The 144179-nt window shown below is 45.1% G+C and overlaps 2 protein-coding genes and 2 long non-coding RNA genes across 8 annotated transcripts; 1 reads left to right on the top strand and 3 right to left on the bottom strand.

The window, feature by feature from the left end:
* Positions 1-56355: 56355 nt before the first annotated feature.
* On the bottom strand, positions 56356-88976 carry LOC119162424 (uncharacterized). Of its 5 annotated transcripts, none has more exons than XM_075878909.1 (5): positions 88529-88976; positions 85306-85443; positions 83970-84122; positions 83592-83855; positions 71524-72779 (listed from the first exon to the last, which is right to left on the bottom strand). In XM_075878909.1, the coding sequence occupies exons 1-4, from the start codon at positions 88880-88882 to the stop codon at positions 83793-83795; spliced, it is 708 nt and encodes a 235-aa protein (XP_075735024.1). In that variant the 5' UTR covers positions 88883-88976; the 3' UTR covers positions 71524-72779; positions 83592-83792. The 5 variants fall into 5 exon arrangements, with proteins under 5 accessions (XP_075735020.1, XP_075735024.1, XP_075735021.1 ...); XM_075878906.1 differs by having other exon boundaries at positions 88367-88968; XM_075878908.1 differs by lacking the exon at positions 83592-83855 and having other exon boundaries at positions 88367-88970.
* Positions 88977-103619: 14643 nt separating this feature from the next.
* On the bottom strand, positions 103620-109077 carry LOC142776057 (uncharacterized). Its single transcript, XR_012887265.1, has 4 exons — positions 109030-109077; positions 108561-108593; positions 107494-107553; positions 103620-106950 (listed from the first exon to the last, which is right to left on the bottom strand). It is a non-coding gene; the product is annotated as an uncharacterized LOC142776057 (long non-coding RNA).
* Positions 109078-111065: 1988 nt separating this feature from the next.
* Positions 111066-123889, top strand: LOC142776056 (uncharacterized). Its single transcript, XR_012887264.1, has 3 exons — positions 111066-111233; positions 115078-115283; positions 123645-123889. It is a non-coding gene; the product is annotated as an uncharacterized LOC142776056 (long non-coding RNA).
* A 1345-nt stretch (positions 123890-125234) lies between these two features.
* Positions 125235-126046, bottom strand: LOC142776055 (histone H2B type 1-A-like). Its single transcript, XM_075878904.1, has one exon. The coding sequence runs from the start codon at positions 125638-125640 to the stop codon at positions 125407-125409; it is 234 nt and encodes a 77-aa protein (XP_075735019.1). The 5' UTR covers positions 125641-126046; the 3' UTR covers positions 125235-125406.
* Between the last annotated feature and the right edge of the window lie 18133 nt (positions 126047-144179).

The following is a 144179-nucleotide window of genomic DNA, read 5'->3' as shown; positions in this document are numbered from 1 at the left end:
TTAGGTCGAGCGTCATCTGTTGTACACCGTATAGATACCGGTCAAGAGACGCCATTACGGCAGCGTCCATATCGTGTGTCAACTACCGAACGCCGTGCCATCAATGAACAGGTTGACGACATGCTGACACGTGGCATAATCGAACCGTCAAGCAGTCCCTGGGCCTCTCCAGTTGTGTTGGTGAAGAAGAAGGACGGATCCATCAGGTTTTGCGTGGACTACCGGCGTCTCAACCGAATCACGCGCAAGGATGTCTATCCGCTGCCACGCATTGACGATGCCTTGGACTGCCTACAGGGAGCCGAATTTTTCTCTTCTTTAGATCTCCGCTCTGGATACTGGCAGGTACCCATGGCAGAGGCCGATCGTGAAAAAACTGCTTTCATCACGCCCGACGGGCTTTACGAATTCACAGTGATGCCCTTCGGCCTCTGCAACGCGCCAGCTACTTTCGAGCGGATGATGGACTCTATCCTTCGAGGCCTCAAATGGAACGTTTGCCTTTGTTATTTAGATGATATTGTCGTCTTTTCAACTGATTTTGCAACCCATTTAACCCGCCTCGAGAAAGTCCTCGCGTGTATTTCTGCCGCGGGGCTGCAACTGAATCTGAAGAAGTGCAATTTCGCCGCTCGAAAGCTTACGATCCTTGGCCACGTGGTTTCAAAAGACGGCATTCTTCCTGACCCTGCCAAACTTACAGCCGTTTCAGCGTTTCCCAAACCGACCACCATGAAAGAGCTCCGAAGCTTCATAGGCCTTTGCTCTTACTTCCGGCGCTTCGTCCGCAATTTCGCGACGATCATCGCTCCGTTGACCAAGCTCCTCGCCGGCTCCAGAGACCTTTCAGCCTGGTCTGCCACCTGTGACGACTCTTTCAATGAACTGCGCCGCCTCCTCACGTCGCCGCCTATTCTGCGACACTACGACCCATCGGCACCCACAGAGATCCACACCGACGCTAGTGGTGTCGGGCTAGGCGCTATTCTTGCACAGAAGAAAGACAGCTTCCAAGAGTACGTGGTTGCCTACGCAAGCCGAACTCTTAGCAAAGCCGAAAGCAACTATTTTGTCACTGAAAAGGAATGCCTCGCCATTATTTGGGCAATAGAAAAATTTTGACCTTACGTGTACGGGCGCCCTTTTGACGTCGTGACTGACCACCACGCCCTCTGCTGGTTGTCGTCATTGAAGGATCCAAGCGGTCGCCTCGCCCGATGGGCATTACGCCTCCAAGAATATAATATTCGTGTGGTCTATCGCTCCGGCCGGAAACATTCGGACGCAGACGCCCTATCCCGTTCGCCTCTACCCCCTGACCCGGACTGCTGCGAAAGTATAACCTGTGATGCCACTGCCGTCACCATCGCCGACATGCCATCTGAGCAACGCAACGACCCTTGGGTTGCTTCGATTCTAGACATCCTGGCTGGGCGGAGGGCTTCCCCCCCTTCTCGCACGTTGCGTCGGCAAGTGGAGCACTTCGCCACTCGTGACGACGTGCTGTACCGACGCAACTACGCACCCGGTGGACGTCAGTGGCTACTCGTGATTCCACGTCATCTGCGATCCGAAATTTGTTCCACGTTTCATGACGACCCCCAATGTGGCCACGCAGGTTTCCTGAAGACTTATTCTCGCATACTTCTCCGGTATTACTGGCGTGGCATGTACCGTTTTATACGACAATACGTTCGGGCCTGCTCGACGTGCCAGAGACGAAAAACTCCCCCTTGTCACGCCAGCGGTACCTTGCTACCCTTACCATGCCCATCCCGACCATTCGACCGCGTCGGCATCGATATCTATGGTCCCCTTCCCAACACTGCTGACGGTAACCGCTGGATCATAGTTGCCGTCGACCATCTCACGCGGTATGCCGAAACTTCATCCCTTCCCTCGTCTACAGCAAAAGACGTTGCGACTTTCGTTCTTCACAACATCGTATTACGTCATGGAGCACCTCGGGAGTTACTGAGCGATCGTGGTCGCGTATTCTTGTCAGACGTCATCACAGCATTGCTGCGTGAGTGCCACGTCGTTCACCGCACTACAAGCGCCTATCATCCCCAGACCAATGGAATGACAGAGCGCTTCAACCGCACCCTTGGTGACATGCTGTCTATGTATATCTCGTCAGACCACTCCAATTGGGACCGAGTGCTCCCGTTTATCACGTTCGCTTATAATACCGCCATTCAAAGCACTACTGGGTTCTCTCCTTTTTTCCTCCTTTACGGACGCGAACCTTCTTGCACTATGGACACCATTCTTTCGTACAAACCTGACTCCTCAGAGTCCACGACTTTGCCTCAAGCCGCTACATACGCTGAGGAATGCCACCAACTGGCAAGAGCATTCACAACCCAAGACCAAGGACGCCAAAAGCACCACCATGACGCATCAAATAACACCACTTCCTACGATCCAGGTTCACTCGTCTGGCTGCATGTTCCCTCTGCTACACCTGGCCTTTCTACCAAGTTGGTCCCCAAGTATCACGGCCCATATCGTGTGCTACAAAAAACGTCACCGGTGAATTACCTCATCGAGCCACTGGAACCTTCTTCTGACCAACGTCGTCGTGGCCAGGAAATTGTCCACGTCTCGAGACTTAAGCCCTGCTACTGCTACGACCCTCCCGTGTTTACTTGTCCATAGGTCGCCAGGATGGCTCCTTATTTCGCGGGGAGTAATTGTAATGAATTAATGAATCTGAGTAACGGACGCTCTGCTGGCAACGAAGAAGACGATGATAATCGGTGGCTGCAGTAGTAGCTCGCGCACGCCGCTCGCCATTAGCCAGACCTGCCTGATAAAGGACATTTTGCCAAGCTACGTCTGAACTTTTTTCGACGTACAACACCTCTATTTTAATATATATATATATATATATATATATATATATATATATATATATATATATATATATATATATATATATATATATATATATATATATATATATATATATGTGACGTATGAAGCGATAGTTGGTAGAGGCAGAGGAAGAAGAAGATCAGAATAGAATAAACATGGAGTATGAGCCAGGCCACGTCGCCCATTCTTCATAGCGTCACACGAGTCGACAGGATGAAGACCTCGCAACCACTTCATCGCCCGGCCATCATCATCGAAGACCTCAGCGAGACGCAGTGACCGAACGCGGACCACAGAAGAACGTGGACCACCAAGACCAACAAGCATCATGACAGCAGCATCAGATGACCTTCCCATTCCTAAGTACACCGGAGCAGCGGACGATGGACCCGTGCAGGACTGGTTCTACATGTACGAGCTCCACGCCACCGCTTCATCTTGGTCGGAACGGGAGATGGTTACGAACTTCAGCGACTACGTCACCGGTGAGGCATTCAAATTTTACCTAATTCACATATTCGAGAACGACGAGTCATGGCAAAAAATCAAAGAGGAGATGATTACCCGTTTTAATGACTATGACCAAGACTTACTCATTGCCAACCATCTAGAGACAACTGCACACTATCGTCAATTTCCTAAGCAGTCCTCAAGCATTCGAAAGTCCATCGCGTATCGACAAGTGCCTCAAGACAAAGTGGCACATGCGTCTACTTACAGAGGGCCATGCGTATATTCGGAAAAACCTAACCGTCAAGCGCGCATCCCTTCTGCGCGAAAGTCAGCATTTCCGAAGTCATCGCTTGAACATACGACACGAGACGTCGCTCACCCTACTGATGCCTTTCATGCGTCGTCTCGCATACGTGGTCCACCACCTGGGTTTTCATCGCGCGGTTCTTCAAGCGCTCCCAACGCTCACCATTTGCCTTATAAGGACGCCGTATTCATGGTAGATGACCTGGCGCATCGGGAAAATACCCTGTCGAGCCATGCTCTTTCCACAAGGGTTCATATATCGCCATCCAGTCCATACACACTCGACAGTGGAAGCAACACCGAAGGCTCCGACACATCGAACGTCGCACGCTGCAATGCGCAAGAGCCTCTCGTAGTGAACAGGGTAGAAGAAGCTTTTGAAGAACTTTCTACCGATTAAGAAGCATTATCTTCATTGCCCGAAGGGCATGACAACAGCCCAAAAACTACCAGCTGCCGACTTGGCCCCACATCAAGTTGTGAAGAAAACGAGCGCGATGTTCAAGAAGAGATCTCACCGCAATGCGTTCCACAGCAACAGCAGCAACGCCAGCAAAAGCAAGTCCAAGAATCGCAGACACTACAACAGATACACCGACAAAGACGAGGACGAATGAAAACTTCAACGGAAACACGCTCCCAACTTGAACGACTTAAAAAATTAAGAACTTTGATACAAGGGCCATTTCAAGAAAAAAGATGTTTCCGGATGAAGGAACATCGTCACAGACGCTCTCTGCGCCAGCGGTTGCACAGACGACAACACCACGGAAAACGCCCATTAAAACGTGGAGCAACTTCTTGCACGCCACCAGCACACAGGCATTTAGTCATCACCATCTCTCAAAAAGCACGCATACTAGTTACAATGCATCTGTCGCGGCCACGACTCAGAATCCAACGCATTAGACATCCAACCTTCCAACGCTACAAAGACTCCCAACCTTGTTCATTTTTCGCTACTATCCAAGCTGTGTCATCATTTTCCACGTCGAATGCATGGTTATGCTCTCCAGAACGCAACAGCCAACCTCGTCCACCTGAGGTCTCCTAGATCTCACTGGACTGCCTTCCCTGTGAATGTTTTTCTGCAAGTGCATGGAACTGCCGTGTTACATGGAACTACTCTATTTTGTGATATTTTTTCCTATGATGAGACACCACTTGTTCATGCTTCATAGTTTGTAGCTCGCGCATTCTTTCGGGGGGAGGGGGAATCGTGTGACGTATGAAGCGATGGTTGGTAGAGGCAGAGGAAGAAGATCAGAATAGAATAAACATGGAGTATGAGCCAGGCCACGTCGCCCATTCTTCATAGCGTCACACACACACACACACACACACACATATATATATATATATATATATATATATATATATATATATATATATATATATATATATATATATATATATATATATATATATGTGTGTGTGGGGGGGGGGGTTGTGGTTGTGGGTTCATATAGGTACCACAGTACCAAGAAAATCGTATGATATTCATAAGGCAGCATGCTGCCATCTCATTCCGATATCAAAAAGGCCAGAATTTAGCAAGCACGTGCGATTTTCGCAAGGTCCCTTCAGTTCTCCTGATACACGTCTACTCCTCTGAAAGCGCATCAAAAGGAAAATGGAACTAAGCATGCACAACCACATCAACCTTTTCCAATGCCCACTAACAAAGATCAGTGCAATTTGTGCAAATAAATTAAGGCTGCAGTATGGCGGAATATTTGGAGATTTATTTATTTTATTTTTTAATTTACAATACTGCCAGTCTCTACTGAGACTATAGCAGGTGCTGTTAAGAGCTCGAGGTTGATGACAAGTACAGAGGGTTCTCTTTCAGGGTAGCTGGCTCCCCGCCATCGTCCGCATAGCCGATCTTCGCCAGTGAGGGGACGCATTAAGAGAGGTAGAACGAAGGTTTATTTACATGACAGTTGAATGATGGGGAAACGGGGATTCTGAAGTGTGCAAAGATTCAGCTCAGATCCAGCACTATGTACAACAGAGATTCAGCCCATGATTCCACTCTTATTCACAAAACGCTTCGGCTTATAGCCCGTTGATTCTTTACACGGCAGTCTGAAGAAGGCGGTGACCACTGTTGCCGCGAATTAAGTAACATGATGTCTCAGTGGTACACCTACCAGAAAGGGTGCAGATATTGGACCACTCGTGACAAGAAGAACGTGGGTGAGAATGTCCAACGGTCATCACGAGTACACCACACAATGACCCACCCGGCCCACGCCTTGAAGGCATTGCAGGGCGAAGAGGTAGAGTCCGGAGAGGGAAAGTTGAGCTCCTCTGGTGAGATGGCCGCTGACACGAACGTAAGCAGTGGTCCATGGCTACTTTCAGCCACAGGCTTCCAGAACTCTCTCGAACATGGCAGTCCAAACGCTCGATCTCTGAGAACGGCTTCTTCGACGCCTTCCCACGCTTCCGAGCTGATGGAGTTTTCGATGGCCTCACGTAGATGACAATAGCTGAGTCGAGAGGTTGACTTCATGAGAACAGCCACAGTGGCGCCGTCCCAGGCTGTTCAAACCTGTTCAACAAAAGAGTTGTCTCGCGAAGCTTTCGATGAGACCCGACCACAGAGAACTACCTGGAACCCCTACAGGACAGTGTCTTGCTGACTGGGCGCTGATGGGGTTGAAAGCAACCTAGCAGTCCGGCTTACGCGCAATGGCGTCTACCCAGACGAACTACCGGGTCAAACGTAACAGTGCTCACTATGTACATATATTATGACTACTCATCATATTATAACCAACCAGCCATACATTAGCTGTCTGTCAGCGTGCGTCAGCCCGACGACCATCCTCACAGCGCACACCAGTGGAAAACCCTCTCTCCCGCAAAGTAGAGCAACCGAAAATGCACAGGCTTCAAGTTTGGAGAGGCAACCGGCAAGCTGTCTGATGACACGGAGAATTATGAACGACAAGGAATTCCAGGGCTCAGACAACACGCGCAGTGTTTCGAACACTGAGGAGAAAAGCTTCTGGCCGCCTCATCGCCCCAGTTTCCGGTACCCGAAGATTTGATGTCTAGGTTGGGTTTCAACGCCTCCGACATGGTTGCATTCGCCACTTCTTCCTGGAACGCCGCAGGCGGTCAGCCACGCGGAACGCGATAATGAGCCCGGTAGCCGTGGTAGATACTATTTATCTGCGCGAGTCGTTCATCTTGATTTTTTTATTAATATCGATTTCCTTTGCAAGAACAAACGCAGAGGTGACGTATTGTTAGGAGAGGCACACCGGACAGTAATAACAGGACCATGTATGGCAACTCAATTCGCCCATCCGGCATGCACCCGGAGAGCATGCAGGTGGGACGGTGACGGTGAGATCAAATGCGCGTGAAAGGAAATCCGACGCAACATCGCTCGAAGCTCGCTTGTATAAACCGACGCGTCCAGATCACCGGGTTCAAACTACAGCGGCTGCCGCTATTACCACCACGCTCTTCGGAAGAAGCAAAATCAAAGCGAATAAGGAAGATATCACGAAGCAAAATGAAAACTAATGAGGAAGATATCACTGCAAGACTGTGTTTACGAGAAACTTGAAGGGGCGTTATTTTATATCTGTTTTTGCTAAGGCGAGAAAAAGAGGAGGAAGGGGTTGTAGCAGCTGTTAGTTGAAGGGCATGCCCCCCTTGGTTTCTAACCTTAACCTTTGGAAGCGACGCCTCCCCCCCCCCCCCCGGTTTCGGAGGCGTGTTTTCGTACCATATTCCAGGAGGCGTATGGAGAAAATGCGGCGCTGCTATTGGCTGAAGGCAATCAGATGATCGAAACACGTTTCTGGTCTTTTTGTTTGTTTTTTGTTTCCTTTTAAGCAAGATGGCGGTAGTTTTCCAACACGCCGGTGGAGCTTGTTTAAGCCGTACGCCGTAGAAATTACTCCGAAATGTATGGGCTTTTCGCTGATTATGTTGTTGAAACGAGCTGTGTTCCTACGCAGCTGGTATGCGCCGATTGTTTTATTTATTACGCGTTCGTTTGGGCTGCCGACCAGCAACGAAGACGCGCCACTTGAACTACTCCGGATGTTAGCTGTTTTGATGTAAGTGGGTTGTATCACCTGTGGAATTTGCACTGTGGTCTTCTGTGTTCCGCGCGTAAACTAAAACGAGACTACCTTGTGTCAATATTAGTTGTTTTGTGATGGTGTGCTGTTTCTCGCTACGAAGCGCGTTCGCCCGAGGGTCCTTGCGATCTCATTTCTCTTTAGAGACGTCCAACTCTTGAGTTTTGTAGACACGCAGCGGCCACCTGTCGACGCAGTTTTGAGTATAGGGCAAAGCCCGACTCTCTTGCACAGTTTGCTGCGCAACCAGGTGCAACTGCAGCGTAAAAAACAGCAATTGAGCTAAATATTAGGTTTATTACAGCATTCAACTCTTAGAAAAAGAGCTACGAGTCTTTGTCCGCTAGTCAGGCGGGTCACCCAACCGCCGTGAAGTGCTTATACTGGTTCACTCGCCAGAACGACGGCGAAAACAAGAGCAAACGCAACAGCTCTGCGCTTTACGAAAAAAAGACCCCAGCCGACGCTACAGTTGCGTTGCAAATTGCTACGATTGATGATCGATTGATATGTGGGATTTAACGTCCCAAAACCACCATTTGATTATGAGAGACGCCGTAGTGGAGGGCTCCGGAAATTTTGACCACCTGGGGTTCTTTCACGTGCACCCAAATCTGAGTACACGGGCATACAACATTACCGCCTCCATCGGAAATGCAGCCGCCACAGCCAGGATCCGAACCCGCGACCTGCGGGACAGCAGCCGAGTACCTTAGCCACTAGACCACCGTGGCGGGGCACAAATTTCTACGAACGCTAAGGACTTCGTTTTACTGTTTTTTCGCTGCTTTCGTGAAGCAGAATGGCGAGGGCACTGGACATGGGCTGTTGTATTAGGTAAGCGAATCAATCGCGTTGTCTACAGCCATTCGCGGGAGAAAGTGTGATAATGTAGGTCTCTTAGTATTGTTTTGAGTAGCTTTGATATTAAGGGGAACTGTAGTAGCTTTGATTATGAAGCTTAACATAGCATCTGACCGTGGTGCGCACCGTGCATCAGTAGACAGGTGACGCGCACAATAAGCATCGCACACGCCGCGACTGCCGATAACCTGAAGCTCCACAGCATTATACCTGAGGGTTTTCAAGGCTCTACTCTCCCGATTTATCCATGAAATGCGAACATGCACGCCGTACAGGTAAATCGCAAAATGATCATGACCACAATAATTTTTTGACATGCGGACATGTTATACTAGGGGCTAGTCATGCGCTGTCGCCGTCCGCAGCCTCCACTCCTCCTCCACCAGCCATGTGTGCATCCCTTCCTCCTCTCAACACAGCGCACGCTGCGCTCGCTCCTCCACTCCGCACGCCGCGCGACCTTTAGTTTTGCGTGCGCCAGCTGTATGCTAATGCGCGCATGCGCAGGCCGGGGCCGGCGCTCGCTATAAATATAACCGAGTTTCGGGGCGCGCCGCCCTTCGTAGGTTGGTTTGTGCTGTCCCTCCACGTCCGATGTCGCTGGTGACAATGTATACTAACGAATCCGCAAACACACTTACTGACATCCCTTCCAATAGCGTCAGCCAATGTGTTGGCGGAAGCGCAAGCGATTCCGAAGACACTTCACCCGTGGACAAGGCCGCGCTGAGAAGAGCTCGTGATGCGAAACGCAAACGTGGGCGCCGAGCGGAAGATCCCCAGCTCCGAAAACGTGAAGCAGCTGCGAGACGTCAGCGTCGAGTGGAGGATCCCCAACACGAAGCAGCTGCGATACGTCAACGTCGAGCGGAAGATTCCCAGCTTCGAGAACCAAGCGGTACGCCACGCCCAATGCTCGCTTCAAGCGCGACTTTCTCAACCGGAGCTTCAGCCACAGCTGCAAGGTGTGTGATCGACTTTGGTTCTACAACAACTTGATGCGTATCGGCAACATTCAGAATGAACTGCATCATTCCAAAGCGTTGTCCGACCACGGTTCGCGGGTCTTGCATCGACCACGTCTTTTCAAATTTCGACCTTCCACTGCTGCAACCATATCCACTCTCCCTTCCCTTTACGGGCCATAAAGCCATCTTGCTCAAAATACCCAAAGCGTCTCATCAATCAACATTGTCTTTCGCAGCATACGTGCGTGCGTGTTTACTCGTGTTCACTCATAACACACACACATGTCGCAAATTACAAACCACATTTATCGCAGTTCAACATATATGCTCCGCATGCTAACCAGTGTTCCTACTCGGGAAACTGCGGTCATTTTTTTCTTGCCGTTGGTCTCCGCGATTGCCGGAGCTTTCTCAGAGGGTTCGGTTTTGAATTCCATTGTACATTTGTAAAGTGGACACGCATGCATCCCCGTTTGCAGTCTATACAAACAAATGACAATCGTCAACAAAACATTCTAGCATGCGCAATAAAACAGTTCAACGCACAGGAAGCGAGAGATCGATGGGGAATGAAACTGCAATGGCGAAAATAGCCAGGCCTATTTGTGCCAAATAAAGTGAACTTCCTACCACTGATCATGAAATAGATTTCTCGTGGATGCATTTCATCGCTTCGGCATCATGTGTATGCCCAAGTTTAACGTATTTAGGCGTTACAGAACAAACGTCGGAGTGCTGCCTGTAACTCGACATCATGCGATGCCCGCTTGCACTTAAAGTGCCAGTTGTAGTACGCCAAATTAACTGAAACATCTTTCGCATTGTACCCAAAGTTTGTTTTGTTGAGCTTCCTAGTTTTCTGAAGCGAGGTTGGATTCAAGTGAGAAGCTTGCCAGGTCTATGATTTTCAGGAAACCGCTCCTCAAGGCCAAGGAAAGAGGAGAGCCTATGCACATTCGCTTGTGGACTGCTCGCTTTGCACTACCCACTTATGGCCGGGGCGTCAATGGGGGCGCTGTTGGCGGTGTTTTTCGCAGCGCTGCCTGGGCAACGTCTGACGTCTATATCACGTGACGCACTGCCAGCTTGTGCACTGTTAACGCGCACAGTACTTAGGAAACTCGTGTAGTAGTAGAGCGGGTGGAGTCTCGGCATTCCCCAGATGCAACTCCGCATTTAGGAAGGACACTGAAAAGCGCGTAACGTGGGCCTTACTACATCAAAAAGTAGATGCGCAGTTGTCCCTCCCAGACTGATCGGTAATCTGATGTTCAAAAATGTTTCGGGCTGTTTTGAAGAAAGTTCAAATTAGAAGCAGGAAACGGTACATGTGTCACAAACTGAGCGCTCAAAAAAGGGCGCGCCGCCAAATTCTGGCGACGAAGCGCCGAGAGGTTAACGATAAAAAAAAGAAAACAAGCATCCAAAGACTCCCCGGGCGCGCGACCCTCTCCCCTCGGAAGCGTAGGTTCGCCAACGAACCTCCTCGCGTCGGCGGCCGAGCAAGCCCTGGAATTTTCTCAATGGAAAGGGGCGTGGTGATGCCGGGTTGAGTCATCCGTCGCGGACGGCCCCCGTATCGTCTCGCCCTTTCCCCCAGCCTTCGCTGCGTATCGCACCAACGAAATGCTGAGAACTTTCTGGAATCTCGCGCGGAAAGTATTTATCGAGCAGCCTAGATGGGAGATCAGGAGAAGAAGGAAGTTAGTGCCGTAGTGCGTTGGGTATCCCGCCGCGTCAGTCGGTGAAGGTTTTGTCCTTAGTGACAAAGCAGGAGAAGAAGAAAGTATGCGCCAGAGTGCGTAGGGTGTTCCGCCTTGTGGGCGAAGCCTTTTGTCTTCCGTGACAAAGGGGGAGAAGAAGAGGATTTCCACCTGAGGGGTGAAGGCTCGAGCTACAGGCAAGAGTGTGTGTCTACCGCTATCGAGCGAAAACGCGTGGCAACAGCTGCGTGTGTGAAGCCGACGTGTTTCCGACGAAGAAGTTTGGAGCCAGGAGAGCGGCCAATTGAAGACGCGAGGTTTCCTGGAAGAGAAACTTCGGGGGCAGCGGAACGACAACAACGCTGCACTTTGAGTGAGTGATTCTCGGAAGAGTATCATTCAGTCTTTTGTTCTAAGGACTTTGGACTCAATAGGTTTTCGAACTCTTTAGTCTTTAAGTGCCTTGGTTGTTCGATGCATGCGACTGCATTGTAGTGCGTATTGCTGTCCGTTGTCTCGAGTGTGGCTGATTGTACTGTGTAGTACATTGTTTGATTGGTGACATATTGTATTCAATTATTGTCGAGTGTGCATATTTGTGTATCGTTTTTATCTGCCATAATTGGGAATATAATTTTGTTTTGTTTATGAACTCTTGGCTCTGACTTGTTCTTTGGGCCACAGCCGGCGTCCACTGGCGCGCCAAAAAGGACTACTTCTAAATTGCCCACGCTTTCGTGGTGCGGTTCGAGGGGCCGATATTTCGGCCCTTGGAATTAGCCCGACGATTGCCTCCCGAATTAACGGGACCTGTGACAACATGTCACTTTATTCACATCGCTGTCATGATGAATAAAACATGCAGTGCATGTAGTAGTGTCCACTGTTGTCCATGCAACCTGAATATTTAAAAGGAATGGTAATGTGAAACAAAAAACATGGCTACTGAGTTCATAAACACAATTTTACAGTACAGACACATGTGGTATTTGCACACACAGTTATTGGAATCGTTGCACCCATTTTTTGTTACTGTCATTGAACATATATTACGCAAAAGTGTTGTTAATACAAATTACAAATATCGACAAATGAACTGCAAAAACTTGCTTTGCAAGAAAAAATAACTAGCGAGAATTTAGTGAAATAAAACACATGAAAACACAGACAAAAGAAGAGAGAAATTTGTCCATGCAACCTGAATTTTTAAAAGAAATTGCATAGTGAAACAAAAACATGGCTACTGAATTCAGAAACTTAGCTGTACAGTACACACACGTGGCATTTGCAGAAACAGCTAGTTACAGGAAATTTACCCATTTTTCGTTACTGTCACCGAACATATATTACACAAAAGTGTTGTTCATACATATTTCGACAAATGAACTGCAAAAAATTTGCCTTGCAAGAGAAAAAGCACTAGCAAAAATTTCTGAAAAAATGCACAGTATCAAAACACAGACAAAAAGAGACAGACATGTTCACTCGTTAAAAAATAAACTGCTTTATATTTCATGCACTTCTGAAAATTTAATAACTTGTGAGCCGCTGCACATGTTTGTCTGCTCTTGTCTGTGTCTTTGTGCCAATTATCACTCCTCTGTGTTTCAAAACCAATTAGTCTGCAAATGCATTGACTGCAAGTAGGTTTCCTATATTGTGACATGTTCTGAAAGAAATGATCATGTAAAATAAGAGTGCTTGACATTGCATGTTATCTAAGAGAGACATAATGTTATGATCAAATTAAAATAACAATTCTGTTCTCATTTTACCATACCATGCAGCAGCAAACTTAGATGATCTTTTACTGGAAGCAGGATTAATACACTACATTATGTGAAGCAGTGTTAAATTTTGGAGCAAATTGTGTATCCTAATACCTTCCACAGATACCATGAAATTGCACCAGAATGCAATTCACAAAAATATATGTCCTCCTACTCTTTGCTCAAGCCTTACCGTGGTGGTTCTAGTGGCTAAAACACTCAGCTACTGATCCGCAGGTCGTGAAATCGAGTCCCAGCTGTGGTGGCTGCATTGTCGATGGAGGTGAAAATGCTGTAGGCACGAGAGCCCAGATTTGGGTGCACGTTCAAAAGTTGGGTGCACGGTCAAAATTTCCAGAGCCCTTCACTATGGTGCCTCTCATTATATTGATAAGAAGATAAAAATCACTGCCAGGAAAAACAAGTGAAGCGCGGGTAGGGAATGAAGACGACGTTGCCTCCACTGCGATCCCTCTGAGTGGGTACGAGCCATGGCGGTGGAGATCATCATCATTATACTGTGATCGCGGACTCAGGGCCCATTAAAAACCCCCATTAAGTTACCTTGCCTTGTGTAACAATTTGTTGAAGGTGCTGGGTAGGACGAAACCAAAGACGGGAGCTTCACTACCAGGACTTCGTCGCAGCCGCCGCTTCGCCGGACTTCCACCTTCGCCGATCGTAATGGCCCAAGAGCAGCCATCCAACGCTTCGAGGCCAACTCCGATGGGTTCCGTGCCGTACTACAGAGTGCCACCAAACTTGAGCGGGACATCAGGAGAAGACGTCGACGTGTGGCTCAAGAACTACAAGCGGGTGAGCAGAAGCAATGGCTGGGACTCAAACGAACAGCTTAATCATGTTGTGTTCTCGTTGACTGACACCGCCCTCATGTGGTACGAGAACCACGAGGACATGTTCACGACTCTGGAACGTTTTGTTGAAGAAGTGCAGAAGTGTTTCGGTGATTCGGACGCCAAGAAGAAACGCGCGGAGCAGACATTGTCCCAGAGGGCACAGCTTCCAGGAAAAACATGTACGACATACATTGAAGAAATATTGAAGCTGTGCAAGATTGTGAATGGGAGGATGTCTGAAGAAGACAAGGTTGGACACGTTCTCAAGGGTATAGCCGAAGACGTGTGCAATTTCTTAACTGGGAAAGACTGCTTGAACTCCGTGTCCGACGTGATGAAGCACTGTCGTACCTTTGAATCCCACAAGATGCGACGAATTTCTTCGAAATTCGGCCGCCTGTCCAACGTCCCCACTGTGGCCAGTGTTGAAACAGTGCCGCCTAACGACCTTGCTTTTACCATACGGCAGATCGTCAGAGAAGAGCTGCTTTGATGTCAGCAGACCTATCATCGCCCCAGCAATTTTCAGGATGTGTACGTAAACGAACCAGAACGTGTGCGGACTCCTGTTTCTATTCCACCATGGCAACCATCGATCAACACAGCAGACGCTTATGAATATCAAGGCACACGGCAGGCTGGATTCCCCGTCAACCAACTCCCAACTACGAAAGAAGTTTTCGCCCACCTGTTTACGCAACATCGCCTGCCTACAGTGCTTTTCAAGGGCGGCACCACTATCCCATGCCTTCCGAGAGGAGTCGTTACTCTGAGCAGCCACGTGCCCTCGACCAATTCCGGTATGCTACAACTGTGGCGTCCCGGGTCATATTGCACGTTTTTGTGACCACCGCCCATATCAGCGACAGTCTTGGCACATGTCTCGCCAACCTTCCGACCATCCGCACTCCACGTCACGGAAACCACGCGCACCTATCGGGTCACGCTACCCCTCGCCGGGCTCTGATCGAAGCTTGACGCCACCACCAGCTCCCCGTGCTCAACGATCGCCGTCGCCACGGCGACGCACACGTATACACCGCCGCCGGAAAACTAGTCGGTGCGGCCAGTGGGGGTGAGGCCGCGAGATCACAGGTGCTATTTACAGATATACCCCCGTCAGTGTTCATGAAGAACAAATTTCATGTAGTTGTCGATGGAGTGGCTACTATGGCACTTGTGGATACAGGCGCGACAGTCTCGGTGATGAGTGTAAATTTTAAGAACCTGCTAGGACCAAAAGTGATGTTTTGCCTGAGCCGTGGGGTGACATTTCGTGATGTAAGTGGCGACGTGTTGTGTCCGGTGGGGTATTGTACTGTGGACGTCTCGCTGTGTGACAAGGTGTTTTGCACAGAGTTTGCGGTTATTCCGCGGTCTACACATGACGTTATCTTGGGTATTGACTTCTTGTGTGAGTGTGGGGCAACTGTAGGCTGCAGAAGTAGGCATCTTTCTATACACGGTACTTTCCCAACGGCGCTCTTGGAAAATTCCTGTCCGAAGGAATCCATCTTTTCCGTCTTCGTCGATACAATCGTTCCTGCATTTCCTGCTGTGTGTGTTTCCGTGACATGCCACAGTAACAACTGTGGCACGTTTGACGCCCCGCTCGAACCAATTCCCTTGGCGTGCCTGAAAAAGAACATCTCATTCCCCATTGTATAGTGCCAGTTGTTGATGGACGGGCAGGTGTGGACAATGAACAGTTTCATGGAGCCTGCAATTCTGCCAGGCAGCATGAAACTTGCAGTATTTAGACCCGAGTCATGTACGACGCCGGTAGCGCTTGTTGATGCTACAAACCAAAATGAACATCAAAGCTTAGAAGGTTCAGAAGATGCCCAATTGCTACAAATGGTCAGCAAGTCACTTGACCAAAGCGAACGTCATACACTGCTCGACGTTCTATCTAAGCACTCGAAAGTGTTCGACTTTTCTCAATACAGCCAAAGGCCCTTAATCCCAGCGTCCCGGATACGTCATCAGATCTACACCGACTCGGCGCATCTCATTAGGCAGAAACCTTACCGAGTGGCACCATCAGAGCGGAAGATCATCAACGAGCAAGTCCAAGAAATGCTGGAAAAGGGAATAATACAGGAATCGGCAAGTCCGTGGGCTGCTCCCGTCATTCTAGTGAGGAAGAAGGATGGTACATGGAGATTTTGGAAAGACAGCGGCCGTTGAATCGTTCGAGCGTCCTAAATTTGTGAAACAACTGCGTAGCTTCATCGGGCTCTGCTCGTATTTCCGCCGGTTCATACCCAAGTTTGCGGATGTCGTTCACCCCCTGACGAGCCTTTTACGCAAGAACAGCCCGTTTCAGTGGACCTCCGAGTGTGATGCCGCTTTTCACAAGCTGAAATGTTTGTTAACTTCGCAGCCAATACTTCGGCACTTCAATCCTTCGTCGCCCACAAAAATTCACACAGACGCAAGTGGCATCGGTATCGGTGCCGTTCTCGTTCAGCGTTCTGGCAAGAAGGAACACGTTGTGGCGTACGCAAGTCGTTCTTTAAGCAAGCCTGAACGCAACTACACAGTGACCGAACAGGAATGCCTAGCGGTAGTCTTTGCCGTGCAACGGTTTCGCTCATACAACTATGGGCGCCCGTTCACTATCGTCACAGATCACCATTCCCTGTGTTGGCTGGTCAACCTTCGTGACCCATCCGGCCGCCTCGCACGATGGGACATTCGTTTGCAAGAACATGTCTTCACCATTTCATACAAGACTGGCCGTCTACACGCTGATGCGGATTGCTTCTCCAGAATGCCGCTACCATCGACAGATTGTGAAGGCCATAACTTTGACCACCTTATCGCTTCTCTGTCGTCTGGCTTTCCTGATGCCTTGACTTTCGCCGCTGAGTAGCGCAATGACCCAAGCTTGAAAGCTCTCTTCCCTGGAGCGAGAAATTCATTAAGTGAAGGCCGATTCTGCGTCCGAAATGGACTTCTTTACCAGAGAAACTTGTCCACGATGGGCGCCCGCTTTCTGCTAATTGTTCCTGCGTCCCTCCAAACGTCTGTTCTGCGTCTCACGCATGATGACCCCACCTCTGGCCATCTTGGCACCGCACGAACACTTAGTCACACGAAAGAGCGGTTCTATTGGCCGAAAATGAGCAAGACAATTCAGAACTACGTGGCCAGGTGTACGCAGTGCCAGAGCCACAAGCGGCCCTCCTCGGGTCCAGTTGGCCACCTGCAACCTGTAAAGCCTCCCGGTTCCCCTTTTGAAAAGGTCGGCATTGATCTGATGGGACCATTTCCACGCTCCTCAAAAGGTAACCGCTGGATAATTGTATGCGCCGACCACCTGACGCGGTACTGCGAGACGGCTGCCTTATGCTCCGCCACGGCAGTCCAGGTTTCGGAGTTCCTGTTGCATTCAGTCATCCTCCGACATGGACCTCCTCGCGTGATAATAAGTGACCGTGGACGACAATTTACCGCTGATATTGTCGAATCATTACTTCGTTAGTGTGCCTCCAATTTCCGACACTAAACTGCGTATCATCCCCAAACTAACGGCCTCACCGAGTGCACAAACCGAACATTGATCAACATGTTGTCAATGTACGTCGCTTCCGACCACAAAAACTGGGATGAAATTTTGCCATTCGTCACGTACGCCTTCAACACGTCGAAACACGAAACGACAGGCTACAGCCCTTTATATATGCTCTACGCTCGCTCACCTCGACATACGCTGGACACTATCTTTCCTTTTGTCGTCCATGACGATTTAACAATTGCCGTAACTTTGTGTCGTGCGGAAGAGACACGTCGACTTGCCTGCTTACGTACACTGGCAGCGCAGGAGTCCTCTAAAACTTGCTACGACAGTCAACACAGGCATGTAACCTATGCCCCCGGTGATCTAGTGTGGGTTTGGACCCCAATACGCAGACGTGGCTTGAGCCAAAACCTACTGGCACACTACGCCGGTCCTTTCGTGATACTCCATCGTCTCAGCGAGGTCAACTATCGTTCCTGCATTCCTGAATTTCTGCCTAAATCAAGTAACGGTTCGTTATCCCAACGCACAACTCATACTAATGGGGTACTTCAACTACCCGAATATTGATTGGTTGCACGCATGCCCACTTACCAACCCACTGACAACTGAGGCCAACCAGTTTATCAGCACCTGCATGGATTTTGGTTTAACACAAATCATCACCTCACCCACACGTGTCACTCAATCTTCTTCTTCCCTTACAGACCTAGTACTAACGTCATCAGAGACTGTCACGTCACCCGTATTGCACATGCCTGGCCTGAGCGACCATAATATTTTGCATTTCACATTCAATTTGTCGCATGCTCCATCAGTAAAACAGTCCAAGAACATCAGAGACTACAACAAGAGTAACTATCTAGCCATTATTAATGAACTGTGCTCCTTTTTAGACATGTTCTTACCAGGTTATCTTGGGCGCTCACTAGAAACTAATGTGTGTTTGTTCCGTAATAAAGTGTCTCAACTAATTCATCTCCATATCCCTCTTCGCCGGGTGTACTCCAATAACCAAGCTCCATGGTATAATAGATACTTAAACTGACTTTCTAACAGGAAAAAAATACTTTTTAGAATCGCTAAGTATTCACTTAAACCAACCAATTGGACAAAGTACAAGACAGCCTCTTTAGCATATTCGCGAGTGCTAAAGGATACTAAATCTTCGCTCTTCAATGTAACCCTGCCGAATATCCTGAAGACTAACCCTAAACGTTTTTGGAGTATAATGAAACCACTTAGCACCAGTAAAGTATCATTGGTTACACCCACCGGCGATCCTGTTCCCGACCATCTTTGTTCTACTGTGCTAAATGATACATTCATTAAGTCGTTTTCTTCATATAATTATACCCAACGTCCTGAGCTTCAGTCGTACAATCATTTTGCGATGGATCCCATCACGTTTGACTCGCATAGCATCGTCACAATTATCGATGACCTGAAACTAACGTCTTCTCACGGTATTGATGGAATTAATAGTAAATTTTTAAAGAATACCAAAGAATACAGTTCAATCATCCTTGAATGCATATTTTCACAATCGTATCATGAGTGTGTACTACCTGAAGACTGGAGAACTGCTGCGATTATTGCAGTACATAAAGGCGGTGATAAACATAGTCCATCTAACTATCGTCCTATATCTCTCACATGTGTACCATGCAAAATAATGGGACATATAATATTTTCTCATCTTGTTAATTTTTTAGAGGATAATAGCTTCTCTTCAAATCAGCATGACTTTCGAATGATTTTTTCTTGTGATACTCAACTAATTTTTTTTACTAATGATTTGCATTTATATTTGGACTCTGCTTCTTTAACTAACTGTATATTTCTTGTCTTTGCTAAAGCGTTTGATAAAGTTAACCATTCCCTGCTCTTATATAAACTAAGTGTTCTAAAAATTGACCCAGCAGTTTTTAACTGGATTCGTGCATTCCTTTCTTCTCGTGTTCAATTTGTCAGCACTAACGATGATAATTCTTCCACTGCACCGGTTGATTCTGGGGTTCCTCAAGGATCAGTACTTGGCCTCCCTGCTATTCCTAATCTATATAAATGACTTACCTTCTACTATTACTTCCAAAATTTGTTTGTTCGCTGACGACTGTGTGATTTACCGTAAAATATCTAATGACAATGATATTCATTCTCTGCAGGCTGATCTCAATAACATACTTCATTGGTGTCATATTTGGAAAATGGAACTAAACATTTAAAAACGCAAGTCTATGAGGATTTCTCGGTCGAGTACAACTTGTCCAACTTACTTTCTTCACAGTCACCCCCTTGAAACTGTAACATCTTACCGGTACCTCGGCGTCCACATAACTAACACTTTGTCCTGGAAATTACATACAGAACATTTAGCGTCCAAAGCTAATAAAACACTGGGTTACCTCCGAAGAAACTTTTTTCTTGCTCCATCGTCACTAAAGTTATTACTATATACCACGTACATCCGTACTCAAATGGAATACGCTTCATCTGTTTGGGACTCCGGTCAGGTAACATTATCACACATGTTGGAATCCATTCAAAATCGTGCAGCTCGTTTCATTTTGGCTAACTACCATCGCTCAGCTAGTGTCACTCAAATGAAGGCATCTCTAAACCTCATCCCACTAGTTACCCACGGAAAGCGCACTCGCATTTGCCTGTTTCATAAAATATTCTATCATAATCAGAAACTCCGTTCCCGTTTAATCCAAGCTGCTCCCTTCATTTCTCTTCGCCGTAATCCCCAACAAAATGTCACAGTCCCCCATTGCAACACAGTAACATATGCCCAATCATATCTTCCAAGAACTTATAATGAATGGAATTCCCTGCCTGCATCAATAACAAGCATCAATGAACCCATTCAATTTAAGAATGTCCTTGAAACAATGATTACCTAATTACCCCCTGTATGTATGTTTGTTGAACAGTTTATTTGTATTGCTTTGTGCCTTCACCATGTAATAAAAATAAAATTAGTGTTATAATTTGCTTTATTATGATGTGAGTTGTTAGGAGTAATAATCTTTGTACCCCAATCAGTGACAACATTTTTATGCCATTTGCTTTGTATTCCTTGTTTTATTCATTGTTGTGCATGCCCTTCCCCTCTGAAATGTACTGTGTACCCTGAGGGTAAAATAAATAAATAAATAAATAAACTATGAAATTGCACGTGTTACCACTAGTGGCCGACGTTTATACAAGACAGAAGTGACGCATGTTGCCCGCCTGAAGCCGTTTACACGAAGGATGCAAGAATGACTCGCCCAGAGGGCTTCGTCTGAGACCGGAGGAATGATAAGAACATAAGAATCACTACCAAAAGAAAACAAGTGAAGTGCGGGTAGAGAATGAAGACGACGTTGCCTCCACTGCGATCCCTTTGAGTGGGTACGAGCCATGGCGGTGGAGATCATCATCATTATACTGTGATCGCGGACTCAGGGCCCATTAAAAACCCCCATTAAGTTACCTTGCCTAGTGTAACAATATGGTTGTTTTGGGACGTTAAACCCCCTATATCAATCAATCAATACCGTTTGCTGAAATAGTCTCTTCTCTCGTTCAGTTCATGCGTATGCACAGTCCACCCAATGTAGCTTTCATTACTGTTCATCCACAGCTAAATATTTTAATATTTCTCCTAGTGATTTTTTGAATGATATCATGTAATTCAGCAAGCATTAACTACCCCTAGAAATTGTGCATGAACATGAATGTTGCCTTAGAGGTAGCGGTAGGCTTACCATACTACTTGGTAACCAGAGACTTCAGCCTGAACATCTGAATAGCAATTGATTTATTTGTTTTTTGTTATTTTGTACGCACTGCCGGTCTTGAGCAAGGGTGAATTTAAAATGATGTAAAAATAAATAAACAACATGCAAATACATCTGAAAAATCACTGTATACGGTACCTTAGTGCTGCATATATGACAGCACTCGGCACTGCACGTGGCAAAGTAACTGTTTAATTACATAGCTAGTTAATGAAAAGCAAGCAAAGAATACAATTACGCAGCTGGTTTGTCATAAACAAGGCAAAAAGATATGAGCAAAGAAATCACAGCAAGCAGTGTGAGATTGCATGTCAAAAATTGACATATACGGCATCTTAATGTCCTCGCGTATGACAAGTAAGGACCAAAAATCAAGGCTAGTTAAAGCAAACAGAAAAGAATTTATGTATATTGAAGATGCATGAAAAGTGTACGGAAGGCCCAAGAACAATTATTATGAGCAATCAAGTGCACTGAATAAAAACGAACATAGTCTGGCATTGAACCAGCTCGACAGGCAGACCCTTTAGAATATGGGCACTGATGCAGATGAACATCTTTCGCGCTGATATTCGCTAACCTTCATTGGACAAAAGGCCGAGATTTGCTGCTTCCGCACTGGTGGAAATCATTGTTTCTGATTTGTTCCTAGCTCTGTTTCTTTTCTAGTCCCACTATCTATGTCAACCATCATAACTCAGAATTTCGGTGTGTTGGTGATTGAAATTTCAGAGAGGTTAGGCAGGATCTGCAGCACAATATAATGCACTTATATCGCTTGTCCTTAAAAAATGAAATTATGAACTGGCACATGCCCAGCATTGGGTCATTTTAAATAGTAGGGTTTATTGCGTACTTAGTGGTGCAATCAATCCTAAGCAATTTCGCGCACAATCTGGAGCAGCTAAAACCTCAATTTTGAGCAGCAAATCAGTCTTTTTTAGCACTTGACAATCACACATTTTCAAACATACATTTTAGGTCTCTAAGCGTGAGTAGTTTACCATGTTCAACAAAATAAAAAAATGCATGCACACTTGTATATGATGCCACAAAAGGTGAAGTTAACCCACAGCTTCTCGGTTTCCTGCTGACAGCCCTAGATTTCTGTAGTCTTGGCATCAGGCTTCTTGGCATCCGGCTTGTTGGCATGTCCTTGTGATACACATTTCATTCGCTAATCAGTACAATTTTTTCTAATGCTTCCAGATTCATAAATTTTCCATGCCTATTATGTTTACTATCAGAAATAACTAGCCATGTGATGACATCTGTGCTTTATATGCAACCTAGGAATATGAGTTACATCTAGAAGTACGTGCTATTGTACTTTATGGGCAAACTCATTAACCTTTGGGTCTTTCGCACTTCGTGAAGAATCAGTATATGGCAAACTCTAACAATATTCAACATAAAATTCGCTAGAATGAAAGGCTATGCTTTGCATATTATTTAGACAGCTTTTCTTTTTAGCACTCATGCCAAAGAAGAAGCACCGATATACAAGAGTAGTATTTCACTGAGCTACAGCAGCCAAATCTGACCACTGTAGTGTCTGGCATGCTTTGTATATGCGGACCATTTAGTATGATAAATAAAACTTCAATGACTTTCATAAATGCGATAAAAGTCAGAAAAAATAGAAATCTAAGATTTTCTGAATATACTGAGCTCATGCGACATGTTTTTATTACATATGCGTACTTCTTTTGTAGGTAATGCAATCACTCCTCACATAACAGAATGGCGTCTCATAAAAACTTGTAATTCTGCCCTTGTTTTTCTCACTTCTTTTTAGTGACTTGCCCCAACATGCAGCTTGACCACGATGAACCCACACCAACTAGCCAAAACTTCTACACTGCTCTAGCACCTTCAGTGGCACTGTCAGGCACATTATGCTAAGTTCTGTGCTCTTCTGCGCACAGGTTGGTGCAAAATATCACTATGTAAAGTGTTTTAAGATAAGCTATGCACGCCTTGTTCTTTATCGAGCCCTGCCTCGTGTGTTGCATAATTTTCTTATTATGAAGGGTGAAGAAAACCCTAGGACCTAATAGGAATTTTTCGTGGGAGATCTTAAATACTGTCACAAAAATTAAGGCTCTACATAAAATCTAAATTTCAAATTGGAATGCAGAGTGTCCACAACACACCTGTCTCTCATCCAGAATTCACTTGCATCAATTAAACACTGAAGAAAAGGGTGAGAAGCGTGCTACAATAGTGAATACAGTTCAAGAACAAGTTGCAAATTAATCAGTAACATGGTTGCAGACTCAAAAGAACATCCAAGTCATGCTGCACACCCAAGGTTTTAAATGAGTTAGGGATTTATAACTTTACATATTATATTTAATTCATATTGTAAAGACTATATTTTAAAGAGTGCATCCCAATTGAAGAGTGCATCCCACTGAGATGAACTGAAATTGACATGCGCTCCTCATGGGCCATGTAAAAAGTATTGAATGCGTATATTGTGCATGAGTGCAGAGACAGCAGCCAGCTCTAATTCTGTCAAGTGCTATCAAATTCTTCTCGTCATCCAGCAAGCCTCTTAAAACCTACTGCTCTGTCTTGGTTGCGAGGAACTTGTCAATTTAAACTCGTGCATGAAGGTCATAGCATACAATGAGAGGCTCATTGATGCTCAAAAGTACAGAATTTGAGAATGGACCCAAAGGCTAACATGGTTCCAGCAAATGACTAATTCGGCCTAAGATGACGTGCTTTTGCTAGAAAGTGTGCTGTGATTACTGTCTAAGTATGCAATTTATTTAATGATAAGCATACAATCGTATCACACAGCTGTTCTACATTGGTGGGGCCATATGACTTCTGTACACAAAAGAAAAACTTTTTGCAGTGTAAGTGATGAGCTCACAACAGCGAGTTTAGTGGCAATATTGTCTACAGCTCTCATTCTTACTAAGAAAGGAAGCTCACTGTGTGAGCAATGCAAGCTGGAATCCAGATGGTGATCATTCATCCTGCCATAAAGTAATAGAAGTGCTTGAATATTCTTCGCAAAAACTCATTTTGCAGGCATAATGTTTGGTGACAAATCACATTAATTGCATGGAAGAAGACTAAATTTGCACGAGACTTAACTTCATGTGAACTGCTTAATAAGTGGATGGTCGAAAGCTTCCATCTCGTTATGAAAGCCCGAAGCTTTATTCGCCATCCTCATTACAATCAGCCACAGCATCAAAAAAGTGTGAATGCTACGTAAACACCTTACAGATGCACACTGGGTACTTTGTTAATATTATGAAGTCTTGGTAGTCTTGGCTGCGACAGCGTTTATTTGAGGAAAGACCTCGAAAAACGAACGGGCAGAGCCAGCACACAGACGATGACGATGATGATGACCCAGAGTGGCAATGAGGGCAAAGAGACAAGCGGATGATGGTGATTGTGATTATGCAGGGATGAGGATGATGTAAGTTACAAATGCCCACACTAATTCCCCCCACTTGAAAGCGGACACCCTGGCCGCCGTAAGTCAAAGTGATGGGGAACGTCGCGTGAAAGGTTTCATGCGACAAACGTGGACAATCTCTGTGCTGCGGTAGCGTCGGTCTGTTGGGGCGACGAGTGGTGTCACACGATAATTAACCGGCGAAGTCTGTTCTAAAACAATGTATGGCCCGATGAAGCGTGGTTGGAATTTGTCACAGAGACCAGGAGTGCGAATAGGTGTCAAAAGTAGCACCTCGTCACCAGGTTGGAAAGACACAACGCGGTGGGATTCGTCATAGATGATCTTCCGCTCGTGCTGTCTCGCTTCAGTATTGATGCGAGCCTGATGGCGAGACTGGGCCAGGCGGGAAATGTATTCTTCGCTAGAAGACTGACATGAATTCCCATGGCTGCTAAAGAAGGAGACGTCGAGAAAGGTAGTCGGGGTGCGTCCGTACACTAGGTAAAACGGTGAGTAGCAAGTTGTTCGCTGAACGGCGGTGTTGTAAGCGAATGTCAGGAATGGTAAAAGAGTGTCCCAGTTTTTGTGGTCGGGTTGGACGTAAACGGCTATCATGTCTGCATGGGTTCGGTGAAATCTTTCTGTGAGACCATTTGTCTGAGGGTGGTAGCTTGAAGCTGTCTTGTGAGTAGTTCCAGATGCGCGCAGTACTTCATTTACAACTTGTGACAGGAACACTTTGCCGCGGTCACTAAGCAGTACACGAGGAGACCCATGACGCAGTATTATTGCGTGAAGAATAAAGTCTGCAACTTCCACAGCGGAGCCTGTAATAACAGAGGAAGTCTCAGCGTAGCGTGTCAGGTGGTCCACGGCAGTCACTATCCATCGTTTGCCAGCAGATGTGACGGGGAGAGGCCTGTAAAGGTCAACACCTACAACCTCGAATGGCATTGAAGGGCACGGAAGTGGCTGTAGAGGTCCAGCAGATGCCGACGTGGGGAGTTTACGACGCTGGCATGGGTAGCAGGAACCGACGTACCGAGCTACACTAGAAGAAAGGCCAGGCCAGTAATAACGACATCGAATGCGGTCAAGAGTTTTTTTTAAAACCAAGATGACCAGCAGTCAAGTCGTCGTGGAAGGCTTCGAGCACCTGAAGTCGAAAAGAGCGTGGCAGTACAGGAACCCAGCGCTGACCGTCAGGGTGGTAGACGTGGCGGTGGAGAACCCCATTGTCCAGCTTAAAGTGCAGGAGTTGACGACGGAGTCGCGCGTTTGGTGGATGAGAAACTCCCGAAAGGTGGTCCATGATGCGTCTGCAGTATGAATCGGACCGCTGGCGGGAGATAAATGTTGGCTCGTCGTCCGAAAAGGGTTGCGTTATTGATGCGAGCGTATGAACTTTGGTAGATGTGGCGGTTGAGTTCTCACCAACGCTAATATGGGTAGTTGGAAGCGGGCAACGAGATAAAGCATCGGCGTCTTGATGTTTTCTGCCTGACTTGTAAGTTATATCAAAGTCGTACTCCTGCAAGTGTAGTATCCACCGACCCAAGCGTCCGGACAAGTTCTTCAGTGCAGAAAGCCAGCATAAGGCATGGTGGTCCATAACGATTGTGAAGTGACGCCCGTGGAGATAGGGACGGAACTTCTGGACCGACCAAACCACAGCCAAACACTCTTGCTCAGTTATAGTATAGTTCTTTTCAGCAGCGGTGAGTACGCGACTGGCATACGCAATAACTTTCTCTAGGGAAGACTTGTCGCGTTGTAGAAGAACGGCTCCTATACCAAGGCCGCTAGCGTCGGTATGGAGGATAGTTGGTGCGGCTTCGTCAAAGTGGCAGAGCAGAGATTCAGACGTGAGTGCCCGCTTCAACAGGTCGAATGCTGTTTGGCATTCTTGAGACCACAGAAAGGGGACATTGGAAGCAAGTAGTTGGTGTAATGGAGCAGCAATAGAAGCGAAGTTCTGGATAAACCGGCGAAAATAGGAGGCGAGGCCAAGAAAACTGCGAAGCTCCTTTGGTTTTTCGGGGCGCGGAAAGTGAAGGACTGCAGAAATCTTGTCAGGGTCGGGCCGGATGCCATCTTTGCTAACGACGTGTCCTAAGACCTTGATAGATTTGCAAGCGAAAGAGCATTTCTTCGTGTTTATTTGAAGCCCGGCGCCGGCAAGGCACGTCAAAACTTGATCCAATCGTTCTAGGTGCTCAGGAAACGTTGACGAAAAGATAAAAATGTCGTCCAGGTAGCAAAGGCAACTTTTCCATTTCAGGCCACGCAGCACGGTATCTATCATGCACTCAAAAGTCGCGGGTGCGTTGCAGAGCCCGAAAGGCATCACGTTGAATTCATATAGCCCGTCGGGGGTTGCGAATGCCGTTTTCTCCTTATCGTCTTCATGCATGGGGATCTGCCAGTACCCAGAACGCAAGTCGATGCTTGAAAAGAATTCCGCGCCTTGTAGGGAATCAAGGGCGTCGTCAATACGTGGCATAGGGTACACGTCCTTGCGTGTGATCTTATTGAGCGCCCGGTAGTCCACGCAAAACCGCACAGAGCCATCCTTTTTATGGACCAAAACAATAGGAGACGACCAAGGGCAAGATGAGGGACGGATGAATTCCCGTTTAAGCATGTCCGCAACGTTTTCTTCTATAATTTTTCTTTCAGTTAGAGACACGCGGTAGGGTCGGCGGTGTACAATAGATGTCCCAACAGTTTGAATTCGATGTGCTGTAGTATTAGTGCGACCCAGCTTAGACGAGCAAATATCGAAAGAATTTGCATGTTTCTGTAACAATGCGAGCAACTGCTGCCTCTGTGAATATGTCAATTCGCTGCTGATAGTGGTGGTAATGGCGGAGGAAGAAACATGCTCACCGAGGCAAGGTTCTTTGGATGCGATGGCCTGAAGTGGCGTGACGAGTACAAGCTCGAAGTCAGCAACACGGGCCACAGTAGTGCCCTGTGGCAGTAAGATCTTCTCCGGTGTAGAGTTGACAGCGGTGACAAGTGCCGAGCCATTGCAAAAACGAACTACACCAGACGGAAGAACTATACCTTTGCGAACGCAAAGTGGTGACGGTGAGACCAATACATCCCCGTGATAGATGCCGTTGGACGTAATGGTGACAATTTGCTCTTGTAGTGGCGGAAGTTCGATGTCTTTCGCAGCGACCAGACGAAGTGGCTTCTGATTATCGTCGTCAAGCATGTAGTCGGTGTCAGCGAGGTGAACGACGCGTTGTCCACAACAAATCGCCGCGGAAGCAGATGATAGAAAATCCCACCCTAAAATTAGTTGGTGAGAGCAGCGGGACAGGACAGCAAACTGGACATGATGGCGGATGCCGTCGATGAAAACACGCACAGTACAAAGCGCGGAAGGGCGAATGATGTTCCCCTGGGCAGCAACTAACGTGGGACCATCGTAAGGCGTCATTACTTTCCTTAAATGTTCACACAAATCAGCACGTATCACAGACAATGTCGCACCTGTGTCCACCAAAGCATTGACTTGCACTCTCTCCACTTCCACAGAAACCATGTTACACGGGCCTAATGGAGGAATTTCAGTTCTAATTCCGAATGCAGTTTTTCCTCCACAAACTGCATCACTTAGTTTTCCGAATGAATATCAGAGGCGAATGAGGCGGGCCGAAGTGAAGAAGTGGAACGGCGGAAGGGCGAAGGCGAGCGGCGTCTCGTGTTTCGGCTGTTTCGTGGTGCAGTCGATGCAGGAGGAGATGGAGACCGGTGCGGGGGAGACGAATAACACCGACCTTGATAAGACGCCCCGTTGTACAAATCCCGTTCACGCACATCGTTCCGACGCTCATCTTGCTGGCGCTTCCGGCAGAAACGAGATATGTGGCCGCGAGAGCCACAGTAGAAGCATACAGGGCGAGACGAGCGCCACGGTGGAGAATAGAAGGCATTCGGGGCACTTGGAGATAGCGCGGTCAGGTGGGCCGAAGGGTCAGGGGGCACGGAATGGTAGTTCAGAGGGGTAGCGGCAGCAACTGACGCGTAGGATGGACGTGGCAATGTCGCGTGGGCGTCGCTGGGAGGCACGGCAGCAACTTGAGGGTACGTGGCTAAAGGGTGAGAAGTTGGTGGCTGTACGGGCGCAGAGCCAGTCAGGGATGTAAGTTCCTCCCTGATGATGTCACGTAAGGGCATTCCCGAAGGCTGTGTAGGTCGCGGTGTAGGAGGTGTGAAGCCCATGGACCGCAATTCTTCGCGTATAATGTCCCGGATGAGGTCACGCAGATGGCCATCTGACGTGGAGTGGTGGTCGCCGATGTCTGGTTGAAGGTGGACGGAGTCCAGCGCATCAAGGCGCTGGCATGTCGCAAAGACATCAGCGATGGTAGCTGGGTTTTGCACAGCGAGGGCATTAAAGGCAACAGGCCCAATGCCTTTCAATATGTGGCGCACTTTGTCCGATTCCGGCATGGATTTATTGACACGCCGGCAGAGTGCGAAGACATCCTCGATGTATGAAGTATACGATTCACCGGGATGTTGTCGGCGAGTATCGAGTGTCCTCTTCGCGACGGCGGATCGAATGTCTGGTGTCCCAAAGACGTGCCGCAGCTGCTGCTGGAAGGTAGCCCAGCCGGGTAAGTCAACGACATGGTTAAAATACCATGTCTTCGCGACTCCGACTAGATAAAAAGGGACGTAGCCCAGTTTGGTGGCCTCGTCTCACCTATTAGCGGCACTTACGCGGTCGTAGTCATCAAGCCAGTCTTCTACGTCTTCTCCCCGAAGACCAGCGAAGAGCGGGGGTTCCCGCTGATGTCCGTGTATGTAAGTAGGAGGGGCAGCTTGCGGCGGTGCGTGGTTGATGACATCAGTGCCGACAGGCTCGGTCTGGGACATGCTGCCTGACTGTGGGCGCAAGCGGCGGCCTGAACGAAGCTCCAGGGGGTATAGCGGGCTGCGGGAGGTCAGAGGACCGAAAATCCACCTCCACCACGTATGAAGTCTTGGTAGTCTTGGCTGCGACAGCGTTTATTTGAGGAGAGACCTCGCAAAACGAACGGGCAGAGCCAGCACACAGACGATGACGATGATGATGACCCAGAGTGGCAATGAGGGCAAAGAGACAAGCGGATGATGGTGATTGTGATTATGCAGGGATGAGGACGATGTAAGTTACAAATGCCCACAATATGCAAAATGATAACGATTGGTATAGTGGGTACCTAGCTAGTGTACCTGCTGTAGGCACCCCATGAGAGTTTACTGAAGGTTTTATGGAAGGCCACTCCTCCAGCTTATGCTGTTATTGTGCTACATTGTGTGCACAGGCCTGACATCTTTAGCCCACTTGTTTTGTGCGAGTGATTTTTTAATGGTGATTTTTTTCCACCACATTTTCACATTTCGTCAGTTCAGCAAAAAGTACCGGTAGAAAGAGACCTCTCAAAGGCTTATATATCGTTGATGTTAGCATGGCTCAGTGCCTGCTGTTATCTCTATGCTCATTACACAGTTGGTTCGAACCTGCTGCTTCCTGTTGAACCAACCTGAAGGGTCCTATGCCGTGTATGAGTATACTGTACTAGTTAATTATGAAAATGTATTGCACAGTCAAAGTGAACCTTTATTTATAAAATTAATTTATAATTTTACAGCCTGCTTTTACGTTTACTACACATCTTAAATTTGCGTCTTCTATATGGTCTCCCTATCATCAGTACTTCATTCGCATGCTGGAGGCTATCCAAAATCAATCTAGTCTATTTTATTCTCGCAATTAAAACTATCAGTCAAGCATAACGCAAATAAAACTCAACCTTTCCCTTCAAACTCTAAGTAGTCGACGTGACATAGTCCTCTTGTCCTTGTTCCACATATATGTTTATCAAATGAAACAATCAAACTTGCCATTGGTATGTGCATCCTGCACTTCACGACGTCTTCAGAACGACCTCAGTTATGATCATATTTATGGAAGCACAGACGCAATAAATTCATCAGCCTTGCCACGAGCCAGTCAATTATGGAATTCACTCCCTCACAACCTTGTTACACAAACAAATAAACACAAATTTAGGGAACTACTAAATCTACAGGTCTCATCATGACAATATTCACATTCATCATTTTATCATTTCATTTTAAAAACGTATAGCAAGTTTAGTTTTTTTCTTTCTCTTGTGTGAAGCTGTGTGCTACCATGAAATTGCCTTTTATGTTTTTTTTCTTTTTTTCACTGGGTGTTTCTCAGTATCATTACTGTTTTTTTTCTAATTATAGCACTGGTTTGCAGTGTTCAGTACGTTACGTTATGATGTTTTTTGTGTAGAGAGAGAGAACTCTTTGAGGAAATGTAGAGAATTTAGCCGGCATGTAAAATTCGCTGACTTGCTACTCTGCGTGGGTAAGGGGATTGAGGATTGAAAGTACAAATAAGAAGAGAGAGAGAGAAAAAGCCAAATTGTGAATATAGAAGATAGAATAAAAAGAAATAAAGGAAAAGGCCACCTCTTTGACCATTGAATGAGGACATGCGTTAATAGTTTTCTTCCTGGTGTCAAGCTACAGCTACAGCTTGTCTAGCTGACCGATGCTGTCCAAGTGCGAAAATGAAAGTTTCATAGCACGCCTCTGTAAAGTGGGGCAAGCTAAAGGTCCCAATACACAGTCAGGGGAGAAAGTTCTCTCGGTTATAGAATGCATGCAATGTTTATAAAGCGCGTGCTGCTCAGCATACGCTCTACACTCAAACAATATATATTCCACATATTCGATGGAGCCATAGTTGTGTCAATACGGACTCGCTGACTGACCGAAGCGGTACCATAGGCTGTTAACATAGGCACTGTTTAGACGTAGACGATGGTATAGTTTTTCCAGATGGCGAGGAATTTTGAATGAGAGTTTTGTTCTCAGATAGGAGTTGATTGAGTGAAAGAAGGCATAATGATGTGTCGGAAGGTTCTAACGTCTCTTAATTTCTTCAATCGCAAGTGATTTGGCCATATGGGTTGCATCTAATTTCGTGAAATAAGTTCGTCTGTAATTGTGGTGCCGAAGACCCTTGCGTGCGGCTTCATGTGCTTTTTTGTTGGCGGAAATTCCACAATGAGCCGGTATCCACTGAAATGTGATAGAGTTCCCTACGGTCACAGCCAGGTGATGTAGATATGCTATGTCGAACAAAATGGGGTGACAATTCGTTTTCTTTAGAAGGTTGAACAATATCTGTAGTGCTCCTTTGGAGTCGGTGAAAATTACCCATCGGTCCGGTGTTTGGCACAAGATGTAGAGGACCGCTTCTTTGTTGCCATGAAGTTCTGCTGCTGTCGAGGATATTTTCCGTTGCAGTCGACAGGATTGCATTTGTCTTGTAGAAGGGATATAAAGTGCATAAGCAGAAGACTCCTGAGTGGTTAAGGCGTTGGTGTAAATGTGCGAGTGCTGAGCATAATTCTCGGCTAAAAGGAGAGTAGTCTGCATCAGCGCAGCCTGTGACATTCGTCTCTTTGCCACATTTATGCCAGGTACACCTTTTTATATAGTTAGAGGCGAAAGTGTCCAGGGAGGAAATGTTGCAGGCATTAATTTTTGTGGCTGATTAACAGGAGAGAGTTGAAACATTTGCACAGCTTGGCCGAACGACGAATTGGTGTGCGTTAGGGGAACTCGGTATAGGAAATGCTTTTTACCTTGTAATACATGTCGAAGATGTGTACGCATGGTTTCTTGGATAGAGATCACATCCAGTGGTAGACATCCTGCTTCCGCTACAGTTCCCAATGCTGATGAGCTCTTCGGGAGCCCTAGACATATTCGAAGGCAGCTATTGCGTGCGGCTTCCAAAATTTTCTTATTTGCTGGGGATAATCGGTGAAGCACTGGTAGACAATAGCGTAATGTTCCTTCAATGTAGGCGTTCTGAAACAGTTCCATTGAGCGGCAGCTACATCCCCATCGTGTTCCAGCTATGAATTTGAAGAGTTGAGTGGCTGCTACTATTCTAGTTCGAAGTTTCTTCACCTGAGGAGACCAGGAAAGATTTCGGTCGATGATGATTCGCGTGAATCTTTGAGACCATACATAGGTCAGCGGTCGTCCACCAAGGAGTAGCGCATACTTGCTCATTTTCTTTTTCGTGAAAGCAATGGCTGTGCTCTTTTCTGGTGAAAGGTGCATGCCTCGGGGCGCTAGATATGTGGAGATGTTCTGTAAAGTTTTTTGAAGTCGCTGTTTGGTGATGTAACGCGACCTTGAAGCGCTCCAGATGCAGATGTCATCAGCGTAAATCGTAATGTGTACTCCTCGAGGGAGTGATTTCGTCATGTGCATCAGGGTAAGGTTGAAAAGGAGTGGGCTGAGCACGGCACCCTGGGGTACACTCTTCTCTACTGTATAGCACTGTGTGGGACCATTTGGAGTGCTCACATATATTTTCCGCTCTTTTAGATAGTTCTCAATTCAGTTGTATAGATTCCCTCCTAGGCCAAGATCTTCCATGGTTGCGATAATGGCACGATGAAAGACTGAATCAAAAGCTGCCTTGATGTCAAGGAATACGGCTATCGGGATTCATTCTGCCGAGAGGTACTTTTCAAGAGAAGAGACAAGTGCGATGACATTGTCGATAACCGACCTGCCTTGGCGGAACCCATTAATTCCTTGCGGAAACTCGTTGCGGCTTTCCAGGAACCGGGTCAATCGTTTGTGAATCATTCGCTCCATGAGTTTGCCAACGCAACTCAGTAGGGCGACAGGCCGGAAAGAGGTGTAGCTTGGTGGCTGCATACCAATTTTCAAAATGGCCACTATTTTCTCCAGCTTACACTCAGCGGAGACCACACCAGACATCCAAGAGGAATTATATTATTCTAGGAGTCGTAGGCGGGACGCGTACGTGGGGTAGCTTTCCAATGGCTTCATAGGTTACTTCGTCATGGCCAGGTGATGTGCGCCTGTTTACCTCACAGATAGCAGTGTTCAGTCCCTCAATTGTAAAATGTATGTCTAGCGCTGGCACTGCCACCCGTGAGTTGCCAGGCTGGTTACCTGCACATGCGGTCCAAAGCGTTGAATTTGTTGATAGTAGTGCGCAATATCCTTCTGAGAGCTCTTTGAGGCATTTTCGTTCGTGCAGGGAGAGTGTGGCGAAACGGTGAAGCTGCCGGAGTGGCATGCGCATGCCTCTAAAAACCCGCCAAATTTTGGACACAGGTTGGCGAACATCTGGTGTTGAGAAAAAGTCACGCCATCTTTGCCAGCTACGTTTCTCCAGGTAGCGCCGAATATGACGCTGTGTCCGTCGAGAAGCTCGGAGGTCTTCTAAACTCTTTGTGCGCAGAAATTTCCGTTCAGCTCGCCTGCGAATAGCACACAGTCTTTCAAACTCCTCATCATTTCACGGAAATCTGTCGTTTTTAGTTGAAACGTGTGTGCATTCTTTTAGGCAATGAGCCAACGTAGCGAGTAATTCATCATCTTTTGTAGCGGCAGTGATTCCCTTTCCTCTGCGTCTTTGTACGCCTTCCAATCTGTGGATCTCATGATGGTTCTCTGTGATGTCATATTTACACCAGCAGCTGATATCATGATTGAGTAGTGATCACTCCCACGCGTTTCCAAGTCGGTGCACCAGTCAAAGTTGCGAGCGACTGAACTTGTTACGAAGGTCACGTCGATGCTGCTGGTAGTCGTGGTGGCTCGTAGGAAGGTGATGCTGCCGTCATTTAGAGGTTCAATCGAATGTTTTGAGAGCAGTTCTGCAAGCTTAGCTCCTCGAGAACAAGTGTGTGAGCTGCCCCAAATTTCATTGTGGGCATTGAAGTCTCCACAAATGATGTGTGGGAAGGTGTTCTTGAAATAATGTTTTCAAGCCTCTAAGCGTCGAAAGGCCTGCCTGGTTTCAGGTATGCTACGATGAGAGTGCATTCCTGTTTTTTTTGGGGGGGTGGGTCGACGCGTGATTCAAAGATGACGATGAATGGGAATCGGTATTCTCGCACCAGTCGCCGGAAGTCTGAGAGCTTCGAGCGAAGGTCACGAGCGAAGACCATGAGCGTTCCATTGGAATATGGTGCATGTGCGGAAGGTTCTGTGAATGATCAGTTCAGGTGAAGGTATCGTTGGGGAAGCCATGATTACTAGTGCGAGGGAGAACGCCCCTGTGGTGCGTAAGACGTCGACACCAACGGCTCCATTGTAAGAATCGCTTCTACCTCTGGGATATTTCTTGACGAAAGATTTGCGCGGACAAAGGCTTTGAGAGCTGCGAACAGCATTTTAATCAGTATGCGTGCAAAATCTTGGTCTGTGTTTCCGTGTTGTTGCCCTTCGCAGATCACCCTGTCATGTGGCGGTGGCTGAGACTGGTGACGACTGCACTCGACCGATGACTTGTGAGACGCTTTGTGGTGGTTTTGAAAAATGCGATGTGCCAGTCGGCTTCCCACATTTCTTTTTCGTCACATCAGCGTACGTGTCACCAGTTGCCTTAAGGCTTTGTGATGATCTTTCCCGGGAGAAGTCTTTCATATTCCTGAATACAACTTCTGGATTAGGTGGTGGATCATTGCGCCTTGGTGGTTTCCCTCGTGCTTGCTCCGACAAGCGTGCAAGTGTAGCAGCCTTCTTTTTAACGCACCCTCCATACGAAGCAGGGTGGGAACCACCGCAGTTAGCACATTTGGGTTGTGCTCTTATGGTACACTCTGTGCGAATGAGGACCAGCACAGACTTTGAAGCGCACCGGGCCATTGCAATGTCTCGATATAAGACCTTGCCTCTGCCATTTATATCACTGTTTAGCTGCCCCGACGTACTCGGCCACCGGGTAGCTAATGAACCCAAGCGTAACTCGTTTAGGTAATGGTGAATCCATGGCGAATAGCAAAATAACGGATCGACGACGTACCTCTTTCACCTTGCCACCATCTTCGGGTGTGTAGGTGGTGAGTCGTCTGGCTGACACAACGCCCTGATCACGCAGATAGTCTTGTAAGTCTTCATGTGAGTAACTCAGAGGGACATCTTGTATTTTCCCATAGTTCGCTGGGTAAGAGTATGGGACCCGGGCTTCCACTGGTATCCCTGCTAATTCAGTTACAGTTAGTAGACGGTAGGCGGCCGACAGGGTCGACACTGTGACCATAAGGCTTCCGCCTTTGTTGAGGTGATGGTTAAGAACTTTCTCTTGAGCTGACGTTACAACGGCTGATGCGACAATGTTAGGGTTGACTTTCCATAAGCTTCCTTCATCCGTGGTCACCATCATCTATGCTATGTGCATATCAATAATATTCATATGTAGGGATTAACGTCCCAAAACCATCATATGATTATGAGAGACGTTGTAGTGGAGGGCTCCGGAAATTTAGACCACCTGGGGTTCTTTAACGTGCACCCAAATCTGAGCACACGGGCCTACAACATTTCCGCCTCCATCGGAAATGCAGCCGCCGCCGCCGGGATTCCAACCCACGAACCTGCGGGTCAGCAGCCGAGTACCTTTGATATATATATATATATATATATATATATATATATATATATATATATATATGAGATCTAACGAACAGTAATGCCAAGAAATGTACAGGGGAAGTTATTAGAACCAATAGAATGTAAATAAGAAGAAAGAAAAGTGGATGAAAAAAATAACCAGCCGTGAGCAGGAATCGAACCTACGACCTTCAAATAACGCGTTCGATGCTCTAACCGTTATTCGAAGGTCGTAGGTTCAATTCCTGCTCACGGCTGGTTATTTTTTCATCCACTTTTCTTTCTTCCTGTTTACATTCCATTGGTTCTAATAAGGTAACTTCCCCTGTACATTCCTTGGCATTACTGTCTGTTCGATCTCATTAGTATTGTGTTAAAAACACGGAAAAACGAGCTCTTAGGTATACACTACTTTCCCTTATTTTATTGAAACGAGGGTCTCGTACTGGCAGACTTGGTGTCATTAGGTTGTATACGAGGAAATATTAATCAGCTGCCCGCTCATAATAAGTTCACGTGCTACGTGACGCCAAACATGCGCATAAAAGAGTGTTTTAACACTCGTCGCTTGGCTTATAGATGGCGTTGACTGTCACTCCTACTTCTAAATTCACATATACACCCCAAAAAGTGGATGGAGGGAAGGCCGCTGTGGTAGCTCGGTGGTTAGAGCATCGAACGCGTTATTTGAAGGACGTAGGTTCGATTCCTGCTCACGGCTGGTTATTTTTTCATCCACTTTTCTTTCTTCCTATTTACATTCCATTGGTTCTAATAACTTCCCCTGTACATTCCTTGGCATTACTGTCTGTTAGATCTCATTATTATTGTGTTAAAACACGGAAAAACGAGCCCTTAGGTATACACTTCTTTCCCTTAATTCATATATATATATATATATATATATATATATATATATATATATATATATATATATATATATATAAAGCCTTTCAATCTCTCGGATATCCCCGCAGAAACTTGCGCAACACTCCTAACGTACGCACATTATCATATATTACTTATATTCGCCCACAGCTCATCCAACGATAAAACTAACCCTTGGTTTACTAAACATCTTTGAACATTACGAAATAAAAAGAAACCTTTCTATCATACTGCAAAACGCATTGGCTCTGTGTCCTACTGGGATAAATACAAGGTCTGCTTACAAGACTATTGTAAAGCCTTAGACACAGCTAAGAAGAAATATTATTGGAAGTATTTGCCGTCACTTCTCAAAAATAACCCCAAAAAGTTCTGGCAAATAATTTCACCCTACAACAAGTCTCCTAATCACATTACAATACACGATAATGAACTAACACGATAATGAACGTCCGCGTTGAACATGCCCATGTTGTTGGGAAGGTGCATTGCGTCGAGCATTATAGTGACCTCTCAATCATGAACTAAGCAAAATGGAATGAAACCTGTACTCTCTTGTACTGCTGTATTGTAAGCAAAAGTTACGTAAGGGAGTATATCATCCCAGTTCTTGTGATCAACGGCCACATACATTGACAGCATATCTGCAATGGTCTTGTTCAACCGTTCAGTGAGTCCGTTTGTTTGGGTGTGATAACCCGTGGTTTTCCGATGTTCTGTACCACTTAGTCTCAGCACTTCTTGAAGCATCTCTGTAGTGAAAGCTGTACCACGATCAGTAATTATCACAGCTGTCGCTGCGTGACGAAGTACGATGCTGGTGACAAAAAACTGGGCGATTTAGGCTGCGGTAGTTTTGGGCAGGGCCTTTGTTTCGCTGTAACGCGTTAAATAATCGGTGGCAACGAAAATCCACCGGTTTCCAGAGGAAGACGTGGGAAATAATCCGAGCAAGTCAATGCCGATTTGATGGAATGGTGTTTTCGGCGTGGCGATAGGCTGCAGTAGTCCTGCTGGTCAGACAGGTGGAGACTTCCGGCGTTGGCAGTCGCGGCATGTGCGGACGTACTGCTTGGCTGTATTCGCGAGGCGTGGCCAGTAGTATGAGCGGCAAATTCCTTCCAATGTGCGCGTGTAGCCAAGGTGTCCGGATGATGGTTCGTCGTGACAAGCATGTAAAATATCGTCCCGAAGTGAGGTCGGCGCTACCAGTAGGTAAGTAGTTTGGGTATGGTCGAAATTGTTCTTATAGAGGACTCCAACCCTGATGCAGAACGAGGCCAGCGAACGTGCGAAGTTTCGAGCAAGGCTGCGTTTTCGGCCTTTGAGGTAGTCAATCAGAGGGCTTAGCTCTATGTCGTCGCGTTGTTCTTGAGCCCAGTCGGTTGCTGATACAGAGGAAAGGAATGTATCGTTCTCTTCAACGTCCGTGTGCGTACTTCCAATTGGCGCACGTGAAAGACAGTCAGCATCAGTGTGTTTGCGTCCTGACTTGTGGATGACTGTAACGTCAAAATCTTGCAGCCGAAGTCTCCACCGTGCTAAACGACCGAAAGGATCTTTGGGGTTGGCAAGCCAGCATAAATAATGGTGGTCGCTAACTACCCTGAATGGTCGAAGGTACAAATAGAGGCGAAACTTTGTTATAGCCCAAACAATGGCTAAGCGTTCTTTTTCTGTTGCGGAGTAGTTTTTCTCTGTGGATGATAGTGTTCGACTTGCATAGGCAATCACGCGCTCTACGCCATCTTGCCAGTGAACCAATACAGCTCCAAGTCTGACGTTGCTGGCATCCGTGTGTAGCTCTGTGGCAGCATTGTCGTCAAAGTGACCGAGTACAGGTAGGGCTTGGAGATGGTTTCGTAGCGTGTCAAAGGCGTGATGCTGATCATGACCCCAAACAAACGGTACGCCGTCTTTTGTAAGTTCATTTAGCGGTTCAGCGATTTTAGAAAAGCCTTTGACGAAGCGTCTGTAATATGCGCACAGTCCCAGATTGCGCTTATTCGTTGGGACAGGAAATGCGGCAACAGCTTTCGTTTTCTTGGGGTCTGGGTGTATACCGGCGAGGCTGAGAACGTCCCCAAGAAACTTCAGTTCCTCGAAAGCAAAGTGGCATTTCTCAGTTTTAGAGAAAGGCCAGCTGTTCGAATTGCCTGACGAACTGCCCATAAGTGCTGGACGTGCTGCTCAAACGTGTCCGAGAAGACGACCACATCGTCAAGGTAGACAACACGCGATTGCCATTTTAGCCCAGAAAGAACCGTGTCCACAATTCTCTGAAAAGTAGCTAGCGCGGAGCATAAGCCGAAAGGAAGGACCTTGAACTCGTAGAGTCCATCAGGAGTAATGAAGGCGGTCTTTTCACGGTCGCGCTCATCAACGGAAATTCGCCAATAGCCGCTGCGTAGATCCATGGAAGAAAAGGAACCAGCGTATCGAATGTGGTCCAGCTAGTCATCTATTCGTGGTAAAGGATACACGTCTTTCTTCGTGATCTTATTCAACTTTCGGTAGTCGACGCAAAATCGCAGGGTACCATCTCTTTTCTTTACTAACACAACAGAGGACGCCCAGGGACTGGTCGATGGCTGGATGACATCGTCCTTGAGCATCTGCTGGACCTGTTGGCGTATAACATCTTGTTCTTTTTGCGAGACTCTGTAGGCGTGCTGTCGAATGGGTCTCTCGGTAGGCTCGGTGATGATACGATGCTTGGCAAGCGGTGTTTGGTTCACTTTCTAAGTCGTAGCGAAGCAATCCCGAAATGAGTCGAGTAGCTTCAAAAGACAATCCCGTTGTGCGGACAGTAGACCGTGGTTTACGTCGAGAGTGCTTGCGAATGTCATGGCGGAATCGTCGCACGACGAAAGAGCAGATAGTGTTGAGGGACCAGGGACGTCGGCAATATCCTTAATGTATGCGATCGCAGTGTGTTTGGTAAGATGGCGATACTCCTCGCTGAAATTTGTGACTAATAGGTAAGCCTGCTTCCTCCTGGGCTGAAAAATACCTCGGGCAACGCAGATTTGTTGTGCAAAAACAGGGACAAATATGTCGTGCAATCACAGCATCGGAGGCGTCTTGGTCACATTCAACGTTGATAAAGAGGCTGCTGCGGCGAGCTCGAGGCACAGTGACAGGTTCAGAGGATACACGTAGGGCAGCCTTCGATAAGTGGGTGTTTTTAGGTTCAGGATAAAACGGGTCCTCGAACGACACCTGCAAGTCTCGTAGGTCAATTATTGCACTATGTTCGCGAAGAAAGTCCAGTCCCAGAATGAGTGGACGGGAGCACACAGGTAATACGAGGAAAGACCCTGTGAACGTCGAAGCACGGACTCGAACACAGGCTCGAACACGGGCTGTGCACATTCCAGTCGGTGTGACAAGGTGGCCCCTGCCATGCGCAACGGGGGTCCTTGCCAAGAAGTAGTTACTTTCCTCAGTTGGGATGTCAGGGCGCTGCTAATAACCGAATAATCAGCGCCGGTGTCGAGGAGGGCAGTGACGGCGTGATTATCGACGTGTACGGTGATGTCGGCGGAAACAGTCTTATGACTTTCGGAAACGACTGGAAAGCCCGAACGGTCTTCGTCGGGTCTTTGCGTCGAGGGAGGCTCTTTGACAGTTCGTTGGGACGCGGCTTCACCCACAGGAGCCGCGATTTCTAGTTTCCCCTGTGGGGACTCGGTGACCGGCCTCTAAAAAAGCATAGGATGACGAGGGAATGCTAGGTGACGTGAGGCGGCGAGGTGATGGTGATCGTGATTGGGGGCGTTGACTAAGGCGAGGAGCTTGCTGGCCCGTAAGGTACGCTTTGATGTCGCGGGGACGCTTACCATAACGCGGGCTCCGAGAATCGGGGTGAAAGCCACGGAGACCAAGTTGGCGGTACTGGCAATTGTGGTAAACGTGACCCCCTTCGCCACAGTGGTAGCAGAGTGGGCGGTTATCTGACGTACGCCGCACGCTGGCCTTTGTGGCGTTCTGTCGCGATCCAGACAGATGATAAGTTGGTGCACTCGGAAACCTTGAGGCGGGTGGCGGAGTCAAAGAGGTGCCCTGGAATCGATGGCTAGCCTGATCCACTGTCCGCATGGTGGGATCAGCAACATGTGGTGCAAAAGATCGCAGAGCCACCGCATAAGTCAGCACAGGGGCCTCAGGCCTTGTTGGCGTGAGTGGGCTGACCACCTGTCGGATATCAATTCGTATTAGGTCGGCGAGAGGATTTATGGGTGGTTGGAATCCCGCTCCTCGGAGTTGGCGCAGCTCGTCCCGCACGACGCTTCTTATGAACTCTGCGAGGGCATGCCTCTCGCTTTCAGCCCCGATAGAGCATGCAGCAGTGGTCACGTCGTGGCGTTCATACTGTGACGACCGATGCTGGAGAGTACGCTCCATTGTGGTTGCCTCATTTATGAACTCAGCCACAGTCATCGGTGGATTGCGGACGAGTCCGGTGAAGAGCTGCTCTTTTACCCCACGCATAAAAGTCGCACCTTCTTTTCCTCGGACATTGCAGGGTCGGCACGCTTGAAGAGTCGAAGCACGGCCTCGACAAACATCGAAACTCTCTCGTTAGGTCGTTGGTTCCGAGACGAGATGGCCTGCTCTGCTCTCTCTTTACTTTCAGTGCTGCGGTACGCATCACGAAACTGTCGGCTGAACTCTTGCCACGTCGCAAAAGAAACCCTCGTAATTCTAATACCGCGTTTTGGCAGAGTCTTCTAACGCAAAGTAAACTCTCCGCAGCTTGCGAGCTTCATCCTATTCGTTGATGTTGGCAACTCGATCGAAGTGGTCAAGCCAGTCATCAACATCTTCATAAATACCTCCATGAAATGAGCGTGGTGTTTGCGGCGCATGAAAAACATGCGGGAGAAAATAATAGGCGTCGTTGGTTTGACTCGCCTGGTTGGTAGTCGAAGTTGCCATCTCAACTTGAGAGAGAGGACCGTATTCGGGAGATAGTCCTCGCAGGCGGCGACTGCTTCTTGCCGTGAGAGCTGCAGCTGTCTCCAAGTAGCTCGGTGTGTCGGCAGAAAATCTGCAGCCGAGGCACATTGACCCCGCACCTGCACCAGTGCCACGAATGAAATAACAGAGAGTGACGAATCGACGTCTGGCTCGCCCTCAGACCAGGAAGCAAAAAAGACCGAATCACCATCCCTCTAGAGCATCCGATCTCTTCTTTCTCGCTCTTTCAGTCCGCGTTACATTTCCCTCCGGGCCAGACGAAGCTCACCGAGCGAGTAGAAGCGATCGGTTGTTGTAGGGCTTCAATCGGGCAATGTGCGCAATTTGCGTCTTGCGCGAGGGCCGGTTCTGAGCTGTCACTTTCGCAACCACGTAAGTGATGTCACTTAAGCACTGAGTAATGACGAATGGTCGTGAGTACTTGAAAATAAACTTCTGGCAAAGTCCCTTCTTTCGAACAGGCGTCCACAGCCAGACCAAATCACCTGTAGCGAAAGTCACGGGCGGGTGTTTTGCCTCGTAACGGTATTTCGCGCGAGCGTGGGCGGTAAGTGTTCGGAGCCGAGCAAGTCGACGAGCTTCTTCGGCGCGACACAAAGTCTGCGCGACACTGGCGTTTTCGTTCGTCGAAAATGGAAGCATGGTGTCAAGAAAACTCTGGGGATGACGAGCATAGAGAAGAAAGAAAGGCGTATAACCCGTGACTTCGTGTTTCGCGGTATTAAAGGCGTATGTAACAAAAGGTAATACGGCATCCCAGTTCTTGTGATTCGCTGCGACGTACATTGAAAGCATGTTGATGATGGTACGATTGGTGCGCTCAGTGAGGCCGTTGGTCTGAGGGTGGTATGGCGTGGAATGGCGATACTGACACCCACAAAGCCGTAGCAACTCTTCGACAACGTCAGCGGTAAACTGTCGACCGCGATCACTTATCACCACACGAGGGGCCCCGTGACGAAGTATGATCGGGTGTAGAAGAAACCATGACACATCAGATGATGTGGCTGAAGCAACCGCCATCGTTTTAGTATACGGCGTCAGGTAATCTACGCACACAATAATCCAACGACGGCCGGTGGTAGGTTGTTTGTGGCGTTGGCAGACATCACAACTTGCGACGTAGTGCTTGGTGGTCTTCCAGAGTCGAAGCCAGTAAAAACGTTGTCAGATACGGTGAAGCGTTCGGGCAAATCCAAGGTGCCCAGACGTGATGTCATCGTGCATGGCTTGGAATACCGCAAGACGCAGGCATTCTGGCACGACGAGTAGTAGTGTGGAACCATGGCTGGAGTAATTCTTGCGATATAGTAGGGCGTCATGAATCACGAATGGCGTGGCGCGTTTAGAGCCACGAGCCACGTCAATCATTGGTTTCAGCGAAGGGTCACGCTTTTGCTCGTGACGGAAGATGTCCAAATTTGGGAAGTTGGATGAAATTGTGGCCAGGTAGTTGTCGAAATCATTATCATCAGCATCCACAGTCGGAGATGGAAGACGAGATAAGCAGTCGGCATCTGCGTGACATCGACCGCTCTTGTAGGTCACAGAATAATTATATTCTTGAAGCCGTAAGGCCCAGCGAGCCAACCGACCAGCTGGGTCACGTAGTCCGACAAGCCAACAAAGCGAATGATGATCTGTGACGATCTTGAACTGCTGGCCGTACAAATAAGGTCTGAACTTTTGGACAGCGAAAACAACTGCGAGACATTCCAGTTCGGTGACCGTATAATTCCTCTCCGCCTTAGTCAAAGTACGACTTGCATACGCCACGACGTGCTGGCGGCTGTCGTGATACTGAGCTAGCACGGCACCAACACCAATACCACTAGCATCTGTATGCAGTTCCGTGAGTGCCTCCGGGTCGAAATGGCGCAAGAGGAGCCCGGAAGTAAACAAATACTTCAGCTGCTCGAAAGCAGCCTCACACTCAACAGTCCATCGGAATGGGGCGTTTTTGCGGAGCAACTCTGTCAGGGGACGAGCAAGCTGGGCGAAGTCTTTGATAAACCGACGAAAATAAGAACACAGGCCCACGAAGCTACGGCGATCCTTCACAGACGTCGGTTGCTTGAAGTCTCGGACAGCACTGATTTTGTACGGGTCTGGTCGTATACCATCCCTGTCGACTAGGTATCCAAGCACAAGGGCTTGACGCTCACCAAAATGACACTTCTTTGCGTTTAAAACGAGACCAGCTTATTTGACGCAATCTGGAACAACGCTAAGCCGATAGTTGTGCTCGTGGAATGTCTCGTCAAAAATAATTACATCATCGGGATAACATATATATATCTCCCATTTGAGACCGCGAAGGATGGAGTCCATGAATCGCTCGAAGGTAGCTGGGGCATTGCATAAGCCAAACGGCATAACGTTGAATTCAAATAACCCATCAGGCGTGACAAAAGCAGTCTTCTCTTTGTCAGACGGATGCATTGGTATTTGCCAGTATCCAGACCTTAGTTCAACGAACGAAAAGTATGCGGCCGAGTGCAGACAATCAACAGCATCGTCGATGCGTGGTAGCGGATACACGTATTTCTTTGTGACGGCGTTGAGACGGCGGTAGTCTACACAAAATCGCCAAGAGTTGTCTTTCTTTTTTACTAATATAACAGGAACCGCCCAGGGACTGCTTGACTCTCGAATAACGCCTTTCTGCAGCATGTCGTTGACCTGATCGGCGATCACTTGCCTCTCTGACGGGGATACGCGATAGGGTTTCTGGCGTATCGGTGTAGCGTCTCCCGTGTTGATGCGGTGGTGCATACGGGATTTGGTAAACATGGAACAACGCTTGTTTCGAGCGAAATCAAAGACTCTCGCGTAGCGTGTAAGTACCTCCTCAAAGACATTCTGCTCGGAAGTAGGTAACGACTTATTGATCATACGTTTCATCTCGGCTGAGTAGTTGGGCGCAGTCTGACTGATGGCTGGAGACTCTGAGACCATTCTGACGTCAATTGTGGCCTGCTCCTCGAACGTTCCCAGTTTGAATCCGGCTGGTAGAACAACAGGCTCTGAGGCGACATTGAGCATCCACAAGCAAGCATGTCCGTCGATGGCTGTAAGGACAGACCGTGGGACCAGCACATTCTTCTTGATGGCGTTTGCATGATCAAGCTCCACAAGTCCAGTGCAGGGTCCTAAGCAGACATGAGAAGAGCATACGGGTACAAACACTGCTGTCCGTCCAAGGATCGTCACATCTTCAGACAACGAAAGAGCATCGATGGGCAGAGTCGGAAAATTGTCAACTATTGCAGTGGGCAACGTACTTTGTAGAAGAATCTCTCCAGTTTCCCAGTCAAGCGTAGCGCCGCATTCATGAGGAGGTGTATCCCTAAAATGTTGTCATGAGTTGCACGAGCCAGTACAGTGAATTCCACTGGAAATTTTGTCCACCAATCGTGAGTACAACTGAACAAATACCAACAGGGCATAACGCTTCGCCTCCAACTCCACGAAAAGTTTTTTTTACGATTCCACGCGAACATAACTTTGTGACCCAAGAAACGATGTTTGAAACGAAGGCTCATAACCTAAACAGCAGCACCAGTGTCTACAAGAGCAAGAGTATCTACACCGTCTATACACACACGCAATTTGTAGATCAACATCACAGCAGAAGGAGGAATTGGCAAAACTGACCGTCCCGCGACCGCACCTCCAGCGGTCGCACCAGTTAGTTTCCCAGCTGATGCGGGGAAGGTGACCGACGAGGTGGAGACGGCGACCGGCGGGACCGTGTCGGAGGCGGCGTCAGGCTTCGCTCGGAGGCGGGGAATCGCTGCGAAATTCGTTAGGCCATTGCTGTCGGGGACGGCGGTCGGCCGGGTGAGAGGTCTAGGTTTCGTGCATACGAGGCGGGTGCGTCGAAAAACGTGGTGGCACAGGCGTTTCGTACATACGAGCCGGATACGTCGAAAAACGTGGCGGTGCAGGCGGCCGTCTGGGACAGAAGCGCGAAATATGCCCTGGGAGACCACATGTGTAGCAAACGGGGACTTGTCGGCTTACATTAGCAGGAGCAGAGGTGGCAGAAGTACGCGGAGATGGGTCGTGCTCCGCAGGAACATTTTGTGATGACGCATAGTAATCTTCTGGTAGTGGCCTGGTTGACGACTGTCGGAGGTCCGCAGCGGCACGTCAAGATGATGACACCCGGTGGTGGCCACGACCCGTCGGGGAAAAGGGAAGCCACGGGGTAAAATCTGCAGTTTCTGTGCGTGGTCGGTTTTCGACGTGGCGCTCTCGCATCCAGTAGGGAGGTGGTTCGGGGCACGCGGCGAACGAGCATTGGTGGTGAACGTCACCTGCTTGAAGCCGTACGAGCTGTTCTCGAACTACCCGACGTACGAGGAATGGAATGTATTCGCAGGTGGCGACGTCCATACTTGCCACAGTGGGAACATTGTCCAAGCGCCCGAACTTGGGTAGAATTCTCCGGGTCTTCAACGCCTCGAATGCGCGACACTGCTGCCTGAAAATCGAAGGAGTGTTCAAGTTTTCTTTTGTTATCAAAAAATTGTACACGTCCTCGGCGATGCCTTTTAACAAATGACCGACTTTGTCTTCGTCAGACATATTTGCGTTGACAATTCCGCAAAGCTTCAATACTTCTTCAATGTAGGTTGTGCACGTCTCGCCGGGCAACTGAGCCCTACGTGACAGCATTTGCTCAGCTTTCTTTTTCATGAAACTCGTGTCCCCAAAGCAGGCCTTCAGTTCCTTAACAAATATATCCCAAGTGGGGAGGACATGTTCATGGTTCTCAAACCAAAGCAAGGCTGTCCCGGCAAGGAAGAATACTACGTTCCCGAGCTTCGCCGGTGCGCCCCATTCGTAGTAGCGGCTTACTTTTTCGAAGTGTTTTAACCAAGCGTCCACGTCTTCGTCAGTTTTACCTGAGAAAATTCGTGGCTCAGGTGCCCAGTAGTCTGGTTGTCGAGATCGACGGCCACCTTGTGCCGTGTCGGTGGCACTGGTGGATGCAGCAGCGTAGTACGTCAATGGGATTGCTGTGTCGTCGTTCATGCTGATGTTGTCCGGGGGTTGGCCAGCTAAGCGTCTGCTTCTTCGAAAAACTTCTGCTGCGGGGTCTAGGATGGCAAGTTACCCAGCACCTCCACCAAAGCTGTTACGGATGTGATGGGTTTATTTACACTGAAAAATGTCAGCGCTCTACCGTCACTGCTGAATCACCATCCCTCGAGAGCATCCGATCTCTTCTTCTTCCTCGCTCTTTATATATATATATATATATATATATATATATATATATATATATATATATATATATATATATATATATACGGAAGCGAGAAAGCACGACCTATGACAAAACACTTTAATTAATCACATACGTTTCGGCTGGTGGGCCAGCCTTCGTCAGTGTGACATGTAATGCAGCTTTCGTAGCCATTATATACATTTCTAAAATATTTTGGGACATGCGCAATGGCAATCGGAAGTGATTCGACATGATTATACAAAAAGGCTAAATAAATTTAGTGTGAAGATGCAATGCGTAAAGTAACATGGGCACAGCATTCACCTCTTATCGTTATAGCGACATCAGTACGAGTGAAAGAGATTTTAAATATAAGTGGCTCATGGTGTGGAAAGCATTATGGCAACCATGCGTGCCGATTGAAGCGCATGAACGAGCGAAACATACTAAAGATGACCAGGTCAACTGAGTTTGTTAAGCAGGGAACAAGGATGGTTGTGCCGAAAACAAAAATAAGAAGTAAAATAACAGAAAATGAACTAGAAATTTCGGAAGGGCATGAGACACCTTAAGTGGTGGAAGGCAGATTAGTGAGTGTGCCTGCGTGTTCGTTTATTCCAGAGTTTAGAGTACCGAACTTGTAGATTAGAAACGATTCGTGCATTTCCCGCTCATGATGTGAGCGGAAACCAGATTCCAGTACCGTTGCTTTAATCTTGAAGAAAGAATGACCAGGTATTGCTAGATGTTTCAATAGTGGCAGATTGGGAGGGTTTTGACGTGCGACTTATGATTAATCAGTCGAGTTCTAAACGGTGTTTCTGTATGACCAATATATTCCAGATTACAGATATTGCATTCGAGCATGTATACTATATACGTTGGAACTGTCACAATTTAGACTGCCCCTGATTGTTAACTGAAAGCCAGTGGAGGAACTGGTGACAGTTTGCGTAGTTACCATGTGCGCACACACCTTGCACCACGACTTCCCACAAGGAGCGCAGCCATTTGGTTTACGGGAAGCGAGCTTAGACGATGAAAGAATATCACGGAGATTACGTGTACTTCTGTACACGACTCTCGGTGGTTCTGGGAATACACTTTTAAGGCGCTTGCTTTGACTTAATGTGTTAAGGTGTCGCTTCAAAATTGCGGTGACGTTTGGAGCTGACGTTGAATGGGTGAGCACAAGGTTAACTTGGGATGTACCCAACGCCTTGGGGTCGGCGTTGATCAGGTCAACCCGGTTTAGTTTGTCAGCGCGTTTTAGGGCGTGATCAACTATTCCACATGGATATTTACGTTGAATGAGTGAATGTTTTAGATCCTGGCAATTCGAAGGGAAATCTTCGTGGTTGGAGCATATTCTTTTAAACCTGTGAGCTTGGCTGTACGGTATCCCTGTTTTGCAACGTCGGACGTGACTGCTATGGAAATGGAGGAGTTGATGCCTACCAGTCGGTTTGCGAAAAAGATTTGTGGAGAGCCGTCCTTCGCTAGCTATGACGGTAACGTCAAGAAAGTTTATCGTTGTTTATGAGTAATTACGGGTGAAAGTAATGGTGGGATGGGCATTATTGAAATTCTTAATGAAACTTAAAAGACTTGCTTCGCCATGTGGCCAAATGATGATGTGTCATCAATGAAGCGTTTGTAGAAGCATGGTTTCAAAGAAGAATTCTCTATGAAGTTAGCTTCCAACATGCCCAAAAGATATTTGCGTAGTTAGGACCTACTCCAGTGCCCGTAGATGTCCCGTTTGTTTGAACGTAGTGCAAGTTATTGAATTCGAAGTTGTTTAGTTCGAAGTTGTTTAGTTCGAAGATGAGCTTCATGAGAGTACCAATGGTTTCACCATAAACTGGCTTGTCAAAGCAACAATCATCGTAAGACTTGATGAGAGCGCAAATGCCATCGTTGTGCGGAATGTTTGTGTGCAAGGACAAGACGTGAAGTGTTACCTGAAACCTATCGTCGGGAAAACCTATGTCTAAAATGTCTTTCAAGAAGTGATTTGTGTCCTTTATTAATGACGAGAAAGTAGGTGGGATCCTGTTTACGATTGATTGATTTGTGGGGTTTGACGTCCCGAAACCACCATATGATTATGAGAGATGCCGTAGTGGAGGGCTCGGGAAATTTTGACCACCTGGGGTTCTTTAACGTGCACCCAAATCTGAGATCCTGTTTATGAGGCTATCGACATACCTGCAGAAGTTTTCAGTTATTGTTCCTATGCCAGAGATGATAGGGCGTCCGGGGTTACTTGCTTTATGTATCTTGGGCAGGAGATAAAATCTTCCTGCTACAGGGCTGAGTTGAACGAGTGACCGGGCTATTGTTTTATCGATCTTTTCATTTTTTACAAGTTGTGCGAGTGCGTCCTGCGATTCGACCTTGTAGTCGTCGGTAGGATCGGTAGGGAGTGGTCTGTAGAGGTTTCAATCTGAGAGCTGCCTCTCAGCTTCACTTATATAGTCACAGTGATTAAAAATAACAATAGCGCCCCCTTTGTCAGCCCGCTTGATTATAATATCAGGGTTATTTGCTAGTTCTTCGAATGCCCTTTTTTCTTTTGTTGATAGGTCATGTCGATGGGGAGTGCGAGTTTTGTAAGAATCTATGACATCTTGTACAGCCTTAATATATAGGTCTAAGCACCTATCACGTTGCGGTGGTGGGGTCCAGTGTCTCTGCTGAGGGAGTACCAGCCCGCTTCGGTGGTCACTAGAGTGACCGTAGAAACATTCTTTAGGGCGCATTTTTCGGGCAAAGTTGTGAACGTACTTAATGAGTTGAAACTAATTGAACCCGACGTTTGCTGGACAAAAACTAAGGCCCTTCAATAAGCAACCTATCTGCGCGTCTGAAAGATTTGCCGGAAAAAGACTTATCACATTGTCTGGCAATGCTCCTTCCCTTTTATCGGATGGATTTGCTCGAATATCACGGCTTGAGGAGGGGAGCAAGTTGTCACGCATGTACTTATTTGTTTGATTCCATTTAGTTTCGCAACCTTATTTTGCTGGTAAGCAACTAATTGATATGACTCCGGTGTGGATATCTGCGAAAGCAGAATCATTTCTTTCTGAAACAGTTGTTTAGCGCGTGATTTGTTATGGTCTATAACAATACGCGTGAAATTTAGCGAAGCACTTTGCAAAACTTGTTGCCATCTCGCCTTGTGGTAAACAAAGACTCAGTTGTCGTGCACATGGTAGGAAAGACGTTGTGAACACAGTGATAACAAAGCGCCGACAGCAGCAGTGTGGTACATACCTGGCGAGTGCTCCACGATACGAACCCACACGTTTTCGCTTGAGTATAGCACAGCTTCGTAATCAGCAGCACTGACAGAACACAAAACACGAGCACGAAGCACAAGGACACTTTTAGAACACGAGAGAAATTGACTCTAACCTGCTCCTTCGAGAGGCGACTGAGCGGCGGGTAAACATGTCCAGACAAGTAAACTGTTCTAGCCGCGCAGGCGCACACCGCATTTGCGCATTTTATTTCTTACTGTAGACTAGAGAACTCAATTATTACACTTAAATATGTAAAAATATGTAAAAATATATACTAGATAAATATGCAAAGTGAATATTACTTTGATTAAATAAAGAGAAACACCCTGCATACATTGCATGGACAATCGAGACTTTATCTGTGAATTTTACCAAAAGCTTTAGAAAATAACTTCATGTAAACGTTTTGAAAAAGACTTCTTGTAAAGAACGTTTTCTCAACGTCTTCTAAAAAACTTCCTTTGAAAAACGTTTATTCAACGTCAAATATTATACCTAGATGTCCGCATACCTTTCTAGTCGTTTCGAGAAGTTTATAAGACATTTTGTGTTTCTTGGGGTCAGCCTCCGAACTTATTGAGTGTGCTGAAGAGTGCCACCACTCAGTGAGTTCATTTAGTCCGTCGCACAAGGTCTCCAAAAAGAATGACTTGACCAAGACAAGCCTGCTTACAGCTTCCCTGCAGGCTAACTTGTATGGCTTTTGTGGGGTTTATGTCCCAAAGCCACCACATGTTTATGAGAGATGCTGTAGTAGAGGGTTTCAGAAATTTCGACCACCTGGGATTTTTTAACGTGCACCCAAATCTGAGCACACGGGCCTACAACATTTCCGCCTCCATCAGAAATGCGGCCGCCGCAGCCGAAATTTGATCCCGCGACCGGTCAGCAGCCGTGTACCTTAGCCACTAGACCACCCCGGCGGAGCGACTTTCGGTTCCATCCCAGTTCCCCGGCCTCCCCAGAAAGTTTGCACCCAAGTACAATGGTCTGTACCGCATCTTTTAATGCACATCACCGGTCAACTACGTCGTCGAACCAGTGACACCTGCCAATGACAGATGATGCCGTGGTCATGAGACACTCCACTTCAGCTACTTAAAACCTTACTATGATCGCCTTGTGCTTGCTTCACCGAAAGTCGCCAGGATCCCTCTTCTTGATTGATTGATTTGAGGGGTTAAACGTCCCAAAACCACCATTTGATTATGAGAGATGCCGTAGTGGAGGGCTCCGGAAATTTTGCCACCTGGGGTTCTTTAACGTGCACCCAAATCTAGTACATGAGCCTACAACATTTCTGCCTCCATCAAAAATGCAGCCTTCGCAACCGGGAATCGAACCCGTGACCTGCGGCTCAGCAGCCGAGTACCTAAGCCACTAGACCACCGCGGCGGGGCAGGATCCCTCTTCTTCTCCACCGGGGCAAATGTAGTGGAGAAGAGGAAGAGAGACAGTATCTCATCGGAGCAGCTAGAAAACGACTAGGACGAAGAGCTGAGCTCGTGACAGTGACCAACACCCCTTATACGAGGCAGTTGGTTTTAGCAAATAAACCCCCTTATAGTATAATCAACCCGACGTAAGCAGCCAGAATAAAGAACATTAGCTGTGTTAAAAATAAAATTCATAATTTATTTTATGTTACCTGCAATGAATGCTTGATGAAAGTGCATACCATCATGTATGTGCAGTCGCATCACTGTATCGGCATGTATACGCACAATGCAGGAGCGCCATTCAAGCATATTTTGTGACACATCTGTAATGTGGAAATTGCATATTCTTTCATAAGGTTGCAGCTGTGTTTGCAAAGAACATTGAGAAAGTTTTTCTTGTAACATGTCGTTTTTGTACATCCTGCTCTTTAAGGACAGATTGTTTCTAATCATTCTAAAAAGAGTGCGAAATTCAGATTTGCTAACAAACACATGTCAGTAAATTGTTTTTATTTTGTTTCCATTGCAGTCTATACATTCTCATCATACCAAGAGAGTTTGGAAGACGTCTGTACTAGCCTTTCATCAATGCTGGCTTTAGGAATAGTTGGCTGCTGGTGCACGGCAGCTGCGCATGGTTTTCGTTTCCTGTGGAAAGAAAACTGCACAAGGCCACACCTAATAAGTGTATTCAAGGGGCACAAACGTTCAAGGTGTTCAAAATTAACCCTTTTCTTTTTCTTTAAAACAGTCAGCGCTGCAAGTTTTGTTTGCAGAACCCACATTTGCAGATAGATATGTATTAAGGGGGACGCAATGTGAGACAACAATAGTCACTGTGAGCGCTGCTGTTGAGCAAAATTTATTAATGAACTTAATAATGACCGCAGAAAGTGGTCATGTATGTGTTAAATATTTGAGCCTGTCACATTTCTACACAACTTCACTTGTAAGTATTCTTGCATGTCTGTGCTCAAACTATCCTGCCCGAAAATTTAGTTGCGGCTTGCATCATTATGTATGCAGGACAGTTACCACTAGCACAGACTCCTTGATGCGATACATGTAATCTGACCATGTGTCGAAGGCGTGGGCAAACATTATAATAGTTACCCTTCCACTATTGGCTGGCAATAGCAAGAACCGACTGCTCATCCTGCTAGGGAGTATTATTTTGTTAACCCTCATTGCCTAGCATGCGTAATCATGAAAAACAAAATAAACTTTGGAATGGAATATCTAAGAGCATAAACAAGCTCAGATTTCGACAATCTGGGGGTTTTAAAAATGCACTCATGTCTAAGCTGACAGGTCTCAAGCATTTCTTCGTTCATAGAAATTGCGGCAACCAAAGCCGGGGTTTGATTCCACGACCTTCAGTTCAGCAGTCAAGGGTTACTTGAAGGGTACACTGGTTGTCGGCTGTGGTCGTGCTTCCACTGATGCATGTCAAGTACAGCAGTTTGGTGCCAACCAGGCATCTCTGGTAGTGCAGTGAAGTTGCATTTTTCGCATTCCCAATTTACTGCAATATTTAATCAATTTATCAAGCACGCGTTTCGAGCAGCTCTGGGTAGTGTGTGTTGATGTTTATCAAATTCCTAATTTTGTGCAATATTTAATGATTGGCGCATGTATTAAGAGTTAGTGTTGAAGTTACGTTGTTTCCTTCTTTTATACTCTGTAAGGCTGCATAAATTTGTTATTAGCTTGTAAAGCCGAACAAGTCACTGTTATATACTCCGCGCATCGTGCATCAGATGGCGTTTTAGGTCTGCAGAACTTATCTAAGTAGCCCATAGTGTTTCGAATGCCTTAAATATTGCCTAGTGATTACAAATCACTGCTGTGAAGAATGTGTTTATGATAAATGAACGTAGTCTCTATTACATAAAAAGATGGTGAAAAATAAAACTTTTAAAATGTTAATGATATAGGAAAGCTTCATGGAGTTAAAGGCTGATATCTTAATCTTATCTTTCTTCAGCCACCGACAGATGTATATTTCCTGTTTTGATATTGCCTGTATAATGCTCTAAACTGTAGTGTAAATGTTAATAAATGAATAGTTTCACAGAGATTTGTATGCATATCTATACACAACTCAATTATAGCAGCCATATTATGCTGCATCTTGCAGACGGTGCAAAGGGCCTGATTTCTGGTCTGCACAAAAGGTGGCTACTTACAGAACACATACAGGACGGAGACTTTGAGGCGATATATAAGCGGCGGCCAAATCAAAACATATGGGAAACATACAAGACGGCACCTTGAGTAGACATAAAAGCGGCCGCCAAATTGCAACAATCGGGAAGCATACAGGTTGCATCTTCATGTTGCCTCCGGCAACTATACAGTACACTTACAGGACATTGTTATTTTTATAAGGGGTTGTTTCTTTTCTCCATTGAAAATGTGTAAAGCTTCACATGTAAATTTCAATAGCCTGTGGCATTGACTGGAGCCAGATAGTTGGGGCGTTGACTGTTTCACCCGCTCTCGCTTAAACCACCTTCTTGTTACACCCCCCCCCCCCCTATGCTTCAGTGCTGCCACTCTAAAGCCCAGCGTTAACTAGGAAATCCCAGTATATGTAGTTGTGAAAAAAGTGCAATTGTATGCAATAGCTTCAGTGAAGTGATGGCAACTGCATATGTGCCTAACACTACAAATGAGTTCTGTGGAAACCCCCGAGGTGGCGGAAGGGTGAAGAAAAGAAAAGAAGGCAACCACCCATTTGTAGCATGAAGCCACTAGGAAGGCCATATGTATTTCTCAGTTGGATTTCCTTGTCGCTTCGTGGTACAAATAGGTGGTTGTCTCCTTTCCCTTTATTTATGTGCTTGTTACCAATCCCGCCAGTTTTAATGCGAGAGCATTGAAAAGAAACAAAATGGGTATAAAGAAAAGAAAAAATATAAAGGTGAAGCAAGAAACAGAGATGAATAAAGAAAACAAATATATAAAAAGCGAGAAATAGAGGAGGGGGGTTAGAAAGGAGAAAGCGAGACGCATAGGGTGAGATAGAGAGAAGACAGAGCGACAGAAAGAAAAACAAACAAGAAAGTACACCCAGTCTAACAGTTCTTTAATGCTTTGTACCCCTATTGCGAGGGTATGGTAGTAATTACTTTGTTGTGGTACCGAGGATCTGCCCGTAACTGATGCTGCCTGCTCCCACTTTGGAACAGAACGACAACACCCCTCTTCCACCGCGCGGGCGCTCTGGTAGCTTTTAGCGCGAAATAATAAATATGGGCTCCATAGCGTCCGGGCCAACTCGCCCAATAAGTTGCTCTGTGGACTCTCTGGACAGTCCTGAAGTTGTCCGCCAGCAGGTCACTGTAGTGCATCCATTTGCACCACTGTTTAGGTTGAAAGGCATCATCAACTAACGCCGAGCAGTGCCAGAGCATATGGCCTAAATCAAGCAAATCCCCCCCCCCCCCCATTTTGACTGAAACCACCTTTTGAATTTGCCTGAAAATACCAGCCTGAAATTTCACTACCTTCATCTCGCTACCACATTTAAACAAGTTGTCGGATGCAAAGAACACCGATTCCGATTAATAGTAACATTGATACTTCATGACATTTTCAGAGCAACAACGCGATAAAAAATTGGTCTGCCAAAGGTTCATTGGGGTTGAAGGGCAGTGCAGACGAACTGCATACAACAGCAATTGACCTCTTCAAAGTCACACAAATTCAGACTTTTATTTGCGTATACAAGCAGAATATGGACATGCGTGCACTGCAGTGCACAAAGAAATAAAACTAATATGCTAATACATATAATGCCACATACCCTTAAATTCACTAATGCAATAGCAACAATATAATAATAGAACACTGAGACTTTTGCTGAGGTAAAAAATGATAAATCGAAATAGATGAAGCCAAAAGCAGATGTGCAGTCGCTTACAGCTAAGCTTTAAATTACAAGTGAACTCAAGAAGAGTGTCGGAATATATATATATATATATATATATATATATATATATATATATATATATATATATATATATATATATATATATATATATCCAGCGAGTGTCTTTTGTGAATCCAGTGATGAATAGAAATTGGCTTGAGCGGACAAACGTGCGAAAACTTTTATTGCTCCTACGTTTCGGCCGGGGTCCGGCCTTCGTCAGGGAATCAGGAAATCCGGCCTTCGTCAGGGATTCCCTGACGAAGGCCGGACCCCGGCCGAAACGTAGGAGCAATAAAAGTTTTCGAACGTTTGTCCGCTCAAGCCAATTTATATATATATATATATATATATATATATATATATATATATATATATATATACATTGCTGTACAACCTGCATTTTGTAACACTGGAGAAACCACTCAGAATAGAGAATAGTGGTTATAATGTACTTATTGCCCTTGGCTCACTCTTTTCTTCTGCTTTATTCAGCCATAGGGTCGTCCGGCTTAGCGACAGGGCAGCGCTTCACATCGTCGAAGCTCAGGTAACGCCTCACCAAGCGCCAGCAGTCAACATTCAGGTCTTGAATTTGAAAGTTACAGCCGTCGACAGGTGGCGCACACGTCACTGCTTTCTTGACGACGCCGGTCAGTCTCATAAAGTCGTTCATTCCGTCGACGCTCACGAGACGGCTTCGTAGCATCTTGGCCACTTCGTCCACAGCTCGGCCCTCTTTTTCGGCGAGCTCTCTCAAAAGAACTGGCCGCCGCGAAACTTTCTCCAGTGCGTTGGCGGCGTACCTATTTGATATGATAAGGATGATGCAAATAACATTTACTTACAGATAACAGGAACTGTCAGCATGCACCAAGCGTCAAACAAGCGAAAAAATTACACCATCTCCCGCTAAAGAAAACCATTTGTAGATGCGAACCTGCGGGTGCTAATGCTTACACTGGCCGCAACATTGACGCTGGCGCTCATCGCAGAGGAAAGAAACCTCTTGAGAGAAGAGAGAAACCTCCCGGTCAATCACGCAGTGATTGACCAGTGTTTCCTACCAGAACATGTAAATCTCTGCTAATGGGCAATGAGCGACAGTATATATATATATATATATATATATATATATATATATATATATATATATATATATATATATATATATATATATATATATATATATATATATATATATATATATATATATATATATATATATATATATATATATATTACCAGCTATACTGTGCAAGGAGAGGATAGAATATTCTTAAACAAGTTAAAAGAATGCTTTTTAGCACCAGAGGTAACTGTGCCATGGTCGCATACTTTGTAGGCGTTAAAAATACACCCTTTATGTTTACTACGGCCCTCTGACATTGTTCTTGGTAGAGTGCAGTAATGTATCATGACCATGACATACACGATTAGTTTCTTCAACGCTTTGTTTCTAAGGGGCCATCCCATTCGGTGCGTTTCCAATAGAAGTGTAATTTTGTCAATGCATTAAAACACTCACAGGTGGGCGACCTTACCCCCAATTGTTGGTGCCACTCATAGCATCCATCCATACCAACAATAGCACTGCAACACCCACTGCACTGCAAGACACACTTCCCAGTAAAAGAAAACATAAGCAAGACCTACCAATCGAGTGTAGGAGACTGAATGGCGGCACCAGCACGCTTCACCAGGCCAGAGTTCCTTCTGGACACTTCCCTGACTTTGAACCAGCAGCACGTTGTTTCGGCATCCATTTTAGCAGTGTTGGAGAGGGAGACTTCCAAGAGATTGTAGTTCTCGTCGAGTTCCCTGGACAATGGTGAAAGGAAGCCACTGGGGTCCCATTCTGGTCGATACTCTTCATAGAACATTTGCGTAATGGACCTGCTGCGCCCGACAGCACGAGCGAGGTGGCCAGCATACGAGAAGTGGCCGCGTACAATAATCCTGAGATATCTGATGCTGGTGTTCGACGAGAGAGATTCGAAGAGGGGCTCCCAGCATGCTGCGGGTGCATCTCCCGCTGTATTCGATATGAAAAGGATTATTCCTCGTAGCACAGTTTTTTCTTTAATGTACTTGGCCATGCAGTCGAACAACTGTTGATCGCACTCACGTAAATCTATTACGACGGAAGTTAAGTGATTCAATGTGAGTAGTGATTGCAAAGCATCTACTTTCTCTTTCAACGCTCCTTCAATACAGACGCCTGAAAAGGCACGGAAGCGCAAAAGGTCCAGTTCCACTGTTGTGGGCATATAACACCCGAAAGAAATGCGTCCCGGCGAATTTGTCTGCTGTAGAGCTTCAAGAACAGGCAGATACATTTTGTAATCAGGGTAGAACGAGCTAGTAACCTCTAGTGTCTTGAGATGCTTGTTATTGGGTAAAAATGCCAAGAAAGTGATCCAGTTCGTTGGATGCCACAGGGAATACGAAAGCTCGAGTTCTTCCAGTGTGTTGTTTACAACCAGGGCATTCATGCAGCCGTTTAGTGCTGCCTCTGAAATAATGTTAAATTCGTCACGTGAGTCACCGAGAGTGAGATTCTTTAGGCTAATACATTCTGCGAGTATCCTGGTCAAAACATTTACAGTTCTTTCACCGCCACAAACTTTATGAATGTATAGCGTGGAGATATGATAATTGCAAACCAGCGCCTCTTCAAGCAAGGACCCTTCATGATCGAGTTCTTCACCGAAAAGGTACAGTTTTGAGAGCAATTCGTTACTTTTGACGTATGACCAGAAGGGCCCTGGTGGCTCTGCGGTGTCCCATTTCCCCAATATTTCGAGGTACTCCAGTGTCGAGTTTGCGGCAAGGGCATGAATAAATGTCTGTGACAGCTGGTTCTCAGAATGTGCTCGGAAAACGAGTGAAGTAAGGCAGGCGGTGTTTCTCAGCAGAGCCGATATGGCAGCCACAAGAATGTCTGACTTCTGAGACACGTAGACATGCAGTTCTTCTAGATGGACAAGTCTGGACAGGAGTGTCACGATATTTCTTTTCACAGTGTCTCCACAAGGACAATCCACCTTGAGCCTTTTCAGGCGAGAGTATTCAGTCAGTTCAAGCAATATACAGCTGTGAACTGTCATCCAGTTACATCGCAATTTGAGCTTTTCAATGCATCCATGGGTTCGCAGCAGCCATAGAAGAAACTTTTTCGAACGCTGGCAGTCAACGTTTCGAGGAGGAATTCTTTTTGGTTCGTCAGTTGGAAAGCAAACTAAGGACAACAAGCCACCACGCTTTTCCCGAAGCTCCATGCAGATGCCAGAGTAGCTCGTTGCATATGGGGAGGACGTCGTTGATAGGACAGCTTCGATTGTCGTTAAAGGCGGTTGGCTTGTCGAAAGTACATCGCAGTTCCTCTTGGCCACCAAAAAAGCTGGTCATATCGTCGACCTCATCTGCCGAGGCAGCCACAGTCGGTTGCTCATGTTCTGCAGAAAGATCTTGTATTGCCTCCATAGCAGGATCGACAGAGCCAGCCAAGTTTCAACCTGCGCAACGCAAATTAGCGCTATACTGAGAGCCTGCTTATGTTCGCATGTAGGCAACTTGTACTATTTTCAGATGTTCTAAATGCTGATTAAGCAAAAATATAAATAGTATTTCACACTATATACGCATTGCTATGTAGAGCTTAAAAGGGTGTAGGCACCAGTACATTACAATAAAGGGACAACAGCAGAATCTTTTCACGCTTGCTAGAAATATTAGGATGAATTTTTGCAAGGAACAGCTTAGTCGATGTTTATTTAAAAGTCTGGAAAAACAGCCTGGCTAGACTTCAAGGCTTGCCACGATAACTGTAAGTGGAAAGGTCAAGAAACTGCTGCCAAAGGTGTAACGTAGAGGATGCGTATCATTATTACGACAACGGTTTTGAGGAAGTACAGCGGCCGAACTACTGCGGGCACAACCTAACGTTTTCATGAGGTTTTCAGAGCTAGAGCTATACAGGCGAACATAGCTAATATGTCCCCTTTGAAGCCACTGCATTCCTTTATTGCAACAGCTGCTTTGGGGAGTCACCTCAACGCTCGAAGGCAGCTTTTGAACCTCTTGCGCCAGTCCTCACGGGATCATAGAGGGCAGTAGCGAACTGTGAAGTTACTGTAAATGCTACTTTTAGGTTGCATAGTTGCGCCTCTCATAGAACTTGCCGTTCGCGCCCCCATTCGCCAAGCGTGATCACATGCGCAATGAATTTCAGGGAAAGACAACTTCACGGCCGCGCGGGTGCTGGCGACTGCTGCGTCACCACCACTGCTACATAGAGAAATATACTATATAAAGAGTAGCCACTGGAGCCTTTTCGTGACCGAGCAAGGAAAGTTCCAATCAACAGCTAAATAATGTACATATGCTCGCTTCTACTCCTTTGTCAAGACATGTAATAGCCACCTCAGAAGGGCAACAAAAACACAAGTTTGGCATCAAATTTTTGCAAAAAATAAATTTTATTTGTTTGCGCAATTTTTCATATCCGCTCTTCATTGTGTCAAGCTGAGGACGTTTAATGCCTACCTCAAAAATAAAAGTCTGTCCTGATAGTGTTGTCATTCTGCATATGTTTTGCTCAAAGGGTGCACATTCATTTGGTTCAGATGCACTGTACATGTATTCCCCTTGCGGAGGCTTAGGTGTGTAGCCTAGTGGTAAAGACACTCGCTTTCGGAGCATGAGAGTTTGGGTTCAAATCCTAGCATCGGCAAGAAATTTTTGGTATTTTATTTATGCTGAATACATTATTAAGTCTGACCAGCCACTCGTGGCACTGAGAACAGCGCAGTAGCTCAGCCGCGGGGTCCTATGGGTGTGTCCTCTCTTGATGAAAGTACGTTTCTCTATGACCGCTACACTACTCAAGCAGTCCGGCGAGGCAATCCCGCTGAGTGCGAAAGTACTGCTTCGTTGGTGTTGTGATTGTGTTGTCTGTTTTAAGTGAACAGCAGTGTTAGTGGTGTCTGTGCAACACAGCGCCATGAGTGACGTGCGATTATGAAGTGCACTTAAAAATCTGATGGCGATATTTTTGCGACTAGAGTTGATAATAACAAACAGGGTATGTATCCTTTTGCATGCCCTCGTTGACATACATCGCACGGTAAGAAATTATAAGATTGTGCGTGAGTGAATGTTTGAATATTCCCCTTACACATCTATCAAAACAGTATAAATCAATCTGGGCACTGTGCGGCACCACAATTGAAGCCTCACTGAGTGTTCACTTTAAGCCACAGCTATGTAGAGATCTGGGGAAAATTCTCGTTTGCTTGCGTTATTTGCAAAACACGGAAAGATAACGCTAGCAATAGGATTTTCAAGCCACCTTCTACTTAATCGCTTAAATAAGCCAAAAACTACATGAAACGAGTGATATACGGAACCTTATTTGTTGAGAATCGTGCACAAGATTCTCAACAAATTAGGTTAAGGCTTTTTTGTTTGCTATTCAAAACAAAAATATCTTCCTATTGAGACTGTTACCAAACAAGCTATAGCACCAGTATCTAAGGCCATTAATTATTAGAGTTCTATTTTTTTTTCTTCGAAGTGAAAGCAAGTGGGTCTGCGACAGGTTATATGAACGAGCAAGAAAACGCAGAGTCGTTGGGCTGTGTCGGCTCCAACATTAAGAAGAGATGGCTTTCCTGCATGACATGGACTTCTTAGCGGGCAAGATGGCAAACCGTTGCGGAACTCTGCTACCTAAAGGTAGCGTTTACAGGAACTCTAGTGAGATTTAGTGAGCTGGCATGGCTGGGCGGAACCAACGAGCGACAACGTCGCCTCAAAGGCCCCAAATATATCGATGACGCCTACCCCTGCTTAAAAACATACGGAGCTGGTCTATTCGTAACTTTCAGCTACAGTGGCATCCCCGCCATTCGGCAACAAATGAAAGCCATGATGCGGTGATAGAACGAAAACATGCCTCGCGGCAATATGCAAGCCGAGCTTCGTCGTCATTTTTTCCCACAACTGCTTGCGCGTACGGGAACTGAAGTACAATAGATTTTGTTGGAGCAAAGTTGTGAAACCTTTCAGCTTTCATAATGGGCAATTAATAAAAGAGCCATCACGTGTGCTGCGAACTGTAATGCTCAAATTGCAATGTGGAACGCTTCATAGACGTTCTTGGTTTTTCAGCTGGTGATGAAAAATACAATGGGCTATAATAGTGAGCATAGTGAAGCTTGTCACAATAACATTGTGCTTACCAGCATAAACTTGAAATTGGCTGACTTCTGGGCAGCGACAGAACTGCTTGGATTTTATTTACCAAGACCATGATAAGATGAGGCAAGCTGTAGTGAGGGCTTCTGGATTCATTTTGACCGCTTATAGTTCCTTAAAGGGCCACTCACCAGGTTTGACAAATTTTGAGCTGACAAGCGCAATGCATAGACGAGGCGTTCATTAACACGTCTCCCAAAATTTGCATTGCTACGCGCTGCGGAAATGGTTCAAATTCCAAGATGAACGCTGCTCTTTCTTCCCTCTGCCGGCGCACGCCTAGAAAAAGAGGGCATGACGGTGGCGTATGAATAGTCCTACGTACATGGCAATGCAGTGACGTTGGTCCTCTACACAGACGACTCTGCTCTGACATTGCAGACAGTGGCACGTGATATGGCGAAAATTATTTAACACGGCATGCATAGTTTATGTTTTTGTTCCTTGAAAAGATCAATAAAGCTCTAGATAAATAATGAGACACAATAAGAGAATGTGATAGTCTTTTTTCCCTTTTTCTCCCACGAACTGCAACGAGATGTGGGGCTAATGTGTCGGTGTTTCGCATGCGTTCGTTTCCCCGCGGTCAGCGCATGGAGCAGACGACCGCCGTGGAACGCTCCTACGCGTTCGCTTACTCATTGTGTTCATATATTTTACCGCGTCTAAGCCAGCGTTTCCAAACGTTCCCGCAGAAACAAGCACAAGACCACAAAATAACGCTGGTCAACAAAGCAACGCCGCTCGTGTGCTCGGGGTTGGACTTGTTTGGGCACGTCATGCGCACGTCACCTCTTGGTCAGATGCTGGCGAAAGTGGGGAAGATATTTGGCTTGCGAAGGCTACGTAGAGGAGTGGCAAGGGTTTCGAGCTCGCCTCCTCTCATCTTCTTTTCGTGCCGCTCCAAAAAACCTGTTTTCTCTACTCGTCATGAACGGATTCGAAACATTTTTGTGGCATAATATTCCTCATAAGACCCCGAACAACTTCCACTGTCTAACAAAAATTTGGTATGGAGCCTGGTGAGTGGCCCTTTAAAGTGCTCCTAAATAGCCATAATTCAAGCACAAATACTTCAATACAAAACACCCACGTTTATACGCTGCATACTTTACGAGGTTATGCTTCACGATGCCCTCTGGCTGACTGAGTGCAGCGCGCAGACTGTATACGAACCTGGCAATGCAGTTTACGATATGTGACCGCAGCGCCAGAACACAACCTAGTAATTAGACACAGCAAAGTCAGACACGCCATATTTCTCTTTTTAGGTGGGGTTCATGGGTATTATTGACGCACATAAGAAACGTTCCTTAGAAATTTGCTCAAAAGAAAGACACTTGAGCGCGTCGATGTGTCAGCGAGCGTTTCCGTTATAGCAATGGCCTACACACCAAACAAGCATTCGTTAATAGAAAAATTACATCCTAGAACAAAACCATAAGAAGCTAAAGAGATCGCTGTTGCACTACTGCTCGAAAATTTTGATGCTACCTATAGTCTAAGTGATTAAAAAAAATGCCGCCCCCCCCTTCCCTAGGGGGGAACTTGAGTATATGCGTCCCAGAGTGCGAGGGGGGTATCACGTGATGTTGCATAACTTGGTATGGTTTGGGAATGCTTAATTGTTATTTCATAATTAATTATTCTCATTTATTGAATGAAGGAGAAGCGCTGCTTTCAATGAGTGGTGGGATGCTGATGTGCGACTCAGTGCCCACATATACGGGGTGTTTACGGTGAACGGTTGTGCAGCTCGAGCAGTCGATTTTACTAGCAGACGCTGCCTGCGTCGACCTTGTCAGGTGAGAAAAAAAAGCGGGGGTAAACAGTTGGCACGAGACGCGAGCACGCAGACCATACGCGAGGCGCGAGCATGCGCAGTGGGGGTGTAGACAGCGATGCACGAAGCATGACATCATGCGAATAAGAAATGCTCCGCATTTAAAACTGCATTGTTAAACTATTAAAAGGGCTGAGTTCATCCTTGCACACTCCACATGCTGACCCTGGACCCTCTTTCTCCCGCAGCGACGCGCACGTCTGGGTGCACCCGCGCGTTCAGGATACCCTGGCAATAAGGCGGCCAATCCTTTATCACGAGGGTTGGGAAACTGGACACAGGCGGATATCAGGGCGGCTTTCTCGAAGAAGAAAGCCGCTCTGATATTTGCCTCTATCGCACCCTCTGGTCAGAGTCGGGTACCTATCCCAAAATGTCTCCTGCTTCTGGAGCCTAAATACATCGAAGTCTCTCACTCCGCATGTCATAAAGCATATCTGGTAAATGTGCAACAGGTGCGGACCACGAGATAAAGTTGACGTAAGGTAAATGAAGTTCATAATCAGGCAAACCAGCCCAGACATTGATGGCCACTTAGAAAGTCTATCTTCAATAAAGAATGGAACAGAAAAGTATCAGCCCTTAAAATTGAAGTTTATCGAATGAATTCGAATTGCCGGAAATTTCACTGGCGAGTATCTCATTTTCTTCACATTTATCCATGAACGTGGAACTCTAGCAGTAATGCAGTCATCAAAATGCAATCACTATAAGGAATGCTATATTATAATGGTAGCACGGACACGAAATTTGACAACAACATCCAGGTAAGCTTTATTCTCAAATCGCATCAGAAATATGTACAGCCGCTGTCACGTCTGTGTATACATAGTGTTCATGTGATGTCACTTCCGCCGTTGTCGCCCTCTCCCGCCATGCCCGGGTACCTCCCTAGGTACCTACAGCAGTTCGTGTGCTGCAGTGCCGTTTGTTGGGAGCTCGTCATCTGTTGCTGTGTACGATGTTGAAAGGGAAGCATGGTGGGTTTTTTTTTGTCGTACTTTAAAGAGCTCATCAGATCAGGAAGGCCTCGTTTGTTCACTTGATACAAGACCAGAAAATCAAGATGTGCGACATGTATACCAGCCATCACGTACACCGGCTGCCGCCACGACCTACGAGGGCCCATTATCTCGCTTTCACTACAAACACTACAAATTGCATGGCCCAAGAACAAGTGAAAGCCCAATGTCTCTCGAGCCGCAACTTTAATGAGCGAAGCACAGCAGCTTCCATCGAAAGCAAGTCACGCAGAGCTAGGCAAGGTTTACAAGAGATATAATATTATATATATTTGCGGCCCATGCCACCAAAGTAATAGCCCCCCCCCCTAGTGTTTTAAACAGTGCTGATGTTGAGCCTCTTTGATTGAAATTTGTGGAAACAGCCAAGGAAAATATTATGCTAGGCCGATTTATGCGAGGCAGATAGAGACTTCACGTGGTGCGTGCAGCGGTAATGCCGGTCATCACTTTTTGTTCGAGTATGTTTCGACACCTTTTTCACCTTGTATTTTACTTTTTTTGTACGCTAATGTGCAGTGCAGTCCCTGAAAATGATGGCGACCGTGTTAGGGAATTGACCAAATTTTTCAAAATCCTGACCCCCCCCCCAACCTGAACCGATCAGCTACACTTCAAAGTGAACTAATATTGTTTCGCATCCATTTTAGGTTTGTTTCAATGCAATACCCGAATTTCCGCGATCGCCATCACGATTTTAACCGCCTCCCTGACACTTCACTACTCGCGAAGCAACCACGGCATGTTGTAATTGAAATACAATGCCGCACAAAAATCTACAAATACTGGGGCTTGCAGCTATCTCCGTACTTGCTCACTCCGCTTCGGAGTGGTGCAGATCAACTGTGATCGAGCTGTCACTGATGACGAAAACCGTCCTTGCGAGATTTGCAGTATGTTGTTCACCAAGAGAAAAACATGCTTCGGTATGTCAGGAAAGTCCATAAAATAGCCCCAGAAGTCAATAAGCGCATGAAATGCGACGTTTGTGGCGTTGGCCTGCCTTCACTGTAAGAGTACGTGAGGCAGCACATCGCAACGAATTAATTCGACGCCGAGTACGTGCAGTGCACGTTCTTCAACGATAAAGATGAGTGACCCATGCTTTAATCGGTTGATTGTTGTTAGGAAAAGCAATTTTAGTACATTATTGTCATCTTTTGTGGTGCGGCTATACAGCAGATGATCGCTTGCACGTGTATTAACTGAGCCAGCTAGGTAATCTTTATGTACTTCTCGCGTGGAAAATAAAAGAATGCACAGAAGGGCTAATTGCCGCTCGCGATCGCACTGGAAGTACTGGGGCTTGCGTCCTTTATTGTTTTTCTAAGATCACATGACTTTCTGGTGTTGGACAGGACGCACGTGCTCTTGTGAGTGGTATCATCGATCTGATGGCGTAATTCAGGCAAATGTTTGAAAGCAGTGATTGAGGCTTGATTGAGCTCTTGTGGTGCACCATACTTCACCAGTGATTTTGTCTCAAGGCAACGAGGAAATAACGTTTTTATGAAGTATTCGTGCGGAGAACAATAGACGGGCTTAAGCAGCCATGTCTCTTTAACGCAATGTAATAATGATCGGTCATTTGAGTCAAATGTTTAACAAGCTCGAGCGCAGTTCGGATTATAGTATGGTGCACTTAATCTTTTTTAACCGATTTGTGGGTTCGGCTGTACTTTCTGCATGTTAACTAGAGATATATTAGCATTATATTTCAAGTCAAATTTCTGCAAAGAACTTATCACATACCTGCCTCTACTAATTAAAAAATGCAGAGAAAATATATCTAATGGACTTATGATGTATTGAAACAGGTGAGCACATCAGACCGGGACAGTGAAAACAACACGCAGAGTGCCTCTTCCAACTAACATTTATTGAAACTAAAACACGCCATATATGTAGTTCTTTCACTAATCACGTGCTAGCATTGAGTGCTTCAGAACATGAGCATGAAAAAAACTTTTCTTTTGTTCCTCACGCTTTTCTTACTCGCCAAAGACTACAGGAGTTAACATGCCCATGGAAACAGGAAAACTGAGAAAAAAATGCTTAAAAGGGCCCTGCAACACTTTTGCAGCTGCCTTTTTAAGACTGGAATGTGTGTAGTAATGTAAGCCCAGATTAATTCAAAAAGAATGATGCAGATTGTTGCACTAAAATCGAAGTTAGTACTCGAAACTCAAGCATACGACGACAAGATGCCTTCCATCTCATATTTCACTCTCACGCTGATGTTAGAGTCAGTTTCTAATTCCTGCGTGGCTATTACAGAGGCAAACCAGAAGACTCACCTCACGTCGGCTTTTGTGCAGCACACGTAGCATCATGTTTTAGTTGTTTTAAAGTTTATTTATTTACCCTCAATGTTAATATACATTACAGAAGGAAGTGGATAGGGAGAAACAGTGATATTACAACACAACACAAGAACAAAAAAAGAGAAGAAGAGGTATACAGTCAGCACGTTTCTGGTCATACAATGTTAGCTATTGCTTTCTTGAAAAGGTTGAAATTTCGAATTGTTGCTGTCAGGTTTGGAAGGCCATTCTATTCCTTTGATATACGTGGCATGAAGGACTGTGAAAAGAAGTTAGTTCTACACAAAAACACACAGACTTTGAAGGCGTGATCCAGACGTTCCGAAATGTGATGAGGATGAATTATGAATTCGTGATGTAAGTAGGCATGATGGCAGAGCTTGTGAAAAAGACATAAGTGGAAAAGTTTGTGCCGTGATGCAAGAAATGGTAGACTAAGGCCTGCTTTCATGAATGATATGCTTGCGGTGTGATTGTAATTACATATATAATAAAACGAGCAGAGTTGTTTTCAACCATTTCTAGTGATTGTATTAAATTGACATAAAAGAGACTCCCTATTGCTGCTTTGATTCTAGTTTTGTGCAAATTAGCGTTTTGTATAGGAGTAATTTTAGAGTGGAAGGGACTTTTGAAAAGTTACAGCATAGGTACCCAAGCATGCAGTTGGCATTGTTAATTACATGGCAGGTCTTTTCAGAAATCAAATTACATGGCAGGTCTTTTCAGGTCAATTACAATGGCAGGTCTTTTCAGAAATGAAACGTGACCAAGCCGGATGACAATCAAATTAACATTGTGATTTTAGCACTAAAAGCTCATGTCATTACTCTTACATAGGTTCATCAATTTAGCGCTAAAAACATGATAACTCAACTCTTCCAAAAGCAAGTTCTTATATAGTGGTCAAGTTTGTAGTGTTATTTTAACATGCTAACGAGCCGTACTTAAAGTACACTCGTATTTCTTGCTTTTAATGGCCTTTTTGAGCCTGATGAAGAGAAGGTAATCTTTGTAATCACAATAACGTGACTAAGCTTCTACAAAGCCCTTGTGATAGAAATGTGGAGCTCACTACTGTAACTTTCTCGAAGCCCATATGACAGCATCGAAGTAAAGCTGACATTCTCCAAAAAAAAGTAATGTGAAGGCAACTTTGGTAAAATGCAAGCTCAGTCTACTTTTAGATGCCCATGAAATGCCTGAAAGCCAATACTTCTGACGCTCAGTTTGACCACCTTGTAAGTATTAAACTGCGACAGGTTTTGGGCTTTCACAGAACACTGGTAAAAGCTGCTTTGTGTACGTAACCCAAGAGCAGTGCCACGTAAGTACAAACATGTGAGTAAAACCATCTGCACTAAACTCTCCACAGATTGGTACTTGCTGCACTGTTAAATGGAATGCCTCCAACAAAGGTAAAAACCAGCTAATATTATGGATATTACCAGCAGTCTTGAATCTGTTGCAAAAGACGTCTCTTCTGAGCCAATCATTTTATGACTACTGACCTACCTTCGTTTTGGAGACTAAAGACATGAATTCACTTCATCAAAAGTAAAATAAACTACCTTATTTATGCGATTTGCGCTAGAATGCTTTGGTTTCCCGAGCAACACAAATTGCACAGACCAGCTCTCTCAACTCAAGACACGTATAGATGAGACTCTGGCCAAGAGCATGTCCAATGTGTTTATCATTATCGTTGTCAGGGCTTGACATGCTTTGTACCAGTACCTTCATTTCGCTATTTTACAGTCCGCTTTAATCGGGTCTGTTGGCAGTGCGGGTCGTAATCCGCATGTCGGCATTTTAATCAAGACCTCTATTACATCATTTTACCGCAAACAATGAGTGACTAGTGCGGCTAAATAGTTTTTAAAAATGCTGCGTGCAGACCACAAGGATACCGCATTGTCATGCCGACGCAAGCTTACCTGGGCGTTCAAGATGGCCTGCACTAGCCGCAGAAGATTACGTTATCGTAGTCTGGAGCACCTCTTTGGTACCCGTCGTATTATGGCGAGAATTTGTTCGGTTTGTCTGGACAAAAGAGAAAGAGTGTAGTCCCCTCTTCCATTAACTTGAGAGGAAGTGGTCGGGCTGGAGTATGGGTGCCTTGCACCTGTGAGTGGGGGCTGAGGCCACCTGGCTTATAAATTTGGTAGGAAAGCGACGAACTCAAACCGTGAGACTAACTCAGTGAAAAGGGAGTGCGTGCGCTCCTCTGATGCCTGTATGGTGGTTATGTCCTGCCGAAGCGCTAGAGATTTCTGCCTCGCGCTCTCTATTGCTGCTTGAATTGTAGCATTCGTATGCTCTATTGCTGACTCCAGCTGCACATGCAACACGCTTCCATGTCACAACGTAGCTGTGCCATTTCGGAGAAAGGGTTAGAATTGGTATTCAGGAGTGGAGGGGGGCAGGACGTGCTTTTGGATGAAGGTTTAGGGCTATTTAGCTGTCCAGGACCCTGCCCCCAACTTACCGCCCGAGATGACGCCTAGGCTTTGCTGGTCTCCGAAGCCTGTGTTTGCTGATGCTCCGTGATAGCGGTTGTAGTTGCCGGCTTGCCTAACAGTGCCGCCTTCTTGTAGGGTGACATGGATGCCTGTGATGCAGGGATAGAAAGATGCTTCGCCTGGATGCTTGGTGAAGTTGACCGAGATCGGGATCGGGACTTTGATTTCGTCTGTGCCTTGGAGCGAGATGTAGACCGCACCTTCGAACGGGATCGCCCACTCTTCGTCAGCGGTGTTGACTGATTTGATTGATATGTGGGGTTTGACGTCCCAAAACCATCATATGATTATGAGAGACGCCGTAGTGAAGGGCTCCGAAAATTTCGACTACCTGGGGTTCTTTAACGTGCGCCCAAATCTGAGCACAAGGGCTTACGTTTCCGCCTCCATCAGAAAATGCAGCCGGAATTTGATCCCGCGACCGGCGGGTCAGATGCCGAGTTCCTTAGCCACTAGACCACTGCGGCAGGGCTCGTCAGCGGTGTTGCAGACGCATCAGTTGTCGATGATGGTGAAGGAGCTTCATCGGTAGATTTCATCGATTGTCGTTGTTCCTTTTGGATGGCTTTTTGAGCCCAGGACCTGTTGAAAGGTTGTCGCTGGCATCGCGGGCACTGTGGATCAGTTGTGGCATGATCCCTTTCACAGGATTTGAACCGTGGAGAGCACCGGTGCAATAGCTTTGGATTATCAACGATGCACTGCTCACAAACGGTGACAGCAAGAGTGGGGCAATGGTCAGTTTGGTGTCGCAATTTGAGGCACGTTTTGCAGACCTAATGTATGGGGCGGTGGGGGTAGCCGCGTAGCATTGCTCCAAGGAAGCAGAAGCAGCGAGACACACACTCTTAATCTAGATCCATATAAGATCCACTTAGTAGCTGGAAAGTTTTTGCAAAAAAGTTCTACTTATGTATATAGAACCCCGTTCCACATACTTTTAAAAAAATAGATGGAACAGTGCACCACCTATATTTACTAAATAATTTTGTGGGTCATTGTTCCACTTAAGAATATATAAAACCTTGTTCCAAATAAAGTGCTGTTCGAGTTGCTGGAACGGTGATCCGCATAAGAATATATGGAACCTTGTTCCAATTAAAAGTGCTGTTTCAGTTACTGGAACAGTGACACACATAATATATGGAACCTTGTTCCAATAAACACGCTGTTTTAGTTACGGGAACGGTGATCCAGATAAAATAGTGATTGATATATTCGGTACGACTTTTCAGGTACCTTCAGACCTCCTTTTTATATAAAGCAGTGTTCTAATCGAGAGTTAGGAAGCTGTCTATGGTTCACACTTTTGTAATATTTTTGCTTTCCCCTGACAGTAAAACACAGATCATATGCCAAGCTGGCTTGGCATGTAGCCTGCGGTGATATCAAATCGGAAAGTAGAAATTTTAGCAGCAGTGTAGTCCCAGACTGTTCTCAACAGTCCCCTAATAGAGCACAGTTCTATACAAAAGTAGGTTTGAAGTACCTTGAATGGCAGAGTGGCGACCTTGACATTGCCTGCCGAATCCTGTTCTACCCTTTAGCTGCATATGAAAGAAACGAAGTACATGAATGAAAGAAGTTTTATAACACTGCTTTTCAAAACAAGAAAATTTTATTGAGTGAGAGTATTGTCTGTGTTGACGATATGTTTGTTCCAAAGTTCATGGCAAATGACTCATCAAAAGTGAACAAATACCAAAAACAAAAGAGACTAGTGTTAAGTGGCAGTTACTTATACACCCTTATATTAAAAAGTTGCTTATAAAATGGCCCAGAAAATGGGTGTAGCACATGCAAATAAGCTTGCACATCTGCTATGGAAAAACAGCACATTTAATATTTTTATAAATACCGGCTTATCACAGAAATAAAGTAAATCAAATGCACAAGTACCCATTTCCTATTTACTGAGTTCACACATATCCATTAAAAACAATTCAGTACTCTAAGAATTTTACAAAAAAGGCATAACAGGCTTGACAGTTCTGAATTAAGAAAAAAAATGCAGTTAACGAGTTATTAAAAGGAATAAAGTGCAAGAGAATATAAAGAATGACTCCATTTCACACGAAAGCTTGTCAGAAGCATGTGGCAAATAACAAAACAAAAACATGAACATCAAACACAATACAGTTGGCAGATCACAGTTGCACATATTATGCAAAGTTAATCGTAACCAACACACTTTAGTAGCCCCTGAAAAAGCCTTTTACTCCAGGTGGGTTACTTGACCCACAGTTGTGTAGTTCAACATAATTTATCCTAAACACTACAATGAAAGCTAGTCTATATATTAATCAAACATAGTGCGACATTTATATCTGGAACAAAGTTACACATTTTAAAAGGTCAACAAGTAAACAGCAAAATAAATAAAAGACTACAAACTAAATGAGAAATCTTTGAATAACCAAATGCAGCCTTGAAAAATACAAGTGATATCTTGAAAAAAAAAAAAAACGGCTTTGAAACGTACGCCTCGCACTTTGGCTGGTCATGAAAAATTATAAAAGAAGGCACAAGTTCTGTGCTCCAGCTGAACATTCAGTAATTTATTATTAGGCCTGACCTTTTTAGGCTTTTCAACACTGACTAACTTTAACATAATAAGGTCAAATAACAAATGGCTCACTCTTTAAAAAAATTGTTTGTACAAGCCCCCAAAACTGCCAAAAAGCATAGAGGTATGGTAGGTCTAAAATAAAACACAGTCGACAGGAAGATGACTGCCTTTCCAGGTGACAATGCAGGTGGTAATGCCACAATGTTAATGTTTTACTTGCAGGAGATCTTGAAGTTGCCATTCTCTCTCAAAATGCCTGGTGGAGATTCTTGCCATGTTTTAGTGTCTTTAAGGAAAAGAGAAGCAGGAAATTTTAACTAAGCAATGGCTTTAAATTGTGGTGTCCGTGGAGATATTCTTTTTACAAGACTGATCAATTTCACTATGATTCCTTGGTTTCCTTTCTGTAAAGCAGCATATGATGCGAGGGAACACAAGAATTTTATGAGCATGGGACATCAACATTTACTCAGTGTGAATAGAATCGCTGCGTTATTCTTTCAAAAAGCTATATGCTTTTCTGGTTGAAGGACCTGAACATCAATCAGCCTTTCACGTCTAGAGGGATTTTCAGTTACCACACAACACATTTATCTTTGTACACTTTCGTACTTCAAACACCTTTCCAGAACAAATAAATGTGTGCCTTAAACCTGTATGTGCTTTCCAGTTTTAGGATGCTTAACACATATTACAGATAAACGTTACTACAAAACTCTGGTTCAAAATCTACCTTTCCATACTTTTCTTGGTACTTCGTGCGCATACCTACAGCCCTCATACATTTATTTTTTTTATTTACAGGATTTCTGCTGGCTTCAAAGTGAAGCCATAAGCAGGAGTGGGTAGCATATAATTATAGCACACTGAACATTTTCACAATATATTACGCACAGAGAATGCCGCGGACACACAGGTTTTGCCGCGGCAAAAAGAAAAATATACAGTGCATGACATGCAATTGCGCATAGCATAATACCTATATAAATGCGTACTAACATCACTTGTGTACTAACAATGCAACGTCACAAAACAAAGAGTACCAATATGGCAGGAAGACAAGCTATAAGTTTTTTAGCTCCGTAAGAATGACGCCACTGTCGCCGCCTCCACAATCCCACAAGGGAGGCGATTCCATTCGCGTACAGTTCGTGGGGAAAAGGCCCATGTGCGAGTTCGTTCTGCGAGAAAATTACTGTAATTTTTTTTAGTGATCCACCCGCGTGGGTCGTCCCACGACTTTTTCTATATACGCACTTGAATCAATGCCAAGCTTATCGTGACAAAGCAGGTACATATATTTTAGTCTTTTGCCATATCGCCAATAAAGCTTCCAAGTTCACTGTCTGAAGCAAAGCAGTGAGTGACGTAACGCGATTGTATGAGCGAAAAATAAATTGAGCAGATTTTTATTGTAGGTTTTCTAGTTTATCAATATTTTTCTTTGTGTATGGGTCCCAGACCACGCAGGCATATTCCAAAAGGGGACAAATGTAGGTTTTATATGCTAATAGTTTTATTTCTTGCGTTGACTGTCGTAACAATCTTCAATATATCCAAGCTTTTTCATGGCTTTCTTTTCTAGAAAAGTGATATGTTCATTCCACCGGAGGTCTGAAGTGATTATTAAATCTAAGTATTTATAACGATTTACAGTACTAATACAGCGATCATTTATTGAATAATGGAAAGTAAGTGGTGCCTTTTTTCTTGAAATTGTCATTGAGACGGTTTTTGTAGTATTAATGTTCATCTGCCATTTTTCACACCAAATATGTAGTTTGTACAGGGCACTACCTAATAATGTCTGGTCGGCAGGTGTGCTTACTTCCTGATAAAGGATGCAATCGTCCACGAACAGTTTGATTTTGACAGGTATATCGTTTACAATATCATTTATACAAACTAAAAAGAATAGTGGCCCAAGAACCGACCCTTGGGGAATGCCTGATCGCACGGGCTCCAGGCGTGAACACGAGCCGCCAACTGATACGCATTGACTCTTAGACGGTAAGTATCACTCTATCCATGAGAGAAGCGAGTTATTTTGTAATATGGGTTTGAATTTTAACAAAAGCTTATGGTGCGAGACACGATCAAAGGCCTTCTGGAAGTCCAAAAAAATTATATCGATTTCACTCTGTTTATCTAAGGCTGAAGAAAACTCGTGTATTGTCTCAATAAGTTGGGTAACCGTCGACATTCCTTTACAGAAACCATGTTGTCGACAATAAATCAATTTATTTTGTTGCAGAAGGTTTGACAAGTGCATAAAAATAATATGTTCTAGCAATTTCAAGCAGGTACACAGTAAAGATATTGGTCTGTATGACGTAATTAGTGAAGGATTTTCCGCCTTAGGGATCGAAACAACCTTTGCGCCCTTCTAATCTCTCGGGAGGTCTGCAGTGGACAACGTTTTTTTAATATAATAAATAAATACCTTGAGCACCATTCTGCATACCTTACTAGAAATGCGTTCGGTATGCAATCAATTCCTGGTGATTTCTTTATATTGATTTTAAGCAGCAGTGAGACACCCTCTTCAGTTATCAATAAGTCAGAAATTTTAGGTACGTCCTGAGAAATCGCAAAATTTGGTTGTTTTCTATCCTCGTTTGTGTAGACTGAACAGAAGAACTTGTTAAACGATGACGCAAGGAGTGATTCATCAGTTACCAATTCTCCACAAATGAGGATTTTACCGTATTTACTCGATTCTACCGCGCCCTCGATCGTAACGCGCACCCGATTTCCACCGCGAAAAAAAAAAAAAAAAACGTAAGACATCGATTGCAACGCGCACCCATTTTTCTCGCTGGCCCGCACGATCACACCACTCGAAAAAACGACTCCTTTCGGGAGCGTCTCCCATTTAAATATGAGGTACGGGCGAAGCTTGTGCCCATCTGACGTGTAACAGAGCATTGCCGTCACTGTAGTTTTACCGTGGACCGATGTCAGCACGCGAACTTGCTTCGCCCCCTTCTTCTCGACGGTTGTGGTGCCAGGCATGTCGAAGTAAACAGGCATCTGATCGGCATTCCCGATTTGCCCAAGCAGGTAGCCGTTGTTGCGCCGCAAGTTTAGGACGAACCTCTGAAAACTGTGAAGCTTTTCGTTGTACTCCTCCGCAAAACTTTTCGCATATGCATGTTCCCCTTCGGAGGGAAAAGCCTTTCCTCTTCATAATGTTAGTTAGCCAGCACCTGCTTGCTTTAAACTGGCTCCGCATTAGACCTTTTTCGAAGACTAATTGCATAGCCCGCACTTGAGCAGTTCTGTCGTCACGGGCCGCTGTGCCACTCGCTGCTCAAGCACATACTCGCCGAGCAGCTCTTTAATTTGCGGAAACCGACCCTGCTGTGGTCCACTGAAGCCTTTGCGTGAAGCTTTGCTGTCAACAATATTCTGCTTTTGTTTCCGCCGGTCCCGCACGCACGTTTCGGGAACTCCGAACGACCGCGATGCAGCCCGATTTCCGTCCGTTTCTGCACACGCGATGACTTTTCTTTTAAAAGCGGCACTGTGGTGCACTCGAGTTTTTGGAGTCGGCCCTTCCACGCCGTCGATGCTAATGCACTACTAGATGACGAACTCCTCAGCACAGGTACGAAGTGCCGCACATGGGAAACACATACGGTAGGCAGAAATGGCCGACGCGCCATGCCGATGCACGTAGGGGGCGGCCATTTTGGATTTGCCGATGGCAATAGATTGACCGTAATTTTTTTGTTCGTACTCGATTCTAACGCGCATGCGATTTAGGAACTCGCTTAACCAGAAAAAAGGTGCGCGTTAGATTCGAGTAATTACGGTATATGCCTGTTGCTTCCTAGGTGACAAGTGTCGCCAGAACTTCCCAGGAGCAGAAAGCAAGAAGTTTTTGAAAGATATGTTGAAAAAGTAGTCTTTTGCCTTCTTTATGGTTTCATTTAACTGCAAACGCATATTAGAAAATTTTGATACATGAGGAGATGACGGGTTCTGGCGCAGTTTTTTGCGCATCTTCTTTAGTTTGCGTCCCGCTCGCACTACTTCCCTCGTCGTCCAAGGGCGAGAAGATTGCGTTCTGATAATCTTTGAGGGGACATGACTTGAGACGCATTTAATAAAAAGATTCTTGAAGAAACTTCACAAATCTTCGACAGAGCAACTACTTGACTCATAGACATCACTGAAATCAGAAAACAATATATCTAACAGGTCAAGAACGGCGACGTCATCAGCAAGAGTGAAATTTGGCACTACGCGTTTTCCTTCACTTCTTTCCTTACGCGCAGTGAAATGCTTAAAGATAACAATCGATGGTCGGATACACCGTCATAGACGCTGTTATGACCGTCGTCAGTAGGTGCCACGCTGTCGCTGAGAAGCGTAGCTGGGCAGCGCTCCCACGCCTGGAACCCCAGTTGTCTCGGAACCAGCGTCCAGAGCTGACGGGGGAGCGGCGCTCTTTTAATCCTCAAACAAGTAGCCGACTGGCCGGCTGCCTATGCCCGCCAGGTGTTGTCCCTGCTAGCCGGAGGATGAAACGTCGTGTCGTTACGACGCCGTAAGCCGTTTCAGAGAGGACAACAAAGACAGCATCTTCCTTGGAACAAACCGCGGCCGCCATCACAAATCGCCTTGCTAATTGAGCAAAGAGATCAGCGGACCGTTTGATGTCTGCTGTCAGGAGCTTGGGACCCCTCGACCAGCGGCACACACACGACGACGAAGAGCCCCTCTGGCGCCACCTTGCAGTGCAGTGATCACAACTCAATATTGGATGTTCACGTGGGCCGTGCATGCTCGTACCCCTCGCCTGTTGTGTGTGTGTGATTGGTGTTCCACTCAAGAAGAAGGAGCCCGACAGGGCTTATAACGACGCCGCAGAGTGCGGGACGTGGCTCTAAACCATGTAATGGTTCAACCACCACGCTCGTGGTTTGTGAACTCCTAACCTAATGCTGTAAATAATTGTAAATAGTGCCATAAACCTGCTGGTTTTTTTCGTATCCCCATCTTGTAAGCGCTCGTTTCCTCAATCCGAAGCTACACCACGCTACCACAAAAGACTGTGCAGACCCCGGTCCGCAACAACTGGTGGCAGCGGTGGGATACGAAGCTGCAAGTGACAACATCAGTCGGCCCAAGGGAAGCAGCTGTCTGGAGACATGGATCACGTATGGGTGAGTGCTTCGCTTTTTCTTTGAGTGAACCAGGTCCTAAAAGAGGGTAAATTTTAGAAATTGTAGTTAACTTTGCCGAAAAACTCAGTTTCGCCGTTCCAGAAATTTATTTTGGAAGCAGTGAGCACTCAGTACGATCATGGACTTACGAGAGCTCCAGAAGCCGGACTTGTTGCTGTTGAGTGAGGAATTGGGGATCGATACAAAAGGTTTGGCACGAAAACCCATAATCATTCAAGTGATTAGTGATTTGGGGGCTGATGATGAGGAGCTTAGCGAAGCATGGGACCTCATCAGTCGAAGAAAGAGACAGCAGAAAGAAGAGGAGGAGAGGCGTGAGCGCGAAAGAGAGGAGCGTCACTTAGAATACGAGCGTGAAACAAAAAGACGTCGCTTAGAACAGGAGCGTGAAATAGAAAGACTGGCACACGAGATTGCGATCCGTAAACGAGAACTCGAGTTGAGGAATAGGTCGGGCAGTAGTCCCCAGCAAGTGGTACCTTATAGCAACTTGAAGGCCGAGTTCTTGATGTCTAGGTACATGCAGCCATATACAGATTCTGGGGATATTGGCTTGTACTTTATGTTATTTGAGTGGAAGTGCGAGAAACTGTCATTTGAGCGAGACACATGGTGTCAAAGGCTACTCACGGTTCTGCCTTGCGAGGCAGATGAAGCTGTTGCACGACTCAGTGAGCAGGACGCGAACAACTACGAGGTAGTTAAGGCAGAGATGTTCTGGATGTTCGGAACTTCTGTCTGGAGAAAAGAAGTGCACCTCAGACAAGAGTCTGAAAGAAAGCGCGGAGCAGAAAGACGCTATTCACGGTTCTGCCTTGCGAGGCAGATGAAGCTGTTGCACGACTCAGTGAGCAGGACGCGAACAACTACGAGGTAGTTAAGGCAGAGATTTTCCGGATGTTCGGAACTTCTGTCTGGAGAAAAGAAGTGCACCTTTGACAAGAGTCTGAAAGAAAGCGCGGAGCAGAAAGACAAGAGTCTGAAAGCGAGGCGCGTCGGAAAGCACTCGACGTCGAAGCGCATCATGAAACGCCAGAACCAGAGATCGCACAAGAAAAGGGAATGCATATTCTCGAATGCATCAATGTAAATGATGTAGAGAACGAGGCCTTGGCTGGTCTCGAGGTAGAGACAGTATCAAAAGACAGTCCTTGCGAGGATGAGGTGTGTGCCAACAGCCCTAGTGGGCTCAGTAAGAAGCTGGAAACCATTCTCATGCCTCGAGAGGACGCCTCGATATCGTCACATGTAGATAGGGTTAGCACAGTGGCTAAACAGAGCGAGGACGTGACGCTTTAGGAGTGCAGCGATACCATCAGAGAGGGCCCCGTTAATGGTTTCATCAGTGTTGACAAAGATAATTTGGCCTAAAAGTCCGTCGTGATGCAGAGTTCGAAAAGCATTAGCGGGAGGGAAGACCTAGCACCAGCTCCAACGAGCTTCCCAACGTCTGAGGTTACGACGCGACATGATGATGGCATCGAGAGAAAAGAGGCAAGCAAACATTGTCAAAAACGAAAGAAGATAGATGTGTGGGGTTTAACGTCCCAAAACCACCATTTGATTATGAGAGACACCGTAGTGGAGGGCTCCGGAAATTTCGACCACCTGGGGTTCTTTAACGTGCACCCAAATCTGAGTACACGGGCCTACAACATTCCCGCCTCCATTGGAAACGCAGCCGCCACAGTCGGGATTTGATCCCGCGACCTTTGGGTCAGCAGCCCAGTACCTTAGCCACTGGACCACCGCGGTGGGGCGAAAAGGAAAGAAGCGGAAGCGTTCGGCACTGCCTAAGCCTAGGGCAGATCCCACTCCGTCCCGAGAAAGACGAAAGGCTAGGACGTTAATTCGTTTCAGGAAATGTCCATGGTGGCATCCATGGAGGCACCAGCGGCGAGGCAGGTGTGGAGGGGGAAAACATGGTGCGTCATCCCACCGAGAGGCGCGATTCAGTTGGCCGACTTCGGGAAAGCGGCCTTGCCCGGAGGGTCAAAGTCGAAAGGGCAGAGTGGGTAAATACCGCGTAGGGGCGAACACAAAGAGAAAATGGCACAGACTTCCTGCCTGTTTCTGGCCCCCCTGTCGCATTCCTGGGGAAAGACGGCCGAAGTGCAAAATGAGGCGTGACAGCAGGACACAGCTTAGCGTTCATGCATTTTGCAGCCTCTGGCGTGCTCGAAAACTGCCGGGACCACGACCACATCATGTGCGATTCAAGCGAATCTAGTTTAGAAAAGGGCGCGGTCGGATTTAACAATTGTTGCAGTGCGTGTCAAGTATGGTTACTCAGAGTTGCATTGGAGATGCAAATTTCGGCCAGTTAATTTTGTAAGTTACGTGACGTGGTGATAATTTTTCAAAAGGAAAACCGCTGAACTGAAGGCTGAAAATTGAAGTCCGTTAATCATTTGTACGAATTTACCGATAAGGCAAAAAAAATGTGCTAATTTTTTTCAGTGTTTCAAAGGTTTCGTGTAGTGTCGTATGCCTTCACAGTCACGTGGATGTGGCGTGAATTGACATTTAAGGAAGAAGATATTAACATAAACAGAATGATTTCGTAAAATGATTAGGTTTGGCACAACACAGTGGAGTTGTCATTGCACGCATTGAGAATTGAGTCATTGGTGCATAGTTTTAGCAAAAAAACCTGTGTAATTGTTGCAAGATGTTTAAATGAGTATTGCACCTAGGATTGTTTTTTGTGTTGTACACAGTCTGTTACAACGTAATGTAAGGATGAACGTTTAGACCAAATGTGAAGGCTTAAGCGTTTGGTTAGTAGTGCCGTGCATTTTGCAGCGCTGTAAGAATGAGAATTGAAAACGCTCAGAAGAACTGTGTTTTTTTAATCAAAGGCGTTAGCAAAGGCAGGTAACTAAACGAACAAACCTGCTAGAAGGCAGTGTTTGTTACTTTTTTGTTGTCTTCTTTGAAGAATGATTATCTAGTGATCATAAACAGATCATCAAGCTTTTCCCAACATTTGAGGTAGACCGTTAGGTCACAGCTTAAGTTAAGCTTTCGGGAGGCTGGTGAGCTTCATGTCTCAGTAGTAGACGTTTATTGGCGGCCGTAAACAAAGACAAACACCAGGACAATTTTAGCACTCGCTGAAGCCGAGTTCCGGACCAATGCTCTCCGCGGGGCAGAACCGATGAAAGTGGTCAGTGATGAAAAGAAGGAGGTAGCCGTTTTATGTCAGGATGACAGTGTTAACATGCAAAGCTGTGCTTTACTTGAGCCAGAAATTCGGCTCTCGTGAGATAATGTACTGCGCTTAAGGAAAGGAGTGCGCTTGCATTGTGTAGGCCATTCCTCAGTTGCAGTGTTATCTCGGAGGTGCTAAATTGAAAGTAGAGACAGACCAATGTCTCCTTACGTGGCTGCTAACCGTGACATCGAAGAAAAATTACCTTCTGAGGTGGAGCTTGATTCTTCAAAATTATCATTTTGGCATTAGGAAAAGGGCAAATTGAAGCTCAAGTGAGTCCTGAGAGTTCCGAGTGTGAGCTTTTTGTTAAAAGCTAGTGAAGAAAATTGGTTTGCCATCCCTCTTTTGGCTTGGTTTGTTCGAAGGGGGCCGAGTGCTTGCTTGTTGCATGTGGTTGAGTTTCAGAAACGGTGTCGAAGATTCGGCAATTACCCAGACCATGCCACAAGCGAAGGCCAGTTCCTGGCGTTCAACAAAAGACCCTTTCCTCGTCCCTGAGAGCAGCAGCGGTGACTGCTGCCCTCCGTGACTCATCTGGTGAGGGGGAAGCTGTTATGACCGTCATCAGTAGGCGCCATGCTGTCGCTGTTCTCTAGGAACCAGCGTCCAGAGCTGACGGGGGAGCGGCGCTTTTTTAATCCTCAAACAAGTAGCCGACTGGCCGGCTGCCTATGCCCGCCGGGTATTGTCCCTGCTAGCCGGAGGATGAGACGTCGTGTCGCCACGAAGCCGTAAGCCGTTCCAGAGAGGACAACAAAAACAGCATCTTCCTTGAAAGAAACCGCGGCCGTCACCACAAATTGCCCTGCTAATTGAGCGAACAGATCGGCGGACCGTTTGATGTCTGCTGTCAGGAGCTTGGGACCCCTCGAGCAGCGGCACACACAGGACGAGGAAGAGCCCCTCTGGTACCACCTTGCAGTGCAGTGATCACGACTCAATATTGGATGTTCACGTGGGTCGTGCACGCTCGTACCCCTCGCCTGTTGTGTTTGTGTAATTGGTGTTCCACTCAAGAAGGAGGAGCCCGACAGGGCTTATAACGCCGCAGAGTGCGGGACGTGGCTCTGAACCATGTACCGATTCAACCACCACGCTCGTGATTTGTGAACTCATAACCTCATGCTGTAAATATTTGTAAATAGTGCCATAAACCTGTTTGTTTTTTTGATATCCCCATCTTGTAAGCACTCGTTTCCTACACCCGAAGCTACACCACGCTACCACAAAAGAGTGGGCAGACCCCAGTCCGCAACAAGGCACAAAGCAGGTTTTCGACAAAGGATTCTGTCACTCACAAGAAAAAGATCCAAAATAGATTGTGCGTTACTTTGAACATGGGTGGGTTGTTTTACTAACTGTGTCAAGTCATGAAAAAGAATGTCGACCAAGGGCTCAGCAGCACTAGAAAGCGGTTCCGGGAATTCCGCGTCCCAATTAACTTGAGGAATATTAAAATCGGCAGTTAACAATATATTACAAGTGCATGTGTTGTAAGAACAAAGAAAATCACTAACATCATCAAAAAACGCCTTCTCGGCATTTGGAGGGCGGTAAAATGCACCCACAACCAGGTTCATTTCCTCAAGGTGTATTTTAATAATGACACTTTCAATACCGTCTCTATTGGGAAGGCTAGTCACATTGAGGTAGTTTTTAAACAGGACGGCCACACCCCCACCACGAGATGGTCCGTATTTCCTATAAATGCCATATCCTGGGGGCGCTATTTCATCGTCCTTAATTACTGAATGTAGCCAAGTTTCTGTTATTAGAATCAGATGAGCTGCATGCACTATTGTGATACTTTCTAGGTCATGAAGTTTATTAATGATGCTGCACGTGTTCAACTGAATGCAGCGAAGTGAATTGCCTGATTGTGCTTCAGTTCACTGTTGAGATTCCTTGACGACATTACCTGGAAGTGGCACTCGATCGTTACGGTCTGCATCCCAAACGAACAGAACACCGTTAACTCGGATTTTGTCGTAGATTAATTTCACCTTTTCGACTGCCCTTCGATTTTCCGGCATGCTTTCCCAAAGTTTTCTTCTTTTATGTCGTGTAGCTTCCGAGAAGTCCTCGGAAATCAAGAAACCAGTAACCTTTAGTTTGAAGCGATTTTGAAGCACAGCAACCTTGTCACAGTAATCAATAAGCTTTAGAATTATAGGGCGAGCCTTAGTAGTTTGGGCCAAATTCTGTGAATTCTTTCCGCAGACGATACTTGTATTTCCAGGGTATCGGTAAACACACCTTTCAACACACTTTCTCTGAGTTCATCGAAACTTTCAATAGTTGTTTCCGGTATACCGAAGACAATTAGGTTGTTCCGCCTATTTCTATTTTCAAGATCAGCTAACTCGTTTTCCAAGCTTACGACCCTTTTTTCCAACTTGTACGTCATTGTTTTCACTTCCTTTACAGCCATAGCAACTTCTTCCACTTTTTTTAACTTCAGCTCAATGCCATCCAGCCTTTTCCGAATGCTCTTATGACCATCCAAAAGCTCAGCAAGCAACTTTTGAACGTCAGGGCCGGGATTCGGCTCAACGTCGCCACACAACAAAAGCAAAGAGAGAAGCATTTCACGTACACCAAAACAGATTCTGCTTAATCTACATGGGCATGTCAGCTGGACAAAGAAAGGGTCGTCACATTAGACAGATGAAACATCATCACTAACCTGCATGAAGAAAATAAATGGATTTGACATGATGTCGACGCGAGGCCAGCCGACATGCCCACTGAAGAAGTTCGATGGATGCCGTGTATTCATATCTCCGTCCGGTGACGTCGATGTAGCCGCATGTGACACTTCCAATCCTTCCCAGCACCGCTTGTAGTGCACTGGTTGTCCTGCGCAGTCTTAAAATTTTTCCAGGGGTTAAGCGAGGACGAATGTGCAATGCGTTTCTCGGACCATCGCCATCGATCCCAAGACGAGACGCTGCATGAAGAAAATAAACGGATTTGACATGATGTCGAGGCGAGGCCAGCCGACATGCCCACTGTCTTTATATCAGTCCTTTTCTATTCAAAAGATTCGAAAGTGTTGCCTTACTGTAGTGACTACCGCAGGATCAGCCGTCTTGGGTAGAACAAATCCTTTAAGTCTCATGAGACTTCCCCGATCCAAAATATCTTGCATTTTGCTCAACTTGGCCTCCATAGGCTCCACTGTGTCTCCAAACCTTATTTCTGCTTCAAAGGCAAGCTGTAAGAAATGCACATTCTATGAAACTTTGTGGACCTCTGAAAACAAAAACAGGCCTAAGGATAGCTTCAACTCGATTTTGCTCAATGATATAATGAATGAAATCAAGCTTCACAACTGCTCAAGCAACTGAGTTGATTTTATAATCGTCTTGACTTAGAAGACATCTTTGAACATTGATTGGTATAGCAATGCCTTATCACTAGTTTTTAAAGATACAAGCTGGTCTGATAAATGACCATTCACTTTTTCAATTAACGAATGCTACGGAGCTCTGCTGAATAAACATAAATCATGGCTCACAAAATAAGACTTAACTTTACAGAGCCGACGCGATTTAAAAAACATGAGCGACCCTTACTACGTCAAGATTTGAGAAGTATGAGAGCAAATCATCTTGTCCATTCTAGCTGTGGCTCTCTGTGCTTGCAGCCAAAAGCATTTATATTTGCCCGAAGTACTGACAAAAAAAATCTGTGACCATACCCTCAATTTCCTAGCAGAAAAAGAAAGCATAAAACGAGGAATCGTACACATTAGTAAAGCATAGATTATAAAATAAGCTATGTTTGTGTTCTCCTCACAAGCCACACACGAGTAACGTTCATGAAAAAATGCCTTAATGTAAATAAAACGGCTAAGTCCATTACACCCAACTGCAGAAAATGTATACTCATAAATGAAAATTGGTAGCATAGTTGAAAAGATGGTAAGCATCTCACCAACGAAACAATACAAAATTATCCTGTCTGCAAGCTATAGCTTAAGAAAATGATGATGGGGTACAGCACAGGAAGACCCCGAAAAAATAACATTTTTATTTGAGAATCACAAATTTTGGGAGGCAAGGGTACCTTCTAAATTGAAAAGCAGCACAGTCATTTCTAATATTTGATGTCTGGTGCAGCTGCAGTCAATAGGCATAAATGCTTCAACTGTCAACCAGTGCAACCCTCAATACCTGTATGTCACTTTGCCTGCCGAGAAATGGTTTACCAGTGTAAGAAGGAGCAGGTAATTGCTTATAAGGGTAATATGGTCAGTGGGCACTTTTTCTATAGAAGAGATTTTTGAACATTGATTGGTATAGCAATGCCTTATCACTAGTGTTAAAGGTTTTTTGCCTGACATGTCAGTTGTCAGGCAAAGTTTGAACAAGGACTCTGAAAAATGACATTCTCACCTTGAGTTCAAGGAGAGCGTCAGGACCTGGAATGGGGTTGCTGGAAGTGTGGTCACTTGCTGCAGGCTTCTCACTTTTTTTTTTCGTTCGAAGCAGCCGTATTCTCCTCGTTGCACTCACAGATTGCATCAATGAGTTCTGATATTGCATGAGTCAAGATTGAAATACATAGCAGTATAACCTCACATAGTAGTGGCTTCTCCAGATAATTGAATAACTCTGTGCTCTATATAAAATTGTTATAAATATGTTATGTAGCATAATAAATGTTTAATTTATGTTATTTTTAATGTTGCCAGTACGTATCAACATCACTATTCAAGTCACAGAATGTAATGAACTTCGCGGCATGCGCAAAATCAGTGTTACAAAGATAAGCCAACCTCTAATTTTATCCTCCATCTAAATACGCCGCATGGTTGCACGAGCCATACTTGAACTGCCGGTCGGTTAGGCTGCAAGATAAGATGCTCACAAATCATAACTGCATGCCTACTACATGCACTGTTGATGTTTGTATCATGAATCCCGGCTGTGGCGGCTGCGTTTCCGATGGAGGCGGAAATGTTGTAGGCCCGTTTACTCAGATTTGGGTATACGTTAAAGAACCCCAGGTGGTCGAAATTTCTGGAGCCCTCCACTACGGTGTCTCTCGTAATCATATAGTGGTTTTGGGACGTTAAACCCCACAAATCTTTGTTTTTATCATGGCATAACACTCTGTAATCTGGCCAATTGATTTCAAAAAGACTAATTGTACTTTATGCACAATATAATCTAAAACTAGCGTTGCTTGTAAGCTCCACCTGCATTAGGCGGTTCCATTGATTCAAACCACGAGTGAAGCAGACTGCACTAGTGCACTACCTGACAAAATACATCAACCAGTTGAAAAGGAACTGGCAAATATTTACTTGATAAGTGTGAAAACTATCTCTATAGAGTTCACAACTACTATAAACGAAATCGATATTTGCATGGTAAAATACTAACTTAGAATTCATTACCAATTGTTGCAGGTCAAGTCCACGCGCTGAAAATTCGAAATAGCGTTCGGCCCGCAAACGCTGGTGTCGAGGCTATGGTGTAGCTTACATCGTGCATTTGAGCTTGTGGGGAAGCCAAACGCTATTCTAAAAACTCGTATGGTACCCGAAACGACCGCGACGCAAGCTAACGCTATTCTAAAAACTCCCAATAATCCCTTCCATTTCTCTGCGTCACAGGGCAAGGGAAGGATGGCGTGAGCATAAAATAGAAATTCATTGAAAAAAAAAAAAACAAAAAAAAAACAAGAAACTATGACAGAAACGCATAGAGCCAAACCTGGGCAGTGAGGCCATAAACGTGCTAATGGCTAAGAAAGATTCCCGGGGCGATGATCGCGGTTTCGCAAGCACTGTGGATTCGTGTCACTTATCAGAATAAAACAACAGCGCGAGCAGCCCATAAATTAAAAAAACAAACACCGATAGCTCCAAGGACGTAAGCTCTGACAAATCAAGGCAGGTTCCTTTTGGCGTTGCATAAGTCATTTGCCAGACTTTGAGGTGGCTGTTGCCAGACTGCTGCTAAATTTGGCTAAAAAATTTTCTCCCGTAGTTGTGGCTTTTCCGTAAGAGTTTGGTGCCATCCGCGGTGCATTTTGCGAGTGCATGAGTGACCCTGGCAGTTTTAATTAACGGAATGAACAGAGCCTAGCAGAAGTCAAGCGTGGTGCTGCCGTGCAATTAAGAGGCTGTTTTAATTTCGTTTTCATTAACGGAATGAACCGCGCATTACAGAATTCGTTTCAATTAACGAAATGAACCGAGCCTAGCAAAAGTCGAGGGTGGTGCTGCCGCTTGACTTGGTGCTGCCACCGTGGTGCTGCTGCAATTATGAGGCCAATTTAATTAACGGAATGAACCGCACGTTACAGAATTGGTTTTATTTACTGAATAAACCGCACGTTACAGAAGTTGAGCGTGGCGCTGCCGTGCGAATAGGAGGCTAATTTAATTGACGGAATAAACTGCGCCTAGCAGAAGTCGAGCGTGGTGCTGCTGTGCAATTAAGAGGCCATTTTAATTAACCGAATGAACCGCGCCTAACAGAAGTCGGGGCTCGTTCTCTTGCTGTGCTGCGGGCATCTGTGCAATTAAGAGATCGCGTGTCAGTGTTAGGGATGAAGGGGAAAACTGAATAGAGTCACAGGAGGTGATGCGCTGCCCCCCTTACTTTTCTTTTTTTTCTTTCAGCTGATCGTGTCGCGTCGACCGCACGCTACGACGGGGGACTCTACGCTTACCCTAGCTGTGTCAGCACAAGACATCGTTCGGACTCGTATATACATGTGATGAATAAGCGTTCCAAGGCTGGTTAATCGGGGTACGTCGGATATGCTACAGCTATGTATGCCTGGAAGGCTGCTTTATCAAACCGCGCTCGACTTCTAGGCGCTGTTTATTCCGTTAATTAAAACGGCCTCTTATTTGCACGGCAGCGCCACGCCCGACTACTGCTAGGCGCGGTTGATTCTGTGAATTAAAACGGCCAGCGTCGCTCGTTCGTGAAATGCACCACGGATGGCACCAAATTTTCACAAAAAAGCCCCAACTACAGAAAAAACATTCGCAGTCAAATTTAGCGGCAGTCTGGCAACACTAACCCTCCCAGTCTGGCAACGCTTTATGCAACGCCAAAAAATAACCTCGCCGACAAATCGGCGTGGATGTTTTAGCGTGCGAGCGCGAGGAGGTCCCGGTCTCACGGCTCGAAGATTCACACCCACTGAGCGACCATCAATATCTTAATAACTAGTACTGTAAGGGGGCACACGGATTATTCGGAAACTGTCATGCGAACCAGCAGCATGGTCGGAGTCATGTCGAGCACATTCTGGCCCACGAACACGCAAACTGACGCGAATTACCGTTTACCAAATACGCCTCGCCAAAACTAGGTGAAGTTTCACGCGCCGAGAGGGAAGTTGCACCAAAAAACACATTTCCACGCACACTTTACGACAACGTGAACGTCAAAGCTAACATATTCGTTCGACATGCCTTTCCGCTCTTACCTCGTGATCCCTAGTTAAGCGAAGAAACTGCCATCGTTCCGTCATTTGGATTACTCGATTACGCACACTGGAAACAAATCCGCCTGAAGCTACATCAGCGGTGTCTGAATTCATCTGAATACACACGGCAGCGTAATGAGCTGATGAATAAACAGCCCTAACCTTTGCGCCTCTCCGCCCGGACGGTGCCACTGTTCCCGCCAAACTGACCAACAGCACACCATCTTCATGTTTAGTAGTTCGCATCCGACGCTTCACACGCTTTTGCCAGCAATATTCTGTGTCTGCCACAGATGGCGTGGGTGAAGCAGAGCGTTTAGAACTAGCAGAGGGAAAGCTGAAAGGTAGAGGCGCTGCAATCGGAACAACTGTTAGAACATTCCCGTTTTTGTGCTTTGGCGTTGAAGTCACTTGCAGCCTCACTGTACTTTGCGTCCCAAGGCGAACCGCGGCGCAGTGGTAAGGTGGCTCCGGAGTGTCGGCGTCGTTGTACGCCGCCACCTTTCCTTCCTCCATGTACGCGCGCACATAGAGTTTCCCACAATACTAACTAGAGGTAACTCTGGCGCTAGTATCTATAGGAGTTGACAACACACGGCGCTTCAGCGAGCATGAGAATGATAGGTAGTACCACGACCTCCTCTGTTAGTACACACATTTGTCTAATTTTCGTACTTCTGGCTCCGTGTGTGTTCGTGTGGCTTGGAGCTTTTTTTTTTTCACGAAAACGAAAATTAGCAAATGTTCACCGTTTGCACTTCACAACTTTATTCTTTTAAGCTTAATATTTTGAATTAAGTTCCTAAGTTCAAAAGGGTTCATTCTTTCTTTCAAAACAAAACCGTAACCAGTAATAAACAAAGGCGCAAGTACGAAGACTAGGCAAATGTGTATGACCGTGAATGAATGGATATGGCTGTACCCTTTAAATTGGGCGGTGGCTAGCGCCATCAAGCCGTAATACTTACTGAACAAAAAATTAGATTTATTTTTTTTCCCTTAAATACTTTGCAGCGAAGGGTTCAATTTTCACTCGTGGTTTGACTTTAGCCACCATTCAGATAACCTCCTTTTAGTTAATTCTACCCGCTTAAAGTCTATTTTCTCCTCACTGTCCCTAAACCCCAGTGCTTTGAAAAACTCTGCGCCATCAACCTGAAATACAGGGTGAAGCCCTTTACAGAACATTATGACGTGTTCGGCAGTTTTTTCTTCCTCTCCACACGCACTGCATATCATGTCTACCCTTTTGTATTTGGCCCGATATGTCTTGGTTCGCAATACTCTTGTCCTGGCCTCAAACAGTAGAGAACTACCCCGAGTATTATCATAGATCCTTTTTCCTTGGCTATTTTTTGCTTAAAAGTTCGATAGATCTCTAGTGCGGACTTCTTAACCATGCCAATTCTCCGCATATCGGTCTCAGCTTCCTTTACCTTCTTTTTAACCGATAATTATTTTTGGTTTGGCCCCCTGCTGTTTTTCAAGTATTTACCAGTCAATTTTCTGGTTCACTTCTGCCATTTTGTATCGACATTATTCATGTACAAGTAGCTGAAAACCTTCCTAGCCCAACGCTCCTCCCCCGTTTTTGTCAATCGCTTCTCAAATTTTATCTTGCTGCTAGCTTCCCTGCCCTCAAATGATGTCCATCCCATATGACATGATAGTCTCGGTCGCAAGCGTCATCGTGCGGAGCCTGTGTAAAACTGAAGGCAGGCCAACTCCGCTGGGAGCGCGAGCCATTCCTCAGCCATCTTTCTAGAGGAGGCGTTGTCCGGACTATGCCATCTTGTGTAAGTTCGGAGCGCGGGTAAGTGCGTCGCTTCGGTACTATACCCCGTTCTGTGTCTCTACCTTCTGTTCGTCGAGGCAGCCAGCGGCGGCCGGGATTAAGTCGTCGGTCTTGTCAAATTTTTAAGCGGAGGGCACATGGTAAGCAAATCTGAATGAGCTTTGTGTGTACAGTGTACTAGAATAGATCCTAGTACACTGTATTTGTGTGTTATTTGTTCGTATGTGTGCGCGCTGGGGCGACCCAATCAGTTGGTGGAAGGCTCGCGCTGGGTTCAAATTCGACATTTATTCTCTCCGGAGCGAAAGCGGCAAAACTCACCGGGAATTCACTCGCTTCGCCGCCTAAGCCGCCGTAAACCAACGCCGCGAAGCCGGAACGAAGAAATTGGTCCGATTTTCCCGTCACGCGAAAGCGGACCCTCTTTCCGATCCACGGTCGCCTAGCTACAAACCACGCAATCTGAATAGCGGGTGCCAAATGCAACATGGCGGCGAAAGCATCGGTGGTGGCTTGCAACGGCTCTAATTGCAACCTACTCGTGCAGCTCGATGAAGCTGCCTTAACGAGGACGCGTTCATTGAGAGCCTGGTTTGCATTAGGATCGCCGAGAACACTTGAAGTAGACGGTGCAGCAGCAGCGAGTCAACATGCCCGAACGTGTCTCGTTTTTGTGCGCAGTCGGCTGAATCCGGCGCCGAGGCTGCCGGTGAATTCGCTCGGGCCGTTTTTGCTGATGTATGTCTCCACAAACAAAGATTCAAAAAGTGCTGGCTGTATCTTTACAGTACTTTGCGTGAAAACTGGAATTCGTTATGAAACATAGCGCGCAGAAAGCAGGCAAACTCGAATTATTTCGCGAAAGCAGTGGCGGCCGCATCATTCCCCGGGCCCATTACAAATGCGAACATTTTCGACGCGTGCGGACGTGGTTTTCCGGCCGCTCTTGTGTTTTCGTTTCGGGCGTAGCCAGGGGGTGGCACACCGGGCCCGTGGGTCCATCCCCTCCCATATTTTTGGTCGTTGGCATGAAGAGCAAAAAATGGTCATTTTAGAAAAGTGCCCCCCCCCCTCCCGCGAAAAAAATTCAATTCTGGCTAGGCACCTACTTCTCAAATGTGAATGCGGCATGGGTGTTGCAAGCGCATGCTCTTAATAGCTTCGGTCGAAGGGAACGAGTATTAGGAATGACCATACATGCAAAATGTGTGTCACGCAAATGTGCAGTTTTGTTGACAAAACCACCGTGGGGTATTCGTAACGCCACTTGAGATCATGAAAAACCTCGCATTGCTTTGGTGTGCTTCTATTTGGTGCTGCTAACGCTTGGCGTAACGAGCGACGACGTGGAGCATTCGGCCAGAAAGTTCTTTCATGCAGAGCAAACTTATTAGTTGCTGTAGCATGCGATCACTCAGAATGCGTTCGCTTATTAATATTCATCTGATTAAAATTAACCATAAAGAATGTTTTCCGCAAGTTCAAGTTCAGTTTTTTTTTCTTTTAAAAGCAATGTGGTAAGAGAGGCTGATCCTTTGCTACGATGATTCGAGCTACGAGCAGCCTCTTCCTGGGCTTTTCTTCTCTGGCTCATGGGGAACTCCATTTGCATTATTCGACCGCAATTAGGTGTTCCTTATCGAGGCTAATTATGCTCGGCTAAATGAAGTGATACCATTATCGATTATGCCTAATTCGGTTTAGGTTCACTTAACTTGACCCACCTCGGCGTGCCGCCGCGGCATGACGCGCGTCTTCGCCGCCGAGCGGTGAAAAGCGGCACGCTGGCCACATCTGCGGTAGTCACGTGACAACAGTCTCGAGCGGTCTCGCAGCGGCTCGCGAGATTTCGCGCGCTTTTTCGTCGTCTGTTCTGAGCTCTCCGACTTTACGGTGCAATCGTGCGAACAATGGCCGGCGACGACGATCTCCTCGCAACGCTCAACGTTACCATGATGGCATGTCTGCTGTTGCTTCAGCGTCGCCGCTCTCGAAATGCGCCGCGAAGATATTGGGTGCATCCGCTTTGGAGGTACAGAGATACTGAAGGACAGGCCCACACACTGCTTCCCCGTCTGCGAGCAAGGGATGAAGTCTATTTCCGAGAGTAAGTAATTTATATCATTCAGTGTTTAGTGCTGTTAAAATCAGTTGACGGCAAATTTTCAGGTGCCAAGAAGGGGCAATCAAAACGAGGTTTCATGCCTCCAACTTCGTCAATATAGGCATAATAAATTTCTACATCAATGCAAATCTTTTCAATGATTGTACAGGTCGCGCATGACATCGCATGGCATTCATGGTCGTGTGCACGAGGGGAAGGGAGTGCGCGGAAAGTCTGCCTCTTTAATTAACTGCGTTATGGCCACTCAGGTTTGTGATGATAATGGTCGACAGCCAAAAGTCCGTGAATGAGACGGCGGTCCCTTGGCTGTTTACTTCCCGTCTTTACTTCAGGAAGACTATGGGCCGAATAGTCTAACGAGGCCCCCCTAGGTAACTGTACGCCTATGCGCACATTCACTTTTCAATGGCCACTGTTGATTACCCGAGTATTGCGTATGGTCAAACATACATAAAAAATAATACTTGAAAACTCGGAATACTGATTCGGAAGCACTACTTCATGTCTTACTGATGCGATGAATTAGGAACAAATTAATTCATTTAAATACATACAATACAATAAGTTCAAGAGACAATGATTTATTAAGAATTTAACATGTTCTTGTGTGAGAGCTGTTAGGTCCACACTGGCGATTTTTGTGTGCACAATGACAATATTCGAAATGAACAGGGCATTCATCCTAACACTGCCAAATGCAGCCCATTTGATGTTCAAAAAAATACGTTCGGTGAGCATGAGGAACGTAGCCTAGCAATCTCTGTGAAAATTGACAAAACAATAGGGAACCGCCACTATTTCCCAATTTAATGTTGTGCCTCCCATCACTGAAAATAAGTGCATACACTGGTGAAGTATGCACAGTGTTAACAGATGCTGCTGAAGTGAAGTAGTATTAGGGGACATTGAATGACTGAACCTACACTGGGGTCCTAGAGTGCTGAGGCTTAAGAACTTCTGTAGCTTATTTAAGAACAGGTCTCTAGTTCTTGTCCAAGACCCACTGTAACTTTGCACATGCCCTTTCAGGCACTGGTCATTCAGGAACAGTGGCTATTCTTTTCTACATATATACTGTATGCAATGTTTGCAATTGGAGTTCCTCCACTATGTCAGAGTTTCCTGGTACTGTTTGTGAAGAACATGTAGATTTCGATGCACAAGTAGGCAACATCTCCTAGCAGGCTATCCACAAAGAGGGCAGCTTGAGCCTTCTTGATAATAGTTCTCTCGACACCTGAAAAGCTGTTAATACTGACCGTGATGTCCGAAGAGTTGCAGCTATAATACTCAAGAGCTTCTAGGCATGCTCATAAATGTTCGATGATGGGTGCTGACAGAATGGTTGCATGAGGCAGCTTCTCATCAACTTTTAGCGTACTCTTAAACAAGACAGAGGACAGAATATGCTTGCTTAACAGTGTGCTAAAATAAAATATATTGTAAAATGGATTACTAACATCTCCAAGCCTATGCTCTGTCAGGTTACATTCTCGTTGTATGAGCTCGCATGAGAGGGTGTCCTGAGAAACATGGCCTTGTCCTGGCAAAGTAGTGTTCGTAAGAAGACATTTTTCGTATAAAGAATCGGTGAATAGGGGTTGTGTGCTCGAGTCGATGTTTTGACAAGCAAACTTGGCTTTTTCAAGGCTAGAATAGAACAGTTTCGGTCTAGCCTTGAGCAAGACAAGTCCACTTGTCAAAATGTCGGCTCCAGCAAAGTACCTCTGTTTACTGATTTTTTCTATTTTTTTCCTTCCCGCCATTTTCATGCATTTAGGCAAAAATGGCCATATTTGGTATTTATATGCACCATAAAAACTACAGAAAAGCCCTCAGAAGCCTCTAATTTATGATCTTAAATGAAAGCTGCACGATAGGAGTGCAAGGAACAAAAAAAAGCAACACCCTAAAATCCGGTTTCTAGTAATCAGCCTCATTTTTCAGTTTCCTCCGAATGCCACCAAGGACTTTTGACACATTGCTCAGTCTCGTTGGACCACTTATCGAGAGACGAGTGACGCCGTTTCGGCTGCCAATTTCTGCACATGAAAGGCTGGCGATGACACTGAGGTAAGGCAATCAAAAGAAAAGTAATAATCAAGTAACACATTTGCAGCTCTGTACTGCATGCTAAAGCATAGCTACACCAAAACCTATGTTTACTAATATAGTAATATTCACGCTTTATGCTCAATACCATACACTCCAAGTTAGCACCATAGAATAGTTATTAGGTTATGGTCTTAAAATGAAAAAAAAAAAACAGTTCCATGTTTATGTAACCTTAGCACATAGCATAGGTGGAAAACGACACCACTTGCCGAACGCAGATGAAGATATTCTGTCGTCATCTCTGTCATTTATTTCATGCCCATTCATCTGTCTATACACATTCTTTATTGTTTCTTTCATCTTTATTTATCTCATTACGTATTGCCCTCTTCCTTTTCCTAGGCGTTGAGCCGTGCTCCCTATCAGGCTGTGGAAATCGGGCGCTTTCTTCTTCTAATTATGAACACCTTTCCTTTCCCTCTTGTTCACTCAAACATCAGTCTGCTACACCCACAGTCACTTTTCGAATCCCACATTTAAACTAGGTTATGTGAGGCTATGCCATACTCTATTTTCGTCCCATTTTGCTTTACTTCCTCCTCGCTTTTACAGCACTTCTCCTCAGTCAAGTAAGTTTTCAGGAATACTAAATGACAAAGTTTTTCACATGTCGTTTGACACCTAATGAGAACATACACTGAAAGCTTTGTTGAGATCACTAGAAAGAGAAAAATCACTAGTTTCTTTTGCTTGGGGAAGTGGGAAGCCTGCATGACCTGCCTCTCTAGTTCAGCATTGCGATCGCTGTTTTGAAGCAAGAGCCATTCATTGTCTTCAGCAGCATTAAGCATCGAGCTCAGTGCAACAAAAGTAGATGTGTTGCCTTAAAAACATTTCTGTATTTTCAGATTTCTTGCTAATGGAGACACCTTCCGAAGTCTGTCATTCAACTTTCTAACAGGACGATCCACGGCAGGTGAAATAGTAAGGGAAACAACGGCCGTGCTGTGGCATGTTCTCCAACCACTGTACATGAAGTTTCCTCAGACAACTGGGGAGTGGAAAAGGGTAATGGGAGGACCATTCATACTAGATTTTTTATTTTAGTGGCTGATGTGTATCAGTGGCATATGAGGATTGCTGTGGTTTCATCATTTTTCTTTGAAAAATACATTCACAAGCAACTTATCTCATTGAACTTTTCATTAACTACATTAAGTAGTCTAAATTGAGTGCTTTTTTTTTTTCAAATAAATAAGTCAGTGTTCCTCACGGCCATGTAACGTGCTACAGTTACAAAAATAACCAGAAATAAGTTATTCCTCTCAGTCCACTGGAATTATGCAAGCAGTTGGCCACAGCAAGGAGAATGATAAAGTGGTTGCTTGGTAACATTAAAACATCAGCAAATGAGTGGCTGGCAGTGCACTCCTTTGTGAAATGACAACAGGAAGTATACACTCAGGTTGCAGTAATGGTAAAATAATTTGAGCTCGGCTAGCAAAGTATTTCATTTTCAAGAGTAGTACGTTGTTACTTGTCGAATTCATTTCAAAATTGCTTTAGAAATTGCTCGGTGCCCATTCAGGTAAATGACTCTGATGCAGTAACTGCTTTTTGAATATTTAAACATATTCAAAATTTAATTTCATTGGTTCTATGCTGGTACGTAATATGTTTCAAGCAATTGGCCTATTTTAGTCCGACAGTGCGTGTTGTAATTCTGTGAATCCTTCAATTATCTGCAAGCCACAACTCAGCTCCAACTAGGCATCTGCATAACTTTATGTTTAATTGTCATATTTTATGTTGCATTCCAGTGTTTATCATTGAACAAGCATTTTGTTCCACTGAGTTCATTTGTATTGATTTTATTTTTTGTGGCTCTTTCTTGATGGATCTAGATTGCTGCAGATATGGAGGAATTTTGGAATTTTCCTAATTGTTTGGGAAGCATAGATGGAAAACATGTCATCATTGAATGCCCAAGGAATACCGGTTCAAGGAACTTAAACTACAAGAAAACCTTCAGTGTTGTTTTCCTTGCAGTGTGTGATGCACATTACAGGTGAAATTCTTTTTCTTACTGGCCTTCTCAAGTAGTAATGACAACGAATAGGCAACTTGGATGAATTTCCTCTCATGGTAATTCTTGACTTAATCATGTGGGCTTAAGATATCATAACAAGCAGATTGTCATACTCATTCAACATTATCTTCAATGGTGTTACAGTCACTTACGTTCATGCTAAGCTGTGGGGTTCCACACTTGCATTATTACTTACACTCATAGATATTCATAACGATTTCCATTTGTTCAGATAGACTTTATTAATAGTAATACTGTTATCCCTTCCCTCTCTCTAGTACTCATTACCACTGCCACTGGCATGCCTTAAAACCTGTCGCCAGAAAGCAGTGTTGCATCTACGACAACACCATCACTCGCTCTTTTTTACACCTACCGGATGAGTGAGGAGGAAGTGAAGTCTGGGTGGTGTGCTGTATAACTATGTCTACTAGATTTTCTGTTTGGTTCTCCCACTGTGTGTTTTTCCCTTTTTAGCGTGAATATGGCAGCAATAATGATGAGGAAGTGAAGCCTTTGGCGGGGAGGCTATGCCTCATTATAAGACGTGATTAAAAGAGAGCAAAGTAGGTACAGACCAGTGTCGGATATCACATGTCTAAGTGGAAGGCTTCAAAGTTTCGCTTGCTTGGTGTTTAATCTTTCACGTGCCTTGACATCACACAGACACATACATGTAGCGTTTCACTTACATCAAAGCACTGCGACCACAGCCCTGGTCAAACACATGACTTGTACGTAAACAGCCACATGTAACAAAAAGGTGGATCATCTTGCACAATATTTACGGTATTCATTTGCGGGGTGACCACTAAGCTTAATAAACTTTTCTTGTACACTGTATGCTCATTTTTGGAGGATAATTAGATTTTGCAAGTTTTTACAGATGGCCAGTACATGTACTACTGGACTCGCTATAGAAAACCAGTCCTTTGCACAAAGGCAACAATATGTGTTCTCATACAGCATTACCTATCACTGTATTCCAGATTTACATATGTTGACATGGGCCACTTTGGAGGCGAAGGAGACAGTGGAATTTTTTTAAGGTCCCGTTTGCTGGATTGCTTCAACAGAAGACTGTTTGGAGTTCCCCCGCCATCAAATGTCGGAAGCATAGGACTTATACCCTATGTATTAGTAGGGGATGAAGCCTTTCCCCTGAAGACTTTCATGATGCGACCCTACCCCCAGCGAGGCAAGTTTTGTTGTGCATTTGCAGCACAATTTCTTTCTTGATGCTGGACAATTATACAAATACAAAGAAAATTCTTATAGGAGATTCTACAAAAAAAATTAATATAGAAATAGAGTTAACAGCTCATAGACACTACACAAGTTAAATGGGAGTAGTTAGACAATATCTGCACTACTGAGGCATATAGTTACTGTAAACTATGCGGAGAGATAGGAGTGTCAAAGGTAGCGTATACTTCGGAAGTGTGCAACTATGCATACCAAAGCAGACTGCAGGAGCTGAGTGTATTTGTCATGTCATTGAGTGGCTCTGCAGAAAGGCCTCCTACATTTGTGGGGATTCTTAATTGGGCTGTATTAAGCAGATGTTGATGGTAGTGTAGTTGACATTGTCAGTGCTTTATTAAATTTTGGAAAACTGACTTGTGTTTAGCCATTTCAATGATATACGCAACATTTTGACCTTTTAGCTAGTACTTGTAACATATAAAAAGAACCAATTCTTGAGAAAAGGGGCGGTGCAATGAAATTTCGAAGGTAAAGCAAGCATGTTGTGGCAAAGCATTGGGACAATGCTTTGCCAGTTGGTATGTGGCAGAGGTTCTCGAAAGTTCTCGTTTGTTTTGTAGGTGCTTGTATGACGTGTGTGCGAGAAAGCCAGCGAGAGCAGACGATAATCAGCATGACATGCTTCACAGCCTTGTGTAGCCATGTGACCAAGCTACACAGCCATGTCACATGCTAATTCTGCGCCTACAAACCAAAACCAAAAAAAAAGGTCCACATAAAAAAATGATATTAATCTATTTAGCGAGAATAAATTAACCTTGATGAGTATATCATGCTTGCTGGAGAGCAAACAAAGCGCAAGCCACAGGAATGGTGCCAGCAATGCAGCTTCTGCGTACTGCTTAACTGCTTGCAATATCGCAGCCAGAATATTACATTACAGGATGACACTATGTATAAAACTCATGCCGAGTTCTTACATTCAGCGCTTGTGCTACGTACACATACACGGAAAGTTGTTTGCACAAACATAAAGCTTCTGCTTTGCACTCCAATACCTGCTGTAATGAGTAATGATACCTCATTATTTTTCGTTTGATGTTCTTACGTGCGTTTCTTTGCTTACTTAATTTTCTTTAGAACTTCAGAAGCACCGGAGCAATCCTGCACAGCGGGCAGAGTACCTTCAGAGGGCGACCTTCAATTACAGGCTGAGCCGCGCTCGCCGCCTCATTGAAAATGCATTTGGCATTATGTCAAGTCGGTGGCGGATTCTCCGCAGAGCCTTTAGGGCCTCAGAGACCACCACCGAAAACATCATCCGGGCATGTGTCGTGCTGCATAATTTCATGCTCCAGGAGTCGCCACATGCAAGGCTGACATATAATCCACCTGGCTATGTGGACCATGAGGACTGGCAGGGCAGCTGCATGGAAGGAGCTTGGAGGGACGGCGATGATGACCCCTCTATATTTAGGGAGCCCACTGCGTCTGGCTGTCACTCCGCTAGGTAAAATTTTGAACACCCTACCCTTTATCTTTTATACGTTTGGCATTATTATGTGCAATTCATTTTCTCAAAATAAGGTTTTTGCTGAAAGGCATCTTGCTGTCGCAGTCACACTCTTTCTTACATCTTAATTTTAGAAAAGTACTGCCATTATTTTTGTAGAACTCGTGTTCTAATTTGCAAATGACAGTTCAGAGCAAATGTCAATAATTCTGTTCACTTTTATATTGTGTGCATCTACTTTGCAGAGTGGCGATAGATGTCCGGGAGAAGCTTGCCAAATTCTTTATGAATGAAGGCCAAGTTCCGTGGCAAGAGCGCATCGTCACTCGGGCAGGTCAGCGGGTAAACTGAAGCCTGAGTAAAGGCAGATACCCTTTATATCACTTGTTTTCCAAATTGTATTGTCAGTATACATTGTATTGTTCCTCCTTAAGAAGAACGGGACAGCGTTATAGCCTCAGTATGGAACTGGCATCCATCTTGATTTGCTTTATTCCCAACTTCATCCTTCTTTTCTTTCCTGCTCCGGCTCTCGCGCTTTTTCTTCTCCTGTCTCAGGGCTCGTACCACTTCACCTAGGGCTCATACCACTTCACTTTTTCCGGTTTCTTGTAATTACCCCTACTGGGGTAATATTTGCAGACTTTTCCAATTGACGCATATTCAACCGATTCACGTTCACCAGTGTACCAGACAGTCTTCAAAATTCCATTCTGGGTGGCTGTCTTGGTCACAGAGTAAGGACCGCAAAATTTGGCACTGTCATCTCTTATTCCTTTCCTCACTAATACGAGGTCGGTGACTTGAGTGTCTGGCATGTCTGCTCGATGCCTCTTGTCGAAATTTTTTTTTTCATTCATTTTCGGTATCTCTCCTCCTGTGATTTTTCTTGCCTATCCTCAATGATCTTGATGTTTTTTAAGAGTCCCAACTCACGGTCTGCCTGCAAAATAGGGGTTTATACTGAAAAAACGCACTGTAGATTGCACCCAAAGCCACTTGTATAGGATCGATTATGATGTATCACGGCGGCTTCCAAAGAACATTTCCATCCACCAGGAAAACTATCGTACATCTTGATGTACTGTTTCACGTCCCGTATGGCACGTTCTGCCTGCCCTTTCGCTGTGAGATGGTGTGGAGCACAGAACTTGATTGATATATTGTAATCCCGAGCCCATCTTGCTAGCTTTTCGCTCTTGAACGCAGGGCCCTTATCGCATACTATTGACCGCGTAGTCTTGAACATGCCTTTTTCAAGGAGGCCTATGACGCTCTTTGCATCTTCTTTTCCTGCTTGTGCCACGACCATCCTCGTGTATTCATCTATGGCCAGAAGAAAAGTTTGCGTTTTATTGACTCCGCCCGTTTCTTATTTAGTTTGGCAAATCCAGGTGAACTACTTTGAAAGGTACGTTCGAGTGGCAAGGTAGTATCATAGCATCCGTGGGCTCTTTATACTTGACTTTGTGTACTTGACACACATGGCAGGAATGAACGTACTGACTGACATCTTTCTTCGTGTGAGGCCACCAATTTGTTGTAGGTGCATCGAAATCCGTTGTGTCCTCCAGATTCTGGGCTATCGTGGTACAAACAAAGGACTCTGGAAACAAGTGTTGATGGGACTTCATAACAACTTTCAGTAAAAAACCAGTTGTCCGGAGCCTTCCAACAGCTTCACTTCATTCATTTGTTCGAATTTTTCTGTGTTGCTTCGTACCATCAACCTTGATAGAGCATCTGCATCGGTTAAAAGTGGCCCTGATCGATGCAAGATTGTAAAGTCGAATTGCTGCAAGTAATTCACCCATCTAGCAATACGTCCTTTAGTTTGGCTCATATTCAAGAGATTACTGAGGGCCTGGTGATCGGTGAACAAAGTGAACTTAGTACCTTCCAGGTACAAACGGAAGTACTCAGTGGCCTTCAGAACGGCTAGGACTTTCTTTTTTGTAGTAGTGTAGTTAGTTTCAGATGGCTTAAACGTGTAACTGTAGTAACCTACTACAAGTCGCTTTTCTCGGCTGGATGCTTCAACATATTTTTGATACAACACTGCTCCAGTCCCATAATGTGAGGCGTCGGTGTTCAATTCAAAGGGTAAAGTGAAGTCTGGTAGGCATAGGACAGAGTCGGAAGAGATTCTGAGCACCAAGTCACGCTAGACTCTCTCACATTCGTCACTCCATTCAAAGGGAACGTCTTTATGTGTTAAACATGCGAGACATCTAGTTCTGACAGCAAAGTCCTTAATGAAAGTTCGGAAATGTCCTGCCCATCCCAAAAACACGTGCAGTGAATAGACGTCATATGGTTTCTTCAACTGGGAGATCTTCTCAACGAACCCTTGTTTTGTGCTTTTGGTGTTCCCATCGAAGACTCATTTAAGAAACACAACTTTTTGTTGAAAGAATGCACTCTTCTTAAAATTTACCTTGAGACGTGCCAAGCTCAAGGCGTTTCACACCTGAGACAGATGGTCCTGATGCTCAGCCTTTGTTTTGGAGAAGACTATTATGTCGTTTAGACAGAAAACACCAAGGAATAGCTTTAGCACGTCATTCATGGTCTTATGGAACCATGCTGGTGAGTTTTTCTAACCGAAAGGAAGCCAGTTATACTCGTAGAGATCGGATGGTGTGATAAAAGTTGTGCACATTTCTGTTTCTTCGGTTAGTGGGATCTGCCTTCCAAATGCGGTCAAAAGTTTCTTCTTCCACTGACTCCAAAAGCCACCACTGTCTTCCTGAATGCACATTTCATACCACTTGAGCACAACACCTCTCAAGTAAAAACGCATGTTAGTGATTTTATCATCATCAAAGAGCCACCTGGTTTTTTTTTTTTTTTTTTTTTAGTGGGCATATTCATAGAACTCAAGCAAACTTTCTGGATTTGAAGAGATACCGTCGAAGGCATCAGGCTCTACGAATTAAGGCTCCGTTTTCTCAGCATTCAGAGAGCTTATAAAGGATGTCATTATTTTGTTCTGTTGCATAATCTGTTCATGTTGCAGCTGAAGAGCCTTCAAAACGAGGCTCGCCTCTTTCGTCAAAGACCGTTATCCTGAGTCTCTTCGACGCGCTGGTTCAAGAACTAGGTTGTAGAAGGTCGCCACATGCAAGTTTACTTTTACAGCACCTTTCCTTCCTAGTTTAGTAGCGTCCACAGCTGCCTTTCCCACAACCAGGTTTACGAGTTCTTCCGAGCAGAGCTCACGAGGTAGGTCCACCGCTGCTTCATCTTGAACTTGGTACTTCAAAAAGATGATCTTGTCCGTGGAGGTCTCGTCAACGAAGAACGTCACCCACATGTTGGCTTCGATGACCCGCTGCGCCAAAATAATGTTGTGTTTCAACTTAAAAGAATGGAGCAGCATTATAGCCTCAGTAGGGACTGGCGTCCATCATTCCCAACTTCATCCTACTGTTCTTTCCTGCCCCAACTTTTGTGCTTCTTCTTCTCCTGTCCCAAGGCTCATACCGCTTTATATATATGTACCTGTTTTTCTTAGCTAGGATCCTTTTTTTGTTCTTTTTTGTTATGTTGTATGTCGCCATATATATGCTTGTTTTTCCCAATAAAATTTATTTCTGAGTCAGCACCCGTACTGTGTTTATTCTCGTTGTTCTGTGTGCGCTGTATCAACCAAGATTAACGTGTACCTACTCACTCAAGCTTTCATTCTTATGAAGATGCAGTTGTTTTATTCAAGCAACAGTTCTATTTTAATAATTTGCATGCTCTAAGAGTCTACAGTGTAGGTTCACTTTGAACACAAATACATGATACTGTGTTTATCATACTATCCTAACAAAGTGTCTGTGCTAATGTATATCGTAACATAGTATCTTCCAGAGCTACTTGTTATTTATATACAACGTGACGGACGTATCCCAAATAAGCATTTGAGAAGTGCTGTTGATACTGCCTATTCATGCTCTGGCAGCTCATTTTAGTGTTAATCGGAGACTGTTAACCAGGAAATGTCCGGGCTTGCCTTTCTAGCCACTCACTGCCAGAAAGGCAAGCATGGAACACATTTTCTGCCTGCTGGTATCATGTAGCACAAGAGATATCTTTTTACCAGCTGGCAAGTGACCAATAAGCTCTCATGCACTACCTTAAAGAATGAAGTCGGCCATAACTAGACCTTTCCTACCAATTATTGCGACAAGCAAAACTTTAAGGGATCATTTTTTATTGTGTAAAATGTATAGAAGCATTTCAGTGATGCAGTAGTGAAGTAGATGTATCAATGGTTAACTCATGTCTGCTGGTACTTTGTTCTTAAACATGTCTTTCTCCGCATCAGTAGCGCTGCCACATTGCTTTGACATGAAGATCAGAATGTGCTATATATAGGTTTATGAGTGCTCCACCAATAGATATAAATGGTTTACTTGTGATTACTATGGCTGACCTTCTCTGCTATAGAAAAGTTTTGCACAAGGACTAATTCACAACTCAATTTTGCAAAACATCAATATGTTGAATTTATTCATATGTGAGAGAATCCATACGAATATTGAAATGAAGCATCAATGTGACTGCACAAATACAAAATATTGCACTGAAACACAATTGAAATCACAGAAATGCAAATGCTGCACTGAAACATAAATGTGACTGAATAAATACAAAACATTGCACTGAAACACAAATTTAATAAGATACAATGTGAGCTTTTTGTACTTAACATTGACACAAATGGCATACGAAAGGAACAATACAGTATTTGCATTTTACCTCTGACTTTTTTTTTTGTTTACGTGCTTTAAGTGCGACTATTTGACCATATAAATTCGAAAAGTGCCCTGAAAAAAAAAAAGACAAAGAAATGCGAACATTGAACTGAAATGCAAATGAGCATACACAAAGACAACAAATTGGACAGATTTCGAAATCGTATCGATGTTGATGTTCCATTCGAAGCAGTTCCGAAGCTTGTACTTTCCATAATTCCCGTGGGGGGTACAAGCGCTCCTGAAGAAGCCCGCGTAGACACTAGTGCCAGATCTCCCTCTAAATATTACTACGGAACTCTCTGGTAGAGTACAACTTAATAAATATGCAGAGGCCTCATCTCGGTGACCAAAGCACAGCAGCTGACCATCTTTACCACTAAAGAAGCAGTTGTTCTCATGCACTTTTCATTTTCCGAAACCGGGTATCCCGGCCATCCAACCCATGACATCAGTCTAAATTTCACCACCATTGGTGAAGGCTTGTGGCCTTTGAGGAGTAAATGCTACAGACATCTAAAGCTGTACCTGACTATATTGTTCGGGCTCTGCCTAAGCTTAGTGATGAGTGTACTGCCTGTGCAACAAAAAAGGTCCCCATCGAGGAAATCATTGACAGTAAACTGTAAACGGCTTATAAATAAAGTACGCGACTTTTTGGAACGATTTCAAACAAAATACCAAACACGCAGAGGGACATCTATAAAAACAATATCGCAACCTTAAAATGCAAACTTACATTCGTAGTTCTTTTGAAAACAGACAAAAATGCCCGTGGTTTAAAACACATCTGAAAAGGAAGGCTCCTCACCAGGAAGAGGCTTCATCACAAATCTAATGGGACAAGAAGCTTCCATCAGCAACATAAAAACAAGAACCCATCGAGGGAAGTATTCACTGACTATAAATTATGAATTGCTTATAAACAAAGTGGGTCACTTTTGACAACAATTTTAGAGAACATAGCAAACACTGTGGAAAATCGATAAAACATTAGGAAACCTTGAAAATTGAATCTATACTCGTGATTCTTGTGAAAACAGACAAAATTTACCAATGGTTCTCAAACAACAACAGATCAAAGCACTTTTGCAAATCTAGTAGGACAAGCAGCTCCCGCTAATTATAAAATCATTATTGCCAGTGTGTGAGACAAGCAAAAACAGGATTCTTCTAGTTTACTCAGCACTGCATACAAACCCTAGACAATTCTGGAGTGTTGTTGTAACCGATGGTTGCACACTAAGTTACGCTTATTAATGACGATATTGACATGATCAGATTTGAGCGATGCATAACAGCCACTGATGATTACTTCTTGACTGTTTTCACTGTCACTATCGGCTCTGAATTTGTTTTATTCCTACATCTGAAAACTAAATAAGTGTACATATTTTATCAAAACTTATAGATAAGTTAAAGGGGTACTGACACCTTTTTTGGGAGGCAAGTTTACTCTGGAATACAAATCTCCTGTATACAGAGACTGCTCTGAGCAAGTGTCACACTCAGCAAATGCTGATAAAATATTTCATTTTCATGTGAAACTTGTTTTTCTCGTGTCGAATCTACAAACATTGACACAAACTTGACGTCGAGCTACAGTACTAATCCTGGTGACTTTACGTAGCAGTGTGGCTAGTTGTGATGATGTCGAGCACCAAAACAAAACAAAAAAGCTAGCTTCCGCCTCACCTTCTCAATCACCTGCTCGCGCCTTCCAGTCACTATCATTCAGCGTACCTGTGAAGCCAGCTAGTGGACTCTAGAACAGGGTATGCGCACGCGAACGCAAGATATACGCTTAGCAGAGGCCAGAGAAATCGTTTGATTTCGAATTGCTACTACAGCTGTGACAGGTGCAGCATACAGCAGACGATTGAAGAAGCGATCAGCATACAGCAGACGATTGAAGAAGCGATGTGTGGACAAGAATACATCGCATGGACAAGAATACATCGCATAAACCTATGCACGCATAAACCACCCGGTGGCGCTGCTCGTACTATGCTATGATGCCAGGGTACAGTAGAATCAAAACTAGCTTTTAAAGGCCTGCTGTAATTAATTTTCCGGGGCGCACTCATGCTTACCGGTACATTTCCTACGCTCTTGGAGTGTTGACCTGTCATTTGACACATAAAGCAATAGACAAAAAATTTTGTCAGTACCCCTTTAAAAAAATAGCATCATCAGCTTTTCACCAATCCCTTCATTGTTTATAACCCTAATCATTAACAAAAGAAGGAGAGTTAAAGGGCTAGTTTTTTTTTAACGGATAGTATAGGGGAGATTTTTCGTAGTAGTTACAGTTAGGTGTGACAATAAAAGTGGACAAAAAGGCAAGTTGCTGTCTATAGCAACCGAGCCTGCAACCTTCGAATAAGGCACCTGATGTTGTACCATTTGAGCTAAGGCAGTCGCCCGTCGGGCCATTCACTTTATCAGGTGTATCTCTGCATGTAAACCTGGGATTGCTTGTCAATGCTGCTCGTACCGCGATGGCGACGGCGTGGTTTACAAGCACAGATACATCAATAAAGAGGACGGAAAAGACAGTATTATGATTTGGTCGACCTAATTGACATTAGGTTGACATAATTTCGATAGAATCGCTATATGATGTGATGAATGATTTATAATTGTACGCTTGTCCAAATTTGAAGTAATGCTAGTCTCATTATTATGTACTTAAATTTCAATCCGAATCCTCCAGACATTCCATTTCGGCTTCATGTAGAAGCTTGTGGATCTCAAAAAGCACCTGTGAGCGCTTTCTTTTTGGCAATGCCTTGAGTTTGACAGCTACAAGGCTTCCAGCTATGTCGCACTCGTCGGGCTGCAGTGCTTCTTTTTTCTTTGCGATCGCTTGAATTGAGGTGGAGCAGCTGCCAAGAAGGTCTTTAATGCTTGCATCCACGTCCTCACTGCGTGTTTTTCTCTTCCTGCAAAACAAATTTACCCTTACCGCTAAGTGCCATCAAAATGTTTGCAAAAAGTGTGGAGGGTGTGATTACCGAGATGACGTAAAATCTGTGGGTTTCCCGGTGGGCCTGCAGACGAAACAGAAACAAAGCACAGATTAGAAAAGCTGTTGTGAAGTTCATATGCAAGTCTTGGCAGCTTAGTTTCACGTGTTGGCACAGAGAGTGATGCTAAGGAAAGGGAAAGAAACTGATTATTGCCAAGTGAGTGATTATGCCTGTAGAGTATAAGTGTACTAGCAACACAACATTAACAAAAACAGACAATTAAGTTGAATTGCGTGATGCAACCATACACTGACAGGAATACTACAAGCATGTGATTGCCAACGTGCAATAGGCAGTGCAAGCAGAGCATAGGTGACACCTGTCCTACGCAAAAAATTGGAGACTGCTCATGCTGGATGACTAAAAAGATATGTCCAAGCTGCTATTCATTTGTACAATCAAAAAAAGAATTGAAATGTGTGCTGCCAGTGTATTGTCATCATTTTTCTTGTATGTTAACTATCTCTTCTGACATCACAAATTTGTACTTGCTCAAGCATGATACCTCTAGCTTGAACAAAGCCTAGCAGATTTAATGTTCAAAGTCCACATAGGCATTCTTACATTGAAGGCGTGGTTGGTGGCACAGCCGAGCTGTTGTTTATTGTCGTAGCCTGCGAAGGCCTGTAAGAACCGTAATAATGATACGTCAGTGACATCTCGCATACTGCATGAAGTCAAACATGAACTAGTACAACATGAAAATGTAATTATTAGAAAAAAGAAACAAACATTGCTAAATTTGCAGTGTATAAAAGAAACAAGAAACAGACACTTATCTAACCCATGTGATTAGATATTCATGAAAATCAACATACCGCAACTCATACAGTGACATATTCGAGCATCATTTTCATGAATTAAGAAAAAGTAGATGTATCACTTGCATTTATATGTTACAAAAAACATGGTACGTCACACAGCCTAGTCACGCTACACTGTGGCTTTGAACATTCGCTTAGCTGCATGTAGGCTGATGCTCTTATGTGCACCACAATGACTGTCCAAGATTACAATGTGTTGTTATTATTTCTTCCCACTATATTCTGAGCTGCTTACAAGGTAAAAGGAGTTAACACTGTAAATAGTCGCTGTGTTTGCGCCTACTAGTGGAACACGTCAGTTATAGTGCATGCGGCAAAGGTGTATAGATATGCAGGCAACTGCACAGCACAAACTCGAATTTCATTATTGCATTCACGTTCTACTGCTTCCAGCATGCATTTTGCATACAGCTCCCCGTTACCACTGAATGAGAGATTCTGATAAACGCGGCACATCGTTTTCCATGTTACCATTCCACGATTAGATACTGACTGGTAGGCTTTCAGTTGCACTAAAGAAAACAGGTACCAAAAGACTTCCTTGGCAGTCCCTATAAAAGAGTTCTAGCGCATCTATTTGACGTAAAAGAACATGCTTATAAACTACTCAATGCTCCTCTGAGCATGTGGACCAAATATAGCACTTAAAACAGCAAGGATTCACAATTATGAGCAAAAGACAGCCACGATTTGCTTGCTGTGCCGTTAGCAAACTATGTTAGAGGTACAACTGTCACAGGCAGATTTTTGAATGCTTGTTTTGATTGGATATATAAAAACAGATAGAACTTTTGAAATGTGGCTTACCCTTCAGGGCATTCTTCTTCAAGGCACATCTCTCTAATAAAAAAGAAGTAAAAGAATCGGTATGTACCACTAGTGAAAAAGCATCTGTGCGTGTTGCTTGTTATTTTTTGGCATACAATGTGGGAGTATACAGATACTGTTTTTACAAATAAATATTCCAGATTTTTTCACGTCATTCTTTGAAATTTATGAAATGTCACAGTGATGTCCAAATATCGCAGCCTACTCAAGAAGACAGCCGGCACTACGTAGTTGTTCACATTCACCTGTTGAACAATTATTGTTCCTTAAAACTTCAGACAAGTTCAATAAAAGCTATCCTGCGTTTAGGTTAGCAGCTCAAAAACTTTACTTGTGAGCTGTGCCAACAGCACACAGGTTATAAGACAGAGAAAGCAGTTCTATTTCAATGTGCTTGGATTAGTAGAGAACTGCTTTTGAACACTGAAAAATATAAAAAGCAACTCACGGAGAAGCATAACAGAAGGATCCTTCACCCTCATTGGCACTGGCATAGCTGCATGTTCAGAGCCAAAAGTTAGCATAGTTATAGCAACATAAGCCTGGAGACCAAACTTGGCCCACCAAGAAAACAACTTAAGGCACTTACATTCCGTTTAAAATGTCTTGTGCCATTTGTGGAGCTTCTTGACTGCTGCAAAGTAGAGAATGAAGTGTTGCAATGTTGCTTGGCCTGCTGCTGCTAGAGTAGCATGTAAGCTTACACCCATGCACACAACCCACAATGTCTCTTGCAGACACATAAATGTAAAGACTGTCTTATTATGCAAGAATAGGATATGTATTCATGATAACAAGAAAGAGTGGATGAAGTTTATATTTACCAATCTTCAGATGCCTGTGGCATGTTGGTTACAGGCCTGAAAATGAGCATTTGCTGCATCAGAATTGGCACACATGATGAATTATAACATTTTTTGTTTAATATAATTTATTTTCATTTCATAAATATGATCATAACACGAGTGATATAAACAGTGTAGTTGGTACATGGGCCACACAGGCCAGTTCTTAAAAGAAGACATTTGCAATGCTGTCCTGACATATTTTAGAGTGAAGTAAGCTGTCTATTTATTGGCAGTAAAGCAGATGTGATTTATTTGCATCCCTGTAGAGCTCCACAAAGGGACAGAAAAACACTTGGGATCCTGTCCTGAACAGCCAGCTGTTACTTCAAAGCAAGCGATCACTCAAAGGTGGGGGGGGGGAGGCGCACCCTCCATCATGTATCTAATATGTGTGCTCGCAACACTCACTCACAATTATGAAATGAGATGTGCTGTGTCTCGCGACAGCTGGCGTGCCCTCGCCGCCATTGTAGGCCTCACCGCATGACCCTACAGTATGAACCGATCTGTAGCACGAATTCATTGCAAAAAGTAGAATCGATAAATCAACGTACAACGCTTAATTTACGTAGAAGCACTTTTCATTGCCTGCGGTGTTTGAAACAGCATTCGCATGAACGGCGGAAAAAAAAAAAACGCTCGGCTATGAGTCGTAAATAGTTTTTTAGCAGCACTTCTCGTGTCATTTCTCGTTCGTGTCTTCGTCCTAACGCTGCCCCATTCAATTCATTATCAACTAGGCCACCTTTCCTTATTCTGTAAATAGTTTTCTTTGAGCGACAGCTCGGGAGTGTGCACGTCGACCCGGAGGGTCAGTCAGTATTCAGGAGTCTCGCAGCAAAATCAAGATAGTCGGCAGGCATGAAACAGGTATCCTGCGTGCGCTGCAATATGAAAGGGCACGTCATTGATCACTTACTTTTCCGCATAGTGAGGTGTCTGCCTCAGCATGCCATCAACAATTGCGAACAGGGGCCACTTAATTTTTCCCTGATTGCCTGGCGCACCGCTCCGAGTGTTGGCCTCAGCTCCCGACACGAGCTTCATCCACCGGTCCCTTATATTTTTAAATTTCATCATGGCCTGTGTTCCTGCACAAGTGAGTGAATAAAACATACAATTCATTCGCGCTCAACATGCAATGAGCCACGCAATCGCCGCTTACCTGTCAATCCAAACATCGATCCTATAATATCCCATCTGTTCATTTTTGCTTGCTTATCTTTATAATCGGGCATCATTTTGTCGAATAAAAAGGGGTACAGTCTGATCTCTTCTAAAAAACGTTCGGTGTCCATGGTGCCGTTGTCAGCGTGTTTCAGAAAACGACAACGTGAGAAAAATGGCAGCCGGAAAAAAGAAGGAAAACAAGCTCCGTGCGTTGCTATGGCGACTACCACGCACGTCGCTGATTGGCGCTTTGCTTGGGCGGCGGCGGCAGAAATAGCGCAAGGAGCGATTGAGTCGGCGGCAGAAATTCCTCGACGCTCGGCGGGAGAAAGAGAGAAAAGCGGCGCCTCGCGAGCGGCGCGCGGCGCGCGGCAGAGCGCGGCGCCGCCAGTGTGTTCGTGCCTTAAAACTGAAGGCAGGCCAACTCCGCTGGGAGCGCGAGCCATTCCTCAGCCATCTTTCTAGAGGAGGCGTTGTCCGGACTATGCCATCTTGTGTACTTCGGAGCGCGGGTAAGTGCGTCGCTTCGGTACTATACCCCGTTCTGTGTCTCTACCTTCTGTTTGTCGAGGCAGCCAGCGGCGGCCGGGATTAAGTCGTCGGTCTTGTCAAATTTTCAAGCGGAGGGCACATGGTAAGCAAATCTGAATGAGCTTTGTGTGTACAGTGTACTAGAATAGATCCTAGTACACTGTATTTGTGTGTTATTTGTTCGTATGTGTGCGCGCTGGGGCGACCCAATCAGTTGGTGGAAGGCTCGCGCTGGGTTCAAATTCGACATTTATTCTCTCCGGAGCGAAAGCGGCAAAACTCACCGGGAATTCACTCGCTTCGCCGCCTAAGCCGCCGTAAACCAACGCCGCGAAGCCGGAACGAAGAAATTGGTCCGATTTTCCCGTCACGCGAAAGCGGACCCTCTTTCCGATCCACGGTCGCCTAGCTACAAACCACGCAATCTGAATAGCGGGCGCCAAATGCAACATGGCGGCGAAAGCATCGGTGGTGGCTTGCAACGGCTCTAATTGCAACCTACTCGTGCAGCTCGATGAAGCTGCCTTAACGAGGACGCGTTCATTGAGAGCCTGGTTTGCATTAGGATCGCCGAGAACACTTGAAGTAGACGGTGCAGCAGCAGCGAGTCAACATGCCCGAACGTGTCTCGTTTTTGTGCGCAGTCGGCTGAATCCGGCGCCGAGGCTGCCGGTGAATTCGCTCGGGCCGTTTTTGCTGATGTATGTCTCCACAAACAAAGATTCAAAAAGTGCTGGCTGTATCTTTACAGTACTTTGCGTGAAAACTGGAATTCGTTATGAAACATAGCGCGCAGAAAGCAGGCAAACTCGAATTATTTCGCGAAAGCAGTGGCGGCCGCATCATTCCCCGGGCCCATTACAAATGCGAACATTTTCGACGCGTGCGGACGTGGTTTTCCGGCCGCTCTTGTGTTTTCGTTTCGGGCGTAGCCAGGGGGTGGCACACCGGGCCCGTGGGTCCATCCCCTCCCATATTTTTGGTCGTTGGCATGAAGAGCAAAAAATGGTCATTTTAGAAAAGTGCCCCCCCCCTCCCGCGAAAAAAATTCAATTCTGGCTAGGCACCTACTTCTCAAATGTGAATGCGGCATGGGTGTTGCAAGCGCATGCTCTTAATAGCTTCGGTCGAAGGGAACGAGTATTAGGAATGACCATACATGCAAAATGTGTGTCACGCAAATGTGCAGTTTTGTTGACAAAACCACCGTGGGGTATTCGTAACGCCACTTGAGATCATGAAAAACCTCGCATTGCTTTGGTGTGCTTCTATTTGGTGCTGCTAACGCTTGGCGTAACGAGCGACGACGTGGAGCATTCGGCCAGAAAGTTCTTTCATGCAGAGCAAACTTATTAGTTGCTGTAGCATGCGATCACTCAGAATGCGTTCGCTTATTAATATTCATCTGATTAAAATTAACCATAAAGAATGTTTTCCGCAAGTTCAAGTTCAGTTTTTTTTTCTTTTAAAAGCAATGTGGTAAGAGAGGCTGATCCTTTGCTACGATGATTCGAGCTACGAGCAGCCTCTTCCTGGGCTTTTCTTCTCTGGCTCATGGGGAACTCCATTTGCATTATTCGACCGCAATTAGGTGTTCCTTATCGAGGCTAATTATGCTCGGCTAAATGAAGTGATACCATTATCGATTATGCCTAATTCGGTTTAGGTTCACTTAACTTGACCCACCTCGGCGTGCCGCCGCGGCATGACGCGCGTCTTCGCCGCCGAGCGGTGAAAAGCGGCACGCTGGCCACATCTGCGGTAGTCACGTGACAACAGTCTCGAGCGGTCTCGCAGCGGCTCGCGAGATTTCGCGCGCTTTTTCGTCGTCTGTTCTGAGCTCTCCGATTTTACGGTGCAATCGTGCGAACAATGGCCGGCGACGACGATCTCCTCGCAACGCTCAACGTTACCATGATGGCATGTCTGCTGTTGCTTCAGCGTCGCCGCTCTCGAAATGCGCCGCGAAGATATTGGGTGCATCCGCTTTGGAGGTACAGAGATACTGAAGGACAGGCCCACACACTGCTTCCCCGTCTGCGAGCAAGGGATGAAGTCTATTTCCGAGAGTAAGTAATTTATATCATTCAGTGTTTAGTGCTGTTAAAATCAGTTGACGGCAAATTTTCAGGTGCCAAAAAGGGGCAATCAAAACGAGGTTTCATGCCTCCAACTTCGTCAATATAGGCATAATAAATTTCTACATCAATGCAAATCTTTTCAATGATTGTACAGGTCGCGCATGACATCGCATGGCATTCATGGTCGTGTGCACGAGGGGAAGGGAGTGCGCGGAAAGTCTGCCTCTTTAATTAACTGCGTTATGGCCAGTTAATTAAACAAGGCAAGTTTAACTTAGATTAATGTTATAAGGGCAAGCTGCGCCAAAAAATTTAATTTTTTATGCTTGGCTTCATTTGGTTATATGGTGCTAGCTATGCTTATTTTAGGCTAAGTGGTAAAAAAAAGAGCTACGCGCTCGGCACTTCAATCGGCGCTGCCTGAGCTGCTGTGTAAAAGAGTGGCATAGATTTTACGGAGCAAAGAAAGCAACACTCGGTGGTCGTTTTGGCTATGAGCGCCATAACTTCGTCAAAGAAAGTGCTGTACGAGGCCACCTGATTACCAATGGACAGGCATGCACACTGAAGCAGGCAGTATGCAAAGGTGGCACGTCAATGCATTTTGCCACACAACCCTTGTTCTGCACACTTTTGCTTATGCCTGTACGTTTAACATGCGTTGCAAGCTGTACTAGGCGGGTGTTACATTCAATAACGTCTTTATAAACGTGTGAGCTCATCATAGCAGCCTAAGCAGTGCAATAAGCACTTGCAGCTGAATTCTGCATGTTCTGTGTTTGTTACTGTCATAATTCAGATTTTTTGTCATCCTTTTTAAAGTCACGTTCATTTATTACTAGCTGGCATGCAACTGATTTTCTGCAACAAAATATAATTGCACCGAACTTTCGCACCTTTCAGAAAGAAGATGCAGACTCGTAGCCAAATCTCACTTGACCTATGGCTGTTCCCTTTTGTGCTGAAGTATGCATTAGTTGTCATGTGCCTACTGATGTTTCTTTTCATTGATATCAAGCTGTGGCCATCACGTGTTGTTGTGAGTGCTTTTTCATGTGTGCAGCAGTGATAAGAGGAGTGTGAAAACTCGGCAGGATTTGTGTATAAGTTAGCCTATCGTACTGTGTGATTATAAAGTACACAAAGAAAATTTTGAGCACAGCTCATGCATATAGAAATGAGCACTAGCATTCAAAAACTAGGTGAAGAAAGCATTGGTATATTAGTCTCTCTGTGTATCAAGTATAAGTTTTTGCCACTATGCAATGCAAATCAATTAATGTAGTCAAACTATTTGATATTTTGAAAAACCTAAACTCTCACATTTTTATCATTGGTTTACCGAAATGGTCTGCACCTGCAAGACATGGCTTGAATAAAATTCTTACTGAATATCTGTGCGGTGAACAAAATATTTCAGCCAGATTTTGCTAACAGTGGATGTAAAAATATTTGTTGACATCTAACGGGTTTGCTGTATGGATACTGTATGTGCGCTTTCCAAAAGCCATTGAAGATTTCACGCGGCCTTGCAATTATGAATCGAATTTTCTGTACCCGGGTCTCATATATATTTGTGTCACAGTGTGTATGAAAGAAACCTAATAAAATACACCAAATGAGCTAACCTATTCGCTTATTAAGGCATAATTGAATCAAATTTAGCATGAGTAAACAAAATAGGAATGGCAAATAATTATAGGCAAAGGGAAAGAGATGTTAGCGTTGTGGTGGAAGCTTTTGTATGACGTTTTATTGCCAAGTATAGAGAGATTGATAGCTGCACATGATTCTATGTGTGTCACAATATTGCCTATAAATAAAGAAACATTTCTGGTCAATAAAATATTTGCCTTTCCGCTGCAGAGCCATTGCTAGTAGTGTGCAACAATTAATCTGGCAATCGGGGTGAGACCTGTGTCGCAGGGCCTGCTGGACAATACCCACAAGGATGTGGTGGCTTCATGTGGACATCGCATGTGCCATAACCACAAGGCCAGCTAGGAATCCGAATGTTCGGCAAGAAGCGTTTTTGTTTCTCCAGCAAAGTCATGCTCCTGTCTGCAGATCAGGTAAATCGAACTCTGAAGTCGAGAGCTTTCAATATTTTGTTGAGCATTTGAAGCTTCAGAGCAAATGACACAACTGAATAAGAGAAATCGTGCCTATTTTTACCAATAATTGGTACTGAAGCATAAGAAATTCACAAGAATTTGGTTCTGTAATTGCCAGGAGAAAAGCTCTTCGTGAAAGTAAGATAACTAGTTCAAATTCATTACTGCTCGAAGACGTCTGTAATTAAGAAAAGGTTGTAAATTCTGTCATAAATTTCAGCTTCACAATGCAAGTGACGAAGATTTGTAGAAGATTTGAAGGACCCAATCCGAAAATGTAACTGTTCTAGTGGTTGATCTGCACGGCAAAATGGTAGCTTCAATTCAACTCGTGTTTGAAATCGTTTGCTTTTGACAAAAGATGGACCACATTACAAACTGCTGAAATAAAAGTCGGAAACCTGGATAAGTGCTTAAATGCAGTGAATATGAAAAGAAGCTTTGCCGAAGGTGTAGTGGCCCCCCCGAACGCACTGAAGCAAGATGTTCAAAGGGAATAAGGCCAAGAAATGGAACTGGTATAGCTGTTGCAAGGCCCAAATGCCAGAAAATTGCTGTGACAAAAAATACTCATGCTAGCTAAGCTCATCAACAAAACATGTGACGAACAAGGATAAATCAAGGCTGAGTGCATGCAGTAATTTTAATAAAACCACCAGAAAAACATACACTCCAAACAACTGTGCACTCGCATCAGAAAAAAAATTATGGGGTGACTCTTTTTGAGAAGTGCCATGGTTCTTAAATTAAGGTGGACATGTGGTCAGAGCTGCCATAATATGTGGAAGTATGCTTCAAAACACTGCATTGTTGGGCTAGTTAGCTTACATTTGCCCTAGAGGAGCGAAGACTTGGAATCAAAGGAAGACTACTTAGAAGACGCTCGACTTCTGCCTGGGTTTATTTTGAAAAGTATTTCAGCGCAAAAACAAATGTGCAGGCGCAGTCACACCTGGATTCTCACTGAGCCGACAACATACATATGGGGACAAAATGTGTTAACAATGTACAATACCATGAAGGGGGCATGCTTAATCAGTTTTTTTTATCTAACTGCGTTCAAGAAAGTTTATTTCCTTCATTGTCAAATGCACCGATGATGCACTAGTGCATGCATCTGCAGCAATTTCAATATTTCCTGCCTGTAATATTTTGCACTCAAACCTGCCTTTACCTTTGCCCTTGACATTCGCCTCCTCGAAAAGTGCATTGCAGCCAAATGTACTGCAATGTGCAGGAAGGTGCCCACTATTGTTTTGAGCATTCACCGTAGTTGCGTGCTCTCTGAGTTTGTTGTAAGGGCATCGGCCTGTTTGGGCGATGTACGCTTTACCACAGCTGAATGGTATCTTATATACCACTTCCGTAGCACAGCGGACAAAAGGCTTCTTATGCTTTTTTCGACACACTTCTTTCTCTTCTTTCACCTGCAAGAAGTATACAAAGGGAAAAGCTTTCGGGGTGCCGTTACGACGAAGTCTATGCCCTGCTTTGAAGCTATCCTCTTCAGATTGCGTGAAATCGTGTAATTGTAGGGAATTACAACAAAGTTGTTCCACTTGTTGGACCTCTGTCGTGTAAGCATGCTGGGTGAAGCCGCAATCTGCTTCAGAAGGGAGGATGCTACGGCAACGATCAATTTAAAAAGAAAACCCGAAGTTTGAAGGCACTAAATCTGGTGGTCGAAGCTGAAGTTGACCTAAAGAGAGTGTGACTTGGTTATAGCCGAGTTGAGGCGCAAAGAAGCAATTTGCCTTTTCACCAGTATACTTTGGAAAGAGTCAAATGGGAAGATAGCTTTTTTTGATCGTGGCTTAGACTCCCAGGAAATGAGGTTATCCCATGTTTTCCGGATCGCATTATTGTTGGAAAAGTCCATTGTAAAGGATAATGAGGGTGGATCTTGCTGAAAGCACGGTTCAACCAACAACAATATGATCCAGTTTTTGATTTAGCATTGTTTTTCAATTGTGACGACGGCATTTGCTGGCAGTTTCATCCACGGTCAAAAAAAAAAGCTATCCTCCCATATGACTCTTCCATACTATACTGGTGAAAACAGGGATCGCTTCTTCATGCCTCAACACGACTCTGACCAAGTCATGCTATCATAAGGACAGCCTTAGCTTTGACTGCCAGATTTTACACCTTCTAACTTCAAGTTTTTCTTCCACATTGCTCGTTGCCAGAGCGTGCCAACACGACAGAAGTCCAGCAAGTTTGTTGATTTATTAGATTCACATAATTTCACACAACTTTAAGCAAATGTTCAAAGCATAACGAAGACCTCGTCTTCTGAGCACCCTTAAAGCTTTTTCATTTATGCACTCTTGCAGGTGACGGAACAGAGAAAGAAGTCTGTTGAAAGAAACATAACAAGCCATTTGCCTCCTGTGCTACGGAAGTGGTATATAAGATACTACTCAGTTGTGGCAAAGCTTTTATCGGCCAAACAGGCCGATGCCCTAACGATGGACTAGGAGGGCACCTAAGCTATAGTGAATGCTCGGAACCATGGGGCACACATTCCTGCGCACTGCAGTACATTTGGCTGCAATGCACTTTTCGAGAAGGCGAATGTCAAGGGCAGGGCTAAAGGCAGGTGTGAGCGCAAAACCTTGCAAGTGAGAAAGATTAAAATTGCTGCAGATGCATTCATTAGTGCATCATTGGTGGATCTGACAATGATCCACTGATCCTTGTCAAACTCCCCAGCGCATGTCAAATCGACTAAACAACCAGCGAAGTTTCAAACGCATTTACGGCCGCACCCAAGCATTGAACTTATGAGCACTGTCTACAGCCGTAACACTATGGAATGATCTTCCTAACACAATAGTTTCAATCACTGACCATACACTATTCCGCAACCAAGTATACCGGCATCACTTTCCATAAAAATGTAGCTCTGTATACGTGTACATATCTACAAATGTGTTCTGACTTTGTTTCTCGTGCTCATGTTTTGGCACCATTTATTTTGAGTACCTGCCATTTATTCAACATTGTATTAGACACCACCATAGTAACTACATTGTTTTTTCATGCCCTTCTTCTGTAAGTTATGTTATATTACCACATTGTAATGTTTTGTACTCTGTTGCTTCTGTTATATTTTGTTTTCTTTTGTCACCCCCCCCTTACTCAATGTCCCTACGGGAACCTGTAAGGTAATGTGAATCAAATAATAAAACAAAATAAACTACCTTGAACACACTTGAGTCTTAAAACTGATTAAGCATGCCCTATTCATCGTATCACGTTTTTTTACCCAGATATATGTTGTTGGTTCAGTGAAAATCAGGTGTGACTGTGCCTGCGAATTTGTTTTCCTGCTGAAATACTTTTCAAAATAAACTCGGGTGGAAGTTGAGCGTCTTCTAATTAGCCTTCCTTTGATTCCAAGCCTTCGCTCCTCTAGCCCAAATGTAAACTAACTAGCCCAGCAATGCACTGTTTTGAAGCATACTTCCACATATTATGACTGCTGTGGCCACATGTCCACCTTAATTTAAGGACCACGGCACTTCCCAGAAAGTGTCGCCCCATAATCTTTTTTTTTTCTGATGCGACTGCATGCACAGTTGTTTAAAGTGTATTCGTGTTTTTCTGGTGGTTTTATTGAAATTGTTGCATGCATTTAGCTTTCATTTATCCTTGTTCGTCACCTGTTTTGTTGATGTCTTCATAAGCTTGTGTGAGTGGAAAAAGCAGTAGAGCTTTAACAGTCGGGTATTGCATCATGTTTTGGCAGCAAGCTACACTATACTGCTCCTAACTGTGGTTACCGAAGCCGTGATTTAAAAAAAAAAAACCAAGTGGGTGATGTGTGACTAAACTGTCGGGCCAGTTTTGGCGCCTTACTTTTATACTGTCACATGTCAACCCAAAAGAGTGATTAGCACCCATGATATATATCTCTATGGCTTTTTCTGTATGAAACAAGTTTGCTTAGCAGTCCTGCTGTATATGCAGCTGGGGGGGGGTGCAGTAGGGGGGGGGATAGCGGACAATAGTCAAGCATGGAGTCTGCTGTATCTTGCGCAGCACCTTTGATACACACCATACCTCATTCTAGTAGCAAGACCTGCATCGGGCAAGCTGCGCATTGAATAATTGAGCAACTGTGGAATATGCATAATGTGTAAATGATATTGGAATAGGAGGACATCTTGTTGCTCATCTCAACATTACTGCTACAGCTTTGCCTCGTGATTTTGTAAGACAATGATTTTTTACAGAAGCAAGGGTAAGTATGTTGCTTGCACTGAAGCTCGCCACATCAAAAAACAAGGGAAACTCTGTATCATTAACACTTCTATATTTTTTTAAACCCGTTAATTTTCAATTTGTGCATTGACTTCATTGTTAACTATTTGTTCGTATGTGATATGTTTTGCTACATATGTAATGTTATGTAGCTATGGCATTTATAAGTCCCTGACTCTTTATTCACATTAGGCAAGAACTGTTGAAAAATCTTAATAATCGAAAGTCTGAAAGAAAGGACTCGCCAGAAAAAAAAGCACCTTTATTGGCCAAGTGGCCAGAAAAATTAGTGCACGTCTGCACACAAGCACAATTACAGGTGACTAATTCTGACCGTATTTTAGCTAGTGTTTGGCCATAACTGTAGGTCATAGCACTGTTAAGGCATGTGCTAAATATGCATAGCATTTGTGTGGATAGCACTTCAGGGGAGTCATCATAAGCCTTTGTTCACCCGTCATTGCCCGATTCAAACTCCTGAGCAGCATCACATTAATGTCTCCCTCTATTGGTCTTGCAAGTTATTGCAGCTTCTTTCAACGCTGTCTATGTCTTGTAAATTCTGAATCCTCTTGTTAGTGACAACGACACAAATAGAATTGGTAGCGTTGGAGCCTTTTTAGTAGGCCTTGCAGCAAACAAGGGAGCGAGACACAAAACACGCATGACCACATAAATACTTGACAAGCAAACTCTTAAATGCCAAAAGGAACTAAGTTGCATAAAGTGAGTTCATGCTGCAGCACTCGTGTTTCTCTGTTTGCTGCGTACGTGTGGCCAATTCAAGCGATAAAGAAGCCGATTCTGAGTATGGCATGGCTTGGCTTGCAGTTTGGTTGTGGTAGTCATTCAATGAATACTGTTAAAAAAAAACAGCCATTACATTCAGCCCAAAAACACATGGCCTTCGAAGTCTGCATTGGCTTTTACCCTGACACAATCTCCAGCCATAGCAACTGCTACTTTTTAGTGCTGGCAATCTAGTGAAACTATTGTAAAAACAACGCGGGCAGCTGGTTATGGCATTCCATGCCGCATTCAATCAGGCAGCCGGAGTCCGGAAAATCTGAATGGTGCACCGTGAGGCATCCAAATTCTCGGTCCCATATTTGCAATGCTTCTAAGCGATTAGTGGTGGTGCCACAGAGATGTTCGAATGAATGAACATGTTAGAATTTTCAGTGTCTGAAAAAACGGTGGGTAACTCTACATGTTGCAAAAAGAACAAAGTTGTTTGGGCCAGTGGTGGTCTCTTTTATTCTTTAGGGGGTCTGCCTGGCTTGCACTCAGGACCTCTTCAAAAAAAAAAAAGGATGTGCTTTGTGACAGACAATTATAAATATATATAAACAGTGTGTATGTGTATAAGAAGTATAAGAAAGAACCTTTTTTTTCTGGCACGATTACATCACAGGCACACATGCAACGTGCACACACTGTGGTGGCAGATGTAACCTCCCTTATGTGCCAAATGTCAGTCATCTCAGTGTTTTGTTAGCCTAGATGAAGTTTTAGTGGACTCTTGTTGAGGGACTGTGCCAGTGTCTAATGCAGCAACCGAATGAATATAGCGACATGACTGTGCATCAAGGTTTGAGTTCGCCTCCCAATACATGACCACCTGACCTAAATGAAGTTTCTAAGATTCCCCAATTTCCTTACTGCACTTAGCACAACTAGACTCTTGCCTGTTCACCAAAGTGAAATCTACCTGCAATGCACATCACCATGCCCCTCCAGAGAAACTTGTGCGCGTGCCTTTTAAAGACTCCTGACAGCAAAAGATTTTTTTGCTACTTTTTTACAGGAATTTGTAGCTTTTATTGTGGTAATACCGGCATTGAAACATAACTTCTCTAACAGATTGTATAACCAATACTAGTGCATTCATTACGATATGTGTCGATTGAAAATGCCTACCTAAGTATCCTGAAAGACAAGCATCGCTCTCCCGATGAATGCTTCAGTGCATGCAGTATCAAAAATGAGTAGACCTGCAGGTGGTGAAGTATAAATAAACAACGGGAGGCCTTTGATCATATCACCTTGTATAATCAATACAAGTGCATTAATTACGATATTGTGCCGATTGAAAATGCCTACCTAAGTATCCTAAAAGACAAGCATCGCTCTCCCGATCGATGCTTCAGTGCATGCAGTATTAAAAATGAGCAGACCTGCAGGTGGTGAAAAATAAATAAACAATGGGAGGCCTTTGATCATATCCCCCTGAAATAAAAAGAGGACAACTACTGCCGTAAGCAGCCAAAACCACTGTGAGAGCAGCCCGGCAACAAAGTGAGAGGGGTGAGGTGGCACTCCTCAACGGGTGCCAATTAGGGTATGGTGCGCACACCACAAATGTTTTCTGTCGTCGGCAATACTCCCCTTACTCATAGAATGTCACGCGCGACCTGTTTGCATCAAATCAGAGATGTCGATTGGTGCTAATAACTCGGATGAGTACTCACCCTATCCTAAAACCAAATTGAACTATTTTATAGGCAGCACTCTTCAATAATAATTGGTCATAAGTGCCTCTGCATGCTGGACTGTCGAACAACACAAGCATTTCGAATTTCCTAATTTGGTGGCAAGGGTTATTTAAAAACCTTTCAGAAATAATCTACAAAAATGCATTTTAGTAATGAAAGAGCCATTGGCAAAACTATGTCGGTGCTCAATACTTCAAAGGCTTTAGAATGACTTAGCAGCGTCTTGAATAAACATGTTTTTTCAAAATCTCTTCATATACAAAAGGCTTATCAAAATAAGCTCGAATTTTCAGGGAAAGAAAACGCACACACAGAAGTACAGGTTGCAACAAATATATGGCTAGACGACCCATGTATGTGCTGAGAGTGTTAACACTGCTAGTAGCCGTGACGGCGAGTATGGAACACTTTTCCCGCTTGCTGGAATGCTAAAGCACGTAATATTGTACGTGTTGGAAGCTGACTAATAATCTTTCTATACTACCTGAGGTTATCCAGTCTGACAGAATGAGACCCTCACTATGAATGAACAGAATAAGGGGAACTTTAAGGGCTTGTGCACCTGCATTAGGTACTTTTGTTAGAACTAATGACAAAAGAAGTTGGTGGAGCATCAGACGTATTTCAAGTTAGCAGGTTTGGTCTTTACGAAAGGAAAACTGTCATTTTGTGCACCTTTCCCACAATTTCACTATAATTACTTGAAATAACACCCCTTATATTTTCATTGGTTTTAATGTGATTTTTAACATTTTGTTAAGGTTGGAAAACGAACTCTTATCATTCCCCATTTTCTCGTTCATTCCATACTATGAAGAGATTTAGTGATGATGAGCACTTTGCATGAAACAAAGGTCTAGCATGAATCTTCTCACAGGCACTCAGGGTTTCACCTCCCGAATTAAGGCATAAATATTGGGAGGGGTTGAGAAAACAGTGGGTCCATTCATCTCGGTCTACTTTATTTTCAAATTCTGCGACATTATGGTGAGGCAATACTTCCAACTTTCTTGTTGGGTGCTTTCGCAACAAGGTTTGATTTTTTTTGAGAAATTTGGTTTTGTTTTAGAAACTAGCCTTTTACCTTACCTTACATCACCAAAGTCATTTGAATTAGGGCCCGTAGTCAGGAATGAACCAGTTAAAAAAAAGTCTTTCAGTACAATACCGCTTTCGAATGCCGGTTCTTTTACAACTCTGCTGTGCGCTATTCTATGCCGTTTTGGCTCACCAAGCACTTGGTATGTTCTTCATGCAAAACATATATGATACCACCAAAATAAGACATTGTTGTAAAACATGCCTTGTTAACCTTAGTTGGACAGACCATGCGTGGTTAAAGAACATTTTTCTATTGGTTCAACAGCATGGACACTGAATGTTTAGATTTTGCTCAGTTTTGTTTAGTGTTGTAATAGCGTTGCGTTTGTGCTAGTCTGTTCGTATGTGATATTAGTCCTGTCTCGTTACGCTACTCGCAATGGCTTTTATGTCCAAGCACAAAGTAGTCCAATCATCAACTCTTCTTTAAAGTGTTGCTTTTGTTCTATCGCAGGAACGAGCGCAGTTTTGGCCTTACCTGGTGCAGAAAAACATTGTCCCTGCACTTCAGAATGATGGACAGCTTGTTTTTAAAGCGTTATCACCATTTTCTAGAATAGCCTACCTTCTTGTGCCTCATGTGGGATACACTTGAAAAAGCACACAGAGAATTGTTCACAGAACATGCATTATACGACTTTTATACAAAAAGCTGCATTTCGAAGCCTTGACGTGAATTAAAAAAATTGGTGGTGACTATTTTGCCCTGCTGCTTTCTTTTTTCACAAAAGTGCTTCTGTCCTGGTACCATCTTGATAAGTTTGATTGAAGTTAATGGTAACGTTTTCATTGACATTACCTTTGCCTTAAGAGTGGTGGCAGGGTATTTAAACCAACACATATGTGTTGTATGAACGCTGACTAAATGTGATTTATTATGGAGTCGTGGTTCCTGTATACTCTACTGGTTTTGTGACTGGGCGCAGATAGGTCATTGACCCGTGCACACATGTTTAGTATGTTGTGCCTTGCAAACCAGTGCAAGAAAGCTCAATACAAAATTTTGGTGAATGTAACAGGTTGGTTGGTGTTACATTCAGTGCAGCATTGATTTTTCACCTGCCATGATCTCTGTAACTGATACCATAATTAATACACTATAGTTATAGTTATTGTCCACAATGTATTTCCTAGCCTAATTGTCAATTGAACTACTGTTGTGTTTAACATAAAAATAAGCCCCTCTAAAACGCTTCCATTTTTTCGTTAATTTACGTTCAGTTTGCACGTTATAACTGGGTCATAACATCCCAAGTCAACCAGTGTTTTTCAGACCATCACAAATATGGCCGAAAACTTTCACATTTCTCAAAAAACTCGTCCTGGTTGTTTATTCTTGTTGTCAAAAGTTTTTGTGCCTATTGTAAGTCTAGTTACATGCCGACTGAGCTAGAGGGCGCCAAAAAACATTTTTTTTTTCATAAAATGTTTTGTAATTCACTCGATAAACTGATACTTGTGGCAAGGTAATGAAACAATGTATATGTAAAAATAATGACTCATTTATGTATATCAATTCTCCGAGGGTTTCTCACACCAGCAAAACTGAATACTTGCAAAATTCGTTCTTTTTTTTTTTTCGGGAAACATGGCAAGCTCAAAGGGCACAGATAGATTATGTGCAGCTGGCGCCACAGTAATACGCTCTCTTTGTTTTCGAGGAGCGCTGCAGTAACTGGTATCAATCTGTCGGGTGAACTCCAAGCTCTCTCAAGATGTATCTACCGGCACTGGTGGTAGAAAGTTTCCACTGTCATTTTGTTATTTTGGTTTGCTCTCAGTTCTGTGCATCCGTGCACGTCCTGTCACGCACTTTCATTTTCTTTCCACTATCCGCCTGTGCTATCGTAATGCATCGATAAACAAGCGTTGCATCAAGCGTAACGCTGGACATGATTTAAGCAGTAAAACTTTAAACAAAAGCTCGCTTTACTTAAGGTACCCCGAGCATCAGGTGACGTTTCTTCTGAATGCTTTTGGCTTCTTTGCTATTTAAAATTTTTTTCACACCACCCATAACTGCATCGACAAAACACTCCTTTTAACTAACAGCTCACTGTCTGCATTCATTTATTACCAAGATAAATGTTGCCAAAGACAGAACAAAAAAAAAACCCTTTCCACACACAAAAAAAAGTTCACCGAGTGTCGTCCACAACGAGCACACACCGCGTCGGCAGTTTGTCTGGAAGGTGCGAAACGTACAGCAGGGCTGCCTACTGCTGCGGCGCCGGTGGTGGTAAACCCGGCTGCGAGGACGTGTACCTGCTGACTGCTTCGGTTCCCTCAGAGACAGCATGGCGGGCCAGCTCACCGGGCAGCAGCAGCCGCGTCACGGTCTGGATCTCACGCGCAGTGATAGTGCTGTCGTGAGAACAGCTGGAAAGCTTGGCTGCCTCTTTGCCGATACGGTCGAAGATAGCGGCCACGAAGCTGTTCATGATGGCCATCGCTTTGCCCGATATTCCAGTGTCAGGGTGAACTTCCTTGAGTACCTTGCAGATGTAACAGCTGTAGCCCTCACGGCGGCGGCGACGGCGCTTCTTGGCACCGTCGATGGCACTCACTGTCGAAGCAGCTTGTAAAACCGCAGTCTTGCCGCCCTTGGCCTGCGCCGCTTGCTGCTGTTAAGCTGAAGGTTCCATATTTGTCGTCTTCGTCAGCAGCTTAGATGACAGAAGCGTCGCTAAGTCGAACACGTAGGTGCAGCTCCTCCAATTGACGAACATCAAAATGGTGGCCGGCGGTGGCTGCGCTCTTCATATCACGATCGCTGTGGTACGTGTACCGTCTCGCGCCTTGCCACGCGCTATCTCGGTCGCTTCATATGACTTCATATTATGTTCGCACGACGGAGCCACGTGACGAGCACTGAATTCGATGTGGTTAGCTGTCAGGGAAGAAGTGCACTCGAAAGAACATCGCCGTGGTATATGGTGTCGTTATTTACAGGTATTATGACTGCAAGCCAACAAAACCTGTTGTAAATGCTTTATCAACAGGGCCGTTTTTTATTGCAAAGCGTGAATTGTTCTTATATAATAAAAATGCAATTTTTTAAACAGAATGCTGACCATAACAAAATGCCCCCTTCTCTTACCGCGCGCTCTAGTAATTTTTTAAGATTTACGCCACTGCAGCAACCTAATGTAATTGAAGGGAAAAAACTCATTTCATTGTGTTAGTATACGACACGGCGTTAGAAGGTGCGTTGTTTCGGGCGTGGAAGCTATCAGGGCACAACTGTTGTTGTTGAATGTGATACGGCTACCTCGAGAAAGTTCAAATAAAAAGTTCCCAAATACATATCGTTAGGGAACGTATATAAAGGTTAGTTACCTTAAATTTAACGAGAAATCTTATGGAAAATTCAGCGAAAGTTTTTCTTTAGTGGGGGAAATTTTCTCTTACTTAGAAGATATACAAGACTGTATGCAACAACTATTCAAGGCACGTCATCGCATCTGCCATCTGCACAACGTTTAATTTCAGGCAGTAGACGGATGATGCCCTCGCGAACTGAACTATTCTTTCACGGTAAAAAGAAGCAAGAACAAAGTGACACAGTCAATATTTAGCGACAATAAGTGGTTCTTTTGTGTATTGGCACCAAAGTGCGCAGCTTTTGTTGCAATGCGAAGCTCCATGATTGATATGTGGGGTTTATTGTCCTAAAACCACCATATGATTGAGAGACGCCGTAGTGGAGGGGGCTCCGGAAATTTCAACCACCTGGGGTTCTTTAACGTGCACCCTGTTATGCCTGCGAGTCTGCAGCGAACGTCCATCCCTCGAAAAAAGGAAATTTGTGTCAAGGCCAGCCCGCCTGACGCGAACAACCTAACGGCGTCAACACGCGGCGGCAGCCTTTCTGCTGCGCACGTGCAGTGAGTCACCTAAGCCAGCGAGCCCATCGAGCGAGCAACCGGCGCCTTCCTGTCTGGCGGGTCTGACGCAATGCCTGGCGACGTCACTCGTCCTTGGGTGCAGCCACCTGCAGCGCAGCCTCTCCAGATTCGATGAGAAAGAATGACGCGGCCCATCGGCGACCCCATTGGAGGATTCTGACCTCACGACCAGCGGCGCTTCTGGTTGGACATTTGGTTTCTCAAAGAATCCACCCGGGGCATATAAAAGCAGCCCTGCAGCGCGTCGCGAGCAGCAGACATGTTTGTCGCAGTTGAGCTATGTGTTAGCAGACCTGTTGGAGAGCAGACGTGTGTCAGAGAAGAGAGCTATGTGATGGAGAGTTGAGCTGTGTGTCAGAGAAGAGAGCTATGTGATAGAGAGTTGAGCTATGTGTTAGCAGACTGGTTTGAGAGCAGACATGTGTGTCGCAGCAGTCGTATGTGAGAGCAGACATGTGTGTCGCAGTTGAGCTATGTGTTAGCAGACCCATTTGAGAGCAGACCTATGTGTTAGAGAGGAGAGCTCGGCTCTTCGGGTCTCTAAGATGTCGGCCCCAGTGCCGAATTTGTAACGCCTTTGTTATATGCTGTACATAAACCTTGTTTAACTCACCGTCGTTTTGTCCGCTCCTCTATCAGCTCTGCGCAGAAGCAGTCGCGAGCTGAGAAACCTACGCTACCAAACGGCTGGTGACCTTCCAGGCGGAGTTCGAAGCAGTGGCGCCTTCGGGACCGTGTTGGCGTCGCCGTCTTTCGTAACAGTGGTGGCAGCGGTGGGATTCGGGGCGCCCTTCGTAACGTCGTTGGAGACGTGCTTCGCAACAGTGGTTGACAGCTGCGGGATCGGCCGGCGTAAGCTACATCGATGCGGTGAGTGCCTGATGTTTTCCCCTCAGTTCACCAGACTACTCTAGCTCAGGTTGTAGTAGTTTAGAGGAGGGCTGTGTTATGCATTAGAGTGAGCTTGGATCGTTTCAAGCAGAATCGAAGTGCTTTGAAACCAAAGTTAATGTGGAGGGGGTAAACACGGGAGTGTTAAAAATTGCTTGCACGTCTTGCTAGTAGGTTTATAGTGGGTGGGCAAGTAGATTCTTAACAGGGCAAACGGCAAGAGGCTAGTGTGAACGATGGAGAACCTTAAAGTGAAAGAACTCATCGAAATTTGTGAGGAACTCGGCATTACTTTGGGCCGTGCGAAACGAAAGCAAGCGATCCTCGAGATCATGAAGGCTGGAGGAGTGCTGAGGAAGTCGATGAGGCCTGGGCAGATATCAAAGCATGCCGCGAGGTGGCCGAAAGGCGAGAAATTCGCGAACATGAAGAAGCCTAAAAGCGAGGACGCCATGAGGAGGCCGAGAGACAGGAGCGCCTTGAGTTGAAACGGATAGAATTGGCAATCTTACAGTGTTCGCAGGCGCCTAGCATAGCTTCTCTGTCAGTTCAGGTCAGCGGTTATAGAATTCGGGACCAACTGCCTCCGTTCGTAGTAGGCGAGGACATGGCGAAGTGTCTCGTCAAGTTTGAACACGTCTGTGAGCGAAATGCTTTGGAGCGATCTCTTTGGGCGCAGAACCTGTTAGCTCTTCTTCCCGGCGAAGTGTCCGATGCGATAACTTGCTTGTCGAGGGAAGCGTTTGAAAGCTATGACGAGGTTAAGGAAGTGCTCTTGAGACGTTATAAGTTGTCACCCGAGGCTTTCAGGCAAAGGTTCCGGTATGCTAAAAAGGGGAATGAGTCACACGTTGACTTCGCGTTTCGTCCTAAAGCCTATTTAATTGAATGGCTCAAGGGCGAAGGTGTTTATGACGACCGCGATAAAGTGGTGGAATGTGTTGCATTGGAGCGATTCTACCGCTGCATTGAGGAGGATGTCAAACTTTGGCTGCAGGACAAACTTGGTGAAGTACAGCTAAACAAGGCAGTATAGTTAGCTGAGGAGTATTATACTCGCCAAAAGTTGCATAGCAGGGCAGTGTGCGTTGAAAAGAATGAAAGGAAAGAGGGCTTTTCAAAGAAACCTGATCAACGGAAACCCGCTCCGCACCGTAATTTCAAGAAGGACCCGTCTGTTACGAAGGACACTGTAGGGGAAGGGCAAACGCAAGCGGAGAAATCGAGCGAGGTTCCTAAACAACGCCCTGATACCACACGGGCGTTCGAATCACGGAAGCCGCTAATGTGCTACAACTGCAAAAAGGAAGGGCACATCGCGATAAACTGTAAGCAAAAGTTTGCTTTTGCAACAATCCGAGAATCGGAAAAGAACATGCAGTTGTTGGAGCCGTATATCCAAGAAATTAGTGTGAATGGGAAAACGTGTCGAGCACTTCGTGACTCTGTGGCAACCATGGATGTTGTCCATCCTTCATTGGTGTCTCCGGATGACTTTACAGGAAAATGCGCGTAGATCAGACAAGTCGTCGAGGAGCAGAGTGCTTGCTTACCAATCGTCACGGTTGTCATTGAAGGCCCGTTCGGTAAGCTTTGCACCGAAGCGGCTGTGTCTGCCGCGCTTCCCCATCGTTTTCCTTATCTTTTCTCTAACAACTCGGAGCAGCTTCTCAAAGAGCAGGGTAAATCGTTCTTCCGTAACTCAGCGTACATGGCCCTCACGCGATCGCAAGCGCGGAAGCTTTCGCGGGAGCTTGATCATGTTCTATGTGGTGAAACAAGTTCAAAAGCAGCAGATCTGTGTCATCTTGGCGGCGAGTTGACGGAACCTCAGAGAAGAAATTTTCCGTGTGAGTCATGTGAGCAGTCACTCGAGCGGCCCATCGCCGAAGCGACCGGCGCGGTTTCCGTAGCAGGGAGAGACGACATGACGCCATTGAGTCAGAGCGAAAGGGGTGCAACGCTCTCGCCTGTAGCGGAAAGTTGGAGTGAGCTGTCGAGGGTTGATCGAGAAACGCTCATTCGAGAGCAGTGTGAGGACCTCTCGATTAAAGCGCTAGTGGAAAGCCACATGAAAGCTGCACAAGTGTTGTCGAAGGAGTACGACGACAAATCGGTGAAGAAGCGTGCTTCTGAAGTAGGAAGCCAGGTAATGCTGTTGCAGCCGTCCAAAAGTAATAAGCTTGAGGTTCATTGGGAAGGGCCCGCCAAAGTAATATCCAAGCTTTCCGATACGAATTATGAAGTGAAATTAGGAAGGCGGCTGAACAAAATTTACCTCAGTAACTTGATGAAACCATACATTCAACGTCAAACGGTCGTAAATCTGCTGTTGAATGCTTCAAAGGAAGAGGGAGCAGACATTTTGAGTTCTAGTGATGTAATCGAAAGGGGATCGGAGGTAATCTTGGAACAGTTGAACCTAGAGCCTAGGTTAAGTGAAGTCCAGAAGAAGGAGCTGAGAAGGAATGTTCCTTTTTATGAGAAATCTGGACTCCCCTATTGTAGTTGCACAGATCTGCAACGTCGCAAGTACGAGCAGCCCTTAGTACCGCATAGGTATCGTCGCCTAAAAGTGGCCGGTTACTGAGATGGAGCATGATGCTCCAACAGCTCAACTTAGACGTTCGCTACAAAAAAAGGAAAGCTAAGCGCTAATGCAGACGCATTGAGCCGTGTGTTTAGTTAGTACCTTCTCCACGTTTCGGTTTCTCGCTGGCGATTCGGGGCAAAATTTTGTCCTCATCATGGCCTTAGCTGAGCGCTCTCGTCCAGAATGAGCTCAAGGAGCCAACTTTATGTTCTATTCTAATTCGTTACATGATAAAATTTCAGTTGTCATTTTAAGAGTCTTGTGTCCCACATGTGCCTCTTGATGTAGAAGGAACGAAATTCCGATAGACACGTAGCTAGGTATATGTTGTACTATACTTTGTCTGGCGTTCTGCCGGGTGACGGAGGGCACTTGCTCGTGTCGTGTGTTGTCTGTTGTCGATCCGTTCTTGACAAGTTGCAGAACCATCGACAAGTGCTGAAACCAAGGATCGTCAGAGACGAGCGAAGCGGGTCGACAAGTTGTGGCGACAAGCCAGTGGAGCTGGGATCCGTCCTCGAGAATGGGATGTTTTCCTGGAACAGAGTCTGGAGCTGCATTTTCTCCATGGCCCTGGAGGCGAACCTGGAGAGACCTGGCGAACGAGCGCACCTGACGTCCGAGCCCCGTGGAAGGAGCTCGTCTTTCTGGCGCATTGTCTGGCGGCGGGGGAGCTGTTATGCCTGCGAGTCCGCAGCGAACGTCCATGGCTTGGAAAAAGGAAATCTGTGTCAAGGCCAGCCCGCGAGCCCGCCTGACGCGAACAACTCAACGGCGTCAACACGGCGTCCGCGTACGTGTTGGTACCTCTCGGTCGCGCCTAGTGTGAAGATGATCTCCCTCTTTTTTTTTTCTTATTCACATACCTCCCCTTTTTCGCGCAAATAAAGGTCATTTGACATTATTGTTATTGAAGTTGCTGAGGCCCGCACTGCAGCCCGAAGCAGCATAGCACATTGTACAATATAACGAGCGCGTTTTTTTTTTAATTTTTAAAGTGTACACGTTTTAGACGAGAAACCAGCTGGCTGGTACACACCGGAAGCGCCCCCCCCCAAAAAAAAGGAATATGGTGCGCACAAAACGAAGAACTCTTGGTCCATTCCACGTAAAACACCAAAGCTGGACTCAAACAAAAGGCTCATTGCTTGTGGCTGCGTGCACACACGACATTCTTGAGGAACTTCGTTCCGTAGCGTCACGGCAAGAAGCACTCGAGCAAAGGTTTTCGCAGATGGAGGACAAATTGAACGTATTTGAGGACAAATTGCTATCGGTGCTTCCAATAAAAGACAAGGTGATGCAGTTAACTGCGGGGACTGACAATCTTGCTGCCACGTTTTCGAAGCTGCAAGAATTGGAAGATGATATGGAAAATAGATCTCGAAGAAACAACCTTATCTTTTTTGGCTTTCAAGATGCAGCTGGTGAAAACTGGCAAGATTCGGAGACTAAGGTGATCGCCTTTTGCGAGGAAAAGTTAAAAGTCGCTATTTCGGCTGATGCGGTTGAGAGGGCCCACAGGCTAGGTCGCTTCATGGCAACAGAAAACAGGCCTATAATAGTTCGGTTTCTGTCGTTTAAGGAAAAGCAGCGCGTTTTATCAGCTACTTCGAGGTTGAAAGGTACAAGCTTTGCTATTAGCGAAGACTATAGCAACAAAGTTCGACAAGAGAGGCGGAAATTAATTCAATTTGCGAAGAATAAGGGAGGGGACTTCAGACTATCGTATAACAAACTAAAGATTGGCAAGGAAACTTTTGTCTATAATGCTGAAACAGACAGCGTGACTAAAACCAAGACATAGCAACTAAAAAAGGCCCTCGTAACTTCTAGACAACCATCCAGCCCGGATGACATCGTGTGTATTGTGGTAAATTGTCGTAGCGTAAAAAATAAAATTATAGAACTCGCCGCCCTCATTGAAACGACAAAGCCACATGTAGTACTTGGTTCTGAATCTTGGTTAGACGACACAATAAATGACAATGAAATCTTTCTAACCTGCTACACAGTCTACAGGAAGGACAGAAACGCGCATGGGGGAGGTGTTTTCATTTTGATTCACAATACTATATCTAGCTTCCTCGTTGACGTTGAAGCTGGCTCAACCGAAATTGTTTGCTGCAAAGTACTCTTGAACAACGGCTCGTCTGTGGCATTCGTTTCCTTCTACAGGTCACCCAGTACGAGAGACCCTCAGCCCCTTTTCATTTTAAGCAATGTGCTGCTGACACTACAAACTACTTATATTGTTTTGGCAGGTGACTTTAATTTACCAGATGTGATATGGCAGCAGCTTACACCAGTGTTAGTCAATTCATCCCTCCTGTACACGACCTTCCGCGAAATGATAAATGCCCATTCGTTACTACAGTTTGTGCAAAAATCAACGCGAATTGTGGCTAGTAGTGCAAATGTACTTGATTTATTTTTTTGCAATGTGCTTGATCTCGTGTCATTGATTACCTTGATTCCTGGTATTAGTGATCATGATGTTGTCGTCGCTAAGATGTCCTGTGCCACCAAGAATTGTCGGTCTGCGCAGCCTCGCAAGGTCTTTTTTTATGAAAGAGGCGATTACGCAACAATATCATGTGAACTAGACAATTTTTTTCCAGAGTTTAGGGCTCAATGTTCGTGTCTAGACATAAATGCATTGTGGGATCTTTTTAAGACTAAAATACTGTCCTTGACACAAACCTTCATTTCCTCGCATGTCATTACTTCTCAGCGTCGAAACGATAAGCCATGGATTACTAAAGAGATTCGTACGATGTTAAACAGGAAAAATAGAGCCTTTCGTAAGCACTGCCACTCGCCGAATCCTACACTGTTCGCAAAGATGAAGGTAATGAGCAAAACGATAGCGAGATTGATGCGCAATGCACATAAAAAGTTTCTTTTCACTCTAGGACACAAAGTGAAAACTAATCCAAAAGAAATGTGGAAATATGTCAAGAGCAAAAAGAACTCTGGTGACGCTATCCCTGACGTCATAGATGGAAAAGCCTACGGCGCAGATATTTTGGCAAAAGCAGAGGCCTTCAATGCTTATTTTCACTCCGTGTTTTCATGCTCAAAAGCCGCACTTTTGAAATCACATGACGTCAGAGAGCTTACTCAGATGAGGGAAATTGAGTTGTCTGAAGATGGTATCGCATTATTACTACGGAAGATAAACATCCACTCGGCTACCGGTCCTGACTTTATTTCAAATTTTGTCCTAAAAAACTGTGCATTGTCTGTCACCCCTTTCTTAATACTGTTATTTAAGATATCTCTTCAAGTTGGTGCTCTACCTTTGGACTGGAAAACTGCAAATGTTATTCCAATTCACAAAAGTGGTTCAAAAACAAGAACGTGCAACTACAGGCCAATTTCACTCATAAGCGTTGCTTGTAAAACATTAGAACATGTTGTTTATACAAATTTAATGGCACACCTTCAGGAAAATAGCTTCATTATTCCAACGCAACATGGCTTCAGGGCTGGATTTTCTTGCGACACTCAGCTTGTAGAATTTTGCCATGACATCGCAGCATTTATTAACTCAGGTTTGCAAGTTGACTGCATCTTTTTAGACTTTAGGAAAGCTTTCGATACCGTATCTCACACCCTGTTACTACTAAAGTTGTCCTACCTCAACTTGCCGAACACCCTCCTGAAGTGGTTGGAAGCGTACCTGTTAGATAGAAACCAACGCGTGATACTTCATGGTGTCCGCTCTTCTGATGTCTCTGTATTATCTGGAGTGCCACAGGGGTCCGTCTTAGGGCCCCTGCTTTTTCTTATATTTATCAATGACCTTACTGAACACTTGTCTTGCCGTGTGAGGTTATATGCAGATGATTGCAGTATTTACCGTGAAGTTTCAAGTGAATCAGATAGTCAACTGCTACAGAATGATCTGAACAAAATCATGTCTTGGTGTTCGACTTGGAACATGACACTCAACCTGTCCAAATGCAACCTCTTAAGGTTCACAAACAAAAGACACCCTCTGATGGCAAGCTATGTCATGAATACAACACAGCTGTCCATTGTAACAGAATATAAGTACTTAGGAGTCATTTTTTCCAGCAATTTGACTTGGAATGCCCACATAAATTACATCGTAGCAAAGGCCAGCAACACATTAAACTTCTTAAGACGTAACTTTAAACAAGCACCGGCCAGCCTGAAAGAAATCCTGTATATGTCGAATGTACGCCCACTTTTGGAATACGCGTGCAGCACGTGGGACCCTTTTACTAAGGTGAACATCGACGCTCTAGAACGCGTGCAGCTGAGAGCGGCCCGTTTCGTCACGGGTGATTACAACTTTTCTAAAAGATCTTTCGAAATCAGGAGTACTTTAGGATGGCCTCTTCTTGAAGACAGGCGCAAATTCCTACGTTTATCTCTGTTTCACAAAATATTCCATGGTTTAACGGGTATTCACAAAGAAAACTACATATCGGAGCCTACGTATATATCTGCTCATACTGATCACCCCCTTAAAGTGCGCGAGTTCTCTACCAGAATTAACCTTTTTAAATATTCATTTTTTCCGCGATCAATTAAGCAATGGAACAAACTACCTCATGAAATTGTAGCCGCGTCCAGGGAAACTTTCGCCACTGCGCTGGAACATCATATTTTATCGTAGCCTGAGCACACATTAAGGTTGCTTACACTTTCGTCTCATCTCTCTACCGATTTACGCTTCAGCTCTTTTTTTTTCGCCTGCTTTTTATCTGTGTGTATATATATGTATGTATATATGTGTGTGTGCAAATGCATTTTATATATATGTATATATATTTCTTTCTTGCTGCTGTACCTTCACACACGTCAATGTTTATTTCGTGTCACCATTGGATGCTTTATTATGTATCTGTATTTCTTTTATGTTCAACTCAGTGTTAATGGACTGTCGCCTTTCTGCATTTTGAAATCGTTATCTCCCCCCTACACTAATGCCCCTCGCGGGCGCTGTAGGTACTGTAAATAAATAAATAAATAAAAAAAGTAGGCTTTATTGATAATATTTGAAGAACAGCAGAGTTTTTCCAAACATCCCTTTGGTTTTAAATTATGGGAATAGATTCATTGTTGTAGGACCCACAGAAATGCAAATACGTAATACTGCAAAAGAATGTCTTAGGTGAAACATAGTAGTGGAAGATTTTGAGTTTAAAAAACGCAACACTGCAAAGCAGAGTCGTAACTAATGTTAATAATAATTGATAACATAAAAATGCAAGGTTTACATATTTATAAAACAATACATTTGCAATTAGGTAAATTGTAAAAAACGTAATATATAAAGCCAGGATACAAAAGATAACATAAAGCAAAGCAAACAGAATGACCGAGTTGAGGTTGTCTTTCCAAAATGCATTTAAAAAAAGATGTTATGGTCAAAAGATCGTTTGAAGGGACACTGAAGTGCAACAATGAATTGGCTTGGATCGATGAAATATGCACCGAGATACCTAATGCTGCTAAATTTACCATCACAGGTTTAATACAAAAAGATTCAAGATCAAAGATTTATTTTGAGATTTCACGTCATTAATTGCACGTTCTCTCGCTTACAAGCATCTTCTAGGAAAAATTGTTTTTCTTCTTGGTGTACCGTCAAAAGTTAAGAGTGTAAAAAGTATGCACGAAAAATGACATCGTTTTTACGCCACTGTAGCAATTTATAGCCTTCTCAATTTTAGGTGCTTCTGTGCGCTTTTGACACAGTAGAAGATTTTTCATCTTGACTTCATTTGCGCGTGTAGACCGTGGGTGAGGTCCGATGGTGGCAAAAATGAAGTTTCTGCTGCTCTACAGCAGAGTGGGACGCTTGCAACAAGCTGCAGAGCATCTGAGGCTTCTCGAACAGTTACTAAACTGGACTTGCTGATTAGTTTCTCTTGCACGAACGCTACACATTGCACGATTCCATTGTCTGCACAGGTGAAGTATACGGCTCGTTGAATGCAAAGTTCACGAGTGCTAGGATTCAGTGAGCACGCTACGTATGACACGCCAGCAAATCCAGGAAACTCGTGCAGCGCCCATGACTTTAATGGTACGACAAGACCACGAAGGTCACCGAGAGTGACAACCGCGCCAGACGAAGGACTTGAGCTTGCCTCGTCAGCTTCGTCGCCATCTGCAGAAGTTGCACTGTTGGTATCCACAAAAAGCTGTGCAGGAGTGCTAATGCGTCACTGTTTTCTGTTGCCATTCTCAGCCGGCACACACTGATGACGCCGCTTTGTTTGGGTCCGCGGAGCCGGAGTTTTGAGTGTCAAATATGCAGGCAGGTTGGGCAAGATCGTTGGGACTGCATCAGGGGCGAGTGTCGGCGCTCCCCTAGGAATTCGGACCTAACACCATTGATAACGTGTACGTAGTATCTCACAATGAAATGCTGTTTGAAATGTAACTCGCACACAGCACAATCAGCGTCAAGCGGCTTGTCAAGTCGATGGAGGTTCCGCTCCCAAAGAAGTCGTCGTTCTTTGTCTTTCGGGGCCTTAAAAAGTGATACTTCCGACTTTGTTGCACACGCGGATATCCAGTTGTGCAACCTGGCGCGTAACAATCGTTTAGACGCTACTTCTTCGTCATTTCGCGACTAAAACCGAGATGCCGGCCATGCCGCCGAGCCAGCCGAGTAAACCACAGAACGCCTACCAGTGTTCTGTTAGAGTGTACTAAAAGTTCTAGTACACTCTAGTTCTGTGGTAGATTGGGCGATGGCATCGCCGCCGCTACTTTCGCCACAAGTTGGGGATGGAGAAAGCAAGGGGAAAGCGTTTCGTTCGCGCCACTCAAAAGTTCTAGTACACTCTAGCGGAGCCACATGACGAGCACTGAATTGTTCGATGTGGATAGCTGTCAGTGAGGAAGTGCACTCGAAAGAACATCGCCGTGGTAAATGGTGTCATTATTTACAGGTATTATGACTGCAAACTAACAAAACCTGTTTTAAATGCTTTATAAACAGTGCCGTTTTTTATTTCAAATCGTGAATTGTTCGTGCGTAATTAAAAATGCAATTTTTTTAAACAGAATGCTAACCATAACAAAATGCCTCTTCTCTTACCGCGCGCTCTACACTGTAAACGAAAATAAGCCCATAAGGGCGTTGCATGTTATGTGCGCTTTTTCCACCCATTTTGAAATACGAACTCCCTTGAAAGGGGATAAATTGGGCTGGAACCATCGTTTTACCATGATCATCAAAAATGGGACTGTATGGGAAATAAACCAATCTGAACTTGGAGTGACTGAAAATAAAACGAAAAAATAGCGTGGGTCGGAAGATTGTACAGTAAAAGCTCGTTAATTCGACACCCGTTAATTCGAATGATTCGGACGACTCTATTGGCTCCGGCCAAAGTGCATGTTAATCTATGGGACCAAACCTTCGTTATTTCGTCGGAATTCGGCTCCGCACCGCTTAATTCGGACAAATGCTGACGGCTGCTGCTACACAGTGTGATAAACAGCGCTGGCACCACTGAAGTGAAACCGAAACCCGAGTGTTATTGCCATCATCATCAACCAGCGGGGGCGATCGCAGCGTCACCGAACGTCGGCGCCTTCTTTCTACTCCACTCAGAGCCTCCGACGCCATTTTCCCTTGTGTTGTCGTGTCGGAACCATCTCTTCTTGCGGAGTTTTCTTTTTCTTCCATTGTGACCGTATTTGCATGCCACCACCATCGTGCGCTACAGTGATGGCAACGCCGAAAAAGCGGCAGGGTCCACCGACGATGACTGCCCGACTTTCGATGCTGTCCTTCCCACAGATGTGACCTTTCAGGACTACATCGCGATTGATCATGGTGTCGCCACGAGTGGTCTCCTGACCGATCAAGAGATTAATAATGATGTCACGGGCGCCCATAAAGACCACGTATCCGACGAAGAATCATGCGAGGAGATACAGCCGCGACCTCATCGCACCTCACGGGAAGTTTCGGAGGCGCTGTTAATATTAGAGGACGCTTGCCTGAACACTTCCGACAGCTTGCGTGCTGTTGGCCATTTGGAACAGTTAAGAAAAATTGTGATGTCAGCCGGAATCTGCGCGAAAACGCAGACAACAATTACAAAATACTTCAACAAATAGAGGTGTGCTTCTGCAGCTTGATTTTAAATGTTGTTTTCTCTGTTCATTCATTAATTCGGCATTCGGTTAATTCGGACAGTTTTTCCGGTCCCGTGAAATCCGAATTAACGAGCTTTTACTGTATCTGAATACGCCCATTTCGACAAGAACAAACAAGCGAGAAGGATCGTTCTAAGCCTCAGCGTCAACGTCGCAAAAGTTATTTCAGTAGGCAAGTTTGAAATAGCCCGCACCGCGCCGACGCTCTTCAAAAAGTTCATGAACCGCGCCTTACGTCCCGGCGTAGTAAGAACGACCAACACCACCTAGACTATTGACAAGGCCCCTCCAGGGAGAGCGTGATGTCACGCTAGTTGCCCACCTGCACCCCGGCCGTCGTCGCCACTCGTTCTCGTTATATCTGCTGTGGGCACTTATTGAAAGCCGGTGTTTCTTTTTTTGTTCTCTTTTGTTCCTGCGCGGTCTGCATTTGTTTACGCCTGCCTTTACACTTTAGTGATCAAACTGTAATAGTCAGAAATGCATTTGTAGAAGTGGTTTTATTAGGACGAAAAGCTAAAACCATCCTACCTCATTTCTCGTTCAAGGTTTTGATTTTTCTGTCAGCTGCCTTTTTTGTGCGGTGCTTTGGATGGTGTCATTTCGAAGTCTACAAAAGTTGTTCAGAGCGACATTTGTTGCAACACGCACTACATGCCGCACGATAGTCTCAGAGGTATGGCCATTTTCACAAGTCTCTAGCTGAACATCTCCTAGCAGTGATGTGGTAATGGAGCTTACAATGCCACGTTGGTTGTTCGACGCGAGGAACGCCTTTGCATTTTCTCCCTTGATGAGCTTTTCGACAACAAGCGTTGTCACCAGCACCATGTGCACAGTACATGGCTGCGGAAACTTTAAGCTTCCTCTTGACAAGTTGTCAATCATTGTGTTACCTTCCACATCTATGTTCCTGCTCTCCAGGACGAGCAGGCTGCTGCAAAATGCGCATGACAGCTTCTTCAGAGCTGAATGAGCACAATATCCAGCGATATAAGCAACGACCTCCATGCCATGCTTTGGGTTGGAAATTTCATCATTTGAGATGTGAGCAGAGAAGTTATGTTGCGATACTTCTGTGTCACTTTCGCTGCTGATGTCTGGCTGCGGAAGCATCAGCAGCTTTTGCAGACGAATTTCCTTTTCAGACTCCAGAAGCTGCCTCACGGAAACATGATATTGTGCACCAGCAAGCTGACGGTAGCGACCGAAGCTATCTTCAAGAGTGTCAGTTTGAAATTTTCCCAGCAAGACATACTTGAACTTCAGTTCTCCTAACAGTACCGCGACAGCTCAACAAGGGAGTAGCAAGTGAGTCGCAACGCAGAATGTGTTTCCCTTGTCAAGCAGCCACGGCTCATGTTGACGCTGCTCCAAGCATCCAGCCAGTCTACCATGCCACTAAGAAAAACCAGCTGTTGATCCACCGTAGAATTCACTGGATTTTGAAGGGTGTCGTTCAGTCGGCGACCTTTCGAAGGGGTCTTCACGTTGACGATTTTCCACCATGTCGATATGATGTTTATGAAGAGAGCTGTTGAACTGGCATATGTGATTTCAAGGGCATCGCCACGCGTCTGAAGTGCGTTTGATACAAACGGATTAATGACATTTAACACCAACTTTACATTTTGTCTCTCCATAGGTGTTGGATTGATTGCCTTGGAATTTAGCTTGTAGCCAAGCTTGAGAAGCAATGTCTGCTCCAGTGTATACAGCTGCCGTACGGCTTCAAATGATGCTGCTTTCATTCTGGGCGGCCCGTCGGGCAATATTGCTGACAGGCTCACTTCAGGAAAGTAAAAGCATATTCCTTCGTTTTTTTATTCATCCAGTTGTTCCTGACGCATTTCAGTATGTGCACAGAGTCTACGACATAAAACAGAGGTCGATTGTTGTCGGCTGGATGAGGATATACAATGCTTATTTCCTGTTTCTCTGAGAAAAACGACATCATTTTCCGGTTGAGGGAATTGTTGTCGGTAATTACAGCAATGACCCTGAGGCCCATAGATTCCACTTCTAAAATTACTTTCTTGCAGAACTCATGTAGAATTTCGGCGGGAATTTTAGCAACAGGAAGATTGTGAAACACATCTTTGTTTGATGACAAGAGCGACTGAAGCATGAAAACATGAGTCGTTGTGGCTGCCTCTTGAGAATTGGCTGCAGATCCAATTATGCTGCCCCCTTTATAATCGAAGTATGGCTTGATATGAATTTCATCAACCATTAGCGTCACCATCTTTTCTTGCGGCTGCATGCACTTCACTCTTTCTCGAATGTAGGAGAGGAAGTTCGCTTCGTTTTGCTCCTTCAGTGGATCGCCTCCATACTTGGAACAAACGCGGCGCAGGGTTGAAGGATGGGGTAAAGTCAACGTCGACGCTGATCTGGCAAAGTTATAGGCGTGCGGAGATATGGAGTGCAGGATGTTAGAAAACACTAATGTTTCAGCACTGTAGCGACGAATGGGGGCAGCGAGTGCGAGAGCTATTTGCTCATTTAGCAAACGAAACAAAGCACTGTGTTCTTCGGTCGTGTCACTGTCATGGAACAGTTCATTCAATAAGGAGCCGATATGCTGCAACACTGACGCTATTTTCGATGGACTTGCAACTTCAGGCGTCTCAGTCATGTGGTTTTCCAGCTGCTGGAGCAGTGAGGACAACGTCCGTATGTCGCGCACTGCGTCTGGAACTGCGCCTCCGCAAGGTAATGAAACCAGCTTGATCATATCTGCTGAGACTGCAAGTGAGAGATCAGCAAGCTCAGTGACGGAAAACCTCACGTGCGGTGAAGGATTATCTTCGATGCGGAGAAACATCCCACAACGATCGTTGGCCTTGATGGTCCAGAAATTATTACTTCATACAGCAGAAAGCTTGCCTCTTAAGTGTTCGAAAGAGGACACAGCATTTCTCTCCTCTTCGTTTAATTTTTTGCGCATATAGAGTCCTTAATCGCTTTGCTCAAGGCCTCGTCTTCCATTCGAGCTTGTTTAGAGACAGGAGATTCTCGACGATTGCGATTCGTGCTCAGGTAGGACGGGCAGTTCGGAAACACCGATGGTATAGCATCTGACACTAGGCGCACCCTCTCGCTGTCGACTGTCAATGTCCGTCCCGACGCTGCGTCGAAATGTGACAGCTTTGTGATGAAGTCAGCCTCGAGGAAGTGGAGTTCACAGACCTGCGCCAAGCATAACAGTGACTTCATTACTTTCATACGAAACGGGCTAATGGCGTCTCTCATAATCATATGGTGGTTTTGGGACGTTAAACCCCACATATCTATCATCAATCAAACGGGCTAATGGGAACTTTGACACGAGCCTAAGTATTTCTGTTCTATTTTACCGCACTGCCCTACCTGAAGCGCGACAAAACTTCCATCACCACTCATGATACTCGCTCCGTTCAGCAGTAACAGAGCCAGAACGCCAGTAATGCGATAGAGCCGGTAAGACAACAAACTTCAGCAGTTTCTCACCTTGGAGTGTATGCTTGGTGTGAAATCCTTTCACGGAATGGCTTTTATCCAAGACTTCTTCGGAGCTTCATCCTTGGGGAATGCGAAAACACGCACTTTGGGACCACTGTCATAATTGCCGCGGCACCCGGGAACACAACAACGTCCCATGTCGCACTGATCGATGTGTAATCACATACTCACAAATACAACATCAATAAAATAAGACACGTGGGAACGGACGAAGACTCAGAGCAGTGCGATGCAGCACCAAGCCTAACGCAGTCTAACCAGCGAAGCAGGTAGTGATGAAAGGCAAACCTGTCGTGGCTTGTCCGCCGTTCGGGGTAAAAAAGTGCGCGGGGTGACCAACACCACCACCTGAGCGACGCGTCCTCGGCCACTGGACAGTCGGGGATATGTCCGGGGAGGGGTTGAGGCTGCCCCCCAGGATCCGGCGAAGGACGACTCTTGCGACGCGTCTCACGAACAAGTAGAAGATGCGTTTAATTTACATGTTTGCAAGAGAAGTACATTGCAACGAGAGCGTACAGACGCGCCTTTCCATCACAAGGGCCCAGAGTGCACTCGAGACGAGCGGACCAGTGAAGTCCTGAGAAAGAGCACAGCGCACTCCCGACACGCTCCTTTTATAGCCGTCCGTGACGCGCTAGACGCCGACTGTGTGTCCCAGCGACGCTGATGTGCATTTCCTGCGGCGCACACAGACGCCTTCCGCGTTCCTGCAGGACGCGGACAGCGTTTGACCGTTACGCCGATGAGCGTACCTTGCAAGCCACCTCCTTGCTGTGCCGGTTGTAACATCGGACAACTAGCGTGACATATGCCGTCTGGAGAGAGGGGTGTGAACGGACCTTGTGAATAGTCTAGGTGGTGTTGGAACGACACGCACGCGCGGAGGAGTAAGTTGTCCGGACCAACGCCTCCTCTAGAAAGATGCCTGCCGCATGAGATGCTATATATATATATATATATATATATATATATGTTTTGTCACGGGGTCGTGACGTGGCCGAAAACAGGAGACCTCGTGTTGGGATTTAACTGTTTATTTGGGCGAACCTGTGCCCGGTAAACGGAAAGTCCAATTACAGCAGCAGTCTCGCAAAGATAGCAGTCTCCGACTGACAGCGGCGAACGGAGCGTCGGCCTTCGAGCAACAACTGACAAGCAGCGAAGCGCGTCGGCATTTATACTCTTGCCGTCGAATGTTCTAGCGTTATCGCTGGTGGTGGCGTAGGTTCCAGAACAATCTGTACCGTTCGCACAGTGGGCGTGATCTTATCGAAATGACCTACTACAGTCCGGAACCTTCTCGAAAACTGCAGGCGCGGTTTGCGCTGAAAATCGTGTGGTGTTTTGGGACGATAATAAAAACTTGGGAAATGGAACGTGGCATTGCCCCCCTCTGAAAAAAGGCATCCTCCCGATGCTTTAACTAAAGATGAAGGTACAACAATATAGCAAGAAAGTACAATAAATAAATTACGATACAACAATAATAAAAAAAACACTGTTTCAGTTTGTTAACGCGCATGAAACGGCTTGAGGCGCGCGACATGGACGACTTCAGGTCGTGATCAGCGTTATTGAGAGCTCGTGATGCTGTCGGGGACAACCTCGTAATCAAGTGGGCCGAGACGTCGAACCACCCTGTACGGTCCGAAGTACCGTCGCAGAAGTTTTTCACTTAGTCCACGTCGGCGTATCGGCGTCCACACCCAAACACGTTCACCGGGCTGGTATTCCACGAAGCGTCGTCGAAGATTGTAACGATGGCTGTCGGTCGTCTGTTGATTCTTGATACGGAGACGCGCAAGTTGTCGGGCTTCTTCGGCGCGTTGAAAGTACTCGCCCACATCGAAGTTTTCTTTGTCTGTGACGTTGGGTAACATGGCATCGAGCGTCGTTGCCGGGCTCCTTCCGTAGACCAATTTGTATGGAG

The sequence above is a fragment of the Rhipicephalus microplus genome, chromosome X, assembly GCF_043290135.1.
Source record: "Rhipicephalus microplus isolate Deutch F79 chromosome X, USDA_Rmic, whole genome shotgun sequence".
Classification (NCBI taxonomy): domain Eukaryota; kingdom Metazoa; phylum Arthropoda; class Arachnida; order Ixodida; family Ixodidae; genus Rhipicephalus; species Rhipicephalus microplus.
This window is presented reverse-complemented; position numbering and strand designations above follow the sequence as displayed.

Coding starts and splice junctions, on each gene's coding strand:
- LOC119162424 (XM_075878905.1), bottom strand. CDS start 59,233: ATGGAGCTTCGGGAAAAGCGTGGTGGCTTGTTGTCCTTAGTTTGCTTT. Junction 56,759..57,608: donor CAGTCTCCTACACTCGATTG/GTAGGTCTTGCT, acceptor CATATCAAATAG/GTACGCCGCCAACGCACTGG.
- LOC142776055 (XM_075878904.1), bottom strand. CDS start 125,640: ATGGCCATCATGAACAGCTTCGTGGCCGCTATCTTCGACCGTATCGGC.